Consider the following 143,498-nt stretch of genomic DNA (forward strand, 5'->3'; position numbering starts at 1 on the left):
TCCAAAAGAGAAAACATGCACAAGTATGCTGGTATGATAACATATCATCACAGGATTTTAACCTGTGTGTACACAGGCCAAATGCCAACAGGGCACCCACTGAAGCGTCTGATCTCAATTTATACAAATAAAAAAAAAAACATCCACCTGTAGCAACTGTGGCTTGGTGGGTTGAGTAGTTGGCTTGCAATTGGAAGGTTGTGGGTTTGATTCCAGCTTCCCCTTGTCACATGGTGATGCACCCCTGGGCAAGGCACTTAACCTGAACTTGCATACTGAGCTGTGTGTGAATGTGAATGTGGCTCTAGTGTACAGTGCTTTGAGTGGTCAGTATGACTGGAAAAGTGCTATAGAAGTTCAGTCCATTTACCATTACCAAAAATACTTAATTTAGTTTCATGTCTCAGACATGCTCCTATCTCACTAAAGACATTAACAAACAAGGTTTTTAAAATAGATTACTCAGATGGAATGGGCTGGTTTAGTTTTGTACACATGTACAACAGGGATGGGTATGTAAATAATTCTCTTTAGAAGAAGCTGGCACATTTCACGTCACAAGTGGAGAAATAGTTTCCATTTTCAGATCATCCTTTCCTTCCATGATATACATGTTTAGACAGTCTCACTGCTGAGATGGCTAATCTTGAGCTAAACTAGCCGTGAGAGGAAGCATACAGGCTCCTTTTCCTACCTCCTTCCTTACTGACTGCACTATTCAAAAAGCACTTATCATGGCGACCGCAGACGCACTTCTGCTTTGGCTAAAGAGTCCTTACCGAACAGAGATATTCGGATGGACCCTCTGTTTGTTGTCCTCATCAGCGTTCTGCAGTTTCTGTCCTTCCTCCCTTGTTTCTAAGTGCTTTTCTTCTATAATTATCTTTCAAAATGAGAAAAATGGGAAATTTGGTAGCTAAGTTTGGTAGCCAAAAGCTAACTTTGGTTTTGTTTTTCTTCATTTTCTACAATTTTCAAGATTCCTCGTATCGTGTTTTTATCAAATCTAGAATACAGTCTTTACTGCTTGGGCTGTTTTATGGTTAAACACAGAATTTAGTGTTAAACTGGTCGAAACCACACATCGGCTCTCCAACAAATGTGGAAGTGCGCAGCACGGGTTCTATTATGACATGCATGTGATGTAAAAGACCGATCTGAGGACCAGGGTTGGGAACCAATGGGATAGGCAACAAGAGGCAAGGCAAAAATGTCATGAATCAGAGCAGAGGACCCAGAATTCAACTAGACCAGCAGAGGTTCGGTAAAATAACATTTATTAACAAAATCCAAAAACCAAAAAGGGCAGAGAAACAAACAGTCCAGTTGGGCAGGAACAGACAGAAACAGGGTGGCTCAGATCTCTGGGGAACAAGTGGTCAAAAATCCAAAAGCAAACCAATAAACAAACTTGCAGGAGGAGACTCACCTATACTCAAACAGTCAGAAAACCTAAGACAGGGGAGTAAAATAACATAACCAGAACAGAACATTACAGAGCCCCTCCCTCAAGGGCGGATTCCAGACGCCCTTTAACGTCTACAGGAGTCAAAAGAAAAACAAGTCAGATCGGGCGGGTGGAGGGGGCTACTGGCTGGAGGGCCAGAGTCAGAAAAAGACAACCAAAAACAAAGGTCCAAAACAAAAAACAACCCTCAAAGGGCGAATCCCAATAATACAGTCACAAAACAGTCAAAGTGGCTGCATCTCCAGCGGACGTCCCGAAGGGCGGCCCCTGCGGGTCAGGACTTCCGGCAGTCGTCTCGGCGGAAGGCTCAGGCGAGACAGGGTCTCCGGCTGTCGTCCCGGAGGACGGCCCCGGCGGGTCAGGACGTCCGGCGGTCGTCCCGGAGGACGGCCCAGGCGAGACAGGGTCTCCGGCGGTCGTCCCGGCGGACGGCCCAGGACTTCAGGAGGCCGTCGGCGGACCAGGAACCTCAGAGCCCGACGCCTGGAGGGGGAGAAAACAGAAACCGGCACCGGACCAAAGGCTGGGGACGGCGCTGCACTACAGGCTACAGGGGGCGCCTGACTACAGGCGACTAAAGGCTGGGCCTGGCTACAGGCGACTAAAGGCTGGGCCTGGCTACAGGCGACTAAAGGCTGGGCCTGGCTACAGGCGACTAAAGGCTGGGCCTGACTACAGGCGACTAAAGGCTGGGCCTGGCTACAGGCGACTAAAGGCTGGGCCTGGCTACAGGCGACCAAAGGCTGGGCCTGGCTACAGGCGACCAAAGGCTGGGCCTGGCTACAGGCGACTAAAGGCTGGGCCTGACTACAGGCGACTAAAGGCTGGGCCTGGCTACAGGCGACCAAAGGCTGGGCCTGGCTACAGGCGACCAAAGGCTGGGCCTGGCTACAGGCGACTAAAGGCTGGGCCTGGCTACAGGCGACCAAAGGCTGGGCCTGGCTACAGGCGACTAAAGGCTGGGCCTGACTACAGGCGACCAAAGGCTGGGCCTGGCTACAGGCGACCAAAGGCTGGGCCTGGCTACAGGCGACTAAAGGCTGGGCCTGGCTACAGGCGACCAAAGGCTGGGCCTGGCTACAGGCGACTAAAGGCTGGGCCTGGCTACAGGCGACCAAAGGCTGGGCCTGACTACAGGCGACCAAAGGCTGGGCCTGGCTACAGGCGACTAAAGGCTGGGCCTGACTACAGGCGACTAAAGGCTGGGCCTGGCTACAGGCGACTAAAGGCTGGGCCTGGCTACAGGCGACTAAAGGCTGGGCCTGGCTACAGGCGACTAAAGGCTGGGCCTGGCTACAGGCTTCGGGCAGGGCCTGACTACAGGCTTCGGGCAGGGCCTGACTACAGGCTTCGGGCAGGGCCTGGCTACAGGCTTCGGGCAGGGCCTGGCTACAGGCTTCGGGCAGGGCCTGGCTACAGGCTTCGGGCGACACTGCTTTGAAGCTACGAGGAGCTAGCACTGGAGACAGTACCTTAAAGCTACGTGGAGCTGGCACTGGAGACAGTGCCTTAAAGCTACGTGGAGCTGGCACTGGAGACAGTGCCTTAAAGCTACGTGGAGCTGGCACTGGAGACAGTGACTTAAAGCTACGTGGAGCCGGCACTGGAGACAGTGACTTAAAGCTACGTGGAGCCGGCACTGGAGACAGTGCCTTAAAGCTACGTGGAGCCGGCACTGGAGACAGTGCCTTAAAGCTACGTGGAGCCGGCACTGGAGACAGTGCCTTAAAGCTACGTGGAGCCGGCACTGGAGACAGTGCCTTAAAGCTGCGGGGAGCCGGCACTGGAGACTGAGTCCTTAAGCTGCGGGGAGCCGGCACTGGAGACTGAGTCCTTAAGCTGCGGGGAGCCGGCACTGGAGCTGAAATCGAGGGCGGGTCCTCCAGGACCCCTTCTTGGGGCTTGGGCGGAAGCGGTTCCTCCTGGACCCCTTCGTCGCCTGCTGGTGGCGAACCTTCTGGAGACTTGGGCAGAGGCAGACCCTCCAGGGCCCCCTCTGGAGACTTGGGCAGAGGCGGACCCTCCAGGGCCCCCTCTGGAGACTTGGGCAGAGGCGGACCCTCCAGGGCCCCCTCTGGAGACTTGGGCAGAGGCGGACCCTCCAGTGCCCCATCAGCGCCCGCTGTCGGCGGACCCTCCTGGGCCCCCACGTCGCCCGCTGGCAGTAACCCCTCAGGGACAGGAGCCAAGGCGTCAGCCAGACCAACCGCTTGCCGGCGTTTGCGGCGGCGGGGCGGCTGCGGCAGAGCGCTCCTCCCTTGGAAGTGGCGTCTGGGACCAACACCAGGGGGACAAAACGCCAGCCTGGAACCCTCAAATGAGGCCCACTGCAAATTAGCTCTGTAGGGGACAGAGCTCCAGGGCCGCAGCAGGCTCATCATAGAAGAAAAAAAAAGTCAGGGAAAAAACAACAAAAAAGTGAACGTGCTGGTCTGGCGATGGGTCCTGTGTTGGCCAGGTCGTTCTGTCATGAATCAGAGCAGAGGACCAGCAGAGGTTCGGTAAAATAATATTTATTAACAAAATCCAAAAACCAAAAAGGGCAGAGAAACAAACAGTCCAGTTGGGCAGGAACAGACAGAAACAGGGTGGCTCAGATCTCTGGGGAACAAGTGGTCAAAAATCCAAAAGCAAACCAATAAACAAACTTGCAGGAGGAGACTCACCTATACTCAAACAGTCAGAAAACCTAAGACAGGGGAGTAAAATAACATAACCAGAACAGAACATTACAAAAAAAGAAGGATCTGATGAGGACAATCCAAAACAGGTTGTCTTTTAATGTTGAAGAGGTGATCAGTGAAACCAGGAACAGGTTAGGCTAATAAGCAGGATAAACAGCAGCTGTGAGGGGAGCTAGTCTAATGAGCTGAGGGAAACTGATGAAAACAATGAAAATACAGGTAGGCTCAAGGATATAAGTAAAAATAAACACTAATGAAAACAAAAAAAACAGAAGTACACGATAAAAAAACACAGACCTAATTAAAAATATGACAGCCAAAACATCCAGAGGTTGTTGTCTAATCTAATATCTAATATTATCAAATAACTCTTAGGGGGGCTGTAATGCAGACAATGAAGTAAGCAAATTGAAATATTTCAACTGCGTATGTAGTAGAGCTTTTTACTCACTGTCAACCTATCAAATGTCTTTCACATATCTGAAATCTAGTTTAAGGGAGAGAAGGTTTAGAAGGGAAATCAAGAAGTCTTGTCCTGGTCATAAATAACCTAAAATTATGCAAAGTTGCCATGCTGATTAGATACCCAAACCAGCTCAACTGTTCCTTCTGATGTAAGGAGTCAGCAGCTCTGCTCTGAACTCTCCTGAAGGATGGGGGTCCTAAACCTGTCGCTGACCACAGCCACTCTGTCGAGGGATCTCTTTTTTTAAATCCTTTATTTACACAGGTTAGTCCCTTGAGCCTCTGTGCCTCATTTCCAAGAGAGACTTGAAAACCTGTTTTATCTGTTTCTAGCTAGGATTTTGACTCTTTCTCTCCATGATCCATAGACAGGCAGTTCTTGCATGAAAGCTGACCTGGACTATAGATTTTAGACAAACTTTGTCATTCAGTTGCACATTCACAATGTGCAACTGAAAATTTCGTTGCAAGGCTTCCGGTAAAAAGAGAAGACAAAACAGAAGCACCATTCAGTTCAATTGATTTAAGTCAGTTTTCTTTATATAGCGCAAATTCACAACACATGTGATCTTAAGGCACTTTACAAAGTAAATTCAATCATATAGACAGACTGGTCAAAAGGTTTTCCAAGGAAACCCAGCGGATTGCATCGAGTCAATGGACAGCAGCATTCACTGCTCCTGAAAGGATGTGGAGCCACAGTGGACAGTCGTCTGCATTGCTGCTGGTTTTGCAGCAATCCCTCAAATATTATATTATAAATATAAGAATTTGTCATTTGTCAGGAATGTAGCAGCAAGCCAAATACATGTACAGAAAAGTTACGTGTAAGGCAATATGAATAGGGCAATTATATGTCGCAGCAAGATGTACTGCCACAATAAATATAGATTCATAAGTGTTTTGTCACAACTGTTTAGTTTACGTCATTCCCACACAGGTTTTGACTTAGGTTACGTTCACAATACAGGCCTTGATGCTCTATTCTGATTTTCATAAAGCTTCATTTATAAAACCCATTGAAATCGTGAATACCAGCATCTCCGTGTTATTATGAAGCTGTTGAGCAATTGGAAGCTGAGAATATTAAGATCACATCATAATAAAATGAAGAAAAGGAAAAAAAGAACAGTTATTAAATTTTGTCATTTGTGAAGCCGTAACTGGTGCTGATGTAGACTGGTCTGTGTGGGTGTGTAGTGAGAGCCGGGACAGTGACGTAAAAGACGGATGAAATGCAACATGACCGTTCAGATTGAGGACGCTTTCAAAAATATCTGATGTGTATCCAATTTAGTCCCACATATGGAAGTGGCACAAAGAATTTCTTTTTTTGGGTGCAGAGATTGGAAATAGGCCATTCACACTGCTATGAAAAAGACGATTATGGGTTACATATGAGCAAGAAGATCAGACTTTGAAACGTCTTGTATAAATAAACTTGTCTTGCCTTGCATTTGCCTGCAGTGTGAACGTGGCGTAATCTTGTCATTCAGCGTTCAGACTTTAACTTAAGCAACATTACCCTCCAAAGGGCCATATTTTTGTCTAGCGCTTACACTGTAACTCAATCTTATTATTATTATTATTTTTTTGAGTGGTCATGCTGTCCCCTGATGTGATTGTCCCAGAGCAGTTAGCCTTATTCCAAAAAGTGCTGCTGTCTAGATGATAGATATAAGGAGCAGTCAAGTTAGTGAGGACAGGACTCAAGATGTTAGACTTTTGCATTAAGGGTCTTAAAAAAACTCAACTCAGACGGTTTTTGTAGTCATAGTTTATTGGATTAGAGCAAAACTTCCCTTAGATTTTTTAAAGAACACACAGGATTACTTGTATTTTCTCAAATCTGATTTTTGAACACAGACCAAATTCCACTGGCCTGTGAGAAAACTTTAATTATAGAAATTTCCTCTTGCATCACTGCATTGCTTTCTTAGGTGTAACAAAGGCAGCTGCACTTTGTCACATATTAGAATGAAGACATAGGAAATGTATAACCAAGTATACAATGTTGCTCTATCATTTCTGGAGCGAGCAGGATTTGTTCTTGGGAAAAAAAACGCTCCCTCAAGGATAGTTTTCAATAAACTATATATGCTCCATATACTTTGTATATAGTTTCATTGTATATTTTTCTCTCCAATACAGTATTGATTGAGAGAGTGAATGAGAGCAGGTCATTGCTCTATTTATCACCTGGACAGGTGGTATTTGAGCAGAGAGCTGCAGGCGATCAAGGGTTAAGACAAGGTAGCCTTTCTCACCAGGAGCAGGGGAGACAACCAATGAATTTCTGCTGTGTGAGGAGGTTAACCATTCCTTTATGCTCCTGTTGCATGTCAGACAGGACTATCCTCTGTGGGATAACTAAATGTATACTATAATGACAGCTCTGTCTCTCTCAGACAACATAAACCCCAACCTGATGGGACTCTTGTCACCAGATGGCACTCAGATATGTAAACACAGTCAGAGAAAATAACACCAAATCAACTCACAAGAGTGGGTGTTAAACAATGTTAAAAGGACTGTGCAGGAAGAAACAACATGGTGGTGTAATCTCTACTAACATCCATGCAGTCGGACACCTAAAATCAGCTGGGTAAGTACAGAGAGCGCCAAAGAGAAGGCAGAGAATGAAGAGATCAGAGTTGATCAAAAAACAGAGAAAACAGACATCCAATGACACTGGTCTCTCCCACTGCATAGCTTTATGATTTTTAAACTGAAAGTAAATACATATAAAATTCTGTTAGTTATCCAGGTAAACTAGACATTTAGGTTTTACATTTGTTTCCTTTTCCTTTTCTATGGTACACAACTACATTTCATTCAACCATAACTCATATTCGGTCTTATACAGTCGGCCTGCTTCTAAGAATTCCTTTTAAGTATTACATGCGGCAGTTCCAGCTGTTCTTTCGGCATAATCTACTTCCTGTCTTTTTTTTTATTGCTCAGTGCAAAGAGTACGTTTTAGATTTTTTTGACACATTAACTGACCTCTTTAAAATGTGACATGACGATTTTTTGCTTCTGTTATTTTTTTTCTCCTAAAAATGTAGTGCGGCCTCTCACAAATCCTGAGCGGGATACCCTTGTTATCAGTTCACAACAGAGTCAGTGCACAGGCACACAAAATGCATGCACACACTACTTTCTAAGGTAATTTAGAATCATCAATTTATCTTGCACAGTTGTCATGATTTGGAGGTGTTTGGTCATGGTTTTGACCTGGATACGTGTTTTTCTTATCATTTATGTTCCTTTGTCCTTTATTCAGTTATTAGTTTTGCTGTCTGGATTTTACCATAGAATTCACTCCATGTTTTGTTAGATAGTTTTCCTAGTCATGCTGCGTCCAGACCAAACACCTTTTCTGTGCGTGTTTTGACCCCAGAGCTAGGGTCTCAGGCTGCTAACATAAATATGTTCAGGGAAAAAAGGTGAGGTTAAAAAAATAGATTTACAAACATGAAGATTCCATAAACAAAACTGTATCCTTTAACCAAATTAATATTCAAACCTACTTCAACTAGCACAAACTAGAATTAATCAAATCCACTCTGATCAAATCAGCCCAATTAAGTTAGTTTAAACCAAATAGAAAACCATCTCCAAACAAACAACAACAAAAAAAAACATCAAAGAGGCATCAAATTCCCCAAATGCAGACTTAAGATACACTACTAAAAGCAATGAGTTGTGCCAATCATGTTGCAGTATTATGGTTTAAGGCGGGACATACAGCCAAACCAAAATAAACATGGCAGCGCACAATGACGCACGTGTAGCTGCTGCTATCACATCTGTTTTGTCAGAATCCATGGTTGTCATGAGACCCACTATCCAAATTAGCATGCTTTGACTAGCTTAATTTATGGTTTTTCATGGTGCCTGCTGCGTACAAAATTTTCATTTGATATATGATTGGCTAAAACAAACCTTTGGTAGGCAGTCACCAGGTGTTGCTTCGTCCAATCAGCTCAGAGAGTTCAGCTGAATGTCCCTCCTTTCTCTGAATGGATTCGATGGTAGCAGACCCAGATTGATAATGTGCAAAACACGGAGTGCTACACATTATCAATCTCACTTGCCAGTAGAGCAGAGGCAGCTCTACTCTAAAGTCCCCCTGGATAATGGAAGTCCTCGGCCTACGCGTGATTCCAGCCCACCTACTGACAAGGCTAATTTTAGGCCCTTAGGCTTATTTTAGTTGTTTGTTAGGTTAAAAAAACACAATTATGTAATGCTTTTAAGAAAAACAATCAAGTTAACCCAACTTTCCATATGTTAACTGGAAATGAAATATTAACATAAACCAGCTGCCTTGGTTCAGTTTATTTGAATGGAATTTGGAAAATTGAGAGTTTTGCACTCGGCTCAGCTGGGAAAATCATATCTGACAAATGAGCATTACAATCTGTGTGTGCACAATTACAGGCAGCGAAACAATTTTATAAGTAAAGTTAGGGAGTCTTGTGCCCTTTTCTGTCAGAGCCAGGGAAACCAGTTCTGGAAATTTGTCACACATGTTCTCCAGCTTAAACCTTAAGCTTTTTATTGTCGCTTCCTAGCTGTGAGTAAGAGAGGACAAAAGTTTAAAATAGCCGAAACAAGAACATTTTAAATTAGGACAACATTTTTGCAACTGATTCTTGTCTATAGTTCCCTATAAGTGGAGTCTGTGAAAAGTAGACATGAGGATATAGGAAACATTCTTATGCTGGAATGTGTTTTTATTAGGGCAGCATGGCTTTGGTTTTAGTTTTTCTGGCTGACTCGAGATATCCAGAGATACAAAACAACACATCTGGCTCACATAGATTCCTTTTTGCCTTCCTGCCTGCCTGTCTAAAATACCTCTGTCTGTAAAAGCAAAGGAACAGAAACTTTCATACAGTGGCAGAAACAATTAAAGCACTTAATCAAGCCATCCGTCCTTTACTCAAACCTGTTTTATGACAATCGCACATGTTCAGGTCCTCATCTGAAATAGAATACATTGCAGACACATTCCCTGATGAAGAACTTTACCACTTAAGGGTGGGAATTTGCTATTTCACTGCCACATCTTCACTTGCAGGAATCAACATGAATAAGTGGTAATAATAATACTGCTGGAGGGGCCCTAAGGTGTTCAGATGGAAGAAACCAAAATTATAACGTCTTCTGCCGCTTAATAAATGCACTCATTATGTCGTGCACGGGGAAGCCTACTCATGAATTACAACTGTGACTATTTCATTACCGAGTACTGTTAGAAAAAAGACTGTAGAAGAGTAAAGAGCACAACTTTTACTTGTTTATTTAGATCATATGTAACACATTGTCAAACACTTGTCTAGTCATAGTTTTTTTTTTTTTTATAAATGTAACTTTCCAATTTTGTGTAACGTCAGGTTGGAAGGAGGTGATTTAGGGCTTTGAGAGGTACTGTGCTAAACTTTTGAGCCATAACAGCTGCTGGTCATTTAACACATTTCTCGTTTTGTACTTTTGCAGCTCTGGTCGTTTCATAATTGACTTTTTCAAGAACAAGAAAGAGCTACTCGCCACTGGATGCTTGATATGGAGCCTGCATCCATTACCTGCTGTTGTTTGTACCAGCTTTGCAATGATTTAAAAGATTTTTCTAAAACCTAGTCTTTTCTACTGTAAAAATGTGACTCAAGCAAATATTATCTGCAACTGATCTATGCACCTAGTTTGATTTGTTTTGACGTGTTCAAATTTTGTCATGATTCGCAAGAAAGAGAATCAGAACTGCTGTCATTAGATTAAGAAGTCAAGGTACAATTCGAGAAAATAGAATTTGAAATTTTGGCCATTTTTATTTGTATTGATCCACTAGTGAGAAATAGAAGTGGATTGGCATGACATTACATGGATGTGGCCTGGAGCTGAAATGACTCGCCTTTTTAAAATGAGACAAACATAATATCTTTAAATCACTCAGACATTGTGAAGATCTTTCAAAGCTTTTATTGAGATATTTTGTCTTTTTAACAGATTTTCATTTTGCATTTTGTGCAATTGCACAAAAAAATGCAATTTTGTGCATTTTGTGCAAAAATGCATTTCCGTTGTTAAACGGAATTAAATTTAATTAATTAAATTAAATTAAATTAAAAGCGGGAAAATCTCACCATTTCAGGCATCATAATCAGATATTCATCTGGGCTCATAGTGCTCTCCTTTCATTTTAACTGATCGTTACAGTAGTCAGGGACCCTAAAACTGAACAAATCAAAATAGTTTTGGCTCTTGTTGATGAAGGCAGGTCAACAAAGGTGTGATGCCTGTCGAATAAAACTGTTTAGTTGTCATAATCCTCATATATTTGTATTTTTGAGTTTATTATATGTGTCTGATTTTCTCTATTACTTATGTGCTCGAGTTGTAGTCAATTTGACTTCATTTGTTTTAGGTTCTTATTTCATTTTTTTGTTCTTTGTATATTTTGTATTTTCTGTTTTCCTCCCCGTGTTCCACTTTTCTCAACTCCTGTTCATAATTATCCTCTCCTCAGTTCCTCCGTCTTCATTTATCTCAGCTGTTCCTCATTTTCCCCCTGATTACTCCCACCTGTGTTGCCATGCGTTTCTCCACTCTTCCCTCTGTATATAAGCTGTCCGGTTGTTATAGTTCAGCTGCTGGAGTCTTCCTTTACCCTGCCTATGTCTGTTCAACTTCCACGCCTGTTACCTGTGCCTTATTGTGAGTGTTGTCTTTATTATCATTAAATCCTTGTTTTCATCATGCGGTCTCCAGGTTCCTCTCTTCACGTTGGTTCTGCTAAAACTTCACAAAGCAGGATTATAATTAGTTTAGCTAATTTAAGGCAACTTGAACATAGCCTTGATATAAAAGCTAAAATGCCAGAGGCAGGGTTACAAATTGTGAGTCTGATTCTATTAAAGGGGACATGGGAACATATTTGTCAGATATGGGAAGAAGAAAAACTCTTGCTCTTATCCAAAACCGCATTCACAAGCAGCCACTTCAGTTTCAGCAGCTGCTGCCTGCTCAGTCTTTTTGTCCCACACATGGACTCAAGAAGTCCCCGCCCAAGAAGAATCTGATGTCAGGGACACCAGAGAGGTTTCTTTTCTAACTCTAAGTTGAAATTCATGTCCTTTCAAACTGATTTCTTATTTTCTAGTCAAGCATTTGCTTTACATTTGTGGTTCACTACTTATAAGTGAATGCAACTTGACCATATGGCAGTAAAAGCAGCAATAGACACTGATGTTGTGTTTTTGTCCATTTGTCTTGTGTACTTCACATGTGAAATACTGTTATCTCTTTAAAAAAATTTTACTTACTTGATGTAAAAATACACATCTACAATGCTGTAGAAATGTATTTTTAGATTTCTTCTGTCTTTGATTGTTTGTCACATTTAAACGTTTCAGCTCATCAAATAACATTCATATACAAAGAAGCTGTTTTAAAAATGTTTTATCTTATTAAAGTTACCCCTCACGTCCCCTTTAAATCAGAATCATTGGTGATTGTCAGAATCATTTGGTTTTTTTCCATATCCAAGCCTGAAGACTGCCTAGCCTGTGTAATTAAGACATTACTTAATTAGAAGTTGTATGACAAACCGCAGCAGCCTAAAAAAGTAACCCTTCATGCTGTAGTAAAAAATAAATAAAAAATAAAATAATTGAGAAGAGATGAGACAACAAATTACTGAGATCTATTAATATGGAAAGGGTTACAAAGCCATTTGTAGGGCTTTGGGACTTCCGTGAATCACAGTGAAAGCCACTATCCACAAAGAGAGAAAACCTGAAACAGCGGTGAACCTTCCCAAGAGTCTCTGCTTTACCAATGTTACTCCAAGAGTGCATGAAAGATACAGGAGGTAAAAAAGAAGCTTTTCATTTGAGAGTTCCTGTGTGAAAACCACTACTGACTAAACTAAAGACAAAGGTACAGCTGTTGTGGGGCTGCTTTGCTTCTTCGGGACCTGGACGTCTTGCTGTAATGCAGGGAACCATTCATTCTTCTCTCTAGTTGAAAATCCTAAAGGAGTGTGACAGTAATCAAAACATGATCTAATCTCAAGCACACTTGAATTATGCAGCAAGAAAATGATCTAAAGCAAACCAGCAGCGTCGCCCCTGAATGTTTCACAAAAGCATAATGAAGATTTTGGAAAGGCTTAACCTGTGGCATGAATTAACCAAGTCTACAGTTGTTGGTGCCAAGGGTTGGACAGATTTTATTCCCCAATAAATAAAAACTGCCTTTTATATTACCCTGGTCATATTTGATATTAAAATTGGTCTGACTTTCTCAAACATTTAACTTTGAATAAAAATGCAAATAGAAAATAAATCTGTAAAGGGGGCGAATACTTTTTCTCCACTCTGTAAATGTGAAAGACAGTAACAGTATATCCATTTAGCTTGCCCATATGACACAAAATTATGAGTTTCATTATTCTTTTAAAGGTATACTGGAGTAACATAAGGGTAAAAGTCTGTTTTGCTCAAAAAGTTTGAATAAATAAGTCCCATCAATCTTACCCAGAGAAATAAAGGTGTTACCAACTCTCAGTCTGACTTGCAGTCAGCTGCAGGGAGGGAGGAGGATGAAAAAAAAAAAACAGCAGAAAGAGAGAGCTCAGGAGCTCCTCTCCTTCAGGCATCCCGACAAGTCTGGACTGTTCTGCTCTTGCTTGTGCTCAATTCTCTGCTCGAAACAAGGCAGCAGCTTTGGGGATCAGAAACAGTTTTTCATGCTGCTGACTGCTGCGTGCATGGATGAAGCGAGAAGAGGTGAGTCTCTGAGCTGCCTGGCAGGTGATCGTGGCCTGCTCTGTGACGCTGTGACCCACCGGTGGTCTGTGGATATCTCTCCCGCGTGTTAACCCCCACACTCACCGCACCGAGAGCCCGGGCTGGATGTGCCACAGGTGAACAGCGGCAGGCTGCGGGCTGGCGCATGGAGCAGAGATCCCCAGGTACCAACAAAACTTTTTGCATTTCATGGCAAAGTTTTCCAGAGTCTGCAAACTGCACGTAATGTTCAAATGCTCTGATGTAACATCTGTATGCAAGGCAGTGCTGTCTGGTACTGATTCTGCTGCCTGCTACATCACTGTTACACATAGATGGTTGCTCTTCCAGGGAGAAATAAAATAAAAATCCTCATAATTATTTAAAAAAAATAGAAAACGTATTCAAAACACTCTAATGTGAATTTCTAATAGGTAGTGTTTCAAAGTACTAATGTATTTTACATTATAGAGACCAAAACTCACATCTGTTCTTGCAGGTTTTGCACAGAACAGTCGGGAACAAGCTTGCTCTTTTAAAACTGTTGGGTAAAAAAAACCTGCCTAATTTGAGTTATTTCCCTAATCCGGTCCTGTTTTAGTATGGACCAATCCAGCTTTGAATCGCTTACACAACTGGGTTGGGTTATGGGTTTGATCCAGCATCCATGTGTGCAAAGGAGGAAAAAAAAGGGTTATAGTAACTGAAGCTTAATGTGCTACTAATTATTGGGTTGAACAGAAAATCCTTTATCTTGAATTACTAAGTAAATATGTGGATTAAAATGAATGACTTTTTACTGTTGCTTTAGTTCTCCATTAAAATGATAAAAAAAGACAGCTCTAATTTCACAAGTGTGTGGTAGTCACATTTTTCCACTTACTCAGAAAAACTGGATCAAAAGAAAATGGACTTCCTGTCCTTTTTAAAGATGTTTCAACAGCCTCCAGAGATCTTCTTCAGTTCTAAGTTCATGGAGGGAGTAGCCAGGGTTTAATGCTCTGGGGTTAAATGAACATGCACATCACTGTGTTGCTCATCCCTCAACATGTTGTTGGCATTCTTCGAACTCTTTGGCTTGCTACCCTGGTCACGTGAATAAAGGTTGGAAGGTGCTTCATTGCTGTTTTGTATGTGGGGGCAAAGGTGAAACCTCAGAACTCAGTAAAGGGATGGTGTCTAATGTCTGGCATAAATGGCTTCCTTTAGTCCTCTGTCAAACCATTAACTTACTAAAGATGACTCGGTTACATTTAATGGATCAACTTTAAAAAAGTACTCCTAGGAATAATTGTATTGAACCACACTTTTTAGTTCTACTTGAGTATTATTATTTTGAAGTACCACAAATCTAACTTGTGCACAATTTCTGGCTACCCCAACCACACAGAAGGAACAGTGAACACATTTTAATCAAAAACCCACTGGTGAGACTTTGCAAACAAGCTTCTTTGAGTAATGTTATTTGTATTTGCTGAGCCTGTTTTGCCTTTTGGAAGTCAAGTGAATATGAAGTAAATTGTAGATATTGTGAATGGAAGTGGAACATGTGTTTTATGTTCTGGAAAACTAAGATTTGGAAATATGTTTCCCCTGATAACGTATGTTATTGTGTAATTATGTGATTTATTTTTATTTGTCCCTTGTCTTTATTAACCAGTTGTGTGGTCAAATTGTGAATGTTGACCATAACGCACACTAGGGTGTGCTAACTACTTAGCACAGATGAGGAGGATTTGTTGACCAGCAAAATCCTCACATAAATAGGTCTGCCATGCTGTGAGTGGCAATTTTACTTTGAAAAACAACAGTAGTCTGTTTCTATAGAGCCTTTTTAAATTAATAAATTAATCTTTTAGATACAGTTTTTCTTTCTTTAATTTTTTTTTAGTCATAACTTGTATTTTAGCCCTTGTACATGTAATCTCAAATATTTTGATTTGGAATATCTTCAAATCATAATATGTATGTGCAAGTAAAATGCATTTAAAGCTATATACTGTAATTTAGTTTTAATAGCGTACCAAACCCCTTAATTTAATCTAGTCTAAATACAACTGCCCCAAATCCCTCTTTTAAGAAGTGGCTGTTAAACTGGAACTTTAATTAAACCGTATCTTAGAACTTGCACCGGAGAAAGTTTGCAGATTTATTTTCTGTGTTTTTGTAGAAGGAAATATGTATTCACCCTCCAAAGTAGCCATTTATTTATTATATTACATGATCTTATGAGCTAATGATTTTTTTTGCTGTCAATAATTCTGATAGATTATAAAAAATACACTTTTTTGTATTTTTTGTGTGAAGCAATTTTTTATGCAAATGTGTTGAGGCTAAGGTGACCTGCTGATGCAGGACCACACAGGTGAATTGTCTGAAACAGGGGGGGTGCAGAACCAGGTGTTCAGCATTAAAGTAATTACAGCCATTGAAAGACTTTATGTTGCCTTCTACACTGACGACTTTTCATGTAACAAGCTAATGTTATCATAACCTTTAACACTGACATCAACTATTTTACTGAATAATCTTTACATTTGACCATTTCTTGTGGTTTCCATTAGAAGAGGTTAATTTAAGTCTAATAAGTTCATTGTACAGAACGGTTGGACTGCTTTTACTGTCTTTATAATTTTTAACTAAAATAACGGCAGTCACTTTTGACTAAATGTTTAGTTAAAACTTCACAATTTCTGTCCAAACTATCCTTCATTTTAACATAACAATTATCCCAGCAGTTTTTGTGTTGACCTCAGATGAACTTTCTAAGGATGACACAACTGACAGCCCTCGATTTAGCTTGAAGGAAAATATGCACACTTACTTCCTCTGCTTCATTGGTTTCAATTATCTGCTCTCCATCTGACAGCACACTCATCTTTGTTGTGGTTGAGTTTAGAACAGTAAAACGTTCAGTTTTTTTTTTGTATTGGTAATAATATCACATTCTTTTTGCTTCACCTTCATCTTCTTTCTTTTTTTCTGCTCTCCACTCCCTGCATAGTTGCAGCCAGACTTCGTTAGGTCTTTGGTGCCACAATGGCATTTAGTGCCAACATTTGGTGGAGAACTGCTACAGCTGGTCCCTGTGTGTACTCGACAGTGATACCTTCATTTTCCTGTGTTCAGGATTGAAAAGAGGATATTACTTTTTGTTCTCCATTGAAGTTATGTTTACAATGACTCATTTTTGTTTGTTTTCGCTTAAATTTGTATTTAACTGTGTTTAAAGCTGGCTAAGCCAGCTGGAAAGCAGGCGTGTTGCCGTCTGTGTCTTGTCATGCCCCATTCACGTTCTTGAAAGAGACAGATAACTCTTTGAAGATAAAAAAAGAGTATTTTCCTTGATTCATTCTGCAATGATTTTTTTCCACTGAAGGGATTAATTTTCATAATAGAGGAATCCCAAATGTGTTTGAACCTATGTTGAGTTTGGTTGACAACCATGACACTGTCGGAAGTGATGGATGTTGTTCCAGAATCTTCAGATAACCTAAGACCAGGGCTAATTTATTCTCACCAGTAGCAGAAAACCAAGAATACAAGATCCCTGTGGTGTGAACATTTTTAGCTGTCTCGGGTAATTCAGTGGAACATCTCAACCTCCTTTGACCCCTCAATTCCAATGTCCACTCTCCTCACAGTCTGCCCCTGAACTCATGCCGTGTTTGGGGAGTCTGGCTCTTTTAGACAGCCCTGCAGTCTGTCACATTGCGGTGGCTTCCCCTGGGAGAATGGCATCTGAACTGAACCACATTTCTGTGACTCTACCAGAGTTTACAGCTTAGCTCATACTGCTCCCACCAGAAACTCTTGGGTGAGTCACACTGTGTTTCTTTTGTCCCGGAAATGCCTTGTTAAGTTTATTCAAACACTTTTGTTTACAAATTCTCTTTACTTTTCTATTGGACTTTGTCTAGGAGGACTCTGAGAAACCCTTTACTACAGTTTCTTTCACATTTAATTATACTGTCCTGGTTTAATTTGTCAGGGGACATGTAGTGGGTGTGGTCATGCCAATCAACCAGGTGTTTCATACCTGTACCACGAAACAAATAAGAATGGACAAAAACACGTGCCAAAAATGTTGTTTGGTTTGGATGAAGATAGGTATTCTATACTATAGTTTCTGCACTACATTGTGAGTACCGTCAGCTTAGAGTCTTAAATAACTCACAGCTACCACAAATAGAAACAGATATACTTATTGATATTGAAGGCCAATTCTGCCTGTAAAATAGCCATGAGTAAGAATACATTGGTTTCATGGGATCACAATATTTGTGAAAAGATATTTGTTTTATATTAGCTAATTTTCCTAATTAAAAGCAGCGAATCAACAATTATACTCCTGCTGAAAGTCTGTAACATATTGATCATATACAGTTATAATAATGTTATCTATAACATTTAGTTATTGTAGTTTTGATTTTGATGTTATTTAGCAAGCTATAGAGAAAATATCTGCCTAATTTCTTAGTACCTCAAGTGCTTATTGTCAGATATTTGCCTGTTAGTCAGGTACAGCATCTGTCAGCAGCTGATTGGACATGTTGTACCTTGGCAACTGTAGTTTTACCTTAGGCTTACATTAACAAGATGGATGGGTAGCACTCTTTACAAAAATTACCTTTTTCCTGGCAGTGTGCAGGAACAGGTGGGGAAGGAAAACTTTTTTTAATCATCACATTAAAAGGAATCTGGAAACGGTAGGGATGGCATAAGAATTTTTTTAATTTCCTTGGCTTCTTGGTATACCTTGATGACTGAAACACACCTATTATTAGGGAACCATTAACAACGACTCTCAATGCAAGCGTTGATTCTGATGGATTTTTTTTCTAAGCATCTACTAAGCAGCAGAACCACTGCTTTGTCATGTGTAGAAACTGATTTTAGATAGCATCACAGCTAGCTTAGCCTTTCTAGCTAGACTGCAGCGTCTGAGAAGTTGCAATGGAGCCTGTTAAATCCAAAACCACACCCTTCTTTTACCTGCAGTCATTCATGTTATTGGTCAACATGCATATATAAATATTCAAGCCTAGTGTTCCAGGGATGAAGCAGGAAATGGCAGCAGTGCTGTGGTTGTTTTATGATTTATGTTAGGCTGGCTAGTTGCTTTGCTGCCAAGCATCCGTCTCCAAACCTTATGTGTATTGTATTTTTGCACAGCCAACAATTGGCAGTGGGTAATTTTTTCATTAAAAAGATGTCAGTAACCTTCCATATAGTTTTAAAGGTTTATTCAAGCAGCTATCCATTAAAAACACAATGATCTATGTTGTATTGGATGTAGACAAAATAAAAATAGTAAAAAGAAATTTCCATGAACAAAAGATGAGAACTTCTCATACACAGAAACACCTGTGTCATGTCTGCAAATGGTGCACTTTGACACCCACCTGTCCCAACCAAGACGATGTGAGGTACATTTATTTTGCGGTGTTACTCCATCTGTGAAGAAGGACGACCCACAATGCAGCAGCTCGGGGATGATGTCACACAAAAGAGAGGCTGTATTATTCAATGCATGCACCTGTACATGCCTACTCATGCACACGCCTTGGTCCCATGAAAAAACATGATTACTGGACATTTTCATTAATGGCAAAACGTGAAAACTTGACATGTTCTGGCAAAAGAGGACATTTGGTCATTCTAATTTAGGAAGAAAAGTACCATAGATCTAATAGCACACATGGAAACAAAAAGATGTAAAACAGGGTGAAGTTGCCTGAGTTCTTGTTACATCAGGGAAAAGGATTAGGATGCACTAGACATACCAAAAGTACAATGTCTTACTCAGAATTGCTAAAGTTTGCACAGTGAAACAAATTAGGATGAAGAAGAGAGCTAAAGACTGGTGTGAACACATTTTTGTTGTTGTTAAATAAGCGCCTTTGTGAATGTACAACTTTTTATTTTCATTATTATATTGAAAAAAAGAATACTTTTTTTGTCAATTTTATGGTTTATGTCATACTTATTCGTTTATTTTCTTTGTCCAGTAGACTTGAAAAGTGAGCTATTATTGTTACAAGTTAATTTCCTTATACAGAAGTGTCATTATTTCTATCAATACTAAATTTACAGAGATTTTAAACTCCTTTTTGCACTTATTGACTAATGAAAGCCTGTCTGAAGTTTGTTAGTTTAAAATTATTTCTAACCACACATAGAAGGCATTCTTTAAACATGTTATAAGTCTTCGGTAAAGCCCCAGTATGTAAGATTTACACAGTGGCGCACCATTTAGTGGTGTGCTAAATGAATTACAAACAAAATTGCCTTTAAGCACGTAATACTACTACGGAAACTGTAGTGTAATAAATGTGACAGTGTAAACATGTCCTCAATGTACTTGGTACCAAGCTACTGCTAATTGCTATGTTCAGCGTGTGAAATGTTTTTTTTTTGCACTGTCGCCAAGTCGACTTTGGGCTTGTTTTTTTCTAAAGTCACCTGTAAATTCCATGAGTTGTGTTTTTTGGGCTTGTTTCTGAACAAAACCAGCAAAGCTATTTGAAGTTGCATGTTTGGGCTTTAAAATAAGTGAGTATAAACATGAGTTATGAAGAGACCCGCTCGCACTGCTGCTGTACAGACACCGCAAGCACTACAGACACCGTAAGCCAGGTGATATCACTCCGCTCCTCCGCATACACACATACTCCCTGAGAGGGAGACGAAGACGAATAAATTAGCCATCTCTGCTGGGAAAACAGAGTAGTTGCTGGACTACACTGCCCTGTTTCTAACGTCAAGTCAAAATAAACTGTTATATAGCGTTAACTGCAACCTCTGCATCAGTTTTGAATCCCCGCTCCCTCATGAATACACTCCACCTGGTAATAAATGCCGATACAAACTCTTGTTTTCTCATGGTTATTACTTATTTCTTTTCTTGGTTACTTTCTCTTCCGTCTCGCTGGGCAAAGAGTATAGATGTTCCTGCATTTCAACAGAAAACAACAAATAGAATGATCTGCGGTCATCTTTACTTGTTTTCTAGTTCTCTTACACAGACAGCACGTTTTCCTATAGTAGACAGATTGGAAAAAAGTGTAACGATAAAAAGTTTTTCTCCTTTCGGCTTCTGTAATCAAAAATGGCAACGCATCATGGCATCTTCCATTGGGTGCAACGACACCTTTGTATTTATAAAGAACTCCTTCTAAGCTATGAGAACGCTTTCATTTTTGATGCAATGTTATTAGACTTCGGCAGAATATGCATTTATGAAAGCAATACTTGATTTTGCTATAAAAAGCCAAATTAGTCACACACTGTCCCTTTAAGTAAACAGACCATGTTTAAAGTGTTTCATGACTACGTCAGGTGTCCTCTTTTTGTCAAATGAACCTTATATTATTGCTTCAGTTAAGCTACCAGAGAACCCCACTGACAAAGATTCATTACAGTGTTAGGAACGATCTATCCAATTTGAACATAACCGCCCGTATAATTTTAATTTCACTGCTCAACTTATTTTTTAGAATGATGTTTATCCAGTTAAAACTCTCTCCTCATCACAACTTGTCATACGGATTAACAGCTGATATTAGATGTTTTTCCCTGTCCTGATTGCAGAAAGCCATTTAGCAGTTGTTTGCCTCAGGACCTGTTTCCCCACCATGATTTTGTAAGCCTTTTTTAACCTTCAGTTTGTATTATTTTCTTCTGCTCACAGAAGTGTTTAGTCTATTGTGCGCTTAGATTTAAAAAGGCAAAGGGTATAATAAAATGCAAGGTGAAATTGAATGGCTGTCAGGGGTTCTTTGGAAATAATTCAACTTTATAGGTGTGGAAATACCCAACCATACCACTTTTTTTCTAACGCACTTAAAAAAAAAAGAATATGAGAGCGGAGCAAAGTGCTGTGATAAAAATGTGGGAGAGAACAGGGATGAAACAATAAAACAACCACAAGGTAATACATGGGAGCTATGGAAAATTTTAAATTATACAGGTACATACTAAGAGTAAAAGAATAAAACACAAATGCCAACCCACTCTCGGTTAAAAGCCAAGGAGAAAAAAGTGTATTTTTTTAAACTAGTTTTAAAAACAGCAAGCGATAGAGCCTGCCTGACCTCCAGCGGCAGCTCATTCCTTGTTTTAGGAGCCAAAACTGCAAAGAATCTGTCTTTGTGTTTATAAAAGGTATTTGAGCAAGTCAAAGCTGACCTAAGAGCACACGATGACATGTATGGGCGAAGAAGCTCAGACAGAAAAGAAGGCATCAGACCATTAAGAGACTTAAAAGCAAATAGAAGAATTTTAAAATGGATTAAAAACTTAATGGGAAGCTAGTGAGGGGATGCTAAAACTGATGTTATGGGCTCTTGTTTAGTTTTACAACTTAATATTCATGCAGCTGCCTTTTATACTAGCTGTAGACCAAAGAGGTAGGCCTGGCTTGCTCCAATCAAAACAGCGTTACAATAATCTAGGCCTGAGGTGATGAAAGCATGGACCACTGTCTGTAGGTTGCGTCTTGACAGGAGGGGCTTACTTTTTTGACAGCCGCCTCAACTGAAGGAAAGAGCATTTAAACCCAGCATTGACATGTGAGTCAAGTTTTTATGCTGAGGTCCATTTGTACACCCAAATTAGTGACGCTGGGTTTTCCATGCCGGGCCAAAAAGGAAGATCTTAACATACTTAAAAAATGGAAAAGTCAGGTTACAAGAGGAATCTATCAGGCTTTATGTGCATGTTTTGGGCTGAAATATATCTTGAAACTGATGGTTGTGCCGGGTCAGCATCTTTTGGAGGAATACACGTTTGTCGTCAATTATAAGCTTTCGCTCTTTGGGAGCAAAGATGAGAAGGAGAAAAAACAATGTAGCTTGTGTAAGACATTGGAGAGCATTAAAGTGTTGTTGTGACAGTGCTTGTCTGCATTGTGCATGTATCAGTTCAATTGTAAAGGAAATCAGTGATAAGAATTACTGAAGATTTCAAGTGGTTCTTCTTTGAATGTCTTAATACTGTGGCACTGATCCAACATTCAGTAGTGGTTAGCAGAAATGTTACCAGAGGCTCTTTGCAGCTTTTTGCTAACTGAACCAATATTAAAGTGTTTATTTTGTTATGCAAGAGAGATCACAAGACAAAACACTGCAGTATTTATGCCAGGATGATACATTTTGTTTATCTGAAATGACCTTGATGCTAATTCTATAAATATAAGCTCTTCCACATTACTCTATAGTAAATTATCTAATTGTAAAGTGATGTTCAATTTTAAAGTCAGTAGTCTTTATTTCTTAGCTTTCTTTGGATGTTTACCAGCCTGTCGGCATGTGTTTTTCAGGTGGTCTTCAGCATTCAGTCTGGTTTCACTCATTTTCTCATAAAGCTGCAAGCGGCAAAATGTTTTATTGCATTCTCACACATACATGAGCTGCTGTTGTCCTGCTGTTTCCCATATACTATACCATTGTTTTTATCCAGTCGTATGGGCTCCTATGTCACTATGATGAAAAATATAGACTTTTTGTACATTCATAATGGTCGTGCCTCACCTGACAAAAGCTGTCACCTATTATGTTTAATAGTGAAAGATGTTATGATAACTTATAAGAGTGTTACTTTTAAAAGACAACATTCTTTATGTTATGAAGAAAAGCAAGGATCTCCTGGACTTCATACCTATAGGTATCTGGCATCTGCCTTCCAGAAGACCAGTAACCAAAGACAGATAGAAAGCAGATGGAGAAAAAAACAACAACTTGACGTTCTAGCGCCATATTACTACTGTGAACTTATAGAGACATATATTGGCATGTAAAGTTGAAGAGAGTTAGACTACTTAAAATAATCTAATTATATTTATATGTCTATCTTTTAAGACCAGGATGGCTTACTAATGGCTAATGGTGGAAAACGGAATACTTAGTGTTTGTTTATGCACGTTTCTAAAATGTACAATTAAAAAGGTGGATAGGTTTAATTACATTTTATAGTGCAATGACCTCTGATAACATTTTTGAATTTCAATTGGTACAAAAACTTCACTTTTTAAAAGTTAGAGAAAATACTTTTTAATAGATGTTTACTAATCTAATTAATTACAACAGTTTCTTCTCAGTAATGAATAAACACAGAGTACCTATGACTGGTAAGGGTTCTTTAATCCTGTTTTTGGGTCTACTAACATTGATCCAGTTTAATAGCTTTGCTGGTTTTGTCAATCAGGGGGCAGTAAAGTCAGAGAAAATTACGTTTTACCTTCTCTTGCACACTTATTTGCATAAATGTGCTTATATTATATTGGCATAAAATAAGGTAACCGATTGCCCCTAATTTGTTCAGTGAAATATGCAATTAAAACATATATTTTGATGTTTTACTTTTCTTTTACTATCCAGTTCAAAAAATTACCAAGTACAGTTGTATTGAATTTATATCACTTCTTGTGATGAAGCAGGACGCTAACACAAACAGGTAGTCACATTTCAAGATTATGATTTCTTAAAGAAACAAGCTTACAGGAACTCAAACAGCAAGAAAAACAGCAGGAAAACTGGAGCGGTAGACAGCTGAATTACAACAGCAGAATTCGCCAAAGATTGAAAAAAACTGACAGGCTCAGAAATGCTGGGGAGGTGATTAGTGGAAGCAGGAACAGGTTATAATTAATAGACTGAATGACCACTGTTAAGAATGCATGATTGATAATTTGAGAAAAAAATCACTAATGGCTACAGAACAATACATTCTCAAAGAATATGTAGCCTGAGTCAAACAGGACTCCTATGCAGTCCTGAAAAGTTTGGAAAAGTAGGACATTTTCTTTCATAATTCTCAATGTCTGCCATAATTTTACATTGAATGTTTAAGTTTTATCCTCTGCTTTTAATGTCACATCTTAAATTTAACATTTCACTCAGTGTTTTGGTTTTTGACTAACTGAACGAGTGCATGCACATTAAAAACAATTACAAAGGACATTTTTATCACCTGGTGACTAGACAAATTTAGATACAGGTTGAACAGGACCTTTGAGCTTAAGCTGAATCTAAATGGACAAATAAAGCAATGAAAGAGCTGTATTGAATCATTCTATACAAAATAAAGATGCTAAAGTTCACAAACTTTGCCTTAAAGAATCGGCATTAAGTCTAGGATACTCCAGTTCTTATTTGACTACAACAAGAGTTATAGATTTTTAAATGGAGCTCATCTAAGTTTCATGTGATGCCAAAAGAATCAGTAAAATCACACTATACAACACTCAGAGGCCAACTGGAAATGTGAAAAAAAAAAAGTGTTAGAACCCTGGTCAAAAGACGACAACTAAGCATAAACTAAAATGTGCTTAAAATTACTGTAACATCGGTTTTGCCATGATGCTAGCCTAGGACCTGTTTATTCAGAAATGTGTTACACTCATGACAAAGACTGACAAAGTGTTATTTGTCAGTATAACCTGGAACTAAAGCTGGGATAAAAATAGAGAATGTATCTGACAGACGGAACTGTAAAAACGTGGAAACACGCTGCTATTAATAAGACAGTAGCGTGTCAGTGACAATCAGTAGACCTGTAGGGAAACAGACGGTGAAACATAACAGAGCTGAACTGAAGATGCTGTGGAGCCAATTACTTACAGGATTCAAAAGGAAGATGCATGAAAAACAAATGTCAACTAGAAAAGAAAAACAAGAGGCAGCAGTTTTACTGGGGATGACTAAGTAGCTGAGGGACGACAACTGCAGTAATAATTCTTATGCTTTGGTGAACAATGCGGAAAATAAATTGTGTTTTGTTGTCGGTGTTCTGCATAAAATTGAAAGTGTATTCCCTCTGTGTGTGTGTGTGTAGGTTGTGAAGATGTGGAGCTGGGTTTTAACCGTTGCTGTCCTGCTGTCCTCCATCAAACTTGCTGAAGCTCAGGGTAAAAACATTAATCTTGTTTTGTTCAGATTCTCATCCAGTGAAAAAAGTCTAAAGGGTTTAAGGGAAAGTCTAGAATAAGGTGGAGTTTGTTTTATGTTTTCCTAGTTTCACTATGCATAAAAAGGGAAAAACTTAAACATAGAGGTATTGAAGACAGCTAACAAACCTTATTTCATATTCTGTTTTACAAAAGAAAAAGAAAAATGGAAATCCATGAAGTTTAAAGTGCTTTTTCCATTGATTAAATATTTAGATGGTGACCTTTATCTTTCGTCTCCAGCATCAAACTTAAGTTTTTGTCAAGCTCATTAATGTTTTGGTATTTGAGTTATTAAAAAACAAACTCAAGCTCAAAATAGGCTACTATTCCCAATTTCCTTAGCTTCTAGTTCATTTTATGATTAAGTGGATCCAAGGTCTTTAAACTGTATCAGGCTTAGATGTTTCTAAAAGCAGTGAAATTCCAAATGTTTTGAAATTTAACTGTTTATAAACAATTTTTCAAATTATTTTAAAAATCTTTGATAAAGTCTAGATTATATAATGAAATGTGATGTGTTTTTATGCATTATAGATTTTAAATAAATGTGTTTGGATCCTGAAAAATCTGTGAAACGTCCCTTTTCAACATAGTCTAATGAGAAACCAGCTTCAGGGTTGTGTTGCTTGCTGATTTGTGGAAAAGTAAAGATATCCACAAAACCTAAGTCTGTAAAAATATGCAAATAGAAAATTTGTAGCAACTCCGAGATTACATGGAGGAGACATGGCCTATTGTTTAGAGCAGCGCGTTTTGGGAGGGGTGCAAGTTCCTCGGTCCACACACAAAGCCACTGTCAGATCACTCATGGGTCAGCGGGCTCCTGTTTGGAGCTGAAGTCTGCAAACATCTTGGAACTTATGCTATTCTAACCTGACCAGCCAGATTGATAATATGTAGCACTCTTCATTCTGTATATTATCAATCTGGGACTGCTACCATCAAATCCATTTGGGGAAAGGCAGGACATTGAGCAGAACTCTCCAAAGTGATTGGGCTAGGCGACACCAAGTGCCCGCCTACCAAAGGTTGATTTTAGCCAATCACGGTACCAAAGTAAGCAGCAGACATCATGAGAAGCCTCAAGAAGTTAAACTAGTCAAGGCAGTTCTTGCTGTTCTTTCAGGGATAAAGTCTCACATAACAGATGTGATAGCAGCAGCTACGCGTGCGTCCTCCTGCCATGTTTATTTAGGCTCGGCTGTGGGCTCGTCAGCTTTTGTTTTCGTCACAGCTGGTATGTCTTGCCTTAAACTGTAATACTGCAATGTGATTGGCCCGAATTGTTTTTGGTTCGGACACAAACGGCTGAAGCCGCAGCGGTATTGAAGATAGTAAGCAAAATAAGAAGAGACCTTGTAGGTATTGTTGTCTTATTTTTTACCTTTGCTCCCAGGCAAGGGAATTGCAACACTCTCAAGCGTAAATTTATGAAGCAGAGCAATCTCCTCCACTTATGCAATACTTTTGCACCTGCGGTTTGATTCATTTCTGTACTGGATTCTTGAAGCTGCTTGCACTGCATTATATCAAGGGGCAATTGTACCCATAAGGTCCAGCAGATGGGAGCAATTTGCACCTTTTGTTTTATCAGGTTCCAGTTGTTCTCTCTTTAACCACAAAGCAGTGGATGCAGAAGTTGTAAGGATAAAACAGACTGATAGATAAAACTGTTTTACTTTTAATTATCAACCATCACTGGACCCTTAAATACATGCCTAATTCATATGTGGGCACCTTACGTCAGTGCATAAATACGCTGTTTTGCACCTATTTTCTGATTGGAGGCACATGTAAGCCCGGGTTGGCAAACATTAACCTCCAACTAGCTTGAGATGATTTGAGCTTTGTTCTATAATGTATTATACTGCTGAAGGTAGCCATCATTGGAAGTATACTGTTGTCATTAAGGATGATATTAAGCTATAAAATAATTCAAAACTTTGAACGAATCTGGACCTTGCAAGGTTTATTTAAGCGTGAGGTCATGTTTTTTTTTGGTATAGATAGTTAAAACATATTAGCTAAGGTACGATCAGGGTGGTAAAAAATAATTCTATTCGTCTTTAGGAAAATTCAGTGTGTTAGACCTATACTTCAGCAATAATAGCTGGTTATTTAATAGTAATAAAATGACAAATTAAATTCTGGAAATGCTTACAATGCATTAGCTTTGCAGCCCAATCCCAGATCGTAACATATCAGAGAATTGCTGCATAATATCTTAACTTCACATCACTTCAAAGCAACACGAAGAAATGTGGATCAATGTATGTCCATAAAAGTCTTTTACAAGCCGCTGACTGTCCTTCACTTTGTAGGCACGTGTAATAATGTGCAGGCAGCAGACATTGTGTTCTTGATTGATGGGTCCTCCAGTATCGGCCGCTCAAACTTCCTGCAGGTGAAGGACTTCATGGCTGGAATTGTGAAGCCTTTTGCCAGCTCTGTCAGCGAGTCAGGGATCCGCTTTGGGGCCGTGCAATACAGTGATACCTCAAGGTGATTGACATAATTAATAACTACCTCTTTTCTTCACTTCAGAAGCCAAATGATCCTACTATTAGTGTTGCTCTTTCCTCAGGGTGGAGTTCACCTTTAACACCCACCTAACAGGCACCGATGTTGTCAATGCGGTGCAGAACATGAACTATAAAGGTGGAAACACACGCACTGGAGCTGGTCTAAAGTATGTTTCTGATAACTTTTTCAACCCCGCCACCACCCGGGACGTCCCAAAGGTCTTACCTGCTGGCTGCTTAATCATTGCATATTGGCTCCTGCTAGGGACTAGCAGCTAACTGTCCCTGTGATCGTCTCTTCAGGTCACCATCCTGATCACGGATGGGAAATCACAGGACCAAGTGCAGGAACCGGCTCAAAAGCTGCGTGGTCAGGGAGTGAAGGTTTTTGCGGTTGGTAAGTTTCTTTTCTGCAGCCTTGTGGCACTGCTGTCAGAGTAAAGAAGCTGCTGTGACCTCTTCTGCTTTCTTTTATTCCTTTGACAACACTGTTTTCAAATGAATTTAAGGAATCAAGAGTGCAGACAGCAATGAACTGGCTCAGGTTTCCTCAAAGCCCAGCAGTGATTTCACCTCGTTTGTTGGGGACTTTAAGCTGCTGAATACGCTCCTTCCTCTCGTTACCCCTCAAGTGTGCTCAGCAGCAGGGGGAGTCTATGCAAGTGATGGTATGTATGGGTGCCACAGCTCAGCATTAGTGTAACAAAGTACAGCAACCTGGAAAAATAATTCATAGAATTTTTCCACTTTTTGTCACGTTGCAACCACAAACCTCAATGTGATTTATTAGGATTTTTATGGCATAGGCCAGCTATCATGATGCACAATTGTTAAGTGAAAGGAAATTGTTACAAACAAATTGTAATCAGAAAAAATGCTGTTGACATTCATATTTAGCCCCTTTACTCCAATATTACCAACCAATGGTTTCTTTTCAAACATCCTGCTGGCATATTAATATCATGCACATTATAGTCATGATGAAAGTGTAATCATGATCGATATCATAGATGTAATCCAGTCAATATGATTCCGTTTTAGTAATTTTGCAAACAAGAATAGCCGTCTAGATGTGCAAATCGGGTAGAGGCACACACCAAAAGACTGCATGGCAACAAAAGGTGTCTGCACAAATTATTGACTTAATGGGGACTGAAAGATTCTTATTTCAAACGATTAAAAAAAACTATGCATCCTTTTCCTTCCACTTCCCAATTCTGCACTACCTTTGTTGATTTTATATGTAAAGTTTTACTAAAACATTCTGATCTTTTTGATTATAACTTTACAAAAGGTGAAAAATGTCCAGGGTTGTGGATACTTTTGCAACCCACTGCCCAAATGCTTGTTGTTTTGGACAGTAAATCCACTATTTTGATCAATTTGTCTCCACTGTCAGAGGCCTTTTCTGGTCCATCCAATCTTCAGTTCACGGGCCAAACGACTGACTCCATCCGGTTTCGATGGAGTCCTGCCGGGGGCCCTGTGAGCAGCTATGCCATCCAGTATGTCCCTCTCTCTGGCCTGGGTCAGCCAATCATTGCAGAGCTGCGTCAGGTGAGTCCAAGGTTTGAAGCCTTTTGTGTTGTGACACATGGAAATCTGAACCAGCGCATTCATCTTAGCCCTGACTTAAAAGTTTAATTCTGGTCTTGGGAGCCAAAATCAGTCGTGCTTTGCAAGAGAAACACGCATTCAGGCTGAGTATAAACATGTCCAGTGGGTGGTTCCTCTTGATGTAGACACCATAGAGATTAAAGCGTTGGCAGACTAAAATTTAGTGTACATGTTAGCTATTATAATCATGTAAGAATGCCATGGTTGAGGCTGTTTTCAGCCACATTTTTTGCAAAACTCAAATTGAGAGAGCCACAAAATGGAGTTGTGTCGGTCTCTGCAGGAAACGGTCTCGGCTACACAGAGGACGTTCACTGCACGAGAGCTTAGGTCAGGGACAGACTACCTGGTGACTGTCATCGCCCAGTACCCCAATAGTGTTGGAGAATCTGTTTCCGCAAAGCAGCGAACCAGTAAGAACAGCTGACAAAAAAAAACAAAAAAAAACACAACGACTAGTGTGACACTAGTAAAGCTTCTCTTGTCCTCTCTCCCCTCACACAGGGTCATTACCAGGAGTCTCCAGCCTACGGCTGGTGCAGGCAGCCTTCTTCTCTCTCTCCATTGCATGGGATCAGCCTTCATCTTCTGTGCGGGGCTACAGGCTCACCTATGGGCCACGAGGTCAGCCTCACACATATTTCTGTTTTCGTTTTCTGTCAGTCTTAAACCTTCTACCCCAAAGCTGCTTCATATATTGAAGTTTTACCGTCCTCGATGGTTTCAACATCATGGGTCTGCGAGGGATCTTAGCAGACTGAAGGATTACGATTAAGTTGATACAGCAGTCAAAAACTGTTAACATATTGGTTGCATGTTGGAACCGTGTCAAGAATGTGCAGGAGTTTGAGTAAAGCCTGATGCATAAATACTTCTCTCACACTGTTCCCCCAGGCACCAAGTAAGAGGTTTTACTGCCTCAGTCATTACCTAATATACGAAATGCATTCATCTTCAATTGGTGTGAAAAAAAGGTTAAATTTAACGCTTTTCATAGATTCTGAGAAATTAGTAATACAATTATTGCATTTGTGAAGACTGGGTGTATCAAGAGGTCTGAGTGATTACATTGTGATTCAGTAAAAAAAAGAAAAAAAGAAAAAGAATCCCCCTCGAGGGATGATATGGTGTCTCCCACTGAACATTGGGCAGGTGTGGCAGTCTCATTAATTTGTTGGAGTAATCTCATACTCACTTTCAGACTCGTCAGGGAGATGGATGCCAAGTAATAATAGAGCTTTTTTATCCTTTATGTTGTTCAGGTTTTATCTTTTAGGCTACCTTTAAATTGTTGTTGATTCACCACCTGAAGCCCAACTACAGTAGAAGGGAGAAGCAGAAATAAGATGGACATATTGTATGTAGATATCCTTTAGTGAATACTTGCTTACTCAGGATTTAGCCAGACTTGAATCTCATGAGACAGCACGTGATAATAGGTTTACTACAAAAAAACAAAAACAAAACATCTTATGTGGCTGAATTAAAGCATTTCTGCAAAGAGAAGTGGGCCTAATTTCATCCACAGTGATGTATACGGCTCACTGTTGTATATCATGAATGCTAGATAATATCTAATAGGGGGGCGGTCTCATCAAAGTTGCAGGAAAAAGTAATAAAAAGTATTGACCACATCTGTTGTCTCATGAAATGTGTCGGACACTGCATTTTTTCTGCACTACCGTCATAATTTGTATTTATTTGAGGTTATCTTTTGTGTAGGTCTGCTAATATTAATGTGGGGCTGCAGGATAAATGGGTGTCTATGTGTCTGTGTAACCTTTTGGCTTTCATGCGATTTCATGCTGGTCTCTATTAGGTTACTTAAAAATTTTCCTCAGGGTGCGGCTCTCTGTGCCAATCAGCTCTTTCTGCGGCATTCTTCGTGTAATCAGATTGATTCATCATACCCGTCACATCCATGGCAGTCACTCACACGTCATGCAAATAGAAGAGTTAGATTATAACCTCAAGATAGGGTAGATTGGCGCAGTGAAAGAAAATGAAAATTTATTTACAAAATAATAATTTCACAAGACTTTTTCTGGAGAGAAAAAAAGCAGATGAAGAAACTTGGACTTGAATACTGCTTTTAGTACTTACTCGGTACTTAACGCACTAATATTTTCTTTTTGTCAGAAACAATTAGATATGGTAAAAAAAGCAAAGACAGAAGCAATCAGTTATGGGGAACGTGCATTTTACACCACCATAAAACATGTCGACAAACATGTCCTACAAATGCGTTATTGGGTAAAGGCTGGATCATCTGACGATGATGAAGATTTGAAGATTTAGCAAACTGCACATTTCAGCTCCTGTTATGAAGCTTGATGACACGTTAGATGTATTTTGTTATGCTACCCAATGGATTAACTTTTTTTTTGTTTTGTGGCTTTTTTGCTTTGTCTGTTGATTAGGACAACCGGCGGCCCAGCTGCTGGAGCAGTCTCTGTCTGCAGATACCACCTCCGCCACCTTGGAGTCGCTTCAGCCTGACACAGAGTATGTCATCAACCTCTACCCTCTGTTCTCCAGAAACGGTGCATCCCCGTCTGTCCTCAATGCCCGCACACGTAAGTCCGTCACATCTGAGACCTATGGTTTTGTTGCGTGATTAGCATGTTTTAATTAAATAGATTAGACTATTTTAGGTGGTAATGCCTTGTATCCAAATTGATAATACTGCCAACCCTTGTCTTGTGTGTCTCCTCGCGTTTCCGATTGCCTCAGTGAGCCTGGAGGCGGTGCAGCAGTTAACAGTGGAGACCGTATCGGAGGGAAGTATTCGCGTCAAATGGAGACGAGTCAGTGGAGCACAAGCGTACCGTTTGGTCTGGGGACCATTTACAGGTTCGAAATATACTCTGTTTTCTGATAACATCTTAGGTTAAAATCTTCCATTTACAACATATTCATGTGTTGCTTTTCCACCAAGGTCGTAACGTGGAGACCGTGGAGGTTGCTGGTGACACTGAGCTCTATACTTTGTCGAGCCTGCAGCCGGATACGGAGTACATAGTCACCATCATCCCACTGTATGAGGGCAACACTGAGGGGCCCCGGGCCACGACCAGATTCAAGATAGGTAGGATAAAGGTGTTCATCGCTTCAAGCTTCTCTGTGAGATTTCTCTGATTCGTTGCCCTGTCTTTACTTCCTCCTCATCCACCTGAAGCGTGTTACAGACAGCAGATAATCAAAATACTTTATAGGAGGTTAGCTCTGCCAATGGTGCACAGCAGAAAGTGGCACAGCGCATACTTTCCTACTCTTTAGTCACATTTCTTAGGGTTATAATGCCGTTTCGAGGTCATTGTTCCGTTTGTCTTTAAAAGTGTCTGGTTTTGTAAAGTTTCAAAAAGTACATTTTTAAATACATTCGAGTAAACAACATGTAATTGTGTAAATTACAGGTTTTGGAATATATCGAACTTGGATTCTTATGACTAATGTTCTTACTTCAGTGTCCTTTTATATCCATTTATCTCATTTTAAAAGTAATTTTTCTTTGTTGGAATTAAGTAGAAATGCAATATAAAGGGAGAAGGTTGCACAGTTTAAAATGTTTCAAAATACAGCAAGAAAATCACCAAAATTCTTATTGAAACATTTTGTTGCTGGTAGAAAGAGGACTTTTTTTTTTCCCAAAATATATTTATTTAAGTTTTAATTGTTTAAGTAGACATCTTGAACAGTGTATACAATATGACAACAGAAATAATAGCATTCCTTGTTCACACCAAAGTGAAGTACAGACAAAAACAGTAAAAAAAAAAAAAAAAAAAAGACTAACAAATGTCCTCTCATAGTATCTGTTCTAGTACAGCTGGTCACCTTTCACTTTATATTGGGAATTAAGTTTAACAGTAAAAGTCCTTCAATAAATTGTCTTTGAGAACTGCAATACACTTGCTCTTCAATCATTATCACCGTCTTCTGAAATATTTAAATGCTTGACATATGTGATGAAGGAATTCCAGATAGATTCAAACAGGTCCTGTTTGCCCTTCAATATATACGTAATTCTTTCCAAAGGGAGGACAGATAACATCTGCTGCAGCCATAGGTTGATGGTCGGTCTGCGAATCTTCTTCCAACAGATCGATATACACCTCTTTGCATTAAGTAAACTTAAGTTTATAAACACTTGTTCATTTTTTGTATAAGTATGTTTTCCTGGGTATATTCCAAACACAAAAGAAAGAGGACTTTTACTCTAAAATCTTTCCTGCAGGGGTTGTGCTTGCTTGTGGTTTTGTTTGACCTCAGTATTAGGTGCGTCAGGATTGTCAAAATATAACCAAATTCCCCACATTGCTGCAATTTGTAAAATGTTTTCATCTTTTCTGAGAAGCGTTAATGAGCCATAATAAAATAAACATTTTTGACTATTATCTTTTGTTTCACCGACATGCTGGAACCGATTAAGACCCCTCTTTGAAAAGCCCAATGCCCTTCTGTTTTATCCTGCCAAGTACAGAGACAGGAAACGAGGGGGGAGAGAAAAGAAAAAAGAAAGATGACCAGAAATCTCTCCGCCTGTTTGTCTCTCTTCTAAAAGTCGTACACATGTTTCTGTTTAGGTCTGACAGACACAGTCTCACAGCCCGGGCCTTTCATGTGTGATACCCAAATTGTGTCACTGAGTCACTGCCGGGTTGCTGCTGTACCGAGCAGACAAATGTGGAGAGGTTGTCGGAAAACTGTTTAGCTTTGAAAGACAGGACATGAACACGCCATTTCATGTCCTGTACATCTGTCAGTTTAACGGTTTGGGCTTGTTTGTCATTTTTGAGACGTGGCCTTAAAGTATTGTTTCTGTTTGTTTTGATTGACTGGAAAAGAGCTTTAAGAAGAAAGTAACTGCATGCTCCTCACTTCTCATGCTCTCCTCAGAACGTCAAGAGCAGCAGGTTCTCAGAGCAGTAACTACAGGACCCTCCTCAATCCGCCTCAACTGGAGACTGATCCGGGCGGCTCAGGGCTACCGCCTGGAGTGGAGGGAGGGAGAAGGTCAGACGAGCATGCAACAGGGTGGCTCACATTAATAGTTCTCATTCTTCTCCTCAAAACATATGAGCACGCAAAAGTTTCTTTGAAACCATGCAGTTTGAGAGGTTTTGTCAAAATCACAACACTGATTTAGGTCAAGCTAGTAACCAGGAGATTTTCACTTCACCCACTATCTTACCTTTTTGAGTGGCTTCTGTTTGAAAAGATCAGATCTCAAAGGTCTCCTGCAAAATATTTTTTAAAGATTCTTTCTGAACCTCACTCTGCCAGTTTTCACTTACTAAGTTTAAATTTGCACTGAATACACAACTTATAGCTAGAAAATTACTGCAGAGTGTTTTTGATAAATAGGAATTAGTTTGTCTTGTTAAATGTGATTCAGTTGTCAAAAACTACACAGTCTTAAATATTTCTTTGATCTCTTTGTGTGAAACAAAATATGTAATAAAGTTAAGTTCTGTTGCACACCAAGTTATTTAATCTTTTTCAAGAGAACTTCAAAGCCATAAATTATTTTTGATATCTAATTGGTAAAAACAGCCCTTTGCTTTGGATTTATGCTCACTGTCTGCTTTATGAAGATGTATACTTATGATTTCACGATTTTTTTAATGGTATAATTATATGGGTAAATGTGGGAATTGTGTTAAATTCAAAGGTTTATTATTAATTTTAGACCCTCAACAATTACTTCATGATACAGGTGCCCAAGTACTCCACTCACACCAAGCAATAGCTTCTAACGACCCAGGACAGTGACGGGTGGGTCATTGATTTGCATCTGACTTAGAAAGGGTCTATTTCAAGTACGAGCCACCAGAAATTACAAAGACTCCTGGATAGGTGTCGAAGCATTTTCAGAAAGACATGAGCCTCGGATTTAAGCTTGTTTGCCGTTGCGATGACCCGGATAACTGAGAACTTGCACAGGCGTTCGGTGAGTACTGGTGTGAAACTTCAATACATTGAAAAAGTTGTACTCTAAAAGTTGGATTTAAACAGCTTAAACAATTTTCAGTTTTTATCCATGACCAAGTATATCATACAGATGAGTGATGAATGGTATTCCTTCACCTTCGTAAAAATACATAATATTTTAATCTACACAAAGTCAAAACTATTCAGTTCGAAGATAATGTCAGGATTTTTTGGTTGGACCAAAACACAGACCTGGACATCAGTGTCGTAGGTAGAAGATGGTGGTGGTTTATTGAAGGGAACAGGCTTACGGGAAGACAGGAACCAAGAACACAAGGAACAAGGAAGCAACCAGAATAGGGTAGGAAGCTGGAGGACTTGACAAAATACAATGGCTGGGCTGACACAATATATATGAGGGGAGGAAATACAGGTGGAGTGGATTACACCGCTGGAATGAGTGGGCAGAGAACTGGCAGGTGCAGAGGGAGAACTGAATCTAATAGGGAATAAGATAATGACCGGATTAGGGGATATATCTAACTAAGGAACAGCAGACCCAACAAGATTACTAAATAAAGAACAGGAACCGAAACTAATAATGAGAATGCATAAAAACATAAATACTGAACTAACTAAACAAGGCAAGCATAAAATAAATATCTATTGTAACTACTAAAATAATAATGAACATAATTAACCAGACAGAAGATGAATCTAACAACAACCAGAATCTATTATTAACATAAATGATTAACAGAAAACTAACCAGAAGACAAACACGATTATCTAAGAATGGGCATCACAAAATAACCAGACTGCAGGATCCCCTGGGAGCCAACATTTAAGTATTCACATCCCTGAGGATCCTGATAGATAAAGTGATAAGAAAAATACCTCTGATCATACATCTTTGTTCCTTTCTGTAGGAGGTCGTCTCCAGAGCCTGCCGTTTCCTCAAAGCTCCACCAGCTACGAACTAACGGGTCTCCGACCAAACACAGAGTACATCTTCAAGCTGTACACTCTGTATGAAGGCCGGGAAGAGGCCACACCTGTCTCTACTGAGAGCAGAGGTCAGTCAGTGGCTCAAAACCGATTCCTGTTAAACTTATGGGTCATAACCATGTCGGCAATAAATACCCTGCTATTTGAGCTTTGAACTTTCTCTCTCGAATTAATTATTCCTCTGATTTTGCAGAGGATCAGCCAATAGGAACCGTGTCCAACCTGAGAGTGGTTGAGTCACTGGGCAGTACTGTCCGAATCGGGTGGATAGGCGTGGCAGGGGCTACACAGTATCGGATCGTAGTCTTGAACACTGAGGGTACACTCATATTTCGTTGTCTGTTTTTATATTTGTCGCTCTTTAATGAATACATAAATAAATAATTGTAGCTTCTGCTTCTCCTGATGTCATGTCAGAGGGAACAGCGACAACCCAAATTATCCCTGGAAACCAGACAACCCTCGACTTGAGGGATCTGACGGTGGGAGTGTCATACGGCGTCAGCGTCACTGCGCTGGTGGGAGCAAATGAGGGAGAAACAGTAACCGTCTACATCAAACCCGGTGAGCTGAACAGTTTGAACATACCTGTGAAGATTAGCTGTGCTGAGATTTTGGTTTCTTGAGGACAGCAGCTGGACAAGAAGCAAGCATGTTGAATATAAAATGATGTGAAATACTCATAAACTTCGGTCTTCTGCAGAGCCGGCTGCAAGGACAGTGACCAATCTCAGAGTAACAAATGCAAACAGTCGGAGAATTCGCATCTCTTGGCAAGGTGTCACTGGTGCAACAGGATATAGAGTTACTTGGAGACAAGGCAACAGTAAGTAACATTCAGCATATTTAAGTAGATCCCAAAAATGTCGCTAAATGCATGCTCGAAATTAGGGATTGCAGCAAAGACACGACACAATGTAGGCGACTGTCCACTGTGGCTACAAGCTCTTTCAGGAAGAGTGAACGCTGCTAGTCAATGACTTGAGGCAATCTGCAGGGTTTCCTTAGATAGAAAAATTTTCAACTTTTCAAGTCTTTCTGTATGATTTCATTGAAGCAACTTTGTAAAGTGCCTTGAGATGACGTGTTGTGAATTGGTGCTATATCAATGAAACTGAATTGATTAGAAAGTGTTCAAACCAAAAAGACAAGTCTGTCATATAGAACATAATTAAAAATGCATCTTTGATGCAACATCTATCCTACATGAAAAACAAATAACACAACAGAAACTGAAATGTAAAAAACAAACAAAGAAACTACAGAAATGCAACAACCTGGACATACAAATGTGCACAAATTGCTTTTTTAACAGCATATGGTTGAATTTCAGCAATCAGACCTTTTTAGTACAAGCTTTCAGCCTCCTCATTTTCACAATATTTGTCTACTGTTTGTCAACCTTATTATAACTTTCTTTAAATCTAACAGATTAAGAGGGCATCTCATGCCCACAGGAAACAATTCCATATATATATATATATATATATATATATATATATATATATATATATATATATATATATATATATATATATATATATACGAACCGTGAATGCTAGAGTTAAATCAAAACATGCCTAGGAAAATAGAAACAACACATGCCTGGCATTTTAATTTGGCTGTGTATACCTCCGAGAGACCGAATATGTACATATTTTATATGTATTTTTATATATTTTATAAGCTTTTTCTCTGCTGTGCAGGTCCAGAACAATCTCGTCTTCTGGGAGCAGAACCTACTCTTTACACTATAGATGGCCTGCAACCGGATGAGGCTCTGGTAATCGGTGTCGCTGCTTTTGTTGACCAGCGGGTTGGTGAAGCCGTCACCCTGTCTGCCAGGACAAATCCGTCTACTGGAGTCTTGTCTGGGCTCCGCATCACTGAAATCTCGTCACAGAGGATACGCTTTACGTGGTCACCTTATTCTCGAGCCACTGGATATAAGATCACTTGGCGCCGTGAAGACGGTAAGGAATGATTTGCTTTACATAACGGTAGCTATTAAGGGTATACATACTCAGTTCTTTGCTAAATTACTTACTCCCTTGAGCTTTTGTATATTTTAACACATTACAATCACAAAATTTTTAATATTTTACTGGCATTCTGTGTGGCAGAGAAACAAACATTATTCGCTTATTTGAAGTGGAAGCAAAAGGATACATAGTTTAGCAATTTTTTAAAATTTTGGATATTCTTATGTAACCTAAGCCTCTTTCAAATTCCTTTACAAGTTTCTCTGATGTGTCTGCTGTGTTCCTCAATATTCATGATACTAATATTCTCAAACAAACATCTGAGGGCTCCACTGAAAAGCCCTAGTTATACCAAGATTAAATTACACACAGGTCAATTGTATCACAGTTTTCAGATTGTTTCTGGAAACCATGTACAGTTTTCCTTCCATTTCACGATTTTGTACTACTTTGTGTCGGTCTGTCACATACAATCCCAATGAGTGAGTTGCAGATTTGAGGTGACGTGATTCAGGGACCCTGTACAGAGAGCCACACTGAGGTGACGGAGAGACAGGTATTTTCTTCAGTGAGGGGTGAAGGGGCTGAAAGCAGGTTCTAGGCTCACCACAGATGTCTCCTGACCCAAAACACGTCTCAAGCAGTGTACGGGTTGATGATCTTGATTAGCCCCAGGGCACGGGGATACGTGCTGACAGTAAATTTAATCAGATCATGATAAAATGCTTTTGCACAGCAAAACCTTACTGGTTTCAAGATTAGACAGCGAACATAAAGATGAAGATTAGAGAAAATAAATGTGTGCAAAAAACTTGCAATTTTAGTCCATCTTTGTATGGATTATTCTTTTCTGTGAAGAGTGAATGGAAATCTACAACCGCATTTTTTCTTTCCGTCTTTGGGTGAACTCGGTGGAGCCTTGTAACCTTATAAAGTCCATATTAGAGCAATTGAACATGGCACAAAGTGCACCAGTCATTGTACGGCAGGTATATTAAGACTTTTAAAGCCTAAAACCAACACATGCCACCTTTATGTTCCCGTTCGCTACCTGCACTCTACACATATTACAGTGACGGCAGGTTTTTTTGGTAGCCATAATTTTCAAACACGTATGACTCGTGCATGCGCAAATGCAATGTGCAATTCGCTTATAAAATACATTGAGGCTTGTGGTTGTAATCTGACAAAGTGTGGGGGAAAAAAATCAAGAGGTATGAAGACTTCTGCCAGGCACTGTGTGTAAGAGTGGAAAAGAAACCTATTGAAAAGGCTAATGTTGAAAAATGTATAAATCTCAATACAGGAACTGAAACAACTCGGACCGTAGCTGCCGATGTCTCCTCCTACGTCATAGATGGACTTCAGCCTAACTCGGCCTACACTGTGCAAGTTTCTGCCCTTATTGGCTCTCGAGAAGGAAGCCCAGGGATTCTCAGCATTAGAACAGGTATCGCATTTCTATTAAACCGAGATCGTCTCTGCTGTGACTGGAAAACAATGATCTGTAATAAGGGCAACGTTTCAAATTTTTCTGTCCTGACTCCCTCAGAATCAGATCAGACAACTGTGGGAACTGTGACCTCGCTTCAAGTGCAGGAAACCCGAGGGGAAGTGGTCCGAGTCTCCTGGGTGGGTGTTCAGGGAGCAACAGCTTACCGCATCATTTGGAGGAGAATTGATGGTAACTTTCTTGTACTGTTCTTGGAAAACAAAAGGCTGTTTTTATCTGTTTTTCTATCATGTAGCTATGCTACCATCTGCTTCAGTAATTGAATGCAGAAACTTCAGTCTTTCAGCCACTCTGGGCATTGAGACCCTTCTTCTATCTGATCTGACTGGCTATTTATCTTAACCAAACCATTTCACACCTGTTTCAATGGTTTTTAAATCATTACAGCTCATTGCATCCATGTCAGTGTGGTGTCCATAACTCCTTTGAATGAAACAATTTTTTTTATCATGACATGCTCTGAAATGATGAGGAAATCTTCAGCTTTCGTGTAAAAGAAATTCTTGTTTTCTTAACAAAAGGTCTGTGTGAACATGATTTTCTGCCACTGCAGGTGGGGAAGAACGGAGCCAGCTGGTGGGCCGAGACGTGACATCTATGGATTTGGACCAGCTGGATCCTGGGGTTCAGTATGAGGTTCAGGTCATCGCTGTAGTTGAAAACAGGGAAGGATCGCCTGTTTCTGTCAGAATCACCACACGTGAGTCCCATTTTTCAGTGTCAGGTACATCCTATGGGAAAACATGTGAGCATGGGGCTATGATCTTGTGTGCCCTCCATTTGCACAGCTGGTTATGTCACCCCGCCTTCGCCGCTACCGGCCACAACTTTACGAGTGACAGAGGTTACCCAGGATGCTGTGAGGCTGAACTGGGCTCTCCTTTCGGGCGCCACGGGATATATTCTTCGCTGGAAAGAGGAGACAGGTAATAAAAGGAACTTTAAATCACTCTCTTCAAACAAATACTTTTAATTTCTTTGTATTCATTTTGAATATCGACATTTATCAGATGTTGGTCGGGGCCTGTCCATCACGCTGCCTGCGTCGTCCAGCTCGTACCTGGTAACCGGGCTGCGTTTGGGCCGCAGATACAGATTCACCATCCAGCCCACCTTTGCGAGCGGAGTTTCAACTGAGACTTTTGTAGATGAACGCACCGGTAACGTGCAGTCACATACTTTGCCATAATAGTCTTGGCTTAGAGCAGGTAACATTTGCTCATTGTTCCAGACCGTTTTTTTCCTCAGTGTGTCTGGGCGGACGTCTTGACGTGGTGTTTCTTGTGCCTGCATCTACCGATCGCACTGACCTGGTGAGACCTCTGCGGGACCTTGTTACCAGTGCCGCAGGGTCGCTTGCTGCCATTGGGCCCCAAGACTCGCAGGTACTTTTGGTGACGTACTCTCAAAAGGGGGCATTGCTGGTCAAAATGCAGAAGGGCTTTTGCTTTAAAGTTATCTGACAATAATCTGGCTGTTGTAGGTAGGGGTGGTCGTATACAGTTTTAGACCCAAAACCTGGTTCCTGCTCAATCGTCACTCAAGATCGGACACACTGCTCCAAGAGATCCAGTCCACACCCTTTGATGAAAGCCCAGGGAATAACATCGGTCTGTTTTGAAAACATTTCTAATTCTCATTTTAACTCCTGACGTTGTGCGGTGGCCTGCAGCGGTTGACATTAGCTACATTACTCCTCAGGTGAGGCGGTGACGTTCACCCGACAGTACCTGCTGACCCCTTCAGCAGGACGGAGGCCGAGGGTGCCTGGGGCAATCGTGATCATTGCCGACAGAAGATCTGTGGACAACCTGACCCTTGCAGCCAGCAGTCTAAGAGATGCAGGTGTGAGACCCTAAAACTGTGATCACCTATGTCAATGTCGTTAGATGAAACTACTGCAGTCAACAAGCATTCGGATAACTTAGCACCTCCTAAATACAACTTTTGGATATCAAATACATTTTAGTTGTGTTCTTTATAACTCATTCAATTTCAAAGAAACAACGGATATGGTTACATGCAAAACTTTAAGAGCAAAAGGTAGATGAAGGTTTGTAATGAAAGCAATTCTATAAATGTAGTGTAAAAGTATTGACGCCTCTTAAAGTTTTGAACATTTTGTCACGTTGCAACCACGAACTGCAGTGTATTTTATTTGCATTTCATGCGATGGATACAAGCAAAGCAATGCGTAATGGTAAAATGGATAGAAAGGTTTCAGCATATTTTACAATTAAAAATCTGAAAGTTGTGGCAGGAACTTGTGTTCCTCTATTTTTACCCAGACTCACATATTAAAACCCCAGTGACACAAATCCAAGTTTAAGCTGTTCTGTAAAATAACTAAAGGGTAAACATTTTAAGTGCACTGATTACATAGCCAGATGTCATCCAAAGCCACATGGTAGATTTAAAGTTGTATGGAAACTCACATTGCTTAGACTCTTTTAATATTTGACTTTATTATAAATGTAAGGTTCATGATCTTTCTCTCTGTATGATGTGCTGAGAACCGGTGAAGCCGCCCTGATTTCATGTTAAAAAAATTGTTTTCTCCAAGACATTTGCTCCATGCCGTGCTGCAGAAACACTTCTTTTAACAGGGATCTTGAACGTATTTGTGTACATGTAAGGTGTGACGGTGCTGGCAGTGGGCATAGGCCAAGCAGACACAGAGGAGCTGCGGCGGGCTGTGACAGATCGAAGCCAACAGAACGTCCTGTACGCCAGTACCGCAGGACGACTGAACACAGTACACGCTGATCTGGCCGACTTGCTCTGTGGAATTGCCAGAATTCCAGAGGTGAGAAATAACCTGGAAAAAGCCAAAGATTAATTGCGTATTTTCAATCTGTATATTTATAGGTCACATTGTTTTTTGGAAAGACAAAACCTGCAAATTCTGATCGTGTTCCCTGCTTAGGTGTTTATCTAACAACAGGACTAATCATGCTGCATTCTTTCAGTTTTGTTAGATACATTATCTATTTTAGGTAATTAAAATAAGGCTGGCTAATTTCAAATCAGGGAGTTCATGTATCTTTGGGTATTGTTAACGAGTAAAGGTGGGATGGAGCGATGGAGGTTGGGTTGATGGATGGGGCCCTTGTCTGCAGTGATGTAGATGCTGCTCTTGGCTGTCTCACTTTTTAAAAGAGTTGAGAGCCAAAATGGAGAGAGTTCAATTAACCACACCCTCCACATTCCTACTCTCACCTGTGGTCTTGAGAAAGAGATCATTGATTGGAATCCCCGATACAAGAAGCTTAAATGTTCTCCACATTGAAAGTGGGTGGTTTGGTAATCTTGGTTTTCCTCTGGAAAGATTTACCGCTCCCTCCCGCATGCAGGAGACTTAGGGGCAGCCCCCATATATGTGAAATCCAGATGGTAGGGGGTACATTTTTGGTAAAGAAAGGTTGGATCCATCCTGCCTTTTCTTAATGATTCAGGCTGCTGGTGATACAAAAGCATAGGGCACATTTTATTTGGCCCCATTTAGGTTTCTTAGTACTAAACCGAGTATTGTTTAGCCTACAGGGGTATTTGTTTACTTACCATGTCCATCCCTTTTAGATCACAGAGTACCTGTCTTCCGGTGGCTACTTTCAGCAGGGAAATGCATCATATTGCAAAGCTCAAATGCTCTTAAACTCCAACGGCCTCCACATTCACCAGCTTGTAATCCAACAGGGCACCTTTAGGATATACTGAAACCTGATCTCAGATAACCTGAAGATATTGGAACATTTGATAGATATTTCATCAATTCTATAAGTTTCCTTTTGTTTGTTCAGGTCACTCCTGGTCCAGAGCAGTGTACCGTACAGTGTCCTCGGGTAAGCTCTTTTTACATCATCCTATATTATAATCCTAAACCGTCATTCAACACAATCCTTGCCATCGATGTCAAATAAAACGTAAACTCAGCAACTTCCTGTATCTACTGCTGCCTTTTCCTTACTATGGGTTTTACTCATTTATGTCTTTTAGGGTGAGAAGGGAGATCGTGGTGAAACGGTAAAGTGTTTGATTTTTTTTCCTCTTTTTCCAACCCTCTACTTTGAATGTTCACAAGCAATGTATTTCCTAAAATTGGACAAAATGTTTCAAATCACATTAGAACTTCATGTCACTGATCAGATGACCTTCAATAGGTTTTAGATAGATTTCTGAGTGGCGCTTATTGTTTTGTGCTAGTTTTTTAGGCTTTTCATGTCACAACCAAAAATGTTATTGCCAGTTAATGTTAAAGTGCTTCTTTGTTTTTGCTTTGTGTCTCAGGGTGAAAGAGGCAGAGACGGCGCAGACGGACGCAAGGGCGAGCCCGTGAGTCAGACAAATCAGCCATTTTTACAATCCAGTGTGGTATAACACGAAACAGTATATTTAAAAGTAACATTCCTGCTATTGATACCAATGTGTTCTCTGATGGCATGATGGAGGGTCGTGATGGTTTGCCTGGGAGGGAAGGTCCCAGGGGTCCTGAAGGACGGCCAGGAACGCCAGGACAATCTGTCACTGTCGACCCTTCCCAGCGGATAAAAGGGGAAAAGGGGGAGAGAGTACGTCCAGTTCATGCTAGCCGATATAAACCTGCGACTGGAAACAGAAAAAGTACATATATTTTCCCTTTTTAGGGCTTTCCTGGTGTGGATGGAAATCCAGGATTACCAGGAAGACCAGGAGCTCCTGGAAATGCAGGCGTTCCAGTAAGTAGAGCTACTGGAACCCGTGAACTGTTGTCTTCTTTTAGTTTCAGTATATAAATAAACACTCTTTGTCATCCCCCAGGGTTCTCAAGGTCTCCCTGGAGTCAGAGGAAGCCAGGTAAGTAATCCACGTATCCTTAAACAACCAGGTGTAAATAAAAACTCACTTCTGCATTGTTTTGTTTTTTTTTTTCTGTTGTTTTAGGGTGAACCTGGAGGACAAGGCACACCAGGGCCAAAGGGTGATAAAGGTGAAAGGGTGAGCTTGAACCTTACTTCAAATGTTGCAGAGAAATACTATATTCTTTTGTTTCCGAAAAGACCAAATTGATGCATTAAGAGTTTTATGTCTCTATGCTTTGATATTATTAATATTATGGTAATATTGCAGGGTGAACCGGGTTCAGCTGTATCCGGTGGGGGTCTTCCAGGGAGGAAGGGAGAGCCAGGCATCCCAGGACTACCAGTGAGAATCTATAAAGTCACTTAACCAAGATAACGATGGAAATAAAGTAACATAAAATTAGACATGCAGACTTTTTTTTTTTTTTTATTCTGCCATTAAAACATCCATCCATTGTTGATAAAGTCATGGCTGATTTTTCTGAAGGGGTCTAGAGAGATGTGAAAATGTCACAGATCTCCTTAACAAAAGCCGATAATTCTCTGCTTCTCGTATAAAAGGGTACTCCAGGTCGACCAGGCAGCGACGGAGCCAAGGGAGTCGCCGGAGTTCCAGGTGCACCGGGCCAGGATGGCCGACCGGGAATTCCGGGAACGCCGGGACTTTCGATTAAGGTTTGGCTCCTCCTCCTCTTCTCTGCAAATTAAATATGTTCACCACAACTGTTGCAATCGTCTCTGTGAGGTCAAGACATAGATGGATGAGATTTGACTTTTTAAAAAGGAAGTCCTTTCAAAGTGCATGATATTTTATATCAGTTTTATTCTGTAGCAAGAGAAAAGGGTTCAATACTGAGACATAGGTGCGGACAGTTGGTCATCTTCACAGTGCCTTGCAAGAATGGAACTGATGCACATTTATTTTGCAGTGTTAAGGGATAAGCAACACAAAGAAGGGCATCATTGTTAGGTAAAATCAAAGTTATTTTCCAAATAGAAAAAGAGCAGGGCGTGCATATGTATTCAGACCCTCTTAACATTGATATCTCCAAATAAAATTCAGTCTGGACTCCCCTTCTAAAGGTTTTTGCAGCCTCTGACAGATTTTCTCCTGAGATTACCATAAATTCAGCTTCATCTATCTTCAAAATTAACTTAGACCTGTCTGCTGTGTGTCCTGGTCTTCACGACCGTGTTTGGTGACTAATATTTTCTATTAAGCGTCTGAGGTATTCACAGAACAGCTGCGTTTTTACTAAAATGCAATTTCTCTCAGTTGGACTCGGGATACAAATTAAGTGACTTCTGAAGGCACTTTGTTGATTATGTTTAGATGTAAAAGAGTAAAAGGTGCTCAACACAAGGCCAGATGGAGTTAGATGACTCACTGTGGCGACACCTTAAAGAGAAAAGCTGAAAGAAGAAGAAGAAAAAAAGAAAGTAAGAGTAAAAAGTGCTCAATAAAATACCCATCATCTTTTTCAGTTCATCTAAAACAATTCATGGTACTTCTTTTATTTTATAATTGTCATTAACTCTTTATTTTAGCAAGTCACATAAAATCCCATTAAGATATATTGAAATCTGTAACTAACATTTGCGAATGAAGAAGTTTAAGGGGTATGAATACTTTTTCAAGGCAAGATTTTATAAGACATATGTGAAAATTGGATTCTCTGCTTCCCTTTGGCTTAAATAATTTTTTTCTTTATAGTAAAACTGCTGTTGTCAGACTATTGCACACGGTGGTAGCATTGAGTCACCTGTAAGTGAAAATGTCACAGCTGAAGCTCAAATTTACTTTTAAATAATTCCGGGCAAAATAATTTAAGACTTCTTTTGAGGATGCATGTTTATTGGTAATTTTAACAATACTTGGGTGAGTTTTATTTTCTTTGTTGTATATTTGAAAAAACAGTTTTTACAAATTTTTTTCTGGTCAGTAAAATGAATGAGAAAGAAACTAGTTTTATCTTACTGTTTCTCATATTATTTGATGTGTTAATCATAGTTATTAGCAATCGTAAGCTCTGTCTCTGTAATAAAATGAGTTTGACTAGAATATATATTTTATTAATTATTACACTGTTAGAAAAGGGGGGCTGATAGGTAATATTGATATTACTACTCTTTTCAGAACAATTTCCCAAACAAATGGGTTGGTTCAATTTATTACACAGCTGCGCTCTCTCTACATCCTTTAAAGCTCTTTCTTTTACAGCTAGTTTAACTTTAACCTTTTCCTTTGTGCAACATAGCATCCTCAGTCAGCATATGCACACAAATAGAGGCCTCATTACCCAGCCTAAAATAACACAACTGTGCACGCAGCAGAGATTTCAAAAAAGATAAATAAACTAAAAAAAATGTCTGCATAAATAAATATCTTTAGATACTACAGTTACATCATATTCTATCTGACATTTGTTACCTCCACAAGCTCTGAGATTCTCTGCTGGCACTTTGCTTCCTGACCTGCAGAAGATTTTAGAGGCGAATGCAAAAAAAGCAATTGTTTTGTTGCAAAATTTCAATCAGTCAATTAGTCAGTTCATTCCTAGTGAGACACTAATGATAGACAATGTACTATAAGATCATTATCAGTTCTTTTTTTGTTTTGAAGTTTGGCGATGCATATAACTAATACCCCATCACACTATTGCATCATCTATGGTTTTGTTGCAATGCAGTAGTAAAAACCTCCTCCTCCATAGAATATAATCCATGTGTCACTTTATTATGCATTTAAGAATGTAGCATATATAACATGATAACCAATTAACCAAATAGTTTAATTTTTATTTTAATATCATTCTTAGCCATGCCATGTATACTAAACCTAACCCTTTTATTGCAGCTATAATCTAATAATGATAATATGATGATATCCTTTGCAGAAACTCTGTCTACAACAGTGACGATTTACTATTCTGCAAACATGATGCTTAAAACTGAAAGATTAACTGATGGCTTGTCCTACTATCCGATGAAATAATCTTATAATCATGTGACCACTAGGGGATAGATGTGAGTTTTAATTTGTCTGGTAGTCAGTCGATTCCTAAATATAGAAAAAACCAGATAAAATAATACTTTTGCTGTCAGGGCAACAAGTGACTTATACAACAAAACACTGATTTCACTCTGCTTCCTAAAATATGACTTGCTCTCGAAATGTGACAGAACGTGATGTGCTACAAAACAATTTTCATTGCTTCAAATTTAGACCCTGCTAATACTTGTTTTTCACTACACTAACAAACATGGTGAGAGAGGAAACAGTGTGACAGCAGCTTAAGAGTTTGGTTTTGCTTTTAGTGACTGCAGTCAAAATGTAACTTCCTAGTTTTACAACAAAGTTAATACAGCATGAGATTAGATGGATAAAGGGCAAACATTTTAATCTGTAAATGGGTTTTGTCAGTGACTTTAGGTCCAGAGAATAAGAGTTGAAGCACATGAAAGGTATTTTATGGTAGAATTTAGAACAAAACTCTCTGTTTCTCAGGTGTCTTACCTTACTTGTTTTTTTTTTTGTATTTATTTATCGGTCATGTGAAAAAGATCCAAAGAATCAGTTCTATCTAAGCGGTCAAAGCCGTTGGCAGACAATTATGCATACTGATTCATAAAGGACCAAATTATGACAACTGTCAGCTCAAGGCACTTTACAAGATGAACGGATCCGGTTCACATTAACATCGCTCTTGATCCTTCACAGCTTTGCTTTTGTTCTCTGTGCTTTGTTCCCACCACTTGATTTTTGCTACAGCAGATTAAACTTAATAGCGAATATGTCCCATCTAGTTCTAATGGGTTAGTATTAGATAATTAAATTTAGCAGTGCTTCATTTAGCAAAAACATTTTTGTATTTCTGAGTCTACAAATTAATCACTCTTGTCCTATTATGCTGGATCATCATAAAGCTTCTTTTTTTGTCTTTGCTCCCTGAGCTTTTTTCTTTTTTTAAGTATTTCTCACTTTTTTTCCCCTTCATTTTATCTTCTACAGGGCAGCCAAGGAGATAAGGGCAGCCAAGGAGAGAGGGTGAGTCATACCATCCTATACTTGTCCTGTAAGTGCAGAAATTTCCTGAGGAATAAAGGAACGCAATGATCCTCAGCTCTTATCTCTCTTTGCTGACAGGGGCCTCCAGGAGTAGGAAGCGGCGTGGCCGTGAAGGGTGAAAAGGGCTCCCCTGTAAGCGTCGTCAGTCACTCGTAATGTGCTGACGTGTTAGTTTCGCAGGTGAAGTTGCATGGAGATCTGCTATACTTTGCATTTAGTAATTGCTTTTAAATTATCAGGGTATTCCAGGAACTTCGGGAGCCCCAGGGCCGAGAGGGCCAGCAGGACCACAGGGCACTAAAGGAGAAAGGGTATCTGCGTGACAGATTTAGTGTTTGAAAATTCTGAACAAAGGAAAAGCGCTTGTTTTAAAGTAAATGGGCCATTGGTTTTTATCAGGGAGAAGATGGCACTGGACTGCCTGGACCTCCAGGAAAGCAAGGAGAGTCTGGGGACAGGGTGAGTCAACCACGTGTCAATTTGAAGAAGACCGTTGATGAGACGATATATTTAACTGCCTATCCCAGGAAGGCATAGTCTAACTTCAAATAGTTTGCAAAGTGCACAACGCCTTAACAATATTCACTTCATGTGGACCAGTGCAACACAGTCATGATTCACCAACTAGTAGTGCCACCTGTAGGAGCAATAGCATCCATTTTTCAGTCATTTCACAAAGGTTATAACATATATGCATTTAAAATCTAGTTGCATGGACCCGATAAATTACATCAACATAAATAAAACATACTGATCTGGATAAAAACTCACATGTCATACAGTTTTTATATACGTATATTTTTATGTTTTTGCTTTTTAGATTGCTTTGTATTTGAACTTTACCTGCTCATTTTTATGTGCTCCTGTGCCATAACCGAAACGCACTTTGCTGCGACTCCTTCAGCTTATGCATATTTCCAATATTTTTCAGGGTCCCCGCGGGCCTGCAGGCGAGATTGGCAGCAAGGTAAGATGCATGTGATGAAAAAAATATTCCTGCAATAAGATGAAAGAGGAACGACCTTTGACCCAATATCTGTGCAACCAGGGTGACCGTGGGCAGCCGGGTGAGCCTGGGACACGAGGAGACAGGGTGAGTCACACGAGAGCGCTCCTGTGAACATGTCCGCACCAGCATGCATGGCAGAGGGAATGTGGTCCACCTTCACAGACACAGCCCCGGGTGTATATATGGTCTCAAGATGGAAACTAAATAAAATAAAATGAGCTCCTTCTTTGCGTAACACTTTGTTTTGGTCTTCTGTTTCTTTCAAAATGTGAGGAACGTACAGTTTGAAAGGTCAAACATGCGACTTTGGTTATAATGCTCAACATATTATTGAACTGAAAGGTTCAGCTCCCTCCACAGTAAATGGAAACTCTTGTGAAGACTTGTTGAGTCCTAAAAATAGATAGTTTTTTGGCATCAACATCATCTCCCATAAAATAAAGTTGAAAAATTCAACTTTAATTGTTAATAGATTTATTCCTGTGAATAAATAACTGTCAGAGATAAATGTTTTTATGGTAACAAAATCCCAGGTGCTACAGTCTTTGACACAAAACAAGGAAGTAATGTGAAATAAATCTAATTTGTAATCCTTTTTCAATTTATACTCTTATACGTCGATGAGAGTATCCAGCTTTGAGCAGCAATCCATAAGTTCCCTCATCTGTTTCTGTAAATGCCATAACGCAGAAGCCCATTTCTGTCAGTCACTCTTAAAAACAAGACAAGTGAACGTGCCGTTGAAAGAGGCCAGATCTCAGTTGATTTTCATAAATCAGGAAATGGCTGCCAGAAGATAGACACTGTCCAAAAATCTCCTATTTATTAAGCATTTGGTCAAATTTCCTTTAGCAACTTGCAGAGAAAACACACACTTTGGTTAGTCGTCAACAAACGTCTGGGATATCCTGGATATAATTTGGATATTTGATCCTGGCAGAATTCATCAGGGTCCTTGATGAAGGTCACGAAGGTTTTACAGCTTTTTTTTCTGTCTCAGGAATGTTTTTTTTTCATTTTAACTGTGCATATAGTGTCTCACATTAAAGGAGAAAAAAACGCTTTCATACATTTTCATCACTTTTTTATGCCCCAAAAACATAAACAGGTGTGTGCAAACTTTTGAGGTGAGCCACATTTATTGCAGTGATGATACATTTAAACTTCTGTTAAGTATGACTGGATTTCACCAAAAGAAAACTTCTGTGCCGTTGTCTGTGGGAGCAGCAGCTCGTCCACGGCTGAGAGGAAGTGGTTAGATAAGCTCATCAGGACTAATATTGAGCACAGTTTGTGCACCTTTTAAATTATCCCACACTGTTGCAGGTTTCTTAGAACATGCTGTTTTTAATGCCTATCCAGTTTTTTCCTTATGTTGCTCGCTCTGTTGCTCAGACACTTCAATTTCCCCACTGGAGGACAATAAAAGATATTTCTATTCTATTCTACTCTATTCTATTCTCTCTATATTCCTTCTTTATGATGAATTTGAACTTATCTTGTAGGGAGAGCGAGGGCCGGCCGGAGAGACAGGAGAGAAAGTGAGTAGAGCTGATTTTGTTTATTACTGAGAGTAAAGGTCTTAACGTTTGACCTCTGTTGCTTTTAAAGGAGGTTTGTACAGTTTTCTGAATAATACTGTCTTCTCAGGGCGATCCAGGGAAGGCAGGGACCCCAGGACCGCCAGGCCTGAGAGTGAGCATTGTTTAAATTATGTGTGATTACATTCGCTGTCTGTGCGTTTTCCTGTTTGACGAATCGTGCATATATGGAGTTTCATAACTTGGGGTTTCGATTAACTCGCAGGGTTTACCTGGCCCAAGTGGACCACCAGGAGAAAAGGTGAGAGTGAGATTCTATTAGAGGAAGCAACAAGTCAGGAGGAGGCTTTTTTTGCCCCTGTCATGATCTGATGCGATGAATTTTCAAGCCAAGGTCATTAAAAGGTGAAACTGTCTATTTCCAGGGAAGCGAAGGCGCCCGCGGGGAGCCAGGCAGAAGTGTGAGTGCTCCAATTTGAGACCTGCAAATGCTGATTAAATGTTTATGACGGTGGAATGACGACACTCTTCTCTGGCTCTTTAATCCTTCAGATGGCAGGTTTACCAGGAAAGAAAGGAGAGCAGGTTAGAGATAAAAGCTTGTCTGGATTTTAAAAACTGTCATCAGCTCAAACTTTAGCCAATACAGAGGGTTGTTTGTGTTTTCGGTCCTTCGCTCTTCTTATCAAAGGGGGACAGAGGCCTGCCCGGCTCTGATGGACTGCGGGGGGAGAAGGGGGAGGCCGGACAAAGAGGAGAGAAAGTGAGCGACCACGGGAGAGTCACAGTTTGGAAACATGGTGTCTATCCACCGAACGCTCATGTTTCTGTCACTCCGTCAGGGTTCTCCAGGTTCAGGAGGGTCGGGTGTTCTTGGACCTAAAGGAGAGCCAGGAGAACGAGTAAGTTTGTGACTACCACAACAGCGTTCTTTCTTTGTGAAACAACCTCCGGAGCCATCTTCACCAAATCCCCTCCGGCCGGCGTGGGCATTAAACATGTAGTCTTTCCTCAGGGACTTGCAGGTCTTAATGGACGACCGGGAGCCAAGGTTTGTAGCCTGCGGTGTCCTCTGGTGACCTTTGCTTTGAGTTATTTGCTGCTCGGCCACTGATCTGACCTCTTCTCTCTGCTATTTAGGGAGACCCAGGAGAACCAGGCGAGAGAGGCGAGAACGGACGCCCGGGAATTCCAGGAAAACCCGGCCTTCCTGGAAAACAGGTCAGAGTGTCGGAGGAAGATTTACCCTTAAAAGCCACCAGATAAGAAACGCGTTTGAGAAAACATTTAAAAACTATCAGAGCGGGAGGCTCCCTGACGCTGAGGAGCAGTGGGCTTCACCTCCTGCTGTACATCATGGCCCACAGTAATAAAGATAGGGGCACAGTTGGTGGCACTGTCGCCTTGCTGATAGAAAGTGCTGGGTTTTAATCCAGGGATGGGCTCTTTCTGCATGCAGTTTGCATGCTCTCCTCTGGCTACTCCTGCTTCCTTTCATCGTCTAAAAACATGATTGCTGGTCCTGTGGGTCTCCCTGCTCTGTGGTGTGACAGAATACAAGTTGGACAAGTCACAGTCGCTGGTGTGACTTGTCCAACTTGTATTCTGCTTATCGCCCCAATGACACCAGGAAATAGGCATTAAAAAAGTATCTACCGCAGCATAACCAAGACATTCTGAAACAATGACAGCTCATAGCTTATATATTTATATAAATAAATGAGTTTTGACTTTAAACTATGAGCTCCCTTCCTGGTATGAGGGGAAACAGTGTTTCCTACTCCAGCTGTCTATTGGCGAACCCTGCAGACATTCAGCAAATGACTACACTGGGAGGGGGAAGCAGATGCAGATTTATGTGGGAGCTCCAGTTCTGACAAGGATTCTGGTGCCTCACCATTTTTCTGTTTTATATAATTAAAAGACTCTGTTGGAGGCCAGGGCAGAGATGCGAACAGTGGAGGGACATAAGAGTCGTTGTTTCCACAAGAAATTTATGAGACATTAATGAATCTACTGATTAATCCCAGCATACAAACAGCTGGATGTTGATAAATCTAGTTGTTAGAAATAGGCGTAATATATAGAAAACCCTATCTATCCGTAGTTTTGGTGGTTTCAAACCGAATTAGCATGATCATCAAACAAAACGGAGTAAAAGAATAGATTTTCTTCCTATATGGTACCACACAGCATCACAGAGGCCATACATGCAAATACCTAAATATAAACCTCAAAGTCTCTCCAAATGTTTAATATAAATGTTAATAGCATACTTAAGTGTATTTGCCAGGAAAAGTCTAGTTAGTTCATCGATAAATTTGAGCGCATGCGTCCTTTGTGTCCAAATTGGTGAATCTTGAAATTTGTGTGAAAATTACTGTGCATCCATTTTTCCACATTGCACACATTCATTAAAGCTGTGGCACCAAAAATAACACAAAATGTTGGAAATAAATGTTTTTTTATGTTTTGGTTTTCCTCCTTTTTTTCTTTTTTTTTTTTGCTTTGCATTTGTATAATTTCAGCTTTAGGTGTATTTTGTGTTTGTATGAAACCTGTCGTGTATTGTGGCAAACCTCTTAGCCACATGCAAGAAACCTCAGAAGAGACAATGTTAAGAGTTCAAAAGTTTACTAAGTGCAGAGAATTGGTAGATATCTGGTGTATCAGTGGCTGGTTTAAAGTGGGAGAAATAAATCAAGAGAGGATGGGAAAAGGTGAGTGAAACAAATACTTGGGTGGATATTGTGTGATGACAACAGAGAGAGCTCTAACTGGTTTGTAGATGGTGTTTGGAGTCAGGGAGGAGTAAACAGAGTCTAGAGGTGTAGAACCATCTGCTGAATAGAGCTCCATAGAGGGGTAGAAGGGGGAGTGATGCAGGGCGGACAGGCCATGCTGGGGGGTTACGAGGGCCCTGCGAGCCTGGAGGTGGCCGGTGGTGGCCGGTGGTAGTCACTGGAATCAGGGAGGTCACGGCCCAAAAAGGTTTGAGCCGTGAATCCAGGAACGTCTCAGCGGCGACATCTGGGTTAGCATGAGCTGAGAAATAGAAGGAGATAATTGGAGTAATATAGAAAGGGCTAGAGGTACCACATAGGATGACACACAGGTCTCCTATGACCAGCTGCCAGCTCCTCTTAAGCTACAGCTGAGGAGTTTTATGAGATGCAGGTCAGCTCCACTCCCTGGAGAAACTCGCTGCTTCAAGAAAGAGGAACACCACACAGACACATTTATAGGTTTTGTGTGGTTTTTGCTACACAAAACCATTTTGCATTTATTGTGTTTTTAGTGTTTTTCTTTTTTCTTTTGTTCATGTTAAACAACCAGTCCTTAAACATTTTGCCTCGTTCTTTTATACATGCAGTAAATAAGTTTTACAACATATTCCTTGTGATCGAAAACTCTTTGGTGTCTTTTCCAACATGTACCTTTTTCTAATGAGGACAGTAAAAAAAAAGTTTTCTCTCATGCTCTGACTGCACTTCAGCTGCTGCAATGCTGGTTGTTTTTAACTTTTTTTGGAACTTCAGCTGCTGCTTTTTGTGTTTTTATCCTATCAATTCGGAATTACAGGGAGACAAGGGGGACAAGGGTGATGAAGGAACACCTGTGAGTAGAAATCTATGACATTTCAATAATGAATCATTTTACAAGAACTGTATTTAACAGCCATTGCTAAAAATCATTTTGAATTAAAGAACAATGAGTGAATGTGATCATGAGGGTTTTCCTCCCTCTTTCTTCCCTTCAGGGAGAATCTGGACTCCCAGGAAAGCCAGGAGAAAGAGGTCTGCGGGTAAGCCATTTTGTTCTATTTCATTTGCTACATTAATAACATTTAAAGTTGACAAGCTACATCGAGTTCAGCTAACAAGCGGAGCTATTGACTTCTCACTCAGGGACTGGCGGGTCAGCCGGGGAGGCCGGGAGAGAAAGGAGACACAGGAGATCCAGGGGAGCACGGGAGAAACGTGAGAGACTCGCTCACGTTTCATTGCACAGACAGCTTTCCAATACTCTCTTCTGCTATTCTGGAGAGGCCGGGAGAGAGGAAACCGCCAGGAAGATCGTCCGCTCTCTGTCTTTATTGATCTGTGTTCAATTACAGGGCAGCCCTGGACCCGCTGGCCCGAGAGGAGAGAAAGGAGAGCAAGTATGCTGTCTTCTTTAATATTAAAATCTGCTCATGTATCTTCAGACCTGTGCTCAGTGGATTCACACACTTTATTCTCTTTAAGGGAACCCAAGGACCTGCAGGGCCACCAGGGAAAGTGGTATGTTTTTTTTTTTTTTTGACTGACTCTTTTCTGTTTGGGGGGAAAAACCTGCTACACTTACACAGCAGCACTTAATGTGATATTTCCTGTTTGTTTGTTAACAGACTGATATCCAGGGTCAGCTGAAAGGAGAGAGAGGGGACAAGGTTTGTGCTTCTATTGTGTATTTGGGTTGCAAAGGCATAACAACATGTCCTGCAGGCACAGATTATAATTAAATTGCAGGTTTTCAATAAAATATTAGCTACAACACTCGTAATTGTACTCATACTCCCAGAATGGGAACCTTCCAAGCAGAAACTTCAATTAAAGTCTTTTTTTACGTCACAGTAACATCAGAGAGTAGTGCGTAGTTGTGAAATGAAAAGAAGGAAGCTGCTACAGAGATACATTTTCATGATGCTTTAAAAAGAAAAGCATAACTTTGTGTCCGTTCTCTGTATGGGGATGCTTTTCCCCAGCATGGACAGGGAAGCTGGTCAGCACTGATGGGAGGATAGATGGAGCTGGAGACAGAAAACGTTAATGAACTGTAATGACCCAGTCATATAGATTCATCGGCTGACTTAAAAAATTGCAGTTCAAAGCCACTCTCATACCAGTCTGGGTTGGCTTGCGCTGTTTTGCGGAGACGAATGGGAAAATGTATCAGTCTTTACCATGTTTTAGGGAAATCTCTTTGTCTATCAACCTTGCACACATAGCGACTAACACTTGTGTACCTTCCACTTCATAATCATGCACTACTTAAATAAAATCCCAGTGAGCCACATTAACATCTGTGACTTTAAGATTCAGGGGTGGAGGAACGCTTTTACAAGGCCCTTCTTTTGGGTTGAAAACAGCAGTAGCACACGTTAGAGGCCTCACATCATTGTGACCCCCCCAGGGTGACGCCGGCGACCCAGGAGAGCATGGCAGCAAAGGTCAGAAAGGGGAAGCGGGGACTCCCGGAGCTCCAGGCCTGCGAGTGAGTTTGCTGATTTAAATGCCGTAACGGGCCGCTGATATTCCACTCTGCTCGAAATGAATCCGTATGCGTGCCGGCTCCTTTCTGTGCGGATTTGCTGTGCATGACATCGTCAGTGACTTCTTCTTCTGTCTATAAAGGGCCCAGAGGGGCTGAGGGGGCCCGCAGGCACAAAAGTGAGTTTGCTCTGCGCTTCGGTGCTTCAGTCATCGTAACTTTAGTAGATATTCACATCTCGTTTTCAAATATAATATGATCAATTCCACTTTGACTGTATGCAGGGTGACACGGGAGAAAGAGGATCGCCTGGAGAGAAGGTTTGCAATCGACGGCAGTGACTTTTTAGCACACCGCTTGGCACAATCAAGACCCAAAACAATAATTACAGACTTTCTTTCTTGCAATGAGTGGCAGGTCTTGCTATCTGATTCTCTCTCTTCAGCAAATCAGAAGTCCTCATTGTTTCTTTTTCATTGTGCTTTCTACAGAATGCGCTGTTTGTTACCGCTGATTGTTTCTCTTTTTGTCACAGGGAGAAAGGGGAGCATCTGGCTTAGACGGCCGTCCTGGTCTGGATGGTAAACCAGGCTCTCCTGGACCAGTTGGACTGAGGGTATCCCACTTCCTCTCGTATTTGACCAAACTATAAAAGTTATTGCAGTGAAGGTTATAGTATTAGTGCTGAAACCAGTTATTCACATGCACTGTAACACAAAGGCAGATAAGATTGTTTCTCACTGTCTGACGTTAAATATGACTAAAATTTGATTTGGGTTATTTGGCTCAAAATAATGTTAAAGATAATCTTTTAGAAAATATTTTATTTTTTCAAAGACAGAAGTTAACAAATGACAATTTTACCTTTTTAAGTGGTGTGTGAAAGCCCAGGTGGTGGCGTCATGGCTTTGTAATCAAACACACTGTTTTCTTGTGTGACATCAATCAAGATATCAGGAGGACAATTGTGGACCTGCATAAATCTGGTTCATCCTTTAGTCTAATTTTACGATGACTGATGGTGCCATGTTTATCTCGTCAAACAATTGCATGCAAATAGAGACATCATGGCATTATTCACCCTTTCATGAATGAGACGGGTTCTGTGTCCCAGCAAAAAATGTGTTTTTGTGTGAAATGTGCAAATCAATAGAATAAAGGTAGGATACATAGTAAAGCTGCTGTCTGAGGTCGGTAAGTGAGTCCCGTAATGGCTGGGAGGCCACTCAGGGAGGCAGAAGCCAGTACTCAAAAAGCAAAACACACAAGGACCTTAATTTTTGGAGACATGTCCGGTGCTCTGATAAAACTTAAAGTTAAAGGTTTGGTTGTAATGAGAATTGTTTAATTTGAAATAAACGGAAGAAGATTGCAAGCATGAGGTCACTACCCTACATTTGGAGTACGGGGGTAGTAGCATCATGTTATGGGCCTGTTTTGCTGCAGAGCTGACTGGTGGACGCCACAAAATAGACGTAAGGAGAGAACATTTTGGGAAAATATCAAAACATCTCCAGAGATCAGACAGTAAGTTAAAGCTTGCATACAAATGGATATTCTTAATAAACAACGACCCTAATCTAATCTCCAAATGAGTTATAAAGTGGCTTACAGTCAGTGTTTTATAATGTCCATCATAAAATCCTTATTTCATTTCTATAAAAGGTTTGAGGGAAGAGCTCAAAAGGTGTGTGTGAGTAAGGCGGCCCACCAACCTGACTCAAACACTGCAAAAATGGAACTAAAAATAAGTCAAATGTTCTTAAAGTTAGTGTATTTGTCCTTGATTTGAGCAGGTAAATAAGATGATTTGCCAATGGAATAAGATTTGTGCTCTTAAAATAGGAACAACTCATCTCCATCATCTTATTTCAAGTGCAGGATATCTAATTATCTTATTTTAGGGGTCAAAATACTCATTCCATTGGCAGATAATCTTATTTACCTGCTCAAATCAAGGACAAATACACTAACTTTAAGAACATTTGACTTATTTTTAGATCCATTTTTGCAGTGAATAAAGCAGTTTTTTTGTGGAGGAATGGGCCAAAAATTCAACAAACTGTTGTATTAATAATGAAAAAGAAAACATTTGACAATCTGCTACACAGATTAGAAGGCACATCTACTCAATACTAGGGAAATGTGGGTAAACTTCTGAATTTAAAGAAAGTAAAGTAAAAAAAAAATCTCTATCATTATTCTTTCATTATCATTATTATCCTGGTCCTCCTAATTGGCCTAAAACAGAAATACTTTATTATTTAATGTAAAACATGCTACCTTTCTGTAGAGTGAACGTAAATGTCTGGTTTTAACAGAGCATTGTTTTTTTCCTTGTTTCACAGGGGGATCCTGGAAAACAAGGCGACGCTGGGAGAGATGTAAGCTTCCGTTTCATATTAAAAATGCAATTTGCTCTCATTCAAAATAGAAAGACAAGTCAGATTTCATTTCTGATAGTTTAGTAAAAATTCAGCCAGTTTTTTGTTTCAAGGATTTGAAGAGTCTGTGAACTTGAGGCGTTCATACAGCAGATGGCGCTGTATAGATGTTGAAATTCCTTCTTTGCTCCTGTGGTTGTTGCATAAGCCAACCGTGGGGAAACATGTCTCCAGTCCGTTTCACAGGAGACTGTTATGTAATATTGACAGTAATGATGATTCTGGGGGTCCTGAACTGCTTCAAGCAAACTGAGTTCTGCTTTTACGGGCAGAGACATCACACCTCTGCATGTGCTGATGCTAGATAAACTCAACCTCTCTGCACATTTTTATTTCACTCGGTTTTCCCAATGTGATCTGTTCTTGTAGGGATTACCAGGATTAAGAGGAGAGCAGGGTCCCCAGGGGCCTGTTGGTCCTCCGGGAAATGCAGGAACACCTGTCAGTACTCACTATCTCACTCACATGTTTGTTTTCCTATCACGTCTCTACCTCTGTCTTAACTGACTCTTTTGGTGCTGCAGGGTAAAGCAGGTGAAGACGGAAAACCTGGTCCTCCAGGCAAAATGGTAACTCGTCTTATCCTGGATTTATATTATTACCAGTTTCGGATTTACTCAGATGAGATGGCCACCCTTTTTGTTAGCAATTTGACTGACATGGCTATTGATACTGTTCATTAAAAGTGTAAATATTGTGAGTTATGTGCATACGTTCTCTTTTTTTCCCCCTGTTGTTCTCTCACTAATGGGCTTGACGTACTGATCCATTTCTCTATGGCGGATCAAAAGCTGTGTAGATATGTATTATGAAGTCTGCTGCATAATGACAGCCTTTAGTGAGCCACTGGAGCAGCAGAGCTGAGAGCCACAGCAGCAGGCTGGCCATTATTCATAATGTAATGCTTTTTTTTTTTTCCCTTGACACACAGGGCGAGGATGGAGTGCCAGGTGAAGACGGCAGAAAGGTCTGTGGCTGTTTATGAATTTATATTATCTGACACCGGCAGGTTAAGATTCAATAAATGAGTGTTAACAGGTCAACTCAGTGGAATGAAATTGAAGCTAAGCTGCAGTATAATATCACATAAAATCCTACCAATTATAAAATCATGTTATCACTTTAGGTGTTTGACCATCTTTGTGCAACAATTTCATGTCCTCTCAACAAAAACAAGCAAATGCCTAAAGAGCGCATTGCAAGACGTTTTCACGCCTTGAACCTTTTCACGTTTTAGCACACAGCAACCACAAAATAAGCATTTAATTGGGATTTCATGTGGTAGAACAACACAAAATACAAAAAAAACATCTGAAAAGCATAGTATCTGCATTCAGACGGCTTTACACTAATACCCCTAAATACAATTTACCAGCTTCTTTTGGAAGTCACATAATTACTGTAAAAAAGACACAGCAAACCCGTTGAAGAAGATCCTTTGATGGAGTGCGACCGAAATTGTACTTCCTGGCTTACATGCAAAACAGAATCATTCAAAGGACTCCGTCACCAGGATTCAGTCATTCAACTCTGCAGAGTACATGCAGTAAGATATTAATTTGATTGAGTTGGAGAAGAGATTAATCTAAAAGTTGAATGATAGTCACTCTGGAGGACTGGACTTGGGTACCCCTGTTGTGCATTACCTCAAACAAGCCATTCTCACTATGAAGCATTGTGGTGTTGGCATTATGATGGTGGTGTTGGGGATGCTTTCTTCAGATAGAGACTAGGAAACCGATCAACGTTGATGGGAAGCTGGATGGAGATTTAGCTGTTTTTGCATGGAGGAATGGGCAAAACATGAAGTCTTCAGATGTGCAACACTGGAAGAGACATAACCCAAAAGACTCTAGTTGCATTTGTGGCAAAATGTCGTTAAGTGGCACTGAAAACAAATGTGTACCACACCTTTCAGATTTTTACTTGTATAAAAAGTTGAAAAGCTTGCAGCATAGTTTCTTCCAGCTAACAATTATGTGGTATTTTGTGTTGAAGAAAACCTCATTAAAATACATTGCAGTTTGTTGCTGTAAAGTGGCAAAATGTGAAAACATTCAAGACCTAAATATGCCAGAAAGGTCCCGCATGTCTTTGCTAATTCGATGACGTGTTTTGAATCGCCGCCGTATTAATCAGTTGGGTTGAATAAATTGTTGCAGCTTGTGTTTACTCTGAAGATCTCCGGGGTTTGACGCCGCTGTTTCTAATCTGCAGGGGGACAAAGGAGAAGCTGGAGCAGCTGGAAGAGATGTCGGTTTGGTTCAACCTTTTGGATTTAATGATCTTTCATGCACATAATTTACAGCTTGTTTCTGCTCTACGTCTTCCCACTCCTCCTTCCTTTTCCTACTATCATTTCATTCTACACCAGCTTTCTTTTTTAGCCGTCAGTTTCCCGCTCTAACGTCAGGCACAGTTTTCTCTGACCCTGACATCACACCAGTAGTCATCTTGGAAGCAGGCATATAGATTCAGCAGCTTATAATGATCAAGCTTAGCCTTTAAGGGGGGAGCCACTTCAGAGAGGAATCCAGAGGGGCGCCAAATGTCACAGAGCTGTTTTCATGTGCAAATTCATATTAATTATCTCTTGAACATCAGCGGAGGGGTGGCAGCAGCCACCTGCTTTGATTTTATAGTTGAGTAGAAAGATACCAAGAGTAGAGTGGATCCAAGTTTAAAGTTCAAAAGTTAGTGTCTGTGTTTTTTTTTTTTTTCAGGGCCGTGATGGGCAGAAAGGGGATCGTGGTCCTGCCGGGGCCCCTGGCCCCTCTGGACCACAGGGGCCGGCTGGATTGCCTGGCAGCATTGGTCCTCCTGGACAGGTGTGAATCATGAAGAAAAGTGAAAGCTAGCTGCAGGAAATTAGTATTTTCACAAATCCAGGTCCTTTCTTTCAGGTTGTGTATGTAAAGGGGGCCGAAGCCATCCCAGGTCCACAGGGGCCCCCAGGAACGCCGGTAAGTTCAGGGTTTAAACGTCCCTGAAAGGCATATTACAGCTCATCCGGGAACCTCATTAAAGTTGGATTATTTTAGCCTCGTAAACTAAAAACTATAACTATAAGAACTTACAGTATTGTTAAAAATACCTTCTCCCTGCAATGCTGTGCACATCCTTACTAAGAACTAGCTCATAAGTTCAGGTCACACATGTTAAAACTGAATGAAATCACGTTAATGGTTCACCTTCTAAACATCCTGAACCAAACCGAAAGTCACGACTTGATCTTGTACATGCTACTTTATTTTTATTTAACAAAAAATGTTTAGAAATATAGGCAATGATTTTATGAGTACATGATCAATGTGTACATCGATCATATCATAATGTGGCATTTTCCAGCTGCGCTTCACCAGCTTAGTTAAAAAAAAAAAAAATTCTGTTGTCTTTGCTCACATAAAATGACAAAATGTCCAGTGAAGCTGTTCTCATTGAAATATGTTCATGCCTTAGATGTCATTAAGAAAGTTATGTCTGAAATTCTGGCAAAAAAAAAGAGCTGTCTGGCATTGGTGATGATATTGTGGTTATACGCCCCCTGTGCTTTGGTTTGAGAGCTCAATTAGGAGAGTCAGAATGCAACTTTGATCTGCTTGTCTCTGTTGTGTCCTCAAACATCCTGCCTACAGCACGCCCCCATGTATTAGTAAAAGAACCAGGGTGCATATAACCTGACCCAAGCCATGCATTTGGCTAGGGTCAGGTTAGGGTGCAGACACAACTCCTCGCAAAAACTAATTTTTGCATTATAGCGCAAACATTAAACCTACACCTCTTCTTTACAAAGGGAAACGTTATACCTATTTAAAGTACATAAAGTTTGCCTTAAAAAATCTTTCTTCTAATCACACCTGAATAGAGCGCTGTTTAATTTCATGCAAACATAGCCCCATCAGAGGACCCATGGTGTGGCTATAAGCAACATCATGTGGGCGCCATGATGTGAGTTTTATCCATTACTATCTGAATAACTTATCGCTTTTATTTCTGTTCCTCTGTTTTCCAGGGAGTCCCTGGAATTCCAGGAGCGGTGGGAGCCCGAGTATGAAACAATAGTTTTTACTCTTCACTGACAATTAATAAATCTGCACGTTGGTTTAATGACCATTCGCTGTTTTTTTCAGGGTGAAAGAGGTCCAAGCGGTCCCAAAGGAGATGCTGTAAGTCAAAATTGATGCTGATGTCCGGAAGCATTAAAATCAAGGTTCCACCATCTATGCGCTGACCTCTTTATGCCTTGTTTATGCTTAGGGAGACCCGGGAGAGGATGGGGCTCCTGGTAAACCTGGGACAACAGTGGTATGATGACAGCACATTACATTAGATGTCATTATTTCCTGTCTTTATGTGTATGCCTCTATATTTTTAATGCTGTGTCTGTGCTCTCTGAAAAGGATGTACAAAAAGCTCTGTCCGGCCTCGGGATACTGGTACGTGTTTTGTTTCTCCTTGTAATGTTATGTTTAAGGACTTTTATTGGATTCTAACTAACGTTGTTTTGAGACAAGAAAATCAAGGTGTAGTAAAGACATACGGGCAAGCAAATATGGAATAATGATTGAGAAAAGTAAGATTTTCCCTATACAATATCGACAGTACCAGTCAGAAGTTTACATACGCTTTCCATCATCATGAATGTCACATTAAGACGGATTCTTTAACATGACAGATGAACAAGTTTATATTTACTGTGGCTTTACTCCAATCCAAACAAACCTATAATTATACAAACAGAACCAAAGGTCTACATATTAGCCACTAACAGTTGAAGAAATAGCAAGTTTCAGAGAAAGTTACGATGTTCCCATTAGCAAACATCCTGTATATTTCTGGCGAGATATTATGTAGGGGTTTAACAATCGATTGATCCAAATCAATTAAATAATTAACGAATGAAAATTAATGAAAACATCGATCCACATTGTCATCTTTATAAATAATCGTATTAGATGACCAAATGATATTGCATCATATCAATTGTAGACTTGTTTTTTGAATTAAATGGAAATTGTGCACTGACAGACTTTGGGATATTAGCAAAGCTTGTATCTTATCCAAACAAATCGATATAACATCGTATCATGCCAAAGCTGGGGATTTACACCTCTACTTTTAAGCACAGCATCTTTATAGGGCTGTCAGGGTTGTCAGAGCTGCAGAAGCTCAATGTAAGCCTGCTTACCGTCCTAAAACAGGTTTTGATTTGCATTTGGTGCCATTTTCCTGCTGGAACACCAAACTGTGCCCGAGTTTCACTTCTCACCCAAACTGTCTCTTCTGAAACTGGTCAGGAACAATTTATGAACCACTATTTTTTCTAAAGATGATAAACTGAAAACACCAATGACACTGTCCACAGTAAAGCGAGTCCAGGAAAGAAGTCCCTATTCAGAGAACCCGATAATTCAGCCAGACGTGGTGTTGCACTTAAAAGGTTTATTGTAGAAGAAGTGGAAAAGACATGCAGAACTGTCAGATGACGGCTGAATAGGAGGGTGATGGCAGACCAAATAAAGATGGTTGACCAGATGAAGCAGAACACTGTGGAGGGCTAGGCAATAAACAACAACCAGAGGCCATCCAGGTTGTGAACAGAGTCAGAGGGCGATGAGAATCCAGTGAGGGCTGGGCGAGCACCGGATATATATAAGAACACAGGATTGGCAGGATAGTGCACACAAACACTGGGATGAAGGTCACGCAAGGCAAAGAGACGATCTGGCACTGACTGGTTGTAAAAGGCAGGTATATCTAGGTGGAGTCCGAGCTGAACCAACTTAATGGTGATGACCAGCAGATTGTGTAATTAGTGTACCAGATTGTGGGGCCACAAAAACATAAACAAAAGCAGAGATCATGACAGTCAACTTTAGGTTCAATAATTTTGCACCCATGCAGACAGACAAGCCAAATACCTTCTGTGGGAAAGTTATGACAGCAGAGAGACCAGGCTATCTGCCAACAAGGACAGTAAATATTTTCACAGGAGTGAAGGTGAGACTTTTAAAATGAAAAGTCCCTATACCAACCATCAAGCATGGTGGTGGCAGTATAATGCTGAGGGTATCGTTCATTGCCAGTGATACTGGTGCACTGGAAAAAGTTGTTGGAATAAGTAAGTAGATGGGCTTGATGCAATTCAACTTCACCCCAAATCATTAGCCGGCCATTTGAAACTTGAACTCCATTTGGTTGGCCCAGCAGGACACTGGTCCCAAACTTGCTTTTGAGTGAGTAAAACTAGCTAACTTTAAGCTTCTTGCATTCTTGAACCTTAGGTCTGTGCCAGGAAACCAACCATGTTAATATACAATTTCTGCCAACAAGAGTGGTCTGGCATCCAGTCAGAATATTACCAGAACCTTATTGATGTTTACACTGTGTGGTTCACGGTGCGACTGGCTAAGAAACATTAAACCAAATGATACTTTGGGGATGGAGGGTGAGGTGGGGACATATATATACATACATATATATGAAGCTATGTATCATTTGGACCCTGTTTACAGAAAATCTAAATAAACTCAAAATTCACTGCATTTTTATATCGGCATAAAGGAGCCAAATGCAATTCTAAAGCTGAGGACAGGAATTTGTTCTTCACTTCTCTTTATCTGAGCTCAGAAGCATTTCACAGAGACTCATCGCCGCTGGAGTAGCGCTCTTCCATTTACCTGATTTCTTCGCTTACAGGTGTCTGATCTGAAGGTGCTCGTGGACAGGAAGGACACGATCATCTCTCCTGCAGCGCAAAAGGTTGAAAAGGGTGAAAAGGGAGACAGGGGGGAGCCTGGGTCGAGAGGACCATCTGGAGCAGATGTAAGTGGGACTGAGACTTGCTCAGTAGCTCAGGCATTTCATGTGCTTCTTTATCACTTGATGGTGAGATTTTCTTAAGTGTACAGGAAGAGGAATACTACACCTGAGAGACATTTTTAACAGGGGTCTTTGTCACATGGCTGGTTGCACGTGTTTTATGAAAGTTTTGCTTTATGAGTCCATTATGTGGGGAGGATAGTGTAAATATTTCATAGGCTTTATTATCTGCTAGTCATGCCGTATATAGCCTTAAATGTCTTGATGTACCTTATTTGGTTACAAAGTGCTTTACAATGTTGCGTCTATTTAGTTTCACTGCATATGCACAACATTTTTATTTAATACTTCCCAATTAGCATACAGGAATAATCAGGGGTTAAGTAATTTGTCCACAAACAGTTGGTAGGACTGAACCATTGACCATTTTAGCCTAGAAAATTAAACAGTGGTAAGTTAAAAAAAAAACAGAACTTTATTTTTTTTTTATCATTTATTTTTATTTACTTATAGTTATTTAGTTAAGGAAGTGTGATGTTTTTCATTTAAATTTAGGATTTTATTTAGTAAATGGAACCCAATAGCCTCTTGTTTTATCTGAAAAACAAAGCACAAGCGAAATACCTGAACACGCAGTCAGATGGATTCTGATTTTACCCGAGTTGTGTCAACAACAGTAAATTGCAATCTCCTGATTAGCAACAGGCCACTTTGTTTGTCACTTTCTACTAATTAGAGCTGCTTCTGGTAGAGTGCTGTGGTCATTAGAGAAACAACTTGGTTGGTTCTGCAGGACGGGGTGCTGCAGTCAGTGATTATAAACTCTGATTAAGGGTGACACTCCATCCAGCTCACAAGAACAAGCACATGATATGGATTTTTTTTTTTTTTTTTTACACATGTAAAGGTTTTACAAATCCAAAACTGTGTTGTAAGAAATCCTAATTATTGTAGAATATTCCAGTCCAGGTTAAACTAGTCTGTATGTTCCTGTTTTTATGCTTGTTTGGTTTCAATGTTGTCCGAATGGCAGCTGGCTCCTTTTTACGTTTTCATACACAGAATAAAGGTCCACAAATCTCCAACTGTGTTTAAAACTATCGGCTCGGTGTGCGTGCATGAAAAGACAAGTACCTCAATACTTTTAGTAATGTGGTGTATGTTTCATGATTTGGCGCTATATAAATAAATTGAATTGAATGTGCCTTGAGGAGTAAAGATAAAAATTAAAGAAAATAAATTACAGTGAATAAGAATGAAGTTCTTAGTTTAAATGCCGTCTAAACAGCGTTTGTTAATAAAAAAATTGTTGCTCTCTCTTTCTGCCGCCTTGTTTCAGGGTCCTCGTGGATTTCAGGGAGATAGGGGAGCGAAAGGGGAACAAGGGGAGCGAGGACCCATAGGACAAACGGGGCCTCCAGGTAGAGCCAATTTAGAACGAGGCCCGGAGGGTCCCCCGGGACCTGCTGGAGAGCCTGGCAAGCCGGGAATACCGGGCGTTCCTGGGAGAGCGGGGGAACTTGGAGAGGCTGGGAGACCAGGAGAAAAGGTGAGAAAGATAAATGGTCCAAAGAGTGAAGTTCTTTTTTTTCATTGACTGAGCATGCCTGGTGATATCAGGTGTGTCTGTGTTTCAGGGAGAGAGAGGGGAGAAAGGTGACAAAGGCGAGGCTGTGAGTAATTATGTCAGACACATGTAGTTAGCTTTTACGGTTTTTACCGTCGTCTCATAATTGCCTCCATTTATCAGGGTATAATTGGATTAACAGGACCAGCTGGCCCTCCAGGTCAAAAGGTTAAGTCCCTCTACCTCAGAGTTTTTTTTTTCTACTCACTGAAACAGTGTTTTTGCAAGTGTAGAACAAACATTGAGTTTTAAAGTGATTATTTTCCTTGCAGGGAGATTCTGTCTTGGCTGGTACTCCTGGACTTCGAGGCCTCCCGGGACTGAAGGGAGAGCCTGGTGCTCCAGGACCATTAGGACCCAAAGGAGAGAGAGTAGGAAGCTGAAAATATAAAAAAAACCATATCAGTATCTTGTGTTTTTTTATTGTAATTATTGTGTTTAAAATGTATTGCAGGGTTTTGTTGGACCTCGTGGTGATAAAGGAGACAGAGGAGAGCCTGGAGATAAAGGGCGGGAAGGCTCAATGGTGAGATAGCTCTTGGTTTAGATTACAGTATAAAAGGGAGTGTGGCAAAAACACAGTCTGGGTCAAATGATGAATAGGTCTGGTTCTACTGAGAGCTTAATGTAAAAATGATATGACAAAGTTTTAAGTTAACCTTTGGAAAAGTAGCTCTTTGGTAAAGCTCGGGTACCCTTGATATTTTAAAAGAGTCACTCTAGTTATAAGAGTTTGAGGTAAGTGGACCACTTCAATGTTAGGGACAGAGGAAGGGGAGGTTTATTTCCCAAACTGCAAACCTCACATAGATGCTTTTTTTTCAACCTTTGGTTGTTGCTATTACAAACTTTTTCTAGGAAATTGTGTTTATATTTTTTTTTATTTGTTCATTTGTTTTCTAAAATCCTCATGGATGTTCAGTAAATGTCAGGTATACTGCCCCTAAAAAAGTATTAGCCAACCTTTTGGTGAATTTCTTCTCTTTATTTAACATACTTACATGTTTTGTATCATTAAACACAATTTAATATCAGATAAAGATAACCTGATTTAATAATACGTGTGAAAAATTATGATTTCTTTTATTAAAAGAAAAAGCTATCCAAACCATCCTGGCCCCTTTTAAAATAGAAATGATCAGCTTGTTAAATAAGGAAATACCTGATTTAGTATCTTTCTCTTTTCAAATTATTTTCACTTGCCTCACTCTTGCCTGATTATTGCCTGGCTGCAAAATTAAGAAATCACTGAAAAAGAAACAACAGTCCCACAACATGAGCTAGGCCAAAAAATCTCAAAAAGCAACACATCACACCACAATTTTATGGATTACAAGAACAGAGGAGAACCAAACTCATTCATGTCTATTTTCTGGAAGGGGTGACAAAGCCATTTCTGAGGCTTTGGGACTCCTGTGGGCAACAGGGAGACTGATTATCCACAGCTGAAGAAAACATTGAACAAAGGTGAACTATCCAAGGAGTTTCCCAAAAAAAAAAAAAAAAAGGTCCATCCAAAAGCCACCAGAAAACATCTGTAATGCTTAAAGAAAAAAAAAACATAGTTTTTAATTAGCCTAGTCAAAGTTTGGGCTAAAATCAGATTGAGACCATGTGGTGTCACCTTAAACTGGATTAAAAAATATCCGCGGCTTAGTGTGGCCCGACTAAATATTAGATGAAGGGGGGCTTTTACTTTTCCACATAGGGCCAGATTGGGTTTGACAGCTTTTTTTCTCTGAACAAATAAAGTCATTATTAAACAACTGTAATTTGCAACTACTCTGCCTATTTTTGTTTGATAATAAAATGGATTTGATGATCTTAAAACATTTTAAGTGTGACCAAAACATTTTTAAAGGGGCAAATACTTTTTCCTGGCAATGTAAGACCAGCCTTTCCATCACCACCCACTGGTAAGTAAACTTTGTTTTAGAGTTCAGTTTTCACATGTACCGGTAACAGTATTTTTCACTGGACTATACTTTTGCTTCAGACAAGGTTCCTGAATTCATTTTTCATTTTCAATCACTATTTCCCAAACTGCCTTGGTTGTGTTACCATTCGCTCACAAACACTTACTGGGATCTTGGGATGGCAAAAGTGACAAAATGCTGTAAAGCTGTAGATGCCAACATCAGGTTGTAAATAATGTTTCCTATCATCTTGTTGAACTGATCTGAAGTCACTTAGACAATCTTCTATTTAAGAAGTGTTATCTATAACTAAAACCATGAAGAAAAAAAGGATACATGTGTTTTCTATTTTAGGTAAAACTAAGGTTTAATCTAAGTATGACACTAAGCAGTGTCCCTGGTCAAGGCTGACTGCATCGGACCAACATGTTGTAAAGTCACAGATGATATTAATGTGGAAATATGTTGGTTCATATTAAGCAGTTGCAGATAAACCCTTCCTTGTTTCAGAGAAGAGGATGATCCCTCGTTTCACACATACAATCATATCTGCTGTGCATTTCTAAAATGTGTGTTGAAATAAGACTACAGTTTTCTGTTATCACAATTTTATCTAAAAAAAAAATGATGTAAAAATAACGAAAGGTTACACTCACATTTGCTTGTTGCAGCAACACATTACAGAGCTGTTATTTGGTGTTGAAATGTGTAAGGAAAACCAAAATGTGGTTTCTAATTGCAGGGCATGCCAGGGGAACCTGGAAAACCTGGACAGGAGGGGAAACCAGTAAGTGGAGGACTTAATGTGGAGTTCTGAAGGGGACATCCTATTCATCAATTTTGCTATTTCATCAATTAAAGCTTGATAAGGTAGTAGCTTACAAAAATATACATATAATGAGAATGTATTTCAGCGAACTGGTAAGTTTTCATTTCTTTCTGTTGTAATAACTTTCTCAGCCCCAGATTCCCATCCTCCTTGTTTGGTCCGTTCCGTTCACGTACGTGTCCATCCGACCGACGAAGCAACTACGATGTTGTTTTAATCAATGAGCACGGTTTCACATCCTCAGTGACTACTCCCAATGTCACTGTCGATGGACCTGCTCTCCGTCAATTTACGGAACGACTCCAATTTTCTGTTCCGTTCCGGTCCATCTTTGTCCGGCCGGGTCCAGCTACACAATTGCGATCGTAGCAAACAGGAAAAAGAACGTCAGCGACCTCGAGTATGTCAAATTTAAATGGTGTAAATAGAGATGGTTAACCACAAATTAAAAAAACTTTTTCAATATTCATCATAAAATGAACTGTTTATTTAAATATTGAACGCAAACCACTCTTTTTGGACCAGATAAGGAAGGAGATTTGTCTTTTCAACATTTAACCTCTCCAACTAGATTTGCTTTCTGCTTGTAATGACAATGATCGCACATGCTCTCCTTGGGCTCCAAGAAATTCTAGAGTGGACCTAGACGGACCTAGTGGACCTAGTAGCCGTCGCTTTTCACGGACTCACGGAGGCGGTCTGGAATGGAGCGGACACGCACAGGAGCGGAGGATGTGGAATTAAGGGTTACTGTGATTTTTACAGTGCAATGTCACCTTGGAATAAAAAAAAAAAATAGATTCCAGGTCACATTTTAAGTTTCATTTAATTTCTAGAATTTTTTTTTTTTTAATGCTGGTAACTAAAAGCCCAAACTCACTGTTGTCGTGATTGCTTGTTTAGATGTGAATACAAGTAAGGAGAGCTGAAGAAAGATATTAAGTACTTCCTCTCAATTCTCATTTTCCCTCTCGACATGTTGGAGCAGGGCTCTACGGGCCCCCCTGGTCCTCGAGGCCAACCAGTGAGTAACCCATAAGTCAGTCTGCTTTTAGACTTGACCTGCAGACTAAAACTACTGGGTTGGCTGCAAGCTCGAAGCAAACAGAGCTTTATTTTTTCCCCTCCCTTCTTGCGCCAAGGCTTCATTGATCCCATTGCAGCTGTGCACTTAACATCTAACTCTCCAACTGTCTCTCCTGTCTCTGTTCATTTTCTTTTCTGTCTGTCTCCTTATTTCACTGCTTTCCTCCCCCCCCCAAACTGTCTCCCCCCACACCCTTCCTGTCCTTCCCTTTTTCCTTTGTCTTTCCTCCTCTCCAGGGCATGCCTGGGTTCCCAGGAGTTCTAGGCAGACCGGTAGGTTTCCTGCTGCTGGCTGGCATGCTTTTAGCTCTGCGGGAGGGAGGGGAGGGATGTGTCACTGTGCCATCAGATACAAGTGGGTATGGACCAAAGTCACCGAGATGCCTGGGGGCTGCAGCTTATACTGCAAGGAGCATGAAAAGAGGCAACAAATGGAAGAACAACCTATCATCAGGATGCCAGCTGTGTAATGTTACTCCTAGGCAAACTGAGCTGCTTTAATCTTAATTCATGTGAAATTTAAAAGCATAATCTGGCAGCTGGGATAAGAGTCAGAACCTTGATTAGTTCCCCATGAAATGCCCCCCAAAGGCACTTGTGTTGAGCTCAGAAGGTAAGTTTTGAAGTTCAATTCAAAACAGTTTAAGACACAAGAAATAGTGAGAAGATGAAAGGAGGTAGGATATCAACCCGAGGTCAAGCTCACATCAGGATCCCAGCAGTGTGTGTCGATGACTGTGTGTGTCTGTCTGGAGGTAGGGCTGCTCTAAAGCGTTCTCACTGTTGCCTATCGTGCATGCACCTGTGCCTGCTGTCTGCGTTATCCTTGCACAGCTCTGGCTTGTATGAGTGTCTCTCGTTTACCTTTTACATGTCGTGTACATGTTTTTAGATTTATTCATGTCTCCTTGTCAAATGTTGATGTCAGATTGTCTGTGAATGTGTGACATTATTTGTTGGCAACTGCGTATTGTCAATTTCTCTGTACAGTGCAGTGTGTGCAGTTTTATCTCCACATGTTTGTGCATAAATGTTACTCTGAGAATAGTTCCACATTTTGGAAAAAGGTCACAGTCTTGCTGAAAGTTAGCAGAAAATGTCACCGTGATTTCTTGACAGTGTGTAAATTATAGGCAGAGTTGCTGCTCTGGCATCAGCCATCTCTGCGCGAGCTGTTGTCATAAAGCCTGAAGCTGGGGAAATAGTTAGAAATTGCTTGTTTCTGGAATGTAGAGTCTTAAATTATGAATGGACAAAAAAAAAAAAAAATGCAATGTTGATTGCAAAAAATTGTTGGTTTGATTGGGTTAAATTTCTGTTACCAAGAGGAAAAAGCAAACTGATCAGAGTGAATCTGGTTCATGAAACTGTTATGATTTATGGAGCCAAATTTGTTTGCCTTGTTGCAGCAGTGAAGTGAGTTTGAAAATAAGCCCACTAAAGCTCTTTGTATGATGCAGTGCCCACTGGCTGTTAGTACATTTTTTTAGTTAGGGGGAAAAAAAATCTATTTTCCAAAATAATTGGTTTTCACAAAATCCCTGCAGACACAACGTTTGGTACCCCCAAACAACTAAAACTTTTTAAAGATATTTTACTTTTTTAAGTAAATATTTTTTTTTAGAAACTTGTAATTAATATTTGATGACTTCCTGGAAAGAGGTTTTTATACCAGCCACCGAGCCCTTGGTTAAACAGGGACCAAAGTTACATGTAACCAGATCTAGTGAACACGATGGTAGGGGGAAATTGTCCATAGTTCACACCTAGAAAACTGAGGTTCTGGTGTTCCTAAGTCTCCGTAACACTTTTAGACACAATCGATGCACAACTCAGCTGTATTTAGGAGAGATACCAGTAAAATCCCATTTTTGCCCTATCATCACAAACATAAATATGTGGCGTTTGCTTAATGCAACTGCAACTTTACTCACAACTGTGGTGAGAAGCTTTGGTCAGATGAGACTGAAGTGCCTTTTAGATTATGCTTTTGTGCTGGGATCTACGCATTTTACTTAAACCTTTCGATAAACTGGTCCCAACACACAATGTGGGAATGAAGTCAACCCCTCCACCAGAATTACCCCTACCTTGGGAGATGGTGACTGCGATTTATCACTGCACTTTTCATCCTGTACTGTAATTCACTGCAAGGTATCCTGTAGAGTTACTGCAATCTTTCTGAGCTGTGTAAAAACGAAATTTCGTTCTGTATGCACTCCGTGCATACAAAATGACAATAAAGAAAGTCTAAGTCTAAGTCTAAGTGGTGACATATCCATAACTACTTTGCCTTGTAAGGGTTAATATACAATTATAAAATGAGTAATATGGCACAAAGTGATAAACTGATCAGTGCAATCTGATGAAGATAACATGCTTTTTGAATGATTTAAACCATTGATTTTCATTTGGACAGTCACTCAGAGCTCAGCTACAGGGGAATTGGTGCACATTATTAGCCACTCCCCCTTTGTTCCTCAACACCAGCTGCGAGATCTGAAAGCACACAGTAGTCTCGGTGGATCAACTTGCATGATTTGAAAGGACAAGATGATGTTATGGACAGTACAATGTTGTGGATTTATTATGTAATGAATTGAAAGAGACTTCAGATTCAACTTTTTAGCAACAGACACTCCAGATTGGTTTTCTGTAAAAACCAAGGATGTACATATGGAAAAGTACCTGATGCCCACTGTTTAGTATGGTGGAAAGCTTGCCTTTGCATTGCATCATGAATCCTTTTAACTACCAGGACATTTTCAATAAAAATATGGTTAGCTCTGCGAGTAAAATAAGAATTAGTCATCTTTTCTCAGCTGGATAATGGTTCAAAACGTTTAATGCTGACAACATTTAATACAAATGGTTCACCAGTCACCTCTTTCATGGCCATCTTAGTCCTCAGACCCAAATAGAAATATCTCTAATGGAAAACCTAAGGGTCAAGTTGAAGAGAAGAGACTGTATGAGAGCATTAATGGCAGCACGGGCAGGAATGATTTCAGCCATGATTTTAATTAAAAACAAATATATCTTACTATGGGAGTGTTTTCCTCGCTGAATTAATCTATCATTAAAGTTTAAACATTCTTTTTTACATTTTCAGCATGAGATTATGCTATTTAAAAAAATAAACAAGATATAACAAAACAGAATATTAAGCCTTTTACTCATCTTTACCAGGGAGGCCCATAAATGTATCCACATCTGAATGGATGCAATTGTTTTTTTTGGCTCCTACACTGCTGCTTGCAAAATAACCCAAATACAGTTTCTTAATTTGTCCAACATGAAGGTCATACAGAACAGATAAATGATCTGCATCGATTCAAGAGCAGCTCTTATTTTAGCCCCTCTATAAGTGTAACCTTTGCAGTATCTGTATATATATATATAAGGAATTTGCAGAAATGTTGACTATTATGTCAGTAATATGTGCTGCGTTGTCTGGTCAGTTGGTGTTTATTGAGCACAGGCATGACCAGAGTCCATTTCTGTAACTGTGTCCTTTAATAATTAATGGGACTTTTTAAATGGAAGCGTTTTATGAAACATGTATTTCATTAGATCTATGGTAGTAAATCAGTGCCTAGGCCCCCATATGTCCATTTTCTCTATAGCTCCATGTTCTAGCAGAATTGGAGGCCACATATAAAAAAAACCTATCATTTAATAATTTTATGAATGAGAAATTAGGTTTAATGAGGCTCAGTTGTATCCCTAAAGCATTCTTAGTATATATATATATATTAATGAAGGCTTTCTCTAACTTTCAGTGAGACAGCCAATACCATTTCCAAAATGTCCAAATGTTCCCTCAGCATCTGTTGTGTGTCTGGCTGCACCTGAAAGTGTTGTCTTATAGTTATTTCAATGCTTTTCAAACGTTATATGTGTGCTCACAGGGAAACCCAGGAGAGCCTGGCATGAGGGGGCCAACTGTACGTATAAACATACAATAAAACGACATGTTTCTATTAGTGGTTGCAAACCAAGGTTTAAAGCTGCATTTCTTTCTTCTTGCATCAGGGACCCATGGGTCCTACTGGTCAACCAGGTCCACCAGGTGTAAAGGTAGCTTCACTGCATTTTCAACATTTCACCTGTGCTGCCTACTTTCACAAACTCTTGAAACTCAGAACACATTTCCTTCCTGCAGGGTAATCAAGGAGACGCAGGCATTGGCATCCAGGTATAAATATTCATTTGTCCTCTGATCCAACATCACAGCAGTCCAAACACAGAGGCGGTGAAGGAGGTATGCAGTGTCTGAGTTTGTGTTGCTTCTCTGCAGGGTCCTCCCGGTGCTCAGGGGAGCACAGGTCTGCCTGGACCACCAGGTCCACCAGGAGCTGTTGTAGGTGTTGCAAAAAAATCCCAGAGTCCCTTCTGGGAGAACAATCTTCATGTTTCCTCGATGAAAACCTCCCTGTTGTGTATCATAAAACATGTTCCCTTAAAGCAATGTGTTTATTTCTCCCTACAGGGTCCGCAAGGGCCCCCAGGACTGCCAGGGCAGGTGGTGAGTATTTAATTCTGTTTTGACTGCACTGTGGAGCACGGTGAGGAAATGGGAAATGGAAGAAATGTTTTGCCCCCGAGGCATTTCTCTTGTAGTGAAAATAGGAAGGTGATTAAAGTAGATGCCAAAACATCTGTAACAAGGTCTGATTGATAAATAGCAGCTTCAGCTGCGTTTTCTGTTGTTTGGCAGCTTAAAAACAAGCCTTTGGAGAAGGCCCTTATTACCAAAGATCAATGTGTTGCTAGTTCTACTATTTTCCTTTTGTGTTTGGTTTGATTAACTGTGCTTTTTACTTCCATATTTACATACAATAAGCAGAATAAGTAGTAAAGAAATTTTTGTTGTCAGGAGATGTTGTGAACTAGGACTTAAATAAATCAATAATGATGCCCAATTTGAAGCCATACATTTATTAATAAAAACATGACATACTATAATTTGGCCTATTTCTCAGGGTGAGGCAGGGAAGCCTGGCGTTCCTGGAAGAGATGGGGTTCCCGGTAAGGATGGACTACCTGGGCTACCTGGAAAGCAGGTACTATATGTGTATGTGTTTTATACTTCCATCTGCCTTATGTTTCATTTACATAGGCAGATATGCTGCCTTAGGTAAATACCGCTCAAGCATTGCTTCCTTGGCAAGTGGTAATCTAGGACAGGGTTGGCCAACTCCAGTTTTCAAAAACCAGTGTCCTACATATTTAGATGTTCTCCTATTTAAGGCAAGGCAAATTTATTTGTATAGCACATTTCAGTAAAGGACAACACAAAGTGCTTTACATGATTAAAACATAGGAAAATGAAAACATCTGCTTCTCCATGTCGAGATTAGCCAGTTGAGGTGGCTTGGGCATCTGGTTAGGATGCTTCCTGGACGCCTCCCTGGTGAGGTGTTCCGGGCACGTCTCACCGGGAGGAGACCCAGAGCAAGACCCAGGACACGCTGGAGGGACTATGTTTCTTGGCTGACCTGTATATGCCTTTGGGTTCCCCCGGAAGAGCTAGCCCAAGTGGCTGGGGAGAGGGAAGTCTGGGTCTCCCTACTAAGACTGCTACCCCCGCGACCCGACCCCGGATAAGCGGAAAAAGATGGATGGATGGATGGAAAATGAAAACAGCATAAAAGCAATATCAAAAAACAAAAAAACAGTTAAAATAAAATGTAGGAAAATTGAAACAAAATAAAGCGTAAGAAAATAAAAGCAAATATTAATGATTTTCAAAACAGTTGGACTACAAACTTAAACTATTGATGTTTCATTTAATACTTTAACTAGAACAGTCAAAGGCAATCCTAAACAAATGTGTTTTTAATGCAGAGTAGGCTTTAATCAGAAGACCTTAGTGGTCTGAAGGGCCGATAACAAGTCTATGATGTAATTAGCTGCTAATCCATGCAGTGATTTAAAGAAAACTGTGAGTAGAACGTCAAGGCAGCAGGTGGAGAAACGTAGCCGGTGAACGATTTCTTCTAAGCTTTTGTAGTTTATTTGGCTGAAATGGGACTTTTGTCAAGATCAGTTTCAGTTAGAGACAGCTTTGGCCCATGAATCAAATGAATGGTTCATTACAGGCGTCTTGCAGAACTTAATGACATACGTAGAAGGTTAGTTAAGCCAATAATCCAGCTTTGTTGAAGCAGAGACACATCTAAGACATGCATGGGGTCCTTAAAAGTATGGAGGGTGATCTTTGTCGGCTTCAAGTTCCGGGGGGATCACCTTATCTATTGGTTGTCCCACATGCCAATCATTGTGACTGCTCACATAAGGCCAGTGTGTGTGTGCATGCTCCTTGTTAGTTTCCACTTGCTGGCTGCGCACGCGCACTTCTAGTGTTTATGTATCCAGTTAATTCCAGTTTCAGACATTCATTGTAGCTCCACTGCTCTCACCGCTGCCTGAGAGCCATAAGAAGCAAACTGTCTTACAAGTTTATAGAAAGAAGAGGAAAGCCTCAGATAAAACATATAAAACCAGATTTTATTTGGGATTTTTTCACGAGATCCCCCTGAGGAACGGAAGAGCAGGTAATATGGTGTTATTCAAAAAGTGACTTGGGTGTTTCTTACTTACATTTCCAGAAAAAAACGTCCACTCTACATTTAAGTTGAGGGTTGGCCAATCTTGATCTAGCATGTGCAGTTTTATCTCAACCTAAGTCAGGCCGCAACCACTGTTACAGAATCAACACAAACGCCAAACCAAATGTAGCAAAGACACAATAATAACATTACTAAATATCAGTCTACACAGATGCTCAGTCTGCAGTGAAGTTTAATTCACTTCCACATATTGAATGTATGACAAGGGTCTGGCTGATGACAGCGAGACCCACTTTCTGATTAATTCAACTAATAAATATTTAACCACTTGATGGCACTCATTGAGCCCTGAACTTTAAAATTGAAATTCATTTGCTGACTTAACAGGACTTAATGTTTCACATAATGTGCTCAAATTTCCTCATATTTAGAATCACAAAACACATGCTTTGATAGGCTAACACACATTAATAGGAACCAACGTGAAACCAGCTGCATAGTCTCCTGTGCAGCAGCATTGTGTCCCTCGGTTGCTTTTTTTAACTCCTTCTCATTGTTAACACTCAATAATTTGTTCCTCAGGGTATTGCAGGACCTCAAGGGCTGGCAGGCTTTAAGGGGGAGCAGGGAGACAGTGGTCCTCCTGGGAAGGTGAGAGTCTTCTCTGTCTACAGGGCTGCAGGCAAAAAGGATGTTTAATTGTGTTCCTTATTTTCATCTGAGTTCATCTGGTCTATTCTGTTCACTGCAAAAGTATACAAACTCACTAGAAGCCAGATTATTTTTTCTTTTCAAAAAGTTGGTTTTATTTTGGTTGTGTGAATGGCTGCTTCCCAAGTGAGACACAACACAGATTTCTAAGGTTAATAACTCCTTCAGCTGTTAGAGCCATTCGTAAAATACACACAGTTTCTGTGGCTTAATCTCTATTTCCAGCTTTTCCAAAGTTATTCATGCATGAAAATGTTACCATTGCCTCAGGTCCCCACGACTTTACTTGTCTAAAGCTCAATATGGAGGTCATTTACTCCATGGAGACCTACACTTAGTCGTGAGTAGAAATTAGGGATTAAATGGAGTCAGTGCTTAAACCTATCAAAACATTGTGTATTGGTGTGTGTTCTATAGAGCCAATCAGCTGCACAAATGCATGAGCTACTAATGTGTAAATATATACTGAATATTTAGGTTGGAAGTAAGAAATGCTACATTTCCATCTTCCCATTCAAGTTATGAGTAAATTCCAACTGCGATGATGTCCAGGAGGCATTTAGATCTTGGTGAAATAATGGTGCTGCCACAGTATAAGTGTGTGGCATTTTAGTTAGAAATGATGAAATAAGCTGAACAGTTGCTGTTTTATTTTTGAACAAATGCAAATGTAGCTCTGTGCCCCATGGCATAAATGAGCTATCCAGTGCACAGCAGCTCATTCTTCGCATGAAACTTTAGATGCAACATGCTGTTTTTGTCTGCCAGTAACGTACAAGTATGTAAACACTGTATGTGCCTTTGTTAACTGCTGTGCTCTGTTTGGCTCTGAGCTCAACAAAAAGAAACAGTAGATATTATCTCTAGTGCCGTATATAAAGGGAACATCACTTTTACACATTTAAACTGAATTAAACCGATAATCCTGTATTTTATTTACAATTTGTGCTTTCTGACAATTCCGCATGATTTGCTAGCGTGTGCTTTTTTACAAGTGTTCACTTCTTTTCATCTAATATAAATACTGTATGAAGTCAAACGGGCAAAAATGACTGAGCTAAATGCCATCCAAATGTAGATGCAAATAGTTGGGTGCGATGTGGTTTGCATGTAGTCTTGATGTTGAGATGCATCTAAATGAGGGCCATGTAGGGCCTTTACTTAGAAAACATGATGCAGAATGAGTTAAAATGACAATATTGTGAAATTTGGCTATACCTCCATTTTGTCACGTTACATCTTCAAACCTGAATGCACTTACTGGGATTTTATGGGACACACTAACAAAGTATTGTGCAGTAGAAAGAAAAGTTACCCCAAAAATCAAATCCATTACAACAAACCATCCTGGGCTGGAAGAGGCTGTTGACAGGAAAATCATTAGTTGTGCCCTGCACAAATCTGGCTTTAATGGAAGAGTGGGAAAATAAAAGCAAATGTTGAAAGAAAACCGTAAAAAGTCCTGTTTGAATTTAACCACAGGCAATGCAGTGGGTACAGCAAACAGGTGGAAGTAGGTGCTGTGGACGGATAAGACCAAATGCATTGAAATACTGCATATGGTGGAAAACCAACATTGCACATAACCGAACCTAAAATACCCACTGATGGTATCATCATCATCATCATCATCATCATCATCATCATCATCATCATCATCATCATCATCATCATCATCATCATCATCATCATCATCATCATCATCATCATCATCATCATCATCATCATCATCAGTCAACCGGGGAACCTCCAAAGATGCAAGCACCCAGCTCTAGTCACTAGGCCACCACTCACCCATCAGGAGCCTTTTCTTTGGCAGGGAAGGCTGTTAGAGGCTGCAAAACATTTGAGACTGGTACAGAAGTTAATTTTCCCAGCTTAACAATGACCTTAAATATGTAACTAGAGCTACAAGGGATGGTTTATGCCAAGAAATAGTCTTTCCAGACCAGTCCTAACTCCAGTTGAGAATCTGTGGTCAGGCTTCACAATTGATGGTTACAAACACCCTTTATCCAGTCTGAATAAGCTTGACTAATTTTTCAACAAAATGTGATCCTTAAAAATTATTAGCTCTACTAAATACGAATGCATCCCACACTTTCAATATTGTTATTGATAAAATTAAATTCGAAGCATGTGTCATTGCTGCTTCCACTTGATAATTCTACCCTAACATAAAATCCCAATAACGTACGTTGAAGTTTGTGGTTAAAAAGGGACACAAAGTCAAAAGGTTCAAATAGTATGAATACTTGTATATAGGCTACTGTGTATTCAATGTATATTTATTAGTCAATTAGGCCAGTTTGCCGACTATGTTATCTGACTGCTCTCAAGGTCACAGCAACATGGCTTTGTTTAACAGAACACACTAAACAGGGGTTTATTCTGTCATAAATAATAATTGGATTAGGCCATTACACTGAGGTGTAGACAGAAAAACATTAGTGGCTCCCCAAGCCATTATTACAGCAACATGTTGGCACTCATAAAATATGCTTACCAAGAACGTATAAAACAACTCCTCTACATGATCCATGTCCTTGACTAAAAAAAACAACATAAGTCTTATGCAGCACAAAGCCCTAAAAGCACAAACAGCCAGCCTCTTTGACTGTACTCAGTCACAATAGGACTGCTCTATGATGAAGTCAGCGCCTTAACTGTAATTTGTCAGAGTTAATCGGGCTCCAAATGGGAACCATCCTGCTACTGACACTGGTATGTTGCTGCCTGTCTGGATTCTGCGCTGTAGTGATGGCAGACAGTTGTAAACAGGACCTGGCTTGACTTGACAAACATGTGCCAGTTCTCCCAGGGAGGATCTCAAATGAGACAAATTTGTCTCGTTCAATCTAAAAGTGACAGGGAAGGACACTTGGATTGTTTTCTCACCACATTATCATAAGCAGGATACATTCCTCTGTGATCTCTACCGGGCTTAATGGTGGAAATGGCAGCAGTAGGTCTCACCATTAATATTTTTTATGGGGTCGTATGAGCATCGATTGAACAGCTACCTCATGTCACATGTTTTAATACGTCCTCCAGCACAGACACAGCAGATCCGTCTTTGTCTGAAATGCATGCCATCAAACATTTTAGCTTGGAGCGATGCATTTTGCAATGCAGAAAATGTCTGTCTGGATTGTGCATGGTTTGTGACATACATACAGAAGTGCCTGTGTCTGCTGGATGCAAACACATGACTGCGGTGTTTCTAGAGCCACACAGTGTTGCACCATCCAGTAGAAAATCAGTTTATGAAATTTGATGTAAGCTCATTAGGAATACAAGACAGAACTCCAAGCTGGCCATTTCATCATCAAAAGTATTTTTCCCCCCACATATGCTTTTATTCCAGCTAATGTTCCAACGATCTGGATCAAAATTCATTGTAATAGTAATAATTGTGGTGTTTAAGTCAACACATAACATGAAAATTATCTCTTATGTTCACAAGCCCTACAGAAATAGCTAAAAATACTTTGTTTTTCATTATTTAACATGAATTTTGTCCTAATTACAATCAAGTCCTTTATCGTCAGGTGGATACCTAGTATTTTGTAAAATGCAATAGAATATATTTTTGTCATTTTAAATAAATGAAGAATGCAAGGCTATGGAAAAAAAATACACTAACAGCTTTTCTTTTACGCTCTTATTTCTTCCTCGCACTTAGGTTTTTCTAGTCATTACTCAAATTTTCCATTCAGACAATAATAACTTGAATATAAACAAAAAATTCTAAGATTTTAATTAAGAAAAAAAAGTTACACTTACATACACTTACTTCTGTGAAAGCCACTGTTGCAAGGAATCTATGAAACTCTTTCACAGAATCCCTGCAGAGGGTGTTTTGAGTAATAAAATACAAAAAAAAAAAGCAAATAATAAATTATTGTTTATGTGGTCCAGGACGTCGAGCTATAACTTAATCTGATCTGGAGTGGCTAGTTGTTATCTTTTTTTAAAATGTTACCAGGAAACACACACATCTATTTGCACACAAACACATATTGTTTTATTCAGCCACTGCCCTGCTGTTCATAATATTGACATGAGTTGTGGTGACATGTGTTGACAAGCTCCCCCACCGTTAACAACCTCAGGTTCAGCACCTTGGACAGAGCCATGGTGACGCTGTCAGGGAGTTCAAGTTTGATAAATGACCAGGCAGCACTCGTGCATCTGCTCCTGATCTCACTGCAGTTATTATTATCTCCAGCACACATACATATGAACACACACTAAACTGATATACCATTATTTTACAGAAACAGACCTTAACTCTAATCAAAGCAAATGTTTTTATAAATAGAGTCCCTTTAAGCATTTTAAAGAGATTCTTTATTTTATTGTATTTTTTTTTTCACACAGTCCTAAATTTTATTTATCAGCCTGATCCTAAAACATGGACAAAAATTGGAGCTTTGGCATCAAAAACACTAAACAACAGTCTAAACTGTGTCCAGGTCCTAGGTCTGGCTCTCAAAGAACATTGCTTACTGAAACTGAGCATTTATCTGTGAGTATTTCAGATGAAGTGCATGACAAATTTGAAAAAAGGACGTGTCAGACCTTGAGGGCTATTCTTAAGGATACATGGTAATTTCTCAGCTGTCAAAAGAGCTTTAACCTAACAATTTATGGGATCTAAATGCTATCATGAGACACACAGACACAGACACACACACACACACACACACACACACACACACACACACACACACACACACACACACACACACACACACACACACACACACACACACTATATCACACGTATGTGATAGTATGCAGTGGCCTAGCCAAAGCCCCACATTAAATCTGATCAAAAGGAAACTGTAATGGTAAGGAGGTCTACCACCCTCAAAGAACTGGAGCTCATCCCCAAGGATAAATGATCAAAATACCAGAAAAAAAAACATGTCAAATACAGGTCAATTTGATTGATTTAATGCCAAAATATGTTCAACTCATATATGAGAAGTAATTTAATGCCTTATTAAAAAATAAAATAAAACAGTTATTTTACTTTTTTCAGATGTGGTACTCCTTTAACTTGTGTTTTTGAGGTCCACAATCTGATACAGTGGTGCTCCAGGAATAACCTCATCCTGAACTCCAGCAAGACTCATAGTCATCTACAAGACCATGAAGACTGAACACACTCCTCTCTGCATACATGAGGAGGTGGTGGAGTGTGGAGTTTGTGGAGTTTGTGGAGTTCGTGGGCATTCACATTTCCTCTGACCTCTCCTGGAAAGAGCCTCCCACCTGGTGAAAAAGGCCCAACATCCTCTCTTCTTTCTCAGTAAACTGGAACGGACTGGATTTTCTACTCAGCTGCTCATAAAATTACAGAGCTGCAATTGAAAGCATCGTGTGTCTCAGCATGATAGGGTGGTATGGGAGCTGTACAGCACGGTGTCCCCCTTCCATCAGAAACAAAGACTTAACAACAGCTTCTTTCACAAAGCTGTGAAGGCTATCGTCCCCTGCCTGAAATAAACAAACCACCAGCCAGTTCATAGTCTTACATGTTTACAAACACGCTGAGGGATCTACAGGTTCTTCATATGATTGAGAATTATTTACATGGTCTCTTACATGCAAATGTCTATTTGTACATGTGTAGTTAACTGAAGATTAAAAAAATTGCTAATGACTATTTCCACAGTTTTCAAACTCTTAGAGGGTGTTTTGCCTTTTGCATTCATGCAATTGCACAGTAATTTACATCTTGCTGTGACTATCTGTCTTTTTTGACTCCATAACTGTTGCTAAAAACTTTTTGCACTTTTTAGGCTTCTCAGGAAGTGTTGTCAGTGCATCCAACTATTTGAACTTTAAGTCTTGTTGTGACTCTGTGTGACTTCTGAGCCGCTGTCTCACCAAAATTCCATTATCGTGATAGAATGACAATAAAGATTCTTAATTCTTTATGTGTGTCTCCTTTATTTGAAACAAACTCCTTGGTTGAATGAAATGAAATTTGAATCTGTAGATAGCAGGAGTATTAATAATTTTAGCCTTAACTGTGGATAGGCATGTTCTCCACAGTCTAAGATTATTTTAAAGCATTGCTTAATTAATCTTTTCCTACAAGTAAATCTATTAAGTACTAGCCTTGTAAAGTAACCAGAAAGTGTCAATTTCCAACCTCTGTGACTATGTGCAAGGCTGGGATTGAGCCATGAAAGAGTGAATTTATTGAATATCCTTCAAAATACCAAGGCTCTTAACATGTATAAGCTGAAGAGAATATCGATTAGGGTGTTGAGGCACCTAATGGCAGGGCTTTTAGTTTTGTATTTTCTTATAACAATAACAGGTGTTATTCTGCAAAGTAAATTATGGTTATTTTCTGTATTGTTCTGCCCTTTTCTAGGCTGTAGCCGGACCTCCTGGTCCTAAAGGAGACAGGGTGAGTCACTGTTTACATTCACACAAAAGTTGCAAATACTGTGTTATATGCTGTTTTTTTTTTCATAATAAAGGAGAACAGTAGCTCACTGCAGCTGACAGTACTTATTTGATCCTGTCTGACGCAGGGTCCTCCGGGTGTAACACTACCAGGGACGACTGGGGAGCGAGGCCTGGCTGGAGAGAAGGTGAGTATGACCAACAGGCTCACTCTCAGTCAAAAACACAAAATCAAGCTCCAAGTGTCTCCCGTTTAAACTTCTGTCCTTCAGGGTAATAAGGGAGACAAAGGTCCTGCTGGCATCAAAGGAGACAGAGTATGTATGGTTACCGAGCACAGCCCTGTTTTTGCTCTCATAACAACATTTTTACAAAGTGTTACCTGTCATCAAACAAGGGAGTAGCTGGTGAGCCAGGAGATCAAGGAGAAGATGTAAGTAATCAGCCTCCACTGCTTGTTGTGATATGAATTTAGATTTTTTTTATTTGGGTTGTTTTTATAAATTGGACCATATAGAGAAAATTATGAACAGCCCACGTTGGTTAGAAATATCTCTTGCAGCATAAGCTAGAGACACAATCTTTAGGGGTTGAAAGTGAGATCCAGAGTTGATTTATAAAGAGATTGAATTACATCTGTAGATTATTGTTATTATTAGACCTTGTTCAAGATTAATAGCTCACTCAAACTGAATGCCAACCCAGGGCTCATTTTCTTTTCTTACAAACTCGACAAAGGCCTGTGTAATTTACACTCCTTTTAACAAGTCAGCACATAATAATGTTACTTTAGAAATGTAATTATACTGCCTGAACATTTTCAAATGTTCTGTCTCTTTACAACCACAAACTAATTTATTTGCAGTGGTTAGAGATTCTGTTGTCAAGAAACCATAAACCATAAAAAATCAATACTTTATGAATAGAACATCAAAAAGAAAACCATTATGGAAGAAATTGTGAAAGAAAGCCATGAAAGTGTCACTTTTCTTTTATTTTGTTGCTGTCCTATTTTATTTTAAACTCTAAAACCAGACTCTGTCATTTTTACGTCAACTTATTAATGTTTTTGCAGGGAGCACCAGGATCACCAGGGCCTAAAGGAGATAAGGTTAATCTTTTTACCATGTATCTTATCATTTTATCTGAAATTAAAGAACTTTCACAATAAAAGTAATGACAAAAACCTGTGTTGCAGGGAGAGAGGGGTGTCGGGCAGCCTGGTCCACTGGGCCGTATCGGGCCTCCGGGTTTGAAAGTGAGTTGTTCTGTGTGTAAACTTACAGCAAAGGAAGATCTGTGATGTTATCTCTATAGTCAGAGAGTCAGTGTGGCTTATCAGATCTGCCTCGGGATGAAAAGAATGTCTCTGCATTTCAGGGAGATCCAGGGCTTCCTGGTCCAGCTGGCCCACCGGGCCCGCAGGGAAAGGGTGGAGACCCTGGACTGCCTGGTGTGAGAGGAGAGAATGGACAACCAGGGTCTCCTGGACGTCCGGGAGAGAGGGTGGCTAGAGCTTTTATAGAATTAGCATGAATTTAATTTTTTTTGTATTTGTGCCATGGTTAAAAATGTTTTTTTAAACAATTATGTTTCTATTTTAGGGCCTCCAGGGGTTTGCTGGCCGTGTAGGAGACACTGGTGCTCCTGGTCCTGCTGGACCTGCAGGACAGCCCGTGAGTTCATTTTTCTCACTGCAGAACTCTTTTATGAGGATCACAGGAAAGTTTCAAAATGGGAAGTCAGACTGTCCGGGATACAGCTGCTCTTCTGATGGCAGCTTGATATGTAGCGCCTTGATTGAACATAAATATCTTCAAAATAAAGCCAAAGCAAATGACAAGTATGTGTTTTTATAAAATGACATTAAACATATTGTTAGTAGTAGTGCTTGTATAGAGAAAGGTAGTTAAAATAACACAGCATTGGACCTCCTGTTAATGTACAAGCTGCCATCAACACTGCTGCACAGCTATCTGCTACAGGAAGTTAGAAAAGTTAAACAAATCCCATTAATTATTAATTAAAACTAAGGCAAAATCTTGACTGCAAGCTGAATTCTTGCGGTATTTGGGCATTAGCAAACAGGCGGGACATACAGCAGTAATGAAAGCAAGAGGGTTCCGAGCCCACTGCCGAACCAAAACGCACATGGCACCACAGGAGGACGCACGTGTAGCTGCTGCTATCACATCTGTTTTGTCAGAGTCTACCCGCTGCTTGCATTTTCATTTGATACTAAAACCAACCTTCGATGGGCTAGCACTAGGTGTTGCATTGCCCGATCAGCTTGTAAAGTTCTGCTGCATGTCCCTCCTTTCCCCAAATGGATTTGATGGGAGCAGACCAGATAGATAATGTGTAGAATGGAGAGCACTACACATTATCAATCTGGTTTGCCATGGTACTAGGCTCCAGAACAGCCTACCACTTACTGCGAAATATGCCAGTATGATTGTGACATATTGAAAGTATTAAAACTGTTCTGGCTGAGTATGATACACTTTTTTTTTTGGATTTGTGGTTATCAGTTATATACTGTTTTTCATTGCTTTTTTAAATATGGTTTTGATTTATTAGCTCCTTAGAAATATTGTTGATCCATTCGATTCTTACTTTTTCTGCTTGATTTGTTTATAGTTCTCTGCATAGCACTAACTCAGTAAAATTAATAACGTCAATATATATTTTATATTCAGTTCAATTCATTTTAGTTTATTTATACAGCACTAATTAACCAAATGTCTTCTTAAAGCTCCTTACAAGACAAACATGTCCAATTAATTCTAATTAATTCCAAAACAATTTAATTATATTGTCAGATTCAGGTGTAATTACAATATATCCAATTCAATCCTAATTGTAATACAATAATACATTATTAATTGTATTCTAGGGTTCTGCTGGTACCAATGGAGCCAAAGGGGACAAGGTAATTTTTTTTCAGCTGACAAGCACACTACCTTTGTCGAACCACATGGATGTCAAAACATCTTATTTAAGGTATAAATGTATTTTTCTGGTTTCAGGGGGAAGTTGGGGTTGGAGTTCCAGGCCTAAGAGGGGAAAGAGGAGCTCCAGGACTCAGAGTAAGAAAGCCGGTTACATGGCTGTGACACTGTTTCCATTGAAGAGTAAATTTACCTTTGGATGATGGAAAACTAACTCTGGTGTGTTTGCCTTTTGTGTCTCAGGGGGAGGACGGCCGAGCCGGCTTGGATGGGGAGAGAGGACCAGCGGTAAATATCAGAAGTTTGTGTTTTCATGTAACACTCAGGAGCATTATGCAGACCACCGGGGTATTTTCTCAAAGGCTTTCAGCATTCTCTTTCAGGGTGTTTTTGAAAGCATGAAACAGCCTTTTTGGTGGCATAATGGAAGCAAAAAAGCATTAATCTTATGATTATACAGATGAAGAGCGTTTCTCACAAGGGCACAGAATGTTTTCTGGACCGTAAACATATCATCCACTGTGAGTCTTAGTACTCTTAGTGCTGCAGTTTTAGCGAAGAAGGAAATTACAATAACTGCACCCTCTAAGGACTTACAAAGCTGTTTCTCTTTTAATTTCCAGTAATGTATTGTCTACCCAGAATAGAAATAATAACTTAAGAGGCAGATACAGACATACAGTGGTCATCTTTGAGAAAATATACATGTACGTGTGTTTTTTACCTATCAGGGTCCACCAGGCATTCGAGGTCTTCGAGGAGAAAAGGTGATTTTTTTTCTAATCATTTCTTTTCCCATTTTTAATCATCCTCATTTAGTCCATATTTTTAGTTTTCTATACATGTTATTCAGTGAACTAAATTCATAGAAACTATTGAATTGTTTTACTTAATCTCTGTTTTTTTTTTTTCTTTTTGTACAGGGAGACAGCGGACTGCCGGGGGGGAAAGGAGATAAGGTTTGTGCATTTTAATATGCAATAAGCTCCACTGCCATTCATTCTCTCGCAAAGCGTATTTGTTTCATTTATACATTTGAAATCAATAGAAAATAGTCAGCAGCGCCTGATTCGGTAGAGCTCTCTCTTTCGCATCAAGCTCGATGAATAATGAATTCACAGAATACCGATGAGCTGAGATATGAAAGAATCACATAGTGTGAAAACGACCGAAGATAAACACTGTTATTTTTCCTCTGTGGGGGTCGAAACAACACTTTCAAAATCTGTCCTGTCGCTTGCAGGGGGACACTGTGCTGGTGGGAGGACCACCTGGAGAAAAGGGCAACAAAGGAGAAACAGTCAGTGGATGTCGAAAATGCACATTGGTCTGAAAGAAATTGCACTTAGAGAAAATAAGCACTGGATATCGCTGTTGTTTGACTCAGGGTGACAGAGGACCCAAAGGTACACAAGGAGAGAAAGGGACAAAAGGTCAGGAGGGTCCAACGGGACAGCAGGTGAATTTTACTGGAGATGAAGTGACTGTTTGGTGTTTAAAGTAAATAGTTTGGAGATGGTTAGTCTGGTTTTCTGACTCTCTTCTTAATTTTACCTTGGTCAATCCAGCCAGAATGTGTTTGATGTAAAGTCATCAACAAGGAATTAGTAATGTTGATGAAAGGTTTACACAGACTAACTCAGAGAATAGTTCTCATATTGTTTTGGTGCTTTTAGAACTATGCATTTATTTATAGTGAAATTATTACTAAACATTAACAATTAAAAAAAAGAATTAGGTTCACAAGTTTGAATTTTATCTAATTCCACACGGTGTCAAAATTACACATAAAGGCGCAAATATATGCATAAATCTCCACTAATACCTGTTTAAATCTCCAAAAAAAAACTGAATTTGTATATTTTAATTAAAAACCATAGTTTACTGAGTGGTTTGCAAAGGATCAAAAGCATCTCGCTTTACAAATGTATCGCTCTGGAGAAGGTGACTAAACTATGAAGAGCCATACAGCTCTGCTATAAACATTCAGCTCCAGGGAAAATGAAGATGAAGAGAGGTTACATTTTTTACCATCACAGTCAAATCATACATCAAAACCAACAAAAGAATGGCTTCAGGAGAGGAAGATTGAAGTTTGGGTCCAATCGAATCCAGAACTAGATCTGACACAAGATCTGTGCTGCCACCTGAAGAAGGGCTGTGGGCAAAAGATGTCCTCATAGTCTGAAAGATTCAGAAAATCTTTGCAAGAAGGAGATGGCAAATATAAGCGAGCCACAGTGTAGCATGCTTGTAGTGTCATTCTACCACAGAAGAGGGAATGCAGAAATGAAATAACAAAATGCTTTCACTGTCTTGTCCGTGTGGGCAGCTGCAAATATGCGACAAGCTTAAATGTGTCATTTTAGAACGGAGCATATTGCTCTGTCTGCACCCTCTCTGTCAACAGCTATCTAAAATCTCTTTCACTACAAGCAGAGAGTGGTGTTACAGCAGCTTTCTATACAAGGCAGACTGAAGGCAGACTTGGAGGTTCCTGGGTATTTCTGAACATTTGAATTTAATTCAATGAAATTTATATAGCGCCAATTCATAATACATGTCATCTCAACACCCTTTACAAAGTCAAATTCAATCAAATCAGACAGATTGGTCAAAAAGTTTCATATGAGGAAACCCAGTAGATCATCAAGTCTTGACAAGCAGCATTCACTCCTCCTGAAAAAACGTAAAGCCACAGTGGACAGTTGTTTGGATTGTTGATGGCTTTGCAGCAATCCCTCATACTGAGCATGCATGTAATGACAGTGGAGAGGAAAACTCCCCTTTAACAGGGAGGAAAACCTCCAGCAGAACCAGGCTCAGTGTGAACGGTCATCTGCCTCGACCGACTGAGGGTTAAAGAAGACAGAGCAGCCCTTTCCTTTGTTCAGAGTGTGACAGTTAGTGTCAGATGATTACAACTGTTCAAAGTTGGGTTCCAACAGGATGAAGATGTTAAATTTGGTTTTGAGTCAGACAAGTCAGACATCTAGAACAGCCTTTCCAAAACGCTGACGTCAACCCCATTGAAATATTGGGGATTCGTCCTAAAAAGCCTTGTCTGTCCCTGAACACCGACCAATTTAAATCAGCCCTCCCCGTTCTGACAAGGAGGGTACTGAAATATCCAGAAACTTGCTGATGGCTGCAAAATGCATGTGGTTCAGATTTAACTTGCTGAGGGACATTTGGTCAGAATGCTTGAAGAAGTCTGAGCATGTTTTCATCAACATGACCCAATATAGATGAAAGACAATCCATGACAAATTCAAACTTTTGCATCTCATCTGATTCTTGTTTTTAAGATTCACTGAATCTGTGTGTATGTATATATATATATATATATATATATATATATATATATATATATATATATATATATATATATATATATATATATATATATATATTATGACATGTATAGCCACGGTGTGTGTAAAACTTCTCCATTAAAGCCTGTTGATTGTTCAGCTATTGATTAGCTAAGTGCCTCAAATCAATCATCAGTAAAAGGAAGACGATGCAGCTGTTTTACAGTATAAAGTATCATTTGAAAAGTGATACAGATTATCAATGTGTACATACATGTTATCAGGGTCAAAGGGGAGAACCTGGAGACCGAGGATCAACTGGTTTCCCCGGGGCCCGGGGACCCGGTGGACAGAAGGCAAGTGATTGTTTTCAGACATCTTTTTTTATTTTTTTTATTGGAGTTGGACAAAACTAAGACCTCCCCAACATGTGCAAATCAATGTGCAAAAGGTGCATCTTTTATCTTAAAGTCCTGAGACCCTCAGCTTCAGACGGACTCCAACACAACAGTTCATGGGGAATTCAAACTCAAAACCTCCTCAGTTCACGTTACAGAGATGCAGGGTGATCATCAAACCTAATTATTATACTTTATTATATTTTTTAGCAACTGCTCTTTGAAGACTTGCGTCACTAACACAGTGATCTAAATGAATATTTCAGATAGTTAATTAGGGACATTAATTGTGATGTAGTTTATTAATTACTCTTTCAAGTTAATGCGATTAGCACATCACTGAGAGCACCAAAGCACAAGCAGTGTTTTTAACTAGAGATGCACCATATCTCCCCATAACAGTAAGCACTATATCAATGAGCATAATATTGTCTAGATGCAATACTTGTCAAGGTCTTAAATTATAAGTATCATATATTAAAATTTGCTTGCTATTAAGATTTCTGTTCAGTTGGATGGACAACCTCTGCCCTTTATCCCTTTATGTCCACACTTGATTTAAATTTGTAGGTGAGCAAGGTGCGCAAAGAGAGGTGAGGAAGTCCTGAGGGTTAAAATATGGGAAACAGTTTAGAAAATATGAGTTGACTGCAACCAGTATTGTCTTCGCAACATTTTGTAATAATGTTCCACATCACAATGCCTTGAATTTCACCTTTCTAATTGTTTTTTTTTTCTATCTATGCAGGGAGAGGCAGGTGATCCTGGAGTACCTGGGGAATCGGTGCGTGTTTTATATACAGATATTTCCTCTATAAAGATTTGACACCTGAATTTTGTCTTTTTTTTACTTTTTCTGCCAGGGTTTACCTGGAAAAGACGGCCTGGCGGGACGTAAAGGGGACAAAGGAGAAGTTGGTGTCAGTGGACTGAGGGGAATTAAGGTATACTAATCGGTATGCATACCGGTGTCTGTTTACTGCACGGGGTTTCAACGTTGCAGGATTTTTTTCACGAGTGGCGGATGACTGCCAACAACCTGCTAGTAGCGAGAAATTTATCCAACTGCAGAGGATTGATCCAAATTGTATCCCACCAATGCAACATAATGCACATAGTAAACCCATCCACAGGAAGGTACGCATCTTGAAGTAGAGCTTTAGCTCTGGAGGCGCTCTGGTCAGAGTTTGAATCCCCTTTCAGCAGTCATGGATTGTCAAGCGTCAAACTTGCATGCAATCACACAGCCATCTCAAGTTAGGATATAATTGTTTTTACAAAATCACTGTTGCCACGTTTACTGGAACCTCTGTTTTAATATTTGCAATCCCTCTTTGCCAACATGACAGCACTACTTTCCTATAAAGTTTCAAAAAGTTGGAACGTACCAGTTAGCGGGATCTATGATTGTGCCTCTTTGCACAGTCTCTTCAGATCCTCAACTGTCCTGGGGTCTGTCCTATACTCTCTTCTTTTCAGCTCACCCTACAACGTTTTGATAGGATTAAGGTTTTTAGAACTTTAATAGCAATGAAAGAAGCCTAATTTTGTGTCAGGTTTGCATGTTGATTTGGAGAGAAAAGTGGTATCTGGTGTGGCGATTTTAAAAAGTGGCTTATGCCACTGGCATGTCAGTTATGAACGTTTCATCAAACGTCCTTCAGAGGTACTGAATGTCATATTCTGGTTTTATTGACAACATATTTTTTGCAGTTATGAAAACAAATGTATATTTATGATGTGGTTTTAACATAGTTTGTGTGTTGGAGGAAACAGTAAACATTCAGATGACCAAATCTTTGCCTTGGTTGTGACTGAGCATCCTGAAAGCCACAGCCTATTATCAGTATCACAGTAAGTAGTGATAGCGGGTGATCGGCTAACAGCGTCCAGTCTGACTTAACTGAATGCAACGCTCTGCTTCTTCTTCTTTGGTTGCAAACAGCAGATGCTTACCGCCACCTATTGTACACATGCTTTTGACTCAATGTAATCAGCCAAACTATGATTTTCATACATTAAAATTTGAAAGAAAAGAATGCTCTACATTAAAAAAAAACATTGTTGTGAAACACAGAATGTCACCCCTTTGTTTTGTCATGTATCACTTTAAAGCATTTGAAGTAGTTTAAAGTCTTTTAAGGAAAGGTGATTTTAATTATTTTTACCTGTGACATTTTATATATGTATACATTTGTTTCCTTAAAGAAAAAAAAAATGTTGTCAATAAAACCAGAATATGACATTCAGGGCTTCTGGAGGGCATTTAATGAAACTGGCATGCCAGATATCACTTTTCCCTCCAGGTGCTGCTGCAGATTTGGCCATGTGTCTTAGATCCTTGCTATGCCAAAAGAGCTAATTACACAATGTTTTAGTTTCCTCTTACAATCCACCAGGTTTGAAAAAAAAAAAAAAAAAACTCCTGATATTTGAAGACAATGATTATGCTTTGCACAGTTTTCCCAGGGCCTTTGGAAAGAAACGCTCCCACAGCATCACATACCTTCCACTGTGCTAAGAAGTTTGCATGAGTTTCTTATCCACATCTCAATTCTTGGGTTTAAGACAAACCTACCAGAGGTGTTTGTTGCAGAAAGAAAATTGTCCCAAATGCTCAGTGGTCTTGTACAAATCATCTAATGGTTGTTATGGCAACTTAGTGACTCAAAGATGCTGCAGATTTGTTTTACCTCCGTAGGCATTATTTGCAGCCATCTAAGCAGAAGCAGAAGATGTCTTTCATGGGGTACTGTGCTTATTACTACCACTGCTACAAACTCTGTTGTCGCTGCTACTTTACTATGTAGTTTTAAAAGGATAATCCCCGTGAGTCACAGAAATACAAACAATTGCCTCATCTGTCTGGTTCACCATAACCCTGCTGAATATAATAATGTTTCTCCCTGAGCTTTCCACAGCCGCTTCTTATCCTTCTTTCGTCGTGTCTTGACTGTCTGAACACACATTACCTGTAAAATAACTTCCTCCAGCTCTTTATCCTACCTGCCGTCACTGGAAACTTGCTGCCGAAGCCTGTTTATGTCCAATGCTTGTAGAAGTCCATTCTGAATAACCTAAGTGATCGGCAAAAGAAAAGTCCACCCAGATGGGCTCTCTGCACAGCTGCTGTGGTGCATTTTTCCCCCACTTAAAGACTCACATGCCTTTTCATATGTCTGTGATGATCTCTTGTGTTTCCAGGGCGACCGCGGACCCAAGGGGGCTTGTGGAGCTGATGGACCCAAAGGAGAAAAGGTTAGCTACTAAGACAGGGAAACGAAAACTGGCCTGGATAAATGCAGCATGCATGAGTGAAATATACAGGTTCAACGCAATGCAGGTTTAATCGATGAGAATATCATCAGATAGTTAATGTATTTTATTACTTCTGTTCAAAATGTTAAGCTCATATAGATTTATTTCACCCAGAGTGATATATTTCAAGTGTTTATTATCTATGAACTATTATGACTTCCAGCTAATTAAAGTCCAAAATTCACTTTCTCAAGGAAATTGAAAATTCAAAAAGACAGATAAAAAAGGGGAATTATTATGTGTGTCTATGACCTCCGCAGTACTTGCACTCAATATTTGTCTCTGCCTTCTATTTGTATGAATATTTAATTAATGAATTGCTGCATCAATGTGGCGTGGCATGGAGTGGACCAGCCTGGGGGTTTTCTGAGGTGTAATGGACTCTCAGGTTGCTTTGATAGCAGCCTTCGGGTCATCTACCTCGTTGGGTCGGCTGTCTCTCATCTTCCTTCTGATTAGGATTGTCCAGCTCCAGTCCTCGAGGGCTGGTCTCCTGCCTGTTTTAGATCTTTGCCTGCTCCGACACATCTAATTTAAATTCATGTTGTACCTTCTCAGTCCGTGAACAAGGTCTGCAGAGGACTCCTGATTAAGCACTAATTAGATTCAGTTGTGTTGAACCTAAAATATGCAGGACACTGCAGGCCCCTTGAGGACTGACTTTGGACGGCACTGCTTTTGACAATGCTCCTTAGATCCTCTGTGGGGTTCGGGTCAGGCCAGTTTGCTGGCCAATCTAGCACATCAACATAAAGGTCATTGAACCAGCTTTTGGTACCTTTAGGCGCACTTCCAGTGGCCCGCCCGTTTTCGCACGGCCTACTCGTCTCCCCCCCGCTCAGATTACTTTTGCTCGCTTTAGTGATTTGACCAGCCTAGAAATGCCAAACCATACCGCTGCTCTCTCCGGCAGTTTTCATCCTCTAAGTAAAAATTTCAGATCTTTTACCGTGTTAATGCAAGAACACGTTCATAAAACTGATGTTTAACCGGAGTAAAGTGATTTTTTAGTGGTTTGATTTTTGGGCTTAATCACCGGCTGAACCAGGGGAGCAGCTTTAGACGTTTCCCCAGTTAAAGCCTCTGCAGAGTGGGCAGAGCTCCCAAAGAACACCTCTGTACTATATGCCCGGGGGACATAGAGTCAACATGTAAAGCTTTATTTTAGATTAGTTGCCTCATCCGTGGGGGAAGTGAACAGAACACATTGATAATTTATAGATTTTTAACCGCAGTGGTTCTATTTGTATGGCTTTGATTGCGTGCTTATACAGGAAGCGGGCTGCTTGGTCAGCGGAGGGAGGATTATGCTTGACCGAGTTCGAGCTCCTTTCTGCAGGACAACTCTGCGAAAGCACCCCGCTGCTCCCCCAGGGTCTTTTATAGCAGGGAAAAGCAGACAGCTGCTGCCTTGTACCGTATGAGGTGGATGGATGGACACTTCAGAGAGACAAAACTTAACAGCTTTCAGTGTGAAATGAAAGAAAGCCTTGATAAATCCACAGATCTGACACATAGTGTCTGTGAACAAAAAGCTGGAGTGTTCTTTTCTTCTCTTTTTTGCCCTTCAGGCATGGTTCATGGTTTGCAAATAATAAAATTATATTTTGGTTTGACCCACTCTTTTCATAGTGGGCTTTAATATTAATATTGTCCCTATTCAGTTTTTCTGGACCTACTCAGAGAAAACTTTCTCATTTCTCCTCACTTGAAAAAAGGTGGGTTCACTCAAATTTTCTCTCGAGTCAGCACGGTTTGACCCTGCTCTTCAGCAGAGCCGCAGGAACCCAGGCTGGCCCTGAAAAGAAATGCTTTTTGTCGTCACACGTGTGATCCATATTATAAAATACGAGTGTTTCACTTTTGGAATTTAATCACTTTAAGTTTTTGATAAGCGGAATATTTTGGTGGATGATCTGGAATAAATTATAATTTAATTAATAATATTCTAACTTCTTAAGATTGCCTTTTAGATGATGATTATATATGTAAAAATATTACTGTTCCCAAATAATACTTTTTTTAATTTGAATCCAGAGGTGCATATGTCTATAAGAACGACAGTAAATGTGATATTGGTCATTCTATTCCTTCGACATGTTTTGGTATTGAAACTAAATGGAGGGTTTACGTTTTCAGGGGGATTCAGGCGTTCATGGCCGGTCGGGCTTACCAGGGAGAAAAGGTGAACAGGTATGAGGGATATCTGCACATAAAAACGGATGCAGTGGGCTTTTACACATATTTCTCGCTCCTCATTATGCATTTTCTGTATTTTCCAGGGGGACATCGGGCCTGCTGGGGCCCCTGGGACTCCTGGAAAAGAGGGACTGATTGGTCCCAAGGTATAAAGCGATATACTTTTGTATACCAACAACTAGCCCAAAAGTGGGAACTAATTTTTATATCTGCGAATGTAGGGTGATAGAGGTTTTGACGGGACTGCTGGACCTAAAGGAACTCAAGGAGAGAAAGGTGAACGGGTCAGTACGATGTTACACACAAATGTTTATTCTAATCTAATCATCCTTATCAGTTTTGGTTATTCATGCATCATCGCCGCGTCTCAACTTGATGGACTGTGTCTGTGTTTCAAACAGGGACCGCCTGGTGTACCAGGTCCTCCAGGCCCGAGAGGGCTGGACGGGCCCGCCGGCTTGACTGGCCCACAAGGACCAGCTGGTGCTAGGGGCCCTGAGGGACTCCAGGGACAGAAGGTGACCCTCCTCACTGTGGTTCAAGCTGATTCTACACCTACAGCACATAACTTATTTATAGGAGCTGTTGCTCACCAGGGAGAAGATAAAGGATAAACACAGTTCAGGAGCCTATTGATACACCAGATTTAGCATCGGTTTTGAAGTTGGACTTGACAAAACCTAATAATAGGTTTGAGAGTCGAGATAGGATGTTAGGACTGATGTAAAAAGATTACAGTCTTTTTGTGTTTCTCCTGTCATTGTTGTCCTCTTCGTTTCCCACTTGTCTTCTGTTATTGCCATCTATTGCCTCAAGATGATTGGCACTTTGAAGGCCTCTCAGTGCGACTGGCTTGTCTGGTTTATCATCAAGTTAATAAAGGATGCTGGTGACAGGGTGCAGGGTCACATCAGGTCTCCTTGATGGATGTGCCTTTCTTTCTCTTTGTTACATCAGTGTCGGGGGAAAATAGTATGAAATAATTTCTTCAGTTTTCTGGTTTTAATTCCTACAAAGTGACCAGAAAAAAATAAATAAAAAGATTTATAATTTGCTCCTCATCAATCATACCGATGCATTAAGTGGATATATGTAGGCAAATATTAGAGAGGGGAATCTAACAAATTAGTCTAACAAATGTTACCAGAACTCACAGCTGAGCGAACATACAGAGGAAATATACATCGCCTTGTAAAATTATTCACACTGCTTGACCGCACATTTTAGTTTAAACCAATTTGTTTGAACAAAGTTGTGAAATGCTGTATTTAAAAAAAAGAAAATTTGTCAACACAAGCGTTGCTCATCTACAGACCGAAAATGTTCACATTGGCTTCAAGCTTAGTCAGATTGGATGGAGAGTGTCGACTAATAGCAACTGTCAAGTCTTTCCACAGATTCTTATTTGGATTATACTCCGAACTTTGATTGGGCGATACTGTAAATATACTTTGAACTAAATCCTTTTATTCGCTCTGCTGAAACCAGGCTTTCTTCCATTTATTCATTTAGTCTGACCTCCTTCTCAGTCGCTGCTCAAAAACCCCCAAAAACAAGCATCATCTCCGCAGCAGGTGTTCGGAGTAAACTGTAGTGTTAGTTTTTAGTCAAATGTAGCTTTGTGCATGTTGAATATCTGCAAGTTAAATGTTGGTCTCATCGGACCAGAGCTCCTTTTTCCATTTTTGCGGTGTCTCCACACGCCTGAAACCATGCGTAGAAAACTGCAAACAGGATTTCTCATAGCGACCGACTGCAGTGTCTTTCTTCTTGGCTCTCTTCCAAAAAGCTCAGTTTTGTTGAGACCTTTTGGCTGCTTTTTAGATTTTTTTTTACCTTCTTTTTTCAATTTTACAAATTAAAACACAAAATAGAGTCCAAAATATCCAACCCAGTACCACCAAGAACCTTACCCCCCCTCCCAGCCCCCACACACAAAAATAAATAAATAAAATGTATAGAAAAATAAATAAAGTAGTCTAGCTTTGCCCACTGTAGAAGTAGAATGGCCTGATGACCTCTTCAATATTTTAATGCACTCCACACATGTACACACACCCACACTCCTTATATATTCACAGTGCTTCCATACACCTACCCAGTGCTCTAATATATACAGATCTTGCTGTGCAACTATTAATCATATGGAGGGGGTGAGAATCAAGCCAAACCTTAACCATTAAATTGTCCATTGTGGCCCATAGGTCAAACTAAGTTCAACATTAAATTTCTCAAAATATTCCACTGTAGTTCTCTAGTCAAATAACTTAACGGAAAATAACTTTTCAAGTGAGTTAATCGTGCATTGATGTCCCTCTTTTATATTAACTATCCATTTCTTAATCCGTCATAAGCCATTTTTTAATAAATACCTCTTCTTTATTCTTTATTTTGTGAGTTAATTGGTCGTTATTTTTTCCTTCATGTGTTATCTTCAATCATTCCTGAACATCTGGCAGGTTACACATTTTCCATTGTTTAGTCATCTTCTTTAGTGCAGCAATTCTCAAAACTCTAAAAATATATATTTTTTGTCTTGGAATACACTAATTGGTATTTTTCCAAGTAATATGTTTTCTGGTTTTATTTCTAATTTATTTTTAAAAGTGTCTTGAAAGATTGTAATAACTTCTTGCCAATTTTGTTGTATAATTTTGCAGATACAAAAAATGTGTAAATAATTGGCCCCCTCTTCACCACAATTTCTCCAACATAAAGTATGTTCCCTGTTATATCGTTTCATCCATTTTGAGGTTATTAATATGGATAAAAACATATTGTACAGTACTTCTAAAAGAAAACAAATGATTTTGAAATTCACTGTCTTCTGAACAGGAGTCAATATTCGGGCAGCTGAAGTTTTTTGTGTAATAAGGATTTTGAGAGAAATCACAGCTGTAAAGTGAAATAACACTGCTTCCACTGAAATAAGAATTACAGCTGCCAAAGTGTGGTCTAAGTGATGCATCATCATCCTCAAAGTGCATTTCAGATTTGAGAAGTGACGATGAGATTTAAATTATATCAGGAGAAGCCATTATTCAGCCACCTTTGACGCCACAGAGTTCTTACAAGGCTGCTTGAGCTGCGGTTCATTTTCATTCCCTTGAGGTCCTTTCTACTTCACACTTAGCTAAGAGCCACACTGAAACATCCATCTATCTATCTATCCATCCATCCATTTATCCATCCATTCATCCGTCTATCTATCTATCCATTCAGAATTAGTATTTGAAGCTTCACCTCATTAGACACATCTTGTCAGGAGCATTTGCTCATCAGCATTCCCAAACATATGTGCCTCCCTGACATCCCATTCTAAATCATTCCCCTTTAAATTGATATCAGCTCAGACTTTGCAGGTAAAACCCACTACAACCTTTTTGTGAAGGTTTAGAAATAAGCTTACAGTTCTTTGACAAACACTTTAGTGACACTGATGTAGGACGAAAAGACCTGGCTCACAGGTGTCCCAAATGCTGAAACAATTAGAGTTGGATCAACTAGAGCAAAGGGGCGAAGCCTAACTCCTGAAAAACAGCCCACGCCATAGGATACAGCTCCTTGAGCACGGAAACCCACTCTTTTAAGCTCTCTACACAGTCTTTGAGCTAATCTGAGGGCCACTTAAAGTTTGGAGGTCTGTAGCTATTGACTGGGCAGAAAGTTGACGACCTTTGCACACGTGCTGAGATTTATACGTGCTCTACCACTTTGTGGTTGATTTGCTGTCATTCCCAGTCACTTCTACTTATAATACCAGCAGCAGTTGAGTGTGGGGTATATAGTAGAAAGGAAATGTTATGAATGGGCTTGTTGCACAGGTGGCTTCCAATCAAAGGACCACGCTGGAATTCCCTGAGCTCCTGAGAGCGACCAATTCTCTCACAAGTGTTTGTAGATAGAAGTCCAGGTGCTGTATTTACACATCAGTGGCCACTGAAGAGACTGGGGCACCTGATCTCAATGATAGGGTGGGTGAGTGAATACTTTTGGCAGTATGGTGTATGCTTTTGTAAAATTGATGAAGATGTTTGTTTTATTTAGAAATAGTTAACAAAATGGACTGAGAACTTTCTTGGATGTGACTTCTTGTGGGTTTTCCTTCAACAAGAGCTGACTTGGCACTTTCAAAAAAGCTATGAAGCCTTCACACAACAGCTGGGTTTATAAATTGATGGAATATATATATATATATATATATATATATATATATATATATATATATATATATATATATATATATATATATATATATATATATATATATATATATATATATATGCAGCTGTGGCACAGGATTTTATTTAAGGGTATCAGAATAAACACAGACAAGCCTGCCACATTTTTCAGATTGTTTAAAATATATATTCCAATTATGTTTTTTTTCCTACTTTGGGTTAGTCTCTCATATAAAATCCCATTGCAGTGCAATAAAGGTGTGGTGGTTCAGACAAAATGTGGAAAACAGTGTGTGAACAGTTCTATAAGCCACAATAGGTGCATCACAAAGGCCAGATGTCAAAACTTTCTTTTTCCATTGACTTGTTGCTAACTTCTTTACATCACATCCCTCTCAGATTGTAGGATCACACGAATCAGGAGAAAGAACCCAGACAAGTTGGCCAGATACACAGCTCAATAAGAAACAAATTGCAATGTTCTGATGCGTGTTTATTGGAAGCCACATTAATAACTCAGGGAAACATTTATTTGCCTCTTTGTGCTTTGGTAGTGTCTGGCCCTGTTGTCAGTACACCAGTTTTCTTGGAAAGGTACTGTGGGTACTACCACTCATATCCTTAGGCTGGTCATTAACCCCCCACTCCTCCCCTTTTCAACTCATCAGTCTTAAAAACAGAGGATTTAGTTCCTTTCATATCCATACCATCCTTTCATGCCCTTTACCTCTTGTTATGTTGTATCAGGGGGAGAGAGGTCCGATTGGTCCTGCCATGGTGGGTCCTCGTGGTATCCCAGGAATCCCCGGCGAGCGAGGCGAGACGGTAGGTATACAGCGCCGTCCTTCTCTCTTGTTCTAGATTTTGCAACAACCACTAATTTCCTGAAGTCAGAAAATCCTGCTGAAATTTAATATTTTTCTTAGCAGAATTACTTTTTTTTCTTTTTTTAAGAGAAGCTTCATGTTTTGATTTATTGCTTTGACAAAAACACAGTTGCTTTGATGGCGGTTTGACCAAAAGCTGATTATATAAAATGACATCCATTTTTTTAAAGCTGCGTTTTGCATTTATTTTACTCCTGAAGAGCTTAGGCTCAGCTTCTGTGTAAACTATTTCACTGCAAGTCCCTATTGCTGATTTAACCTTCCTGTCTGGATGTCGGTCTTGATCAAATGGGCCACCTGGCCCCGAGTCTCGGGAATCATTTCTCTGAAAGTCTCTCTGAGGGTCCTGGATGTCCTAATATCTGTCCACGTTGCAGGGAGACATGGGTCCAGATGGAGCCAAGGGAGACAGAGGAGAGCCAGGCATGACGGTCAGTGTGGCATCGTTACCACAGGGTTCAGAGTGAAGTCAGGAAATGAGACCTGAGCGGGTTCATCACACAGTTTCTTACTGTGTGCTTTTTGTTTTAAATTAAGGAGGATGAGGTCAGAGAGTATGTTCGCACAGAGATGAGACAGCACTGTGGTGAGTCTTTCAGCTTACGTTGCAAATCTGAAACAAAGTTGTCCTTAAGTTGAACCTCAAACCTGATGACAGAACCTGAGTCACAGTTTCAGCTGAATATGTGTGAGAAGCTGTAAAAACTGCAGCAATGCAGCATTTCTTTAAACTAATCTGTGCTGTTTCCTCTCTTTCTGATTCCCTCCGGTCTGCTTCACTGATCCCCCCCCCCCCCCTCCAGCGTGTGGAGGTGAGTGAGCCATCGAACTGCAGCAAGTGAGACAAAAAGGGCTGTGACTGAGCTACACTGCTGTGACAGAGTATTTGCCCCTTGTAGATTTCTTCTGTTTTGGCTTTTTTTTGTCACAAATAAATGTTTCAGATCATCAAACAAATTTTAATATCTGAGAAATATATCCGGAGTAAAAACAAAATATAGTTTTCAATTATTCCCTTAATGAAGAAAAATATTGTCCAAACCAATTGCCCAGTACCTAATAAATGGATTTGCCACCTTTGGCAGCCATGTTTGCAATAACTAGCAATAATTTCATATTGCTGTGAAGCAATTATTCCCCAGTCTTCTTTTCAGGATTGTTTTAATTTAGCTTAATTGGACGGTTTCAGATCTGTTTCAGGTCTAGCCTCAATCAGCATCTCAATCAGATTTAAGTCCAGGCTTTGACTAGGTCACTCCAAAACTCTGCTTTTTAAGGGCTTTCCTTGCCTTGATGTTGTGCTTTGGGTCATTCTCAGGCTACAATCCTGCCATGTGCACTTGAGCTTAAGGTCACAAACTGATGGCTGGACCAATTCCTCAAGACATGGAGCACAACTCTTGATTCCATTAATTATGGCAGGCTGTCCTGGTCCCGAAGCAGCCCACGACCTTTACACTACAACTACTGTGTTTGACTGCTGGTGATACTTTGTTTATCTGAAATACTGTGTTAGTTGAGTTACCAAATGTACCAAGACCGGGACACACACATTCCTAAGAGTTTCCCTTTGTTTTATCAGAAACCACAGAGCATTTTTCTCAAACTCTTGGTAACCATGAAACGTGAGACAGGGCTTTGAGCTGTTTTTGGCCAACCGTGGTTTTTACCTTGTAACTCTCCTGTCGAGACCATCCTTGCCCAGTCTTGTATTGTTAAATAATGAAGACTGACCTTGACTGAGGTAATTGAGGCCTGCGGAGCTATAGATGATATTTTGGGTTCCTTTCTGACTTCCTGGAGGAGTCCTTGATGAGCTCTTAAGTTTGGTAGCCAGGCCTCTCTCCTAGGAAGGTTCACTACTGTTTCATGTTTTCTCCACTCGTGCATTGTGGCTTTCACTGTGTTTTGCAGGCGTTACAAAGCCTTAGAAATGGCTTTGTGACCTTTCCAGACTGCCAGATCTCAAATACTTTTCTACTCATCTCTTCTTTTGTTAGACTGGAGGCATGATGTGTTGCTTTGAGATATTTTCTCCTCTTTTGTATGGTCAGACAGGTTCTACTTTAGGAAATTCTTCATTGCATAAGTGTGGCGGTGATCTGGCCTGGGCCTGGCTGAAAATGAACTGCCTAAAACAATGTGGTTAATCTTGGTTAATTCATTTATAATTTAACAAGTGGCGTGGTTATGTTTTTACTTAGGGCAGGCTTGGGTTATGAATCATAATTTAAAACAGTTTTTTTTATATTTACTTTGGTACACATTTGTTTGATGTTCATAAAATATGAAAAAAAAGCAAAAACATAAATCTTTAGGGGGCAAATACATTTTGCAGCACTATATATACTCACTTGACATTATGGAGTCTGCAGTGATTTATAGTTGTCAAAACCAGAGTGTAAGTGGCATATTTCTTACAACTAAGTCACCCTACATGCATTATTTGAAAGAGATTTAGCCCCATGCAGATGTCGTTTTGGGTCATTCTGATACTCTAAGTGTTAATTATTTGCATCAAATTAAACTTGTCCACGTGTTATGTAAATAAAGAAGATGCAAATTAGACAAAAAAAAAAAAAACTCCCAAATGGTTGCCAGTACCCACATCCAAGCTAATGTGTTTGTTGTGTAAGTTGTTAATGAATGCAGGACAACACCAGCGTTATCAACCAGCATGAGATAAGTGATGCTGATGCAGGCTGCTAATGAATATGCGGAGAAAGTCGCCAAAGTCTGTTTTTCCTCATGTTTAATTAACGTGTTGTTTAAAAATATATAGCTTCCGTTTAATGATTAACATCCTAACAATGATTTTAGTCATCAGTTTATATGATGACAAACAAAATCAAAGTCCAACTTAGATGACAGAAGTCATTATAGCTGTGACTTGAGTCTTTGAAAGGATTGCAGCCACTTTTGGCAAGACTGTCCATGTTGATCAGTCTTGAGAAAAATTGGTGAATCCTTTCATCTGTTGTTTGTGTCAGATTGGTGGGAGGAGTTGTTGTGGTGCTTCGGGGATTGTTTGTGGTTTCATGAGTATGAATGTTATGCAGCAGGCCTTGAAAGTTTATAAACTCTTTCAATTTTTCTATGTTTTTGCATGAATGGGATTTAAAACCAGAATTTGATAAAGACAAAGAAAATGAGAAAATAAAGTGAAAACGGATCCAGGGAAATATTACCAGATAACCCCACGTATGTTTTAGTCATGGCGGATATATGAGCCTTTGCTTTTAGTGATCTACACGCCCAAATATACCAATAAATATAAGTTTCCAGTAATCATTGATTAACTTGGAGGAATTAAAGCACACAACAGAACAGCGTCTCTCCCTGTGGTGCTGCTTCTATTGGAATAAATGATTTACTCCTTTTGGATTATCTGTCCAACAAATAACCTTTATCCATCGTATTTAAGCCACACATTGAAGTCAGAAGTGACAACAAAGCATTATAACCTATATTCAGTGAAACTGTCCCAAACCATGGCACTATAATCATCAGGTTCCTTTTATGGTGGAATGTACAAATGTAACATCTCAAATTTAACCACAAATCTATATTGGGTCCCAACATTGGCAAGAAAAATTAATTAAATCTCATATTTAGCAGCTGGAGATAATGGTTGCTTTTTGTTTTATGATATCCTTTCTTCCTTTGGAAAGGCAATAGCCAGCATCTCCAGCTTAATACTGTTTTCTTTCGCATTGATCAGAAAACTGCTCTTTTTGCTCAATAATAGTGATAAATTTATTGAAAAAAGACCTTCACACGGCTCTAATTTATTTCAGCTAAAATCAAGAAGCTGACATTGCAAGTGTTTGGATAGTTTTTTTCTGTATGTATTTCTGCGGCTTCTGAAAATGTGAGGATAATTGTGGTCCTAATTATGCAAAAACAATGAAACTGTAAAGGGCGCGTAGACTTTCAAGCACCAGTGCTGCCAAAAGGTTCTGTCTTCCTTTGGTTTTCCTCATCTTACTTTTCACGAGCCATTTTCCTTCCTTTTGTGACAACCTACCTGGTCACTCTCGCTCTCTGAACCATCTTTTTGCTCCTTTTGCACCCATGGTTCCTCTCCCTCCTGTCCGGCTCTCTCAGGTTCAGGCCCAGACACTCGGTCCCAGCCCGCACTCAGGGCTCGGCCTACAACAGAGCAAGAACTGGTACTGAATGGTGAGAAGGGTGAGTGTTTTGTCTCCATAGCTCTGCAGCCGACTTCAGTCTGTTTGTCTCTTTGTTCGTCCTTAACAAAACGCGTGAAACAGGTGGTGCAATACATGGAGACCTCTGAGCATTGGGTGGTTTTCTGAGCAAGAAAACAGAGGACTCCATTTTTTGACCCACAGACACACAATGTGTTTGTCACATTATATGAAGACAAGTACAGCAGTAGGGTTTTACATCTTTGCTGACTTTACAGTGCCAACGGAGCGATTTCAGAGCTTTCTTCCTTCTTTGTTAATTCGACTGAAAAATGTTTTTTTAATTATAGTTAAAACAAAATTACTGAAAAAGGACTAAAAGCGACTCCAAAAATCAAGTTATCTAAAAATCTAACTTTCCCTCTACTACATGTCTAAAGCAGAAATGGCCAGAATAAAAGCCTTCAGTCTGTACTAGAATTACCTTTTTAGCTCTTTGTCAATATTACTCTGAGAGTTTGATCCTTTCATTTAGTCTTAAAGCCTCCTCCAGGTTAACCAAACCCCCCTGGTGTGCTTTCTTGGACAGCTGGAGCTGCACTTTTCTGTAACTGTTTTTCTTGAGCTCTCTTTTACATCTAACATAAAACTCTTGATCGTTTTCTCTGAATATTCTCATTTCACTGAGTTGAATGTTTCAATGAGAAATTAAGCCAAACCTTTCAGTAGTGCAGTACACTGCACTACTTGGCTATAGATAAACTGTATTTTAATATAAATGATAAATATAGATTAAACACCGAACTCAAAGGTTTAATTGAAGCCTTGACATAAAACTACTGCTGTGTAAAACATAAAAAATATAGCTCCATCGTAATAGCTAAAAGCGATTTACTAGATAATTAAATGTTTTAATAATATAATAACTTATTATTGAATAAAGCAATGCATGTAAGATATAAACATTAAAAATAACCACAGGACATAAAAATCAGGGAATAAAAGCTTAAAGACTTAAAAGACAAAATATATGAGTAACAAACAATGATGAAAATAAACAAACTAAGCAAAACTCATGTCAGTATAAGAAGTACGCAAACGCTTGACTAAATAAATTAATGTTCAATAAAAAATAGTCATGTTTTTTATGTGTTTTGTGGGAGATTGTTTGTGGGGGGGGGGGTGTATTCAGACCCTATTAGACTCTGTAAGGAGTCCGGAAACGGAGTGAGCGGTGGGAAACTTGAAAGGCTCAGAATTCCCTCTGTTGGCACTTTAAATCATCATTACTCTTCACTCTGTCTGAGGGTTGGAGAGTTTCAGAGTCAGATGAAGGATTTTGATCAGTGTGTTGCTGCTCCTGTGTCAGGCCGGGAGCTGCGTGTGGTGGTAAACACCAAAGACCCCGAGTACGAGCACGTCTACTCCATCGAGGCCCTGGACGACCCCATGGACGACCTATTCTACTTCTCCACAGAGTCAGCCAATCACTCTGAAGGTATTCTCTTTCTCTTAGTGTTGTAACTACTATGCTTCTTTTTGTGAGTCAGATTTAAAAGCATGCCTATAAGGCAATGTGAGACAGTTCAGCATCTCATCCAAAACGTCTGGATTTCTGCAGCACCACGGCTTCTATATCTCGGTCTCTATGACATTCAGTTTGTGTTATGATGATGTTTCCATTCTTATTATAAGTAAAGAGTTCGAATGTCTTGTTTGCTGTGTCTCTGTGTCACTCGCCAGGTGAAGATTTTAAAACCGATTTAGAAAAAACTGATCCAAATAAATCAAGCGGTGCTGCTGGCTCTCACAAAGCAGCTGACGGTCAGGAAAGAGTAAAAGTTCCTCCTCTGACTGCCGACAAGTCCAGATCAGTCAGGCCCAAGAGGACTGTACAAGAGGAAGGTAAAACAGTTTCTATCATTTCTCATTGCCATCGTTCTTGTCTGCTGTTCGGTTCTGCCTTCACGTCTTAGGCTGGGCATGTTGAGTTCGTTAGTGACTTACCAATTAAAATTCACATGAAGTAATTGGTTTCCCTGCATGCGTCCAGCTGAAAAAAAAAAGACAAAAGAAGTAGCTATGCAAAAAAAAAGTAACTATCTGCCTGCTTTAATGATTGTACAGTGCTTGCGTGCTTGTCTCAACCCCCTCTGTTTCACTGCTCCTCTGCCTTTGTTCCCATTTATCATCACCGTGCTCATCCCTTGTTCTGTTTATGTTCACGCATGAACACTTCCCACATGCGTGCACGTTCTGCAGGTGCGACAGACCTTTGTCTGCTGCCCATGGAAGAGGGCAGCTGTCAGAGGTACACTCTGCGCTGGTACTTTAACAGCCAGGTTCGAGCCTGCAGGCCTTTCATCTACAGCGGCTGCAAAGGAAACGACAACCGCTTCCTTCACTTGGAGGAGTGTGAGGAGGCCTGCCTCGGGGAGACCAAACGTACGGGACGGCACGCAGACACTTTGTTTCAGTTGAACATTTGAGGTTGAGATCTAATCGGGGCTTTGTGTTGCAGAGGTTCAAACCTTACAGACGGCACGGTGATTGTGGCTACCTTCTCCTCCACCACAAGAATGTTTTTTATAGCTCATTATGTTTCAAATGTCAGTAGTTTTTGTTTATTTATTGCTTCATTAAACCCAGTTGGACGGCACACCACTCTCAAAGGGCTGCATTACTTCCATGTTGATGTTTTGCTAAACAAATCGTGGATGATTTATTTTTTTCAATTCTTATCGTTCTTACTCTGAAAAGCTGTCTTTGTCTATTTTTAAGACTTCAACACTTCAGAATTAGCTCTCTTAATTAAACATTAGTACAGCTTTGAGGTATTTCAGCTCTCGTGCTTCACCGGCAGTAAGACTAATAGGTGCAAATTAACCAAGGACAAGGGCAAACAACTCAGCTGCCCTTACTGTGTAGCAAAGTACAAAAAGTAAGTTAATTGTGGTTTATTTCTGGACGTTGTTCAAAGTCTCCTACAATGGATTTGTTTACATTGAAGCTGAATGAGTGAGAACCTGTGAATTCTGGCTAAATTTATCTTAACACATTAATATACTTAAGTTACTCCCATGTTAAGTATAAACCTACATAGGACAACTTCTTTAAAATGCATTTCCATTTGAAAAAAAAAGCTCATGAAAAAAGGGTAGAAAGATTTATGCTGTATACTATTTTTTTTTTTACTTTCTTCTTCAATGTTGCACCTGGCTATTATCATCTCATAATGTCCCGTTGCCATTTTGTACCCAACATTGTTTCATCAGTTCATTTCATTTGATAGTTCAGTATTCTGTTGTTTTGTAGAGTAAGTAAGTTCAGATTGGTATTTTGTTTTTATTTTTTTGTAAAGATTAGATTTTAAAGTTCTACTATTATCTAATTTCCCATGCGGACCAGTGGATTCTGGTCTTTATTGGCACCGTCATTGTTTAGCTTGCAACCTCTCGAAGTGAAAAAAAAATTAAGCATGGTTTTCTTTTTTTCTATAGCATTAAAAACTAAAACGTGTTGCATGCACACTTTGTATAACATCCCTGTAGAAACAAATACAGTTGTAAGTCTTTTGGTGTACGTCTGTCAGCTTTGCCAATCTAGAGATGGATGTTTCTGCTTATTCCTCTTTCCAAATTAGCTCAACCTCAGCCAGATTGGACACAGAAGCCCCATTTTCAAAAATCTAGCCATAAATACTCAACTGGATTTGAGTCTGGAAAATTTGGGCCATCCTGACATTTAAAAGGTGGCTGTATGCATAGGGTTGTATGTTGCAGAAACCACCGTCCCAGTCTATTGTCATTTTCACCCTGTAAAAGGTGTTCTTACCCTGCGATGGACTGGCAGTAGGTTTTCTTCCTACTTCAAGTCTGACAAATAGCTAAAAGTACTGTGGTGCTTAACTGCTCCCAGACAACACAAAGGATATATATATATATATATATATATATATATATATATATATATATATATATATATATATATATATATATTGTTGTCATTGTACGTATTCTTTTCATCTAAAAATTGGTCTAACTAAAAGTAAAGCTATTTTGTTGATTTTCCTAAGGGAAACTATTTTTATGTAACATCCCAGCATTATTCGGAAACAAAAAGCTTGCCACCAGCCCATTTAACGTTTAAAGCTTCAGGCTGCAGGGATTGCTACATGTATGCACCACCCAAGTGCTCTTACTGTAAAATCTCTAATTGTGATTTGTTTATTATTACAATAGTGCTTGGCTTTAAATTTTATGCATTTTTTCCCCATTATATCCAGATATGATATAGGATTTACATCCCTTTAAGCATAACCATCCAGGACCAAGTTTGGAGATCGTTTGTGTGCAGTTTCGTTCGTTTTTTTTTCACATTTTAAAGATAAATTATTGTCCAGGGACTTTTTTTATGAGTGGTGAACTGATTATGGATTTTCCATTAATCTATATTAAACCAGGCTTATGCACAGGCACATATTCTCTAAGCTAAAAAAAACAAAAACAAATAAATGAATAGGACCAAAATACCTTCCAACATTTCTTCACACCAAAATAACTCTACAAGCATCAAGACGATATTCTGGGTATAGTTTTAGGATCTGTTCTAAAAATGAAGAATCAAGCACAATAAGTTGATGTATATAATGTTGTGTCTGTTATTTTAGGGGAAAGTTGTGTCTATTTTCATAACTGCATGTTTACCTGCCAGATAAAAAGGTGCTATATTTAAAGGTATTTTTATACTGTGTGGTGAATGTGTGAGCTTTTGTTTTTGTGGTAAAGATCTGTCGGTGTTTACTATGTATTTCTAATAAAGCTAATATTTCAGTGATACTTTCTGTGTCAGCTCTGTTGATCCGGTGCTAGATGTTGTTTCCACAACAGGAAACAGGTTTTTATGCACAACAATTAACAAACGTACCTTTAGAAACTGATTGTTTGACACTGAAACCTAATGAAACGGAAGCAATGACAGGATAACTTCTTGGTGGAGGATTTGAGGAGGAAAGGAATTACGAGTGTGCGAGTGTAGGAGTGTGACTTATTAGTTGTTGTAATTTCATCAGCAGATTTTATTAATGAGAAGATTTTACGCCTGTTGGCCACAACTCCTCCTCCCATGTTTGTCTGTGCTCTCTGCCCTCGGCTGATTTCCCTTGGCTCGTGACACACTCACTCCGTATCAGCCGCGTCTGACATCATCAGACCTCATACAACTTTATCAACTCCTTTACCTCCGCCTGATTATATTCCTTATCAAAGTCATCTCCTCATCAGGTACAGGTAGTGTAGGACTGTAGAGAAGTGAGAGAGATTTTACACGTTAGGATCAAGAGGCCAAAAAGGGTTCCTATGCATGCAGTTGGGAAAACTATGAACCTGTTTATCTATGCATGCATCCATCCAGTTATGATGATTTTGGTTGTTCAGATTTTGGTTTTCATTCATGTTTTCTTTAATTGTTTATGTTTAAAAGGACTTAACCATATTCAATTCATTTATTTGTGTTCATTTTTGTTAGAAAGGTGTTGCCAGAAGATCTTTCTTTTGGGTTTACCTTATTTCTTATGTTCTGGTTTCTGTTTATCTTCTAGTTCAGTGCTGGTATATTTTCCCTCTTGGTTTGTAGTTTCCTTTGTGTTTATTATTCACCTTTCCTCAGTCTACCTGTTCGCTCTCCTTCTCAGCTGTTCCTAATTTCCTGATCAACTCACCTGCATTTAATGTCATTCTCCACTCAACCCCCATTGACTCCTCTCATTGCTTTGCCTGTGCGCCATGTCCTTTTCTCCTCATTCAAACCCTGTAAGTCTCTCTGTTTTTCTTCATGAAAATCTTCAACATGCTTGTTCCAAGTTCATGTCAGCATTTTGGTCCAACTTTCAACCCTCAAAACATGACATACATACATTAAGCATATTTATCTTTAAAAAACTTGCTAAAAAGCACTGAGAACTATAGCAAACAGGCTTAAATCCGGGGCAACCAGCTTTCACTCAGTTCTTTCTGAATACATTTCGACACCCATCTTTGTCAATTCTGGTGGCTCGCACTTGAGCAACCGGCTGTTGGTGCCTGTTTTTAAGGACATGGAGGCCCACCCTCCCAGGCACATTCTGAGTCAGATGCAAATCAATGACCCAGCCGCCACTACTTGGTCACCTGAATCATGACGAGACTGCTGATGTAATCTCCGGGGAATGTGTTGGAGAACCGAGCTGTAAACACTGGGATGTTGGAAACACAATCCTCCCCCTCTGTTTGGTGATGGTTTTTCTCTTTTGACCAAGACGGCTTCTTTCACCCCTCTTTCAAACCCTCTGTTCTTTCTGTCCAAAATCTGGACATCGTTGTCGTCAAATAAGTCCTCTTTGTTCTTCAGGTGTAAATGGACTGCTGAATCTTGCCCCGAGCTGCTGGCCCTCCTGTGCTGTGTAAGGTAGTGAGGTCAAGGGTCAGCAAGGTGAACCGAAGAAACAGCCGTAGTCAACAATTCCAGCTTCTGATGACTTTTTATTTTCAACAGGATTCAGAACACTCCTCTTTCTCTGAGCTTCCAACAGCTCTGTTTTATAATCAAGTGGAAACACACCTGCACTTGAGTGGACCAAACCACAATTAAACAGGGAAAAAGGAAAAAAAAAACACATGAAAACTAAACAGAAAAACAAAAATATAATTATTAATCTGATTTACAAACTCATCTATATAATAAAATTATCTGAAAAATAAACCAGGTAATACAAAAGAAGTCAAGTTACTTTAAAGAAAAACAAAGCAATACTCCTAAAGAAACTCTCTAATTGGTACAACCCAGCCAGACAATCAGTGACATCACTCAGACACTTAAGCAGGAAGTACTGGGCTGGCCCCTCCCATACTCCTGCAGATCTACAAGGACAAACAATGGTGAGTAAAAAGGAAAACAAATATAAATATACTTTGAAACTAAATAAACAAATTCAACCAATAATCCAGGAGTACCTTTAACCTAAACATATAGATGGAAACTGCAACCTAATGCTAACACAAACAAACCCGGGATAGTAAGTGGAGCAGAGCTGCAAACTAATGTTTAAATTTAAGCAATATGGCCATCTACAGAAAGTAAATGAATCAGAAATAAGAATAAGGGACAAATGGTGAACACAAACTAAACCACTTTGTCACATGCTGCATCATGTGTTTATGTAGCTGTTCAGTTTATCTGATGTAGTAGTCTGACCAGTCCTCGCTGCATTGAACCGCATACACAACGCTGCTCAGCTTTATTTTGGGTGTCCTGTCATTGGGGTAAACCAGTTTTTGTCTTTGGTTTGTAATTCACCAGTATGTTATATTTTGAGAAAATTATCTTAAATATTTCATGTGCTTCAGTAGTAGCAGGGGTGGGACTCATTTCCACTAGAAGAGACTGAAATTTCCGCTGTTGCCTTTCTTTGCTCTTAGTGTTGTGAGAGCTGTGCCTTCTCCGACAAACAGATTACCTCCTCCAAAAACAACTCCGGTAAACCATAGTTGTTTTTGGAGGAGGTAATCTGTTTCAACAACAACTATCAGGGTGTCCATAGACAGGAGATTTTGTCTCCCCTTTGTGAGAGTGCATCAAGAGTGAAATGAACCTGTGAATTTGCACAGGCAGACTGAGAACTATGGGAGTTTTTGTTGCGGAAAACTATTTAGCAAACCCTGTCCAAAATGCTTTAGTAGTAAAGTGGACGTTGTTGTGAACCTCTATTGGAAAACATTGTTGTTCTTCTTCTTTACTTTTCCTTTAAAGCAGACAAGTCAACTCAAGTCCTCATGGGCCTTGATTCAGGTGTTTTATGGAAGAAATTCATCCAAAAGTTGCAAGATACCGACCCTCAAGGATTGGACTTTAAAGACCCTGCTTTACAGGCTAAATTCACACATATGGTCAGATTTAGCCGACTGCTTCTCAGAGAAGGCAATAAGATGTTAAGCTTCAGTGTTTTCTTATTGCAGCTGAAAGCTGTGGTTTCATGAAGTGACGTCGAACATAAGCTCTGTAAAGTCTTGCATCGGATCTTAGTTGTTGTTGTTCAATCAGTTGATGGAGTGTCAGCCTAAAAAGCTGGTCTGAAACCTTCATTTTCTTCTTGAGGAAACACAATCAGGAATGGTGTCAAGTGAATTAGAGCTTTTACTTCTTGTTTATGTATTTCGTCTTAACAAAAATGCCTTTGATGTTCTCTAGAACACCCAGAAAACTACCACAATGCCCTTGATGAGAACCAATTGAAGAACACTTCAGATTATGGGTTTATCATCTCTTCATCATTACTTTTAAAATTAAAGGTATACTATGCAACCGGGGTTGATTTTCCAGCGAGGCTCCCCCAGAGGGCGAAAGTAAAAGCATACTGTCATAAAGATGCTCAGCTGTTCTCCTGGTTTCTCCGTCAAGCCAGGCGCGGTTGTTTTGAGCTTAGCAGACAGGCGAACGCAACGAAAAGTCAAAAAAACGGGAAGTACAAACAATGACTAACACAGTGAAAGTATGAACATCAAGCTTCCCGCAGCACTATCTTGGCGAGGCGGCCGCCAACATTCAAAAAAAAAATAATAATAATAATAATAAAACTCGATATGCTTGCATGTTTATTTGACGTTAACACGCGGTTCTTTGTTGTTGCTTTCGCGCGTGCATATAGTGAATGGCAGGGCAAAAACACATGGAGTTCTCGCCATAAAGCAAGACCGACTCTCGCGGTGTTGCACGAGACTTCTGAGCCTGTGGGTGCGGGCCGAGGGCTCTTGCAATTGCAAGTGCGGTATTTCCCCCACAGACCCCCAGGGCGGCCGAGAAAACCTTTGTTCGACCTGAAATGACTCATTTAATCATCCAAAACGGTATGGAACACATTAATTAACTGAAAAATGTTGCATAGTATGCCTTTAAGAGGGGGTGTATGGCCTGACCTGAGCACGTTGGTAATTGTTTTAAATGTCCTTCACTTGTTGACTGATCTCCATAAACTGGATTGGCTGATTTTCAATTCTTTTGAGATATCCTCCCTACCATACTCATAAGCTGCAACATTCCTCTTCTCAAAAGCCTGATGATCTTTCCACGGTGTTCACACTCAGTTTGACAGTCAGCTGCACACCAGACTAAATTCCTGATATTTAAACAAAGTAAACTTCATTCCAAATGCTGAGCAATGGATGAACTAATCAAATGCACCTGATATGCCTGTGTCTAACATTAGCCATTTTAATTTGGAATAAATGAGGGGTTGTCCTAATTTATTCCTCTCCAAAAAAAGCCTTCATCAAGCATGACCATTTGAATTTGTTGGAATGGAAACAAAATGAGAAAATATTGCATCTTTAAATATATACATATCTAACACACGACCTAATGCCCGGCTTTATTTCGGACTGCCAAATTTCCCAGATCTTTTTTTTTTTTTTCTATTTCTGTGTGTTTCTTTGCTCAAATGTATGTGTGAGATTGTTCGCTGGCACTGAAGATACGTTTCACATATCCTAAAAATAGCAGCCGTCGCTGCTTTCAGCAGCCGCACCATTCGGCTTTATGCAATCCACCAAAGCATTTTGAGCTGTCTCACAAGTCTTTGAAAGGACATATGAAGAAGGTGTGTGTGTGTCTGTGCCTCTGTTAACGGTGTGTGTAGAAAACTGATTACTATGTGTGTCTTGGTGAAGAATGGAGGAAGGTAATAACCATATCTAATTTGTCCACTCCAAGGAAGGGCTGTCACTGTGAACACAAACACACACATACAGTCATTACATCATCTTGTCCTTCACACACATTAAAATTGCTTTAAGTACAGCTATATTGCATGATTTTGGTACTCTAATAAATCTGCTTACTTGCATTGAAGGCTGTAGCTTGCTTCAAAATAGCGAGAGACACATTTAATGGCATGATAGCTTACATACAAGGTTTAAACACATTTTCTTATGACCAACTTTAATACTTTTCTGGCCTCCAATGACCAAACGTCTAGTTATTAGGTCAGGGAATGCTTCTCCAGGTAAGCTCATTCTTTGTTTTCCAATGGGTGTTTTGGATTTCTGTCTGTGTGTTGTGTATGCATTCAGAGTCAACGTCTCGAAAATGTAATTATGGCTATATAATGACGATAAAGATTAAATAATTCTTAAAATATGTAACCTTAACAAAATCAGTGGATGGATAGTCAGGTAGACATATTTCCAATGTTTAGACTGTGTCAAGCAACAACGTCTGGAAATAACACAGTTTTCCATAGTTTTCTGGAGATGGAGAATTCAAATTCGATACATTTCCTTACTTTTCCAGCCTGTGTTGGTAGCCTGTACACACTAAACAATACATTACAATCAGCTGCCAGATTTTGACTTAGTACAAATTTTACCCCCCAAAATATCTTTGATCATTCAGGACCTGAGTGTAAAGTATTGTGGATTTTATTGTTTGAGGTTGCTTCCCACAGAGGTCATCATACCCAGTCAGACTGGTGAGTTTGGAAGTCCTCTTAGCACCTCCTTCAAGTTCTGTTACATATTCACTGGCAGTTTTCATCCACCTGCTATTCCTGCTCGGATGGGGAGAAGGCACGTTCGCCACACGCTGTTATCAGCAGGGGAGTGTGACAAATCTACAGAAATATTTTTTGGTAAACGAGAGTCACAGCAGCATATATTAGCACGGCAAGTGTCATGTTTACCCCGTGGCGCGTTACTTTGTGAGGTTATGATCAATCACTTTCGCTGTTAGTCATTATAATGTCATAATGTCTGGATGGGGTCTCTAACATGACTTGCAGAGGTGTTAATTCCCTTTGAACTTTTCTTTATTTTGGGATCTTACAGTGAAAGCCTTCTACATATGTTTTTTTCTTTTTTTTCTTTCGATTTCAAGAAGATTACATGTCCACAACAGTGTGCCGTAAAACAGTAGGGGATGCAGAAGATAAGGAACAAGAAAGTCTGGTCAGTTGGGACCAAAATTAAACTCATGTCATACAACTAACACTCCACATCACCCTGAACAAACCTTAGTAAAGCATGGTGGTTGCAGCATCGTGCTATTTTTTTCAACAGGGACAGAGAAGCTGCAGAGTGGATAGGAATGTGGCTTGGAGCTATTGTATTATTTATTTTCATAGTTTTTTGTTAAACCTTTATTTAACCAGAAAAAAGACCCATTGAGATCAAGACCTCTTTCACCAGGGTTATTTGCCTAGGTAGGCCAGTAGCATACATCATTGTGGACAAGACAGACAATGATAGTAAAAAAACAAACATTAAAATATATAATATGGGAGTAATTTGATTAATGAAATGCAGGGGAAGTTGTTACAGTAACAGTATAATAGTTAAAATGGTAATAATTTAAGATTTAAAACACAGGCGCTGTTCGAAGGATTTCTTTTGTCGGCTTCTTAAGATGGAGCGGACAGCTTTCAGTGAAACCTGTTCTGATAGTTTTTAGTTTAGATTGGAGGGCGTTCCAATTAGCGAGGGCAGAAAAACTGAAAGCTTTTCTTTCTTGTTTCAGTTCCAGTGTGAGATGCAGAGAAATACCAAATGTGATTTGAGGGTGATGCAAAATGGCTTTCAGGTCCCTGAAGAAAAGGGCATTTATAAGCAGGAACCAATAAAGTGTAAACCTGTGTTTATATGTCCTTGCATTCAAGGAAGGCATCCCAGCTTCAGTATACAGCTAAGTGGTGGGTTAGGCGGCTACATCCAATGGTGAATCTTAAAGCACACATATACAAAACTTCTCCATAATCAAGCACAGGCAGCAGATAAAGGGCTGCTATCAGAAGCTTTAGAGCCCTGAGGGAAAACCATGACTTGTTTCTGTAACAGAAACCAAGCTTCACTCTAAATTTTGAGCTGATATGTTTGAGACAAGCTTTAAAAGAGAGCTCTGCATCAATAATTAATCCCAGGTATTTGTAACTGGTGAGTAGGTCGAGAGTTTTATCTTTGACGGGTGTATTTAAGGATTATTTTCCCCAGAGGAAACGGATTAGTTTAAAAAATATATATTTAGAAGTTTTCAGCATTTAAAAGCAGTTTCAATTGCTCATGACGGATCTGCACGGCATCAAAGGCGGACTGCAGAAATTAAAATGTCTGTGATTGAGTTTGAACAGCAATAAATTGCAGAATACTCTGCATAAAGAGGACAGGAGGCATTTGATATGTCTGTGCACAGATTAATAACATAGATAAATACAGGTCAACCCTGGAAGAAGACTTGTTAGGGGCATAAAAAATGTAAGACTGGGAAAACGTATCTCCTTTTAGCATGTAAACAACACCAAACATTCAGCCAGAAATACAGTCAAATTGTTTCAGTCAAAGCATGTTGTAGGATGGCTCAGTAAAAGTCCAAATCCTAATCTGTTTAGGAAGCTGGGGCAAGATGTAAAAATCAAAGTTTACATTTGTTCTCCATCTAATTTGAGTGAGTTTGTGGTATTGTTTAAAGTAGAATGATCCAAAATTTCAGCCTTTCACATGTATATAGCTGGTAGAGCCATACACTTAATGACTTGTGACTCTACAAAGCATGTGGGATCTGAATAGATCTGCATAGCATTTATTTTTTTTAAAAGAAAAGATCTTTGAAGAGTGTTATTTCAATTTACAATTATACACCTCTTTGTATTGAGCTAACACAAAATAAATGTTAAAATGCATAGTAGTTTGCGGTTATAATGTGAGAAAATGTAGCAAAGACTAAGGCGTATGAAGACTTTCGCAATGGCCTGTAAAAGAAAATTAAAGAAGGAACATGTAGCGTTATATATATACTTTTGATGTGCTATGCTGTGGCGTATGTGCGATCCACCTCAGACCTTCTGCATGTGTGCAGCAGTTCTTGTGGAGAACAATCACACACACGCTGTGAGGACAGTAGTGTCTCCTTCTGCCTGTTTGAAGCCAGAGCTGCTCTTCGCACCCTTTCTTGGATAAGAAGTATGCAGAAACACGTCTAGGAGTTGTTCATTTTTTTCTCTTCAGTGACCTTGATTGTTAAAGCCTCTGGGGTCTTGAGTTGGCAAAGAGCTGCGTTGGTAGAAGCTCGCCAAGAGAGAGGAGCAAGCCAACCTCTCCCTCTCTCCATCCCTCCTCTCACTCTAACTCTTGCTCTTTTTTTTTCTGCCACCCACTTCCATCCACAAGTACAAAGACTGTTGCTATAGCAATGAAACATGTCGGAAATGTGCTTGTTCTCACTTTTATCCTTTTCGGATGATCCATATTACTTATGTCTTGTGTTGAATCTGCTTGTATAAAAAAAAGCACTGGAAGAGGTTGTGTCTGAGTCCAGGTTAGGTAGTTCTTCACTGGTCTATCGCCACAGACCAGTAATATTATTGAAATAACAGGTAAGGGCATTTATTTTGAAACAAGTCTTGATCAAGTCAGCAGGAGCCTTCTTTGGCTAAATAATGTGTTTATAGCAGTTACATCAAGTTTGAAGGCTACTTGCTCTTCACAAAGTGTTAAAGACCCTTTTTACTACCTTGGACCTCAAAAAAGTCCACCTACAAAGCAATTCAACGGAGCAACATTTTTCTCAAGCAGCTCAAGATTGAGGTTTTTTCCTTTGTTCAATATTTACTCTGGTATTTACTTGTGTTTTCTACTCTTGGTGTTTCTTTAAAGCTAACTTTAGACTAAACCGGTTTACTCTTTTTTTTTTCTTCTTCTCTTCATTCTTATTGCTAATAATTGTGTGTAACTGTCTGTGTGTTTGCCACATTCACACCCAAATTTCCCCATTGTGGGACAATAAAGGAATTCTTATGAATGACAAAGCCAAACTCCTCAACAAAACATGAAAGAGAAAACTTGCAGGGTCACCCGAAGAGAGTTGCGGACAAGCGAGGTATACAGTCCCATAGGTGTGAAGGGGTTTTCAATGGCAGAGCAGAAAAATTTTACAATATAATAAGCAAGCAAGCAGACAGACCCTGATGAAATATAAGGGAATTCAAAGATTGAATCAAAAGGTGCTACAACAGTATTGGTTGGGGGGTGTCTTGTTAAACCACAGGCCTTTTTAATTGTTTTAATCCCTAAAAGGCTTGATTGTTTTTTCAATCAAACATCAACAGAGAAAAAGTTTTTTTTTAAAGAATCTGTCGTTATCCCATTCACTGATAGATAATTTTTAGGCCTGCCACTCCTGGGAAGGTTCACCAATGTTCCATGCTTTCTCTGGATGCAGATAAAAGGTCTTATCTTGGTCTGGTATTAAGTTTTTGGTCATCTAAAACATTTAGGTGTGCCACAAAGCAAAAAAGCTGTTTAAGAGCACTGAGCTTGTATGTATACTTTTGATCTTGGATTGCATAAAATCCACAGTAAATTCAGAGTTGCTGTTCCATGTCATAATTAAAGTTTTATGCTTTATATTTACTCCCCAGCATCAAAAGGAACCATTCATATGCATCTTATAATAGCGTAAGATGAAGATCTGATTGCCGATGATGATGATGAATGCATGTCGACTTCTTACTTTTACTGACCTTGAGGGTGATGAAAAAAAGTTTGAAAAATGAATAAAAACATGCACTTCAGTGACACAGCTTAGCACTCCCAGCAGGTTTCTTTAAACCTCTAACCCCATGTTTGATCTTTCTTTTATCTCCCTGAGTTTCAGGGTGCAGACTGAACATCAGACGGTCATTCTTCCCTGTAAGTCCTTCACTTGAGGACCTTCAATTGTGCCAGTCTAAGCATTAATTTAGTGTATGGATCTTAGGTTAACCTCTCTGTGCCCTTGGCTCTATTGACAACTTTCCCACAAAACACTTTTTATATTAGAAACAGGAATTAATTTAAAAAATATCCAATATCGTCTTAATCCAGTCCATGACAGAGCCATTACAGAGAAATGGAGTCCAGATCGCCATGCTTGCACACACTCAAACATATAAGAGCAATTTAGGATCTCCAATTAATGTTTTTGGATTGTGGTAAAACTGGAGAACTCAGAAAAAAAACATATCACACATGGGGATCTGCAACCTCCACACAAAGAGCCCTGCCTTTCCAGGACCTAACCACTGGTCTGATGTACAGTTCTTGGTCTGTTATATGTCCATTTCAATGCGTGACACATTTGTGCTTAATGATGTGGTTTAAATGTGGGGGGGGAAAGCAAATTGTATGTCAGACAGGAATGCTGTGACTTTGCCTCTAAGATACTGAAAGTCATCACTTTGTCTTGTCACCGGCTGATCTTTGGCACGGCAAAAGAGCAACCAAGGCGTTGTTTACTCCGTTAATTTATCCTTTCCCAAATGAGTCAGCCTTTTTTTTTTCTCCGTCACAGCTGTGAGGAGCTTGTAGCATCTGTGTGCCAAAGTGCCTCAGCATTATTTGAAAAGTTCCCTTGAGAAACCTAAGGGTTTCAAAATTTCTCATCTCTTCCTGCTGTCATTCAGGTGACCATTTCTATTTTGGCTGAGGTTCAAACTCCTGATGGTCTGATATGTTTCTGTAGGTTTTGAGCACCCTCTCTCCATTAATCTACCCTTCCCATCTTTTACTTCCCTCTTTCATCTTTCTCCCCTCCAGAGAACCACTTTCCCCAATTGAGTCAAAGCAAATCAGTAATCTATAATTTTGCAGCTGACTAGGAAGGAAAGAGTGTCAGAAAATGTTAGTCACTGAGACAGTTGGGGAGATAGAAATATGATAAGATCCTATAAGGCATTGGCTTGGAATTGATGAAACACCTTGACCTACATTCCTGAGGGCAAGATGCACTTCTCAATCCACCGTTACCATTGCAAGGTGTATGAAATGTTCAAATCTAGGGTTTTATTTATGGCTGTCATTGAATGAAAACAGCAGTTAGAGTTACAACAGCACTTAGAAAATATGTTTAAGAAAATATCAGTTCTTCTTTCTGAAGACGTTTGAACACCTATCCAGGTGGGAATGTTCTTAGCAGGGCTGAGAACATTACCTCTGCCACAGAGGAGAAACAAAAAGAACACAAGCATGTCAGGAAGTCACTGCAAGCTTTTGGTTACCCAAGATGGGCCTTTGTCAAATCAGCCAACAAAGCTGGCAGAGAAAATAACACAGAGGAGAGACGAGAGAGACGCAGGAACACTGTCGTTCCACATGTGTCAGGAGTTTCCGAGAAACTCAGGAGAATTTTCTCCAAACACAACATACCAGTAAATTTCAAACCTAATAACACTGTCAGACAAAAGGTTCTTCCCAAAGACAGAACACCCAAACCACTGCTGAGTGGCAATGTGTATGCGGTCCAATGCAGCGAGGACTGCTCAGACTCCTACATTGGAGAAACTAAACAACAGTTTCATAAACTCATGGCACAGCACAGGAGGGCCATCAGCTCGGAGCAAGATTCAGCAGTCTACTTGCACCTCAAGAACAAAGGGCACTCTTCTGATGACAATGATGTCCAGGTTTTGGACAGTGAGAACAGAGGGTTTGAAAGAGGGGTGAAAGAAGCCGTCTTGGCCCTTGGTCCTCAAACACATTCCAAACAAATTATATCAGCAGTCTTATCATTATTCAGGTGATGGAGTACTCCACTTATGTGGATGATGCCCAGATTTATATCCCTCTTAAAAATCTCCTATTATTAGCTTGTTTAATTTAATTTTACTTTTTGTGTCATTTGCATATGTACAGCACTTTGTGTACTTTGCTTAGTTATATATACATATATATATATATATATATATATATATATATATATATATATGCCTTTCATGTATGGCTTCATAAATAAAGGCGGTATGGTTGGTATGGTACCTCAGGTTTTCAAGAGGTTGCTCCAGAGCAGATTAGCACAGAAACCGACTGCTGACTCACATTGTTTCATTCTGGTCCTGGAACACTAAGTAAACAGGTCTTTTACAGCCTGATGAGAATATTTAATACAGACCATTAACAAGATATTACAATCCATCCTTTTAAATGCAGGAAACCAGCATAGTGATCCAACAATGGGTATAAGGCCATCCATTTTCCTGGTAGTGGTCAGGACTCTGACAGCAGCATTTTGGATTCTCCCCAATTTTGTACAGTAACCAGTAAAGACATCATTGAAATAATAATCATAAACTAGCTGAAAATAAAGAAATACTACACTTCCTTTGTGTCATACTTTGATAGGAAACACTTTTGTTCTGGTAAATCATGGCAGCTTGCTGATTTAAGATTTGCTCATAATGATGTTAAAATTTAGATCCGAGTCCACATGATTCCCAGGTTTCTTACATGCTCCATGGTTTTCAGATTCATTGAATATATTAAGCACTTAACCCTTGCATTTTGTGACCACAAACAATCACTATATCTTTTCTCTGTTAAGTGGATATAATTCTGACCCATCTACTGTCATGATTCTGAGGGAGCTGCTGTGTCTGTGTGATTTGTGTTACTTCCAGTTGAGCTGCTCATTCTCTCCAGGAGGGCACAGCTGAACAGTCTGCAGCTGGTGCACCTGATTTCCGTCAGGCTCATCAGGCAGTCAGGATTTAAGGAGCTGCCAGACGGCTCCTCTTAGCCTGAGTGCCAACCTGCTGTGGTTGTTCCAAGCCAAATTACTGCTAATATCGTCTTTTGTGTGCCTACCCCATGTTGCTGTCTCCCAGAGGAAATCCTCTGAGCTTCTCCCTGGTTTCTTTGGAGAGGAAAGCTTTCCAAGATACATCAGACATTCCTCACTTTTACTCACCTGAACTACCTGCCAGGTAGCTCTGCTCATAAGCCCATGTCTATAAACCTACCTTCCACTGGAGCTTCCCATTAATACAGTAATAAGGAATTTCTACCTACCTAAAATACCAAACTCCATCTTTCCTCTTAGGTTTCCGCTTGTTTACCTGCAACAAGAAATTGAAAGACCATATCAATCCTAGTATATAAATCCCCTTTTCTTGTTTAAAAAACATTGTTGCATTTCTGGTATATTTGATTGCATGTGGGTCAGAAAACTGCGTTCAGCAGGTAACATCTCTGATGTTAGGGACAAGCTTACTCCATTTATGTATCAACTGATGTTAAGGTGACCCAGAAATATAGAATTAGACAGATTTCATTGTCATTCAACTACACATTCACAATGTACATTTGAGCAAAATTCTATTGCAAGGCTCTGAGTAAAAACAGAAGACAAATGACAAAAATAAAAAAAATTATATTATTTGTCAGGAATGCGGCAGAAAACCAAAAAAGACATTTTACATGTAACAAAAAGGTATGTGTAGGACAACATGAGTAGTACTAATATTTGTAGCAGCAGGATGTATTGTATCAATGAACAGATCAGGATCAGATTGTTTTTGTCCCACTAGTCCACCAGGTGTCTCACCTCCTCTATGTAGGCCAGTTCATTATGGTCCTTTATTAGACCCAACACTGCTATTTAGTCCACTTACTTAATGATGTGGTTCATACTGAACTTGGCAGGGTAGTCCTGGGTCATTGAGGTGAAGAGCAGTGGGCTCAGTACACAACCCTGGAGGTAGCCGGTGCTGAGGGAGATGATGCTGAAGGTGTTTTTGCCAACCCGGACAGACTGGGGTCTGTCTGTGAGGAAATCCAGCAGCCACTTACACAGGGGGGTGTTGATTCCAAGGGCGGCCAGTTTGCTCACCAGATGCTGGGAGTTGATTGTGTTGAATACTGAGCTGAAGACCAGAAACAGCATTTGCAAGTGGATGTTGGTCCAGGTGTTCCAGGCTCAGATGGAGTGTAGAGGAGATGGAGTCGTCCTCTGTGGAGGGTTTAAACAAACTGGAGCGTTTTAAGAGAAGGGGGGTTTGAGGATAATGTGGTCCTCATTGGTCATACGGGGTTTCTGATTTGCTAGTTTGATGACAATCTTAGTCGCAGAGACATCCTCCATCCCCGTCCACATCTATGCAGACATAGATTCAGCTTACTACTCTACATTGATGAGTTGGTTTTTCATGTCCCAGTCTGTGCACTCAAAACAGTCCTGGGAAATACCCCATAATCAGAACTAGGAAGAGGACATATGAATAAAGGAATGAACTGAGGCATTGTTTGTACAAAATGCCCCATGGCAGTAAACAAAATTGCAAAGGTATGAAATGTTGAAGGGGGGAGGTAAGGCCAGTACTTTTCAGGCTGGAACAACAGGCAAGCACCTTAATTCTTCAAGTCTTTGTGCTCTGTTTGTTACCAGCAATGCCAGCCCAGTCACACAGAGATAAGCTCAATTTGGTGATTGCCGACCCTTTTAGTCAAAAACTTGAGCATTCAGTCGGCCCAGTCAGTGATACCTGAATGCAGCTGCAGCTCACATTTCAGCTTTCAGCTGTTTAATGGTTTATTGTCTGTTTTTAACTCTGGCTCACTTCTGTATTCATTCATCTTTGAAACATTATGATTTGTAATTTAACTCTGTATTCCTTTAATCATTGATTGGTGTTGTTGCCCCACACACATTGGCTCACCGCTTGAATGAGTGATTCTCTCTCTTGCTGCTACCTAACCTCATCCAACCACTATTGCTTCCTTTGTAATTGCCTATTGATTGAATAAAATGTGCCCAGCTTAAAGCTCCTTCTGAATGAAAATTGTGACAATGCTGTATTTCAACTTTGTAATACGGATAGAGGTGTGACAGTAGCTGACATTTATTTGCCATTTATTTGAGGTGGAAGTTGTGAGGAGGGACATAAAATTGTACCCTTCTTGCCTGTGCGGATGGATGTGTGTCTGAGCTGTATGAAATGTGTATCGGTTTAGATTACTGAATTCTTGGGCTCACCCGCCCTGATTTAGCACATTACATCTGGCAGGCTTCAAACGATACCTTAACTCTGAATCAAATGGCAACCTTAGCTTCTGAAAAAAAAAAAAAAACAGACACACACACCTCTGCTCAGAAGAAGTCCAGTGTACCATCTCAGTGGGCATATAGGACAGATCTGACAGGCTGTGCGTGAGGATGAGGAGCAAGGAGTGCAGGGAAGGAGACAGGACCATGCTTGTTAAGACAGGAGAGCAGGCCTAAAAGAAAGTGGTCAGAAAAGGAAGAGTCAGAGTGTGGAGGCAGAAAAGGGGGTAGAAGTGGCAGGTCAGCACACGTGGTTCATCTTCCATCCATCACACAGCGCCTCTGTGGTTCAATCAAGCCGCACATGGCTTGACTGAATTTGACTGCAGGTGCTCAGGTGATTGTGTAGTCATGCAGATATCTGTGCCTACTTTGCTTGTGGTACAGTTACTCACAAAATTATTCATATGCTTTTCATAACTTTTTATTCATAACATTTTTTACATGTTACCACATCCAGCTCTTGTCTGATTTTATCTGTTTGTTTTTTTATGAAGGACACAGACAAAGTGGTGCATGAAAAGGCAGGAAGAATGACCCGTGGTTTCCAGACATTTTCAGTTATGCAAATCCGAAAGATGTATTATTCAGCCCCCTGAAGTTGATGTTTAGTAGAATTTGATCTTTTTGGGTATAAAAAGCTCAAGTAAGTTAGGACGGAAACCACCTATGAACATAACACAGTCTCACAACATGATCCTGAAAAGTTCTTCTACAAGTTTTCTTTATCCTCCACATGGCTTGTGGCAAATATAAAAGGGGACTTATTATGACTTTATTTCAGCTATGACTTTCTTCTCGTCACTCTTACATGAATGCTAGTTTTGTGGATTTGTGGTACACGTGACAAATAACCCTGTCAACAGATTCTCCCACCTGAGCTATGGATCTCTGCTGCTCCTCCAGGGTTACCATGGGCTGTTTGGCAGCTCCTCTGATGAATGCTTTCCTTTTGCCGGCCTCTCTGTTTTGGTTGATGGAAAATGTCCCTGTAGGTTTGCATTTGAGCCATAATCTTTCCATTTTGCTCCTGATGTTTTAAGCTTGCGGTATTGTTTATATAACTTTAACCTGCTTTAAACATCTCCGCAACTTTATCCCTGACCTGTCTGTTGTGTTCCTTGATACTCTTCATCAAACCTCTGAGCTCTTCATAGAACAGCTGGACTTAGACTGAGATTAAATTACTCACATGTGAGTAATCTATTTACATGTTATGGGACTTTTGAGGGCAATACATTGCACAGGGTTTTATTTTATGGGTATTCCCTCCCTTCAATTTCACAATGAGGAACTATTTTCTGTAAAAGAAAAAAGTATTAAAGTTTGTGGCTGTAACATAACAATATGTATAAAAGCTCTACTTTTGCACTGAATATCTATCTAGACACATTTCTGTATTGGCTTTGGATGTGGACTCTGCACATTTAGTATGGAAGAATGTTTTAAATCGTTGTACTTTGTGCAAATTAGAGTCAATTTTTTTTCCAAAGCCTGCCTTTGGGGATATGGCAGAATTGTTATGTGGCCATACTGTGTGCAGTGATAAAACTAATTTCACAGGCCATTAGACTTATTTGAAAAGCAGCAACCAGAGTCACAGTGAGGCACGGGGTGTCAGGAAAATTATAGTTTCCTGTACCTCCAAACACAAACTAAAGACGATTGGCCGGCTGTGGTGGGTCATGCCGTCATGGGGGCCTCTGTCAATACGAGACCTACTGTGCAGGTCCAGGGCTACTTCCTGGGCACGCTAATGAGGGGGTAAATCAAGCTGTCAGTCCACCCCCTCCTGAGCAAAGCCACCATGATGTTATACAAATACACCTTAGCGGTGGCATTTACTGAACTACCTCTCTGTGCCAACTCTTTGTGCTGGCAAAAGGTAAATTTGTTCCCCTTCATTCATAATGCAGGGCGGTAATTGGCTGTAGCATCGATCAAAGAGCAGAGTCTACCTTTTTTTTTGAGTCAGCTTGGCCTCTCTCCCTCTTTACTTTATCTATCTTCCCCACCCCACCCCTCTGTCTTTCTTTTTTCCTCTTCACTTTTCTTTACTGGCTGCCCTTCTCACTCCGCCTCACTGATAATCCTCTCCATCTGCCCCGTACCCCTGGCTCAGCATTTGCTTCGCTCAAACCTCATCTCAAGGTCGTTTTGTCATGCTACAGTGGCTCAGTCATGTGTTTCTTTTCCCCAAGCATTTTTTTTTAATCAGGATATCTTTCTTTTTAATACTGTCCTTTGCATTCACCTATTAGGGGTCAGATTTTCATATTCTTCTTTTATTTTTTTTTCTAGACGCAGTGTTTCAACTTCTCCGTTTGGTTCGCTGCATTAGAGCCCTCTTGTTTGCTTTGTTCGTTGGAATTCAACCGACGGCCAAATCCCTCCCTTCACTTCCCGTGATCTTATTGCTTCCTCATCTCTCGGGTCTATCTGATCAATCTCGCCTCTTGTCTTCAAGTGCCTTTCATTTGAGCAGGAAGTGGCGCTGAGTCAGTGTAGGTGACATGGTGAAAACGTTGTGACATTTTAATTTGTGCTGCCTCCCCCTTTTTTGTGGGATGCTGCGGTAGGTGATCTTTGCTGTCTCTGACTGTAATAAGGTCAGCTTGTGTCCACAGCATGTCATAGTCACAGTCAAGGGCACACCCAGCAGTGTGCAAATATAAATTACTGCTTAGACATACCTCAATTTTGCCTTCTATAAACTAAAGAGCAATGTTGGAAGTCAACAAAAAAATTAAGCTGTCAAACCTTGGGGAAAGGTAAGGCAATCTGTCTTGTGGTCAGAGCTCAAGCGGTGTGCTACAGCTGCTTTATACTTTGTGAGGAGGTAACATTTGTAGTAAAGTGAAATGAAGCTGTCATTTATTTATCAGTTAGCTGAGCCATCAGAACCACAGGCAAAACTATATTTGTTTTAAATTTGGTGCAATATTTATATTTTTCAAATACCCTTAAAATCGGTGATTAAGCCAAACTTAGAAAACTATTCATACCCATATATTTCATACCCTTTTGGGCAAAGTCTCTACTAACCTTGCACATCTAGAGACAGAAGACTTTGCTCATTCTTTGTCTATAGTAGCTTAAACTCTATCAGACTGAATGGAGAGCACTCAGAAATTCTGCTATATGTCCTCAATTTGGTTTAAATAATAACTTTGACTGGACCATTCTAACACATCAATATCCTTTGATTAAATCTCTACTCCTTCAGAACTCAGACTGTAGTTTCAGGCTGGTAATTGTCCTGCTGGAAAGCTAACCTCTGCTCCAGGTTCAAGTCGTTTGCGGCCTTTAACCGATTTTCTTACAGAATGGACTGGGAACTGCTGGCTGGGTGACTGGAAAGGCTCTGGTCTCTGACTGCGGGTGAAAAGATGATGGGAGCTGAGCTCCAACAACAGGCAGGAGGGTTTATTGTGTAGGTAGTAGCTGACTTATGGGTTTGGGTGAATAATGTAATCCAGGGAGAGGTGTGTTGGTATGCAGAGGCTGTGGTAGACAGATTGCCTGTGGAGGGTGGAAAGGTAGTAGATGGTGGTTTCCCAAGGTAGCCAGCAGAACAAGAGGAGCTGTGGAAGCCAGGAGGACTAGGACCGCTCGTGGGACTTGGAAGTGGGACCAACTCAGAGGATTTGCTCAGAGGAGCTCAGTAAAAATGATCCCGGCCAGTTTCCAAACAAGAGATACCTTGGAAGTGTCAGGGTTCAGTTTTGATTTGGGTTTTTATTTACTCCTGTCTGGATTTAGTTAGGTTCTGGTGTTTGTTTTGGTTAGTTCAGTTTCCTCCTACCACTCCCACTCAGCCTTCTACTGCAGTTAGTCACACCTGCCAGCCACTAATTAGCCAGACTCACTTCACCTGCCAGCTTCCCTACTTAAGCCTCACTCTGCTGTCACTCCTTTGCCGGTCAGTCGTCATTCTACACCCTCTCCATGCCAGTCCCTCAGTAAGTCTTTGTATTTTCTTTCTTGCTTGTTCCTGGAGAAGCTTTGCTTTTTGTCCAGGTGTTTCGTGTGAACTCCTAACCTGACAAGATGCTCTGGAGAAGCTCTGCTCCGTGCCATGGTGTCTCCAGTGGTCCGCTAACCTGACTAGCCGCACTGACTCCAGTACCACCTCCTCCAGTCCAATAACAGACTTTGGTTTCCCCTTCCAGCACTCGTTACCTTCAATAAACTGTCTAAATGTGCTCTCTGTGTGTGTGTGCTCAACCCGGGTTCAGAAGACAAATCCTGACAGTACGGACCGGCCAAAATGAACCCGAAACACACACAGAGTCCGCATGTTGGAGCTGGTCTGGTACCTCCCTCCCTGGTTGATTCTGTGAAGCTCTGCTTTCAGGAACTGAAGCGCAGCCAGGCTGTGGTCGCTGGTTTGGACTCGCCGCACCTGCAAGCAGAGGCAGCGGCCATGGTTCGAGCTAGTTTGGGGGAACATATTCTGACCTTGGCACGACAGTGTTCTGCGTTTCCGGAACTGGCGTACCTTTCCCGGGAGATAGATTGGGACTTCTGGTCGGGAACACCTCCGCCAATCGGCTCTCCCCTTGCCACCAGCCTTTCCGCTGCTCCCGCCACAGCTCCGACCTCAGCCCCTCCCTCGCTGCCCCGCTCCTCCCGGCGTAGACGCCGGGTTCGCCAGAGCAACAGTGCAGCCGCCGTTCTGCCTGAAGCCCAGCCGGATCCCACTGTGCCAGCTCCGACGACTGAGGCCAACATCACCTCCTCCTTCCTGGTGTGTCAGACTGGCGTTGTCGCTTCGGTGGGACAGGTAGGAGGCTTCCCGGTTCCCAGACATCTCGGTCATCATCTCCTGGATACGCAGCTGGTCCCTCGGGTGCGGGCCCAAGCAAAGGAACGGTGGTCGGCAGTCCCGCCGGTCAGGGCTCCGCACATCGAGGAGACACAGCTGTGGGATTTCTTTTATGGTGACCGGGACGATCTCCTCCCCTGCTGGCCGACTGCAGCTCCTCCGCCACTGGCCTCATCAGGGAGTTCAGCCTCGCCAGCGATCTCAGAGATGACTGCTGCACAAGCCACGGCCCTAGCCAGCGTGGGTGTGCACGTCCCTGATCAGCCCGAGGCCTCCGTGGGTGCTGCTCTGCCTCAGCCCGAGGCCTCCGTGGGTGCTGCTCTGCCTCAGCCCGAGGCCTCCGTATGTGCTGCTCTGCCTCAGCCCGAGGCCTCCGTATGTGCTGCTCTGCCTCAGCCCGAGGCCTCCGTATGTGCTGCTCTGCCTCAGCCCGAGGCCTCCGTATGTGCTGCTCTGCCTCAGCCCGAGGCCTCCGTATGTGCTGCTCTGCCTCAGCCCGAGGCCTCCGTGGGTGCTGCTCAGCCTCAGCCCGTGTCTCACGAGGCGGTCCAGGAGGACCTGCCTCCGTCCAAGTCCCACGAGGCGGTCCTGGAGGACCTGCCTCCGTCCAAGTCCCACGAGGCGGTCCTGGAGGACCTGCCTCCGTCCAAGTCCCACGAGGCGGTCCTGGAGGACCTGCCTCCGTCCAAGTCCCACGAGGCGGTCCTGGAGGACCTGCCTCCGTCCAAGTCCCACGAGGCGGTCCTGGAGGACCTGCCTCCGTCCAAGACCCACGAGGCGGTCCAGGAGGACCTGCCTCCGTCCAAGACCCACGAGGCGGTCCAGGAGGACCTGCCTCCGTCCAAGACCCACGAGGCGGTCCAGGAGGACCTGCCTCCGTCCAAGACCCACGAGGCGGTCCAGGAGGACCTGCCTCCGTCCAAGTCCCACGAGGAGGTCCAGGAGGACCTGCCTCCGTCCAAGTCCCACGAGGAGGTCCAGGAGGACCTGCCTCCGTCCAAGTCCCACGAGGAGGTCCAGGAGGACCTGCCTCCGTCCAAGCCTCGTGAGGGGGTCCAGGAGGATCCGCCTCTAGCCTTGGTTTCTGCCGAGACCTGTAGCCTGGCACCGCCTCAGACTTTTCTGTTTGGCCGGCACCGCAGACTGCGGACTCCTAGCTACTCGACTTTGCCTCGTCGGGGCCGTCCACCACGGCACCCACCTCTGACCTTCCTGTTCGGCCGGAGCCGCAGACTGCGGGCTCCGAGCCGCTCGACTTTGCCTCGTCGGGGCCGTCCTCCTCGAGGGTTTAGTCGGGCGATGCTGCTCCGCCGCCTGCCTCGTCCAGGACGACCTCCACGAAGACTTTTCTTTTTTTTGCTTAGTAGCCGTTTTTGCCTGCGCCCTTAAGGCCTGTGCTTGTTTGTTTTTTTTTTTTTTGTTCGAGCTCTGCCTTAGTTTTGAGTAATGTAGAATTCCTCAGTTTTAGAGTTATTTAGGGTTTTTATTGTTTTCCTTAGAGTACTTGAGTTTCTATTTTGCTTTGTTTTTTCCAACTCTGTTCTAGTGTTCTAGGTTTGCCTTTAGTCTTCTGGGTTTTGCTTTAGAATTCTAGTTTTTACCTTAGTCTTCCAGTTATTGCTTTTGTGTACATATTCTAGCTTTAAGTTATCTAGTTCTACATTAGTTTACCTGTACCTGTCCTAGTTTCCTTGTTTTGATTTTCTAGTTTTAGCTTTAGTCTTTCCTTGGGTTACCCCAGCCCTAGTTTCTAGTTTTGCTCTACTTATTTATTTTTTAGTTTCTGTTTGGGTTTTCTAGTTTTGCCTTTTGTTTTCCAGTTCTTGGTTTGATTCTTTGGCCCGGCACTTTTTAATCTCAGCGCTCCTTGGTCCTTGCGTTCATTTAGGCTTCAGATCCCTGGTTCTGAGCTGTTTCATGCTCTTTGCTTTGGTTGGTTTGAGTTTCCTTAGTTTTTGTTTGCCTCCTAGTTCCCCTGTTATTCCTTGTCCCTGTAATTTACCCATGTTTTTTAGCCCTGTTTAGGTTTGTCTAGTCCCCTCTAGCCTTCAGTAGTTTTTATTTTGCTTTGACTTCCCCTGGTGTCTCTGTTTTTTTTCACCTAGTCCTCTTAGTTCTTGTTTTTCTCTGTGATTAGGCGCCGCCAGAGCCCTCCGGCGTTCCAATGTCGCCGGCTGAGCCCTCTGGCGCGCCCGGCCAGTCGCTGCCCAGCGCACGCAAGCCTCCGCCAGAGCCCTCTGGCGCTCATATGTCGCCGGCTGAGCCCTCTGGTGCGTCAGCCTGTCGCTGCCCAGCGCACGCAGGCCACCGCCAGAGCCCTCCGGCGCTCATATGTCGCCGGCTGAGCCCTCTGGTGCATCAGCCAGTCGCTGCCCAGCGCACGCAGGCCGCCGCCAGAGCCCTCCGGCGCTCATATTTCGCCGGCTGAGCCCTCTGGTGCGCCAGACTGTCGCTGCCCAGTGCACTCTCCGTTCCCAAGTATTTAGATTTCGTGTGTCCCTGGCGTGTTAGGACGCCCTTTGTCTCCTGGCGTTTTAGTTTTCTAGGTTTCCTGGCGTGTTAGGACGCCCTTCGCTCTTGTTTCCTGGCGTGTTAGGACGCCCTTAGTTCCAGTCTCCTGGTGTTTAGATTTCTTGGTTCCCCAGCGTGTTAGGACGCGCTCCGTTCCTTGGTATTTAGAACTCTTTTGTCCCCGGCGTGTTGGAGCGCCCCCTGTCTCCTGGTGCTAGGAGTTCTTGTGTCCCTGGCGTGTTAGGATGCCCTCTGGTTCCTGGCGTTTAGATTTTCTTTTGTTTCTTGATGTATTTGATCGCCCTCAGGTTCCTGATATTTTTGTTTACTCTGTTTTGGTGTTGTAGATGTTCCCATTTTCCTCAAGCCCCGGCGTTTCCCTCACGCCCCGGCGGGTTCCCCTGGCGTTTCTGTACGCCAGTTGTGCTCCAGCATGTGTTGTTGAGCCCTGGTGTTTTCAGTACGCCTGTTCTTGCCCTCTGGCGCTGTCGTGCGCCTGTTCTTGCCCTTTGGCGCTGTCGTGCGCCTGTTCTTGCCCTTTGGCGCTGTCGTGCGCCTGTTCTTGCCCTTTGGCGCTGTCGTGCGCCTGTTCTTGCCCTTTGGCGCTGTCGTGCGCCTGTTCTTGCCCTTTGGCGCTAAGTACGCCCGTTCCTTCCCTCTGGCCGCTTTCGTACGCCTGTTCCCTTTCCTTTGGCATTTATGCGCCTGTTCCTTCCTATGGCGCTGTTCGCCTGTCTCACCTGTTTTGCCCTGTGACATTGGTCGCCTGTTTTGTCCTGTAGCGATGTGCACCTGTCAGCCTCGGTTAGACACCTTTGGTTTGCCTAACAGCATCTTTTAGACGCTCTGTTTTGTTTACCAGGGGTTGTTAGGAACCCCTTTTGGTTTGCCCTAAGTGGTAGTTTTTGTTTGGGTTTAGCCCGCCATCCACCTTCCCTCCACCCACCCTAGTTGGATTAGCTTGGTTTTGACCCTAGCCCTCCATCCTGCCTTCCCTCCACCCACCCTGACTCGGTCACTATTTGGTTTTGTTTTTTTTTTTAGGCCGTCCGGAGACCGGCCTTGAGGGGGGGGTAATGTCAGGGTTCAGTTTTGATTTGGGTTTTTATTTACTCCTGTCTGGATTTAGTTAGGTTCTGGTGTTTGTTTTGGTTAGTTCAGTTTCCTCCTACCACTCCCACTCAGCCTTCTACTGCAGTTAGTCACACCTGCCAGCCACTAATTAGCCAGACTCACTTCACCTGCCAGCTTCCCTACTTAAGCCTCACTCTGCTGTCACTCCTTTGCCGGTCAGTCGTCATTCTACACCCTCTCCATGCCAGTCCCTCAGTAAGTCTTTGTATTTTCTTTCTTGCTTGTTCCTGGAGAAGCTTTGCTTTTTGTCCAGGTGTTTCGTGTGAACTCCTAACCTGACAAGATGCTCTGGAGAAGCTCTGCTCCGTGCCATGGTGTCTCCAGTGGTCCGCTAACCTGACTAGCCGCACTGACTCCAGTACCACCTCCTCCAGTCCAATAACAGACTTTGGTTTCCCCTTCCAGCACTCGTTACCTTCAATAAACTGTCTAAATGTGCTCTCTGTGTGTGTGTGCTCAACCCGGGTTCAGAAGACAAATCCTGACAGGAAGAGAATGTAGATGTTAGTCACAGGACAAGAGCTTGGGATAACAAGGCGCTATGGATGGTTCAGGAAGAGCTAATGCTCTGACACCTTCCATCTGTCATTGGCCTCCTTAAATGCTCCTCTTGATTAACGTGAATGGAAAATACCTGCGGCTGGCGTCCACCTGTCACACCCTACTGGAGATGAGTGAGGATACACCTCACACACCAAACAGTCTTGTGCACAAAACTGCATAGCAGAAAGTAGGTCTGGATGATAATTACATAATAAATATCGATTGGTAGATATATGTTGATGATAGAAAAACAGGGCCATTCTAGCCATGTAGGGTAATACTACAGTCATTACATCCTCCCAACCAATCACAAACACAAACCCAGGAATCAAGCTCCACCCCCTTCAAAGCGCTCAGAGAGCATGCGTCCTTTTTTTCTTTTTTAAAAACTTAAAAATTTGGTTGAACAAAGGGTTGAGTTTCAATTTAGTATAGCAACCGCATTGAATGGGCAGGTCTGCGTTTAAAATATATGTTTAGAATTTGTTGATAATTATCGATCAATATGATTTTTATTTTATCGATATGCTTTTTTTTCTATATTGTCCACCCCAACCAGAAAGTTGAATCTTTCTGGGGCCATTTTCAGCAATTGATGCTCAAGAGGGAGGAGACATCAGACCTGGCACCTAAAGTGCTTTGATTACATTATTTCCTGTGGTCAAAAGGTAAAAATTAAGCCCAAAAGACAAACGTGGATCCAAGCAGAATGAATTAGCTTGCTCAGGATGACAGGGCTCACCCTTAGTGATAGGGCGCAGAGTTCCTTATTTCATGGTGAGCTCTGGGTAGAGGTGAATTTCCCAACTAGACCCATTATGCATCGTTATTCCAGATAAGGGAATACATTGAATACATAGATTTAAGAACCAGTGGATTGACAAGTTGTGACCAAATGGTAGCCACGACCCATCCATTGTGACGTGTTGTATGTTTATGTTAAACACAATAGTATTAATCTATTTATGTTTGGATATGACAAAAAAAAACATTACAAGTCAGAACAAGAATTCATCCAAATATATTACTGTTCACACAAACTTTCACGATTTGGCAATTCTTGTGAAAGTATTTGAGATAATCTAACATAGTCCACACTGTAAGCAACACTAACAGATGTGTTTCAAGCTCCTCTTACAATCAAGATTATTTTGGTCAAAATTAAAGCAATCTACAACTACAGCTATGGTAGTAATTATCCATTCATCCATCCATCCATCCATCCATCCATTTTCTGACTTGCTTATCCCTCATGGGGTCGTGAGGGGTTCTGGTGTCTATCTCCAGGATTCAATGGGCGAGAGGTGGGGTACACCCTGGACAGGTCGCCAGCCTGTTGGTACTAATCATATTAATTTCTATTTAGGACACAAATAAGTCCTGGAAACTATCTGCATTTTTCTACAGGCAGTTGTAGATTGCCTTTGGCAGCGAGAGCAGCAGCAAAAACCCCTTAAGAGACAGAACAAATCAGCATAAGCGTCCCCAGACCTAGAATAAATTAAGTCAGAAGCAGTCAAAAAAAAGGAGGAGTTGTGCTGGAGAGGTGGGGTTGAAAAATGGCTTGAAATGGATGCAGCAAAAGTACTTGGATCATAAAGAGCAGAGATTTATAGACTGACCACGCAGGAGAGAATGAGAAATAAACATACAGGCTCAATTTAGCTTGTTTAAATTTACTCAGACCAAGGTCTTCCTGGACATCGTTGTAAAAGTATCCAGTGGTAGCAACATTACACATATGATTCAGTTTTTGTGTTTGATTTTCCCAAATGGGTGAGAGTGTATAAATACAAATGAGGTCCCAATCCTTCTGTATGCCTCACACATTGTTCATCCAGCACTCATGAACAAGAGACGAAGATGATTATGCTCTTTCACTTGAAAAATCTCGACCCTGACTCGAAGATTAAAAGTCCACCTATTTCTCTTTGGAGTATGAAGACCTTCACATTTCCATGAAGAAAACCCAAATGATAAACACATACCTGGAGATTCACAGGATTTGTTGTATTTTATTTCTCAAGTTAAAGGTGCATTGCGCAAGTTGTGAAGTTAAATATTATTTGTTTTCTTTCCCATACGTGCCCTTACAATTGCCTAACGTGTAAATGTGTATCCTCTATTTACCGCAGTTGCCTCTATAGACTCCATCAGTCAATTAATGAGAGTAATTCAGGCCGAATCCCCCGGGTGTGCGCGTGCTGCACGCTCTCGTTCACCTGGCTTCTTTGTTGAGTATCCACCGTAATTGACGCATTAGCGATAGAACAAGGGCTAACTTCAATATTTATAATTTTCTTACCTCAGAAAGCATGACACCTCTAAACAAAACACCTGTTCAGTCGCAGCGGCAGATGCTTTTTCTCTTCTCTCACGCATGTGCACAACACTGGTGTCAGTTCAACTTCTCACCAGAGGGGGCAGACATCTGCAAAAATCTCGGAACTTGTGCTGTGCTCCTTTAAGTTTGGATGTAAACAGCAGCTGCTATTATCCAGCTTGTGGCCAGCTTCTCATGTATCTTGTAACCATGGTGGAAGCATGATGTTATTCAACGTGGAAGTTGCAGCTTGTAGCTTGGTGTTGACCATCGCTGGGTTTTATAGTGGTCAGGACAGTATATTTTTTACAGACAGGAACCTTTACATGTCCCCCTGTCATTCAGATTATAGTCCATAACTGTTTTTATACTAGCTTTATCCTTGCATGTTCACAGCAGGATGGTGGCAATCTCCAATGGTAACTGGGCAAGAGGTAGCGCATGTATATTCTCTGGACAGGGTAACACAGAGACAGACAAGGCAAACAAGCATGCATGTTTGCATGAGAAGCAACCTGAGTGCCTGGAGAAAACCCCAGCATGTACGGTAGGAACATGCAACTCTTAACTGAAAGACAGGTCTTTCTTGCTCTGAGAAAATAGTGCTAATAACGCTCTCGGATTACTGTTGAACAGAAATACACTCTTCAGAATTTATACTACGCACATAAGCCTGTGTGAATGGCTGCTGAGTAAAATAAATGTTTCATATCCACATTGCTGGCAAATGGTGGCAAATACTGTAGATGGTTTACTCTGGCAAGTTTGTAAATAAAAGCTAAAGCTTTGAGTGAAAAAAGAATTTGACACTTTTAACAATGCCATTAGGAAAAAATCCTTCTCCATTAGCGATGACATTTTGGGTCTTTATAGTTATTAGTGACTTAAAACCTTTTTGAAGACTCAGCACAATGATTAACAAGCTTTCTAGCCGTTTGGTTAAAGTTTTTTTTTTTTTCTTTTGTCTTTTCCCTGAAAATAAGCAGTGAAATGTTGACAGGCTGAGATGTTTTGAGGGCAGCTACAATGTATGTTTTGGTAGAAAAACTCTTCTTTGTGGAAATACATCTCAGACAAATGTCATAGCTTGATATCAGCCTTTAAAACCAAAAGAGTAAAGGCTTTCTTTTTAGTCTTATCTTTCTGATGTGACATTTAACAACCATGCGATATGAGATCCTGCACAGAGGAGGAACAGACATGTCACTCACTGTTGACAAAGTCACGTGTTGGGGGTTTTGAGGCTCTTGACAGAAAATCCTGCGGTTCAGCTGTTGCTGCTCCTCCCTCACCCGCCGTTACCAGCTGCAGGTTTATGCCTCGCCTGCTCTCCTTTGAGAGAATTGTAGTAAATATTTGAAATTTGTATAATGGATCAGCTGGAGGCCGGCATCAGAAGACAGAGAAAGTGGTTGAAACGAAACAGTAAACATATGCCAAAAGAGACTTTCCTTAAAATTACAAACATCGTAAATCCAGACAGAAGGATGTTTCAGCATACTGTGCAGCGTTTAGTTGTCTGGTTTAGTTGTACGTATTAGTTTACACCAGGCTAAGAAAGGGACATGTATGTTCTCATTATGATATTTATGTATATTCAATTTCAAAGTGTTGTGTGTGTGTGTGCATGTTTGTATGTGTTTCGCCGTTTTTTTTTCCCTCTTTGGCTAAGAGGCACAGGCATATGGCACGTGGGTGTCGGGCAGATGCTCCTAATCACGGGCTAGCTTTGCATTTTGTACGGGACTCTTTTCACAAGAGATTCAGATTGGTAGCAGGGGGAATGTGATGCTGTAGAGATTGCTGGAGTAAAAAAGAAGAAAAGATGCAGCGTGTGGGGGGGGGGGGGGGTGCTTTTAGGGTGCGCTCAATGTCCTGTGAAATATGTGATGTTGTGAAAGAAAGTATATGGACAACACATTGTTAACGAAGACGTGGGCCATGGGAAGGTCAGGAGGGGATGCTCAAAGAACGAGCGAAAAACCTCTAAACTGAGACGCTTAAAATGGGGATCAACTCGGATCAATAAATGCAATGAACAGTACCAGCTTTTCTGACCTAGAAAATAAGAGTTTTTGAAACCTTATCAATCTTGAATTTGGTAAACAAGTCAATAGAAAAATCATTGAGAACAAAACTGCACAAAAAAAAAGATGTGATAGTTCATGAGTGTGCACATCCATTAAACTAAAACTTTGTTGAATCAGCTTTGATTTCATTCCAGCATTTAGTCTTAACAGCAAAAGATACAAACTAGAAAACAAACTTCAGCTTTCCTGCAGAATCATTATTTGCCCATTTGCATCCTTTAGCTAAAGCCATAATTTGCAGAGAGTTTGCAGAGGTTTCAAAGGATCTCCCTGTAATAATGTATCAGTCACAAAAATTGCAACAAGAACAGTTCCACGTGTCATTTTTGACCATAAACCTCCTGGTGCCTGCAAGACAAGATAGATTTCAGCAGCACAGTGACTTCAAGCATATTTTCAGATCAGGAAAAAATAAATTAATGAAAATGGAAGTTACAAATTGCCAAAGCAGAGTCCAGAATTAATTTTTACTCAAAAAAGAAAGCATCTGAAGTAGGCTATGTCCCCACAATCTCATAGATCTAGAGAACATCTGAAAGGTACAGTGGGAAGATGTCACCAAATCAAGATTTAGTATGCTAGTGGGTCCCACCAAAGAAGACTGAATTCTGAAAATGAAATAAAAAAATGCACCAAAAAAAATAATTAACCTCTTAAGACCTGAGAAGGTTATTTCAAACAGACTTTTAGACACATGAAAAAGCTGAAAAAGAGCAATTTCTCTTCAAACACATACGTTCTATCAAGTGTCAAGCCTCATTTACAGATATGTCAGGAGAAAGAAAAAATACGTTTGAAGAGAAACTGATTATTTTCAGGCATCAAAAAACTTATGTTTAGACTGCAATGATCTTTGTCTTAAGAGGTCAATGATGAATATACTTTTGCAACCAAGTTATTAGAGCATTTGTAATCTTTTGACTCCCAGTTGATACAGAATAAACATCACATGATATGAACAAAGTTTTCTGGAATGATTTATTGTGGCCTAGTATTTTTTCCTGAAAAGGTTGGGATTTAACAGGGTTGAGTGGGTACACTTTTTAGCACCACTGCAGAAAAAAACACAAAAAAATAAAAAGGAAAACACATTTAATCTGTATTGTGCCTACATTAGTTTTGTGATTGTGTCACACTTGTCAACTTGCTCACCAATGACCTCTTGGACGCTACAGTCTCTCCTATCCATTATCCCTGTCATTGACAGATACCTCTGCAGGGCAGCGTTAATACGCTGCTGCACTGCCTGGTTTTTCTGGACAAGAAAAGCAAATAAAATCTCCTGAGAATTCACCATGTGAAACACGCATGTTGATTCAAGAGATTTCAATTTTTTTTATTTTATCAGCAAAAGAAACTAATTGAGATGAAGATATTTTTTCCTCGGCCAACATGGAGGATATATCTGACTTGATACACACAACTGCAGTCTGGCAATGTTTACATCCGGAGCACTTTGGATGCTGCCCTTTCCCCATTTCATGTATGTTTTGTTACTTTAGTTTCTGACTCTCTTTTTGATGACAAAAAGAAGCTGTCTGCAAAAGGATGTTTCGTTTTGACCATGCTTCATTTCGATGATGTGCACATTTACACAAAGCCATTGTAGGTTGGAGTTAAAATTGTCTGTTTTTAAATGAATAGTTGATTATTCAACACGTTACTGTTGTATGTTTGGGTTTAGCACGGCCCAAATGCAAGTACGACGCAGGAAAGATTTTTACAAAATGAGTATTCAAATAGTAAACCAGTAAAATAGACTTGGAGCAGCTGTTGATCATACAAAGGGGGGGAAAAAAACAAATATGGGGCAACCAGCAAGACAGGGGCTGGCAACCAGGAAAATGTGACACCACTGAGGAGGGTAATTAGAGTGAAAACAGGTGAAAAGTTGCACCGATGCATGACAGCTGGGAGGAGACGTAACCCAGTGGAACCGAGGGAGGCAGATCTGACACAAAATAGGCGCAGGCTACAATATCTAAGCAGAACGCAACTAAACAAAGGTGAGCAACAGGGAAACACAAAGACACAAACAAGCAACAAATCACAGGAATAACTCAAAATAGAAGAACCAGAACAAAGAATTCAGACCAAAAGGTTACAAACTCAAAATCATAAAAGCAACATCGTTCAATGCAGTCAAACAATGACCTTAGACAAAAAGTAGCCCTTCTGCTTTATTAACTTACTTGTTTGTTTTGAATGAGGTCAACTTTAGTCTTTCAGCTTCTTTCTGTGCCGTTTTTACAAGACAGTGGGGGATATCTGAGCTATATAATCTGAGTAAAGCACACAGTGCAGGTCACACGGCTTTAACTCTCAAAGTCTTTGCAAAAGCTTTTATGTCAGCCAATGTAATAATGGCCAATAATAGAATACCTACCAATAACCATTTTACAAGTGACTGTAATAATATTTTAATATGGATTTTTTAAACCAATAAAGTTAGAGGTATTACAGAGCAATTTAAAAAAAGTAATATTACTGAAAAAATAATTTATGTCAGTAACTGAATTCACTAACAGAAACACATTATATAAATGAATTACATGCAGACTGATGTTTTATAGCCTTTATTTCTGTCAATTATGATAATTTTCCACTTACAGCTAATGAAATTACATTTCAGATTAGAATATTAATCAGAACAATGAAAAATTAATACTTACATTAAAAGTGTGTTTAATCCCGGGGAAAAAAAGATGATAATTTCAAAAAGTCCTTATAGTCTGACATAAGAGCCACATCAGAACATGTGTTCTCATTTATTGAATATTAAAGTATATTAGTGCCTGGGTAACACTGAGTATGTAGATCGCAAGACCCCTCTTCCATTTCTGAATGGTAAGCACACTCAAAGTCAAGTAACCGATTCCCCTTTGCAGTAATTCATTTAATAATACTCATCCACACCTTAAGTTATAAATGTTACGTTTCAAACAAATAAGCAATATTCTAAATAAAGATCTCGTACAACAAACACACCCTAAACTTGCTCCTAAATTCATAAAGCTGTCTAATTTTGAAGAATACACATGACAGCTATACTGTCCACTTTATTACTTTTATTAGATTTTGATGACCAAACCACAAAATCAGCTAATATATTTACACACATTTTCAAGAAGTGCTGCTCTTTTTATGCACTTTTATATTATTGACATTGTTTATGTAAAGCAATTCTTTGTTATTTCTGGCTAAGCACATTTCTAAGATGCTGTGCATTTTTAAAAATGCTGGAAGTGCAACGGACTAAAACTCCTCAGCTGTAAAATAATAAAATAATAAGCATTGGGGTGAGTTAAATCAAGGAGTCAGTTAAAAAAGCCGTGACATTACCAGGGACTGGATCAGAACATCCTTAAATCCTTAGTTTAGAGTAATCAGCGACAGTATCAGTTCTATAGACCAACCACTGACTCCTCCTTCTCAAAAAGCACAATCAATTAATACATATGTGACCTTAAGTAAAACTAATTGTTTAAGTTTTTAGCTTTTTAAATCTGTGGTTGTCAGACCTTTTCAAATAGGACAAAAAAATCAAGTTAAAGGTGAAACATGAATTAATGGTAATCAAGTTAATGGTAAAACACAAATTAACTAATTTATTGATTTTTTTTTTAAAAAATCAATAAACTAAACATGCAATCCATTAAATTCATGAAACAAACAAAATTGCTTAGTTTTTGTAAAAAAAAAAAAAAA

General features: G+C 40.4%; 1 protein-coding gene across 1 annotated transcript; it reads left to right on the top strand.

The window, feature by feature from the left end:
* The first annotated feature begins 13,278 nt into the window (after window positions 1–13,278).
* col7a1 (collagen, type VII, alpha 1) lies at window positions 13,279–111,330 on the top strand. Its single transcript, XM_036151953.1, has 119 exons — window positions 13,279–13,600; window positions 25,251–25,323; window positions 27,687–27,867; window positions 27,950–28,106; window positions 28,191–28,284; window positions 28,397–28,555; window positions 29,287–29,444; window positions 29,788–29,917; window positions 30,009–30,128; window positions 31,925–32,080; window positions 32,238–32,357; window positions 32,443–32,592; window positions 34,404–34,520; window positions 36,368–36,514; window positions 36,640–36,765; window positions 36,864–37,010; window positions 37,150–37,272; window positions 38,153–38,419; window positions 39,735–39,878; window positions 39,981–40,112; window positions 40,495–40,641; window positions 40,730–40,867; window positions 40,952–41,101; window positions 41,190–41,326; window positions 41,425–41,551; window positions 41,643–41,786; window positions 42,578–42,747; window positions 43,742–43,783; window positions 43,938–43,964; window positions 44,229–44,273; window positions 44,390–44,509; window positions 44,585–44,656; window positions 44,739–44,774; window positions 44,862–44,915; window positions 45,048–45,122; window positions 45,341–45,454; window positions 48,792–48,827; window positions 48,927–48,980; window positions 49,088–49,159; window positions 49,248–49,307; window positions 49,780–49,815; window positions 49,897–49,941; window positions 51,363–51,398; window positions 51,508–51,552; window positions 51,664–51,699; window positions 51,824–51,859; window positions 51,951–51,983; window positions 52,090–52,161; window positions 52,241–52,300; window positions 52,414–52,449; window positions 52,539–52,619; window positions 54,981–55,016; window positions 55,159–55,203; window positions 55,307–55,378; window positions 55,516–55,560; window positions 55,646–55,681; window positions 55,789–55,830; window positions 56,574–56,654; window positions 56,795–56,830; window positions 56,936–56,971; window positions 57,187–57,267; window positions 59,000–59,035; window positions 59,465–59,536; window positions 59,620–59,664; window positions 60,027–60,062; window positions 61,313–61,348; window positions 61,819–61,923; window positions 61,999–62,058; window positions 63,108–63,143; window positions 63,226–63,261; window positions 63,353–63,400; window positions 63,496–63,531; window positions 65,795–65,920; window positions 67,257–67,466; window positions 67,555–67,590; window positions 67,668–67,712; window positions 67,817–67,915; window positions 67,999–68,070; window positions 70,203–70,247; window positions 71,613–71,648; window positions 75,287–75,322; window positions 75,411–75,455; window positions 75,541–75,573; window positions 75,676–75,738; window positions 75,868–75,903; window positions 76,361–76,441; window positions 78,533–78,601; window positions 85,059–85,094; window positions 85,222–85,281; window positions 85,366–85,410; window positions 85,491–85,526; window positions 86,169–86,204; window positions 86,292–86,351; window positions 86,474–86,599; window positions 86,698–86,769; window positions 87,990–88,025; window positions 88,123–88,182; window positions 88,288–88,332; window positions 88,776–88,811; window positions 88,968–89,003; window positions 89,288–89,344; window positions 89,432–89,503; window positions 91,643–91,714; window positions 92,505–92,540; window positions 92,620–92,700; window positions 94,961–95,014; window positions 97,214–97,267; window positions 97,357–97,419; window positions 97,495–97,557; window positions 97,675–97,791; window positions 102,202–102,279; window positions 102,719–102,772; window positions 102,879–102,927; window positions 103,145–103,153; window positions 106,449–106,532; window positions 107,862–107,990; window positions 108,236–108,397; window positions 108,755–108,937; window positions 109,014–111,330. The coding sequence occupies exons 2-119, from the start codon at window positions 25,260–25,262 to the stop codon at window positions 109,040–109,042; spliced, it is 9,246 nt and encodes a 3,081-aa protein (XP_036007846.1). The 5' UTR covers window positions 13,279–13,600; window positions 25,251–25,259; the 3' UTR covers window positions 109,043–111,330.
* Window positions 111,331–143,498: the final 32,168 nt, after the last annotated feature.

This window comes from Fundulus heteroclitus, chromosome 20 (assembly GCF_011125445.2).
Source record: "Fundulus heteroclitus isolate FHET01 chromosome 20, MU-UCD_Fhet_4.1, whole genome shotgun sequence".
Lineage (NCBI taxonomy): Eukaryota > Metazoa > Chordata > Actinopteri > Cyprinodontiformes > Fundulidae > Fundulus > Fundulus heteroclitus.

Bases quoted from the DNA above. Each gene is read 5' to 3' on its own strand.
- col7a1 (XM_036151953.1), top strand. From the start codon at position 25,260: ATGTGGAGCTGGGTTTTAACCGTTGCTGTCCTGCTGTCCTCCATCAAA. The intron at 44,916-45,047 runs GTGAGCTTGAAC...GTAATATTGCAG, and splicing joins AGGGTGATAAAGGTGAAAGG to GGTGAACCGGGTTCAGCTGT. The intron at 97,420-97,494 runs GTATAAAGCGAT...CTGCGAATGTAG, and splicing joins AGGGACTGATTGGTCCCAAG to GGTGATAGAGGTTTTGACGG.